The sequence below is a fragment of the Chiloscyllium plagiosum genome, unplaced genomic scaffold (genome assembly GCF_037043375.1).
Source record: "Chiloscyllium plagiosum isolate Xiang-an unplaced genomic scaffold, Cpla_swu_hap1 HiC_scaffold_9, whole genome shotgun sequence".
Taxonomy (NCBI): Eukaryota; Metazoa; Chordata; class Chondrichthyes; order Orectolobiformes; family Hemiscylliidae; genus Chiloscyllium; species Chiloscyllium plagiosum.
In genome coordinates this window covers 77420096-77564274 of record NW_028270147.1, presented here as the reverse complement: position 1 = coordinate 77564274, position 144179 = coordinate 77420096, and the positions used below count along the sequence as shown (strand labels likewise).

General features: G+C 42.5%; 1 protein-coding gene across 1 annotated transcript; it reads left to right on the top strand.

Moving 5' to 3' along the window:
- Positions 1–33718: 33718 nt before the first annotated feature.
- LOC122554561 (complement factor H-like) lies at positions 33719–131420 on the top strand. The gene is made up of 17 exons (XM_043699802.2): positions 33719–33858; positions 43544–43717; positions 50266–50371; positions 52985–53061; positions 66890–67087; positions 67519–67689; positions 72095–72265; positions 73077–73238; positions 75718–75897; positions 83314–83487; positions 100476–100649; positions 105026–105196; positions 108490–108678; positions 112465–112572; positions 123307–123524; positions 128517–128595; positions 130929–131420. The coding sequence occupies exons 1-16, from the start codon at positions 33786–33788 to the stop codon at positions 128574–128576; spliced, it is 2406 nt and encodes an 801-aa protein (XP_043555737.2). The 5' UTR covers positions 33719–33785; the 3' UTR covers positions 128577–128595; positions 130929–131420.
- Positions 131421–144179: the final 12759 nt, after the last annotated feature.

The window sequence follows — 144179 nt, the reverse complement described above, 5'->3', positions numbered from 1 at the left end:
GTCCTCCTGTACTGTGCTGCACTGTCCTCCTGTACTGTGCTGCACTGTCCTCCTGTACTGTGCTGTACTGTCCTCCTGTACTGTGCTGTACTGTTCTCCTGTGCTGTGCTGGACTGTCCTCCTGTGCTTTGCTGTACTGTTCTCCAGTACTGTGCTGTACTGTTCTCCTGTGCTGTGCTGTACTGTTCTCCTGTACTGTCCTCCTGTGCTGTGCTGTACTGTTCTCCTGTACTGTGCTGTACCGTCCTCCTGTGCTGTACTGTACTGTTCTCCTGTGCTGTGCTGTACTGTCCTCCTGTACTGTGCTGGACTGTTCTCCTGTACTGTGCTGTACCGTCCTCCTGTGCTGTACTGTACTGTTCTCCTGTGCTGTGCTGTACTGTTCTCCTGTACTGTGCTGTACCGTCCTCCTGTGCTGTACTGTACTGTTCTCCTGTGCTGTGCTGTACTGTCCTCCTGTACTGTGCTGTACTGTCCTCCTGTGCTGTGCTGTGCTGTTCTCCTGTGCTGTGCTATACTGTTCTCCTGTGCTGTGCTGTACTGTTCTCCTGTACTGTGCTGTACCATCCTCCTGTACTGTGCTGTACTGTCCTCGAGTGCTGTGCTGTACTGTCCTCCTGTGCTTTGCTGTACTGTTCTCCAGTACTGTGCTGTACTGTCCTCCTGTACTGTGCTGTACTGTCCTCCTGTGCTGTGCTGTACTGTCCTCCTGTACTGTGCTGGACTGTTCTCCTGTGCTGTGCTGTACTGTCCTCCTGTACTGTGCTGTACTGTCCTCCTGTGCTGTGCTGTACCGTCCTCCTGTACTGTGCTGTACTGTTCTCCTGTGCTGTGCTGTACTGTTCTCCTGTACTGTGCTGTACCGTCCTCCTGTGCTGTACTGTACTGTTCTCCTGTGCTGTGCTGTACTGTCCTCCTGTACTGTGCTGTACTGTCCTCCTGTGCTGTGCTGTGCTGTTCTCCTGTGCTAAACTATACTGTTCTCCTGTGCTGTGCTGTACTGTTCTCCTGTACTGTGCTGTACCATCCTCCTGTACTGTGCTGTACTGTCCTCGAACGCTGTGCTGTACTGTCCTCCTGTACTGTGCTGTACTGTTCCCCTGTGCTGTGCTGTACTGCCCTCCTATACTGTGCTGCACTGTTCTCCTATGCTGTGCTGTACTGTCCTCCTATACTGTGCTGTACTGTCCTCCTATGCTGTGCTCTACTGTCCTCCTGTACTGTGCTGTACTGTTCTCCTGTGCTGTACTGTCCTCCTGTACTGTGCTGCATTGTTCTCCTGTGCTGTGCTATAATGTCCTCCTATACTGTGCTGTACTGTCCTCCTGTACTGTGCTGTACTGTCCTCCTGTTCTGTGCTCTACTGTCCTCCTGTACTGTGCTGTACTGTTCTCCTGTGCTGTGCTCTACTGTCCTCCTGTACTGTGCTGTACCGTCCTCCTGTACTGTGCTGTACTGTTCTCCTGTGTTGTGCTGTACCGTCCTCCTGTACTGTGCTGTACTGTTCTCCTGTGCTGTGCTGTACCATCCTCCTGTACTGTGATGTACTGTCCTCCTGTACTGTGCTGCACTGTCCTCCTGTACTGTGCTGCACTGTCCTCCTGTACTGTGCTGTACTGTCCTCCTGTACTGTGCTGTACTGTTCTCCTGTGCTGTGCTGGACTGTCCTCCTGTGCTTTGCTGTACTGTTCTCCAGTACTGTGCTGTACTGTTCTCCTGTGCTGTGCTGTACTGTTCTCCTGTACTGTGCTGTACTGTTCTCCTGTGCTGTGCTGTACCGTCCTCCTGTGCTATACTGTACTGTTCTCCTGTGCTGTGCTGTACTGTCCTCCTGTACTGTGCTGTACTGTCCTCCTGTGCTGTGCTGTACTGTCCTCCTGTACTGTGCTGGACTGTTCTCCTCTGCTGTACTGTACTGTCCTCCTGTACTGTGCTGTACTGTCCTCCTGTGCTGTGCTGTACCGTCCTCCTGTACTGTGCTGTACTGTTCTCCTGTGCTGTGCTGTACTGTTCTCCTGTACTGTGCTGTACCGTCCTCCTGTGCTGTACTGTACTGTTCTCCTGTGCTGTGCTGTACTGTCCTCCTGTACTGTGCTGTACTGTCCTCCTGTGCTGTGCTGTGCTGTTCTCCTGTGCTGTGCTATACTGTTCTCCTGTGCTGTGCTGTACTGTTCTCCTGTACTGTGCTGTACCATCCTCCTGTACTGTGCTGTACTGTCCTCGAGTGCTGTGCTGTACTGTCCTCCTCTACTGTGCTGTACTGTTCTCCTGTGCTGTGCTGTACCGTCCTCCTGTGCTGTACTGTACCGTTCTCCTGTGCTGTGCTGTACTGTCCTCCTGTACTGTGCTGTACTGTTCTCCTGTGCTGTGCTGTACTGTTCTCCTGTGCTGTGCTATACTGTTCTCCTGTGCGGTGCTCTACTGCTCTCATGTACTGTGCTGTACTGTCCTCCTGTACTGTGCTGTACTGTCCTCCTGTGCTGTGCTGTACTGTCCTCCTGTACTGTGCTGTACTGTTCTCCTGTGCTGTGCTGTACCTCCTCCTGTACTGTGCTGTACTGTTCTCCTGTGCTGTGCTGTACTGTCCTCCTGTACTGTGCTGTACCGTTCTCCTGTACTGTGCTGTACTGTTCTCCTGTACTGTGCTGTACCGTCCTCCTGTACTGTGCTATACTGTTCTCCTGTGCTGTGCTGTACCATCCTCCTGTACTGTGCTGTACTGTTCTCCTGTGCTGTACTGTACCGTCCTCCTGTACTGTGCTGTACTGTTCTCCTGTACTGTGCTGTACTGTTCTCCTGTGCTGTACTGTACCGTCCTCCTGTACTGTGCTGTACTGTCCTCGAGTGCTGTGCTGTACTGTCCTCCTGTGCTTTGCTGTACTGTTCTCCTGTGCTGTACTGTACCGTCCTCCTGTACTGTGCTGTACTGTCCTCGAGTGCTGTGCTGTACTGTCCTCCTGTGCTTTGCTGTACTGTTCTCCAGTACTGTGCTGTACTGTCCTCCTGTACTGTGCTGTACTGTCCTCCTGTGCTGTGCTGTACTGTCCTCCTGTACTGTGCTGGACTGTTCTCCTGTGCTGTGCTGTACTGTCCTCCTGTACTGTGCTGTACTGTCCTCCTGTGCTGTGCTGTACCGTCCTCCTGTACTGTGCTGTACTGTTCTCCTGTGCTGTGCTGTACTGTTCTCCTGTACTGTGCTGTACCGTCCTCCTGTGCTGTACTGTACTGTTCTCCTGTGCTGTGCTGTACTGTCCTCCTGTACTGTGCTGTACTGTCCTCCTGTGCTGTGCTGTGCTGTTCTCCTGTGCTGTGCTATACTGTTCTCCTGTGCTGTGCTGTACTGTTCTCCTGTACTGTGCTGTACCATCCTCCTGTACTGTGCTGTACTGTCCTCGAACGCTGTGCTGTACTGTCCTCCTGTACTGTGCTGTACTGTTCTCCTGTGCTGTGCTGTACCGTCCTCCTGTGCTGTACTGTACCGTTCTCCTGTGCTGTGCTGTACTGTCCTCCTGTACTGTGCTGTACTGTTCCCCTGTGCTGTGCTGTACTGCCCTCCTATACTGTGCTGCACTGTTCTCCTATGCTGTGCTGTACTGTCCTCCTATACTGTGCTGTACTGTCCTCCTATGCTGTGCTCTACTGTCCTCCTGTACTGTGCTGTACTGTTCTCCTGTGCTGTACTGTCCTCCTGTACTGTGCTGCATTGTTCTCCTGTGCTGTGCTATAATGTCCTCCTATACTGTACTGTACTGTCCTCCTGTACTGTGCTGTACTGTCCTCCTGTTCTGTGCTCTACTGTCCTCCTGTACTGTGCTGTACTGTTCTCCTGTGCTGTGCTCTACTGTCCTCCTGTACTGTGCTGTACCGTCCTCCTGTACTGTGCTGTACTGTTCTCCTGTGTTGTGCTGTACCGTCCTCCTGTACTGTGCTGTACTGTTCTCCTGTGCTGTGCTGTACCATCCTCCTGTACTGTGATGTACTGTCCTCCTGTACTGTGCTGCACTGTCCTCCTGTACTGTGCTGCACTGTCCTCCTGTACTGTGCTGTACTGTCCTCCTGTACTGTGCTGTACTGTTCTCCTGTGCTGTGCTGGACTGTCCTCCTGTGCTTTGCTGTACTGTTCTCCAGTACTGTGCTGTACTGTTCTCCTGTGCTGTGCTGTACTGTTCTCCTGTACTGTGCTGTACTGTTCTCCTGTGCTGTGCTGTACCGTCCTCCTGTGCTATACTGTACTGTTCTCCTGTGCTGTGCTGTACTGTCCTCCTGTACTGTGCTGTACTGTCCTCCTGTGCTGTGCTGTACTGTCCTCCTGTACTGTGCTGGACTGTTCTCCTCTGCTGTACTGTACTGTCCTCCTGTACTGTGCTGTACTGTCCTCCTGTACTGTGCTGTACTGTTCTCCTGTGCTGTGCTGTTCCGTCCTCCTGTACTGTGCTGTACTGTTCTCCTGTGCTGTGCTGTACCGTCCTCCTGTACTGTGCTGTACTGTCCTCCTGTACTGTGCTGTACTGTCCTCCTATGCTGTGCTCTACTGTCCTCCTGTACTGTGCTGTACTGTTCTCCTGTGCTGTACTGTCCTCCTGTACTGTGCTGCATTGTTCTCCTGTGCTGTGCTCTAATGTCCTCCTATACTGTGCTGTACTGTCCTCCTGTACTGTGCTGTACTGTCCTCCTGTGCTGTGCTCTACTGTCCTTCTGTACTGTGCTGTACTGTTCTCCTGTGCTGTGCTCTACTGTCCTCCTGTACTGTGCTGTACCGTCCTCCTGTACTGTGCTGTAATGTTCTCCTGTGCTGTGCTGTACCGTCCTCCTGTACTGTTCTCCTGTGCTGTGCTGTACCATCCTCCTGTACTGTGATGTACTGTCCTCCTGTACTGTGCTGCACTGTCCTCCTGTACTGTGCTGCACTGTCCTCCTGTACTGTGCTGTACTGTCCTCCTGTACTGTGCTGTACTGTTCTCCTGTGCTGTGCTGGACTGTCCTCCTGTGCTTTGCTGTACTGTTCTCCAGTACTGTGCTGTACTGTTCTCCTGTGCTGTGCTGTACTGTTCTCCTGTACTGTCCTCCTGTGCTGTGCTGTACTGTTCTCCTGTACTGTGCTGTACCGTCCTCCTGTGCTGTACTGTACTGTTCTCCTGTGCTGTGCTGTACTGTCCTCCTGTACTGTGCTGGACTGTTCTCCTGTACTGTGCTGTACCGTCCTCCTGTGCTGTACTGTACTGTTCTCCTGTGCTGTGCTGTACTGTTCTCCTGTACTGTGCTGTACCGTCCTCCTGTGCTGTACTGTACTGTTCTCCTGTGCTGTGCTGTACTGTCCTCCTGTACTGTGCTGTACTGTCCTCCTGTGCTGTGCTGTGCTGTTCTCCTGTGCTGTGCTATACTGTTCTCCTGTGCTGTGCTGTACTGTTCTCCTGTACTGTGCTGTACCATCCTCCTGTACTGTGCTGTACTGTCCTCGAGTGCTGTGCTGTACTGTCCTCCTGTGCTTTGCTGTACTGTTCTCCAGTACTGTGCTGTACTGTCCTCCTGTACTGTGCTGTACTATCCTCCTGTGCTGTGCTGTACTGTCCTCCTGTACTGTGCTGGACTGTTCTCCTGTGCTGTGCTGTACTGTCCTCCTGTACTGTGCTGTACTGTCCTCCTGTGCTGTGCTGTACCGTCCTCCTGTACTGTGCTGTACTGTTCTCCTGTGCTGTGCTGTACTGTTCTCCTGTACTGTGCTGTACCGTCCTCCTGTGCTGTACTGTACTGTTCTCCTGTGCTGTGCTGTACTGTCCTCCTGTACTGTGCTGTACTGTCCTCCTGTGCTGTGCTGTGCTGTTCTCCTGTGCTAAACTATACTGTTCTCCTGTGCTGTGCTGTACTGTTCTCCTGTACTGTGCTGTACCATCCTCCTGTACTGTGCTGTACTGTCCTCGAACGCTGTGCTGTACTGTCCTCCTGTACTGTGCTGTACTGTTCCCCTGTGCTGTGCTGTACTGCCCTCCTATACTGTGCTGCACTGTTCTCCTATGCTGTGCTGTACTGTCCTCCTATACTGTGCTGTACTGTCCTCCTATGCTGTGCTCTACTGTCCTCCTGTACTGTGCTGTACTGTTCTCCTGTGCTGTACTGTCCTCCTGTACTGTGCTGCATTGTTCTCCTGTGCTGTGCTATAATGTCCTCCTATACTGTGCTGTACTGTCCTCCTGTACTGTGCTGTACTGTCCTCCTGTTCTGTGCTCTACTGTCCTCCTGTACTGTGCTGTACTGTTCTCCTGTGCTGTGCTCTACTGTCCTCCTGTACTGTGCTGTACCGTCCTCCTGTACTGTGCTGTACTGTTCTCCTGTGTTGTGCTGTACCGTCCTCCTGTACTGTGCTGTACTGTTCTCCTGTGCTGTGCTGTACCATCCTCCTGTACTGTGATGTACTGTCCTCCTGTACTGTGCTGCACTGTCCTCCTGTACTGTGCTGCACTGTCCTCCTGTACTGTGCTGTACTGTCCTCCTGTACTGTGCTGTACTGTTCTCCTGTGCTGTGCTGGACTGTCCTCCTGTGCTTTGCTGTACTGTTCTCCAGTACTGTGCTGTACTGTTCTCCTGTGCTGTGCTGTACTGTTCTCCTGTACTGTGCTGTACTGTTCTCCTGTGCTGTGCTGTACCGTCCTCCTGTGCTATACTGTACTGTTCTCCTGTGCTGTGCTGTACTGTCCTCCTGTACTGTGCTGTACTGTCCTCCTGTGCTGTGCTGTACTGTCCTCCTGTACTGTGCTGGACTGTTCTCCTCTGCTGTACTGTACTGTCCTCCTGTACTGTGCTGTACTGTCCTCCTGTGCTGTGCTGTACCGTCCTCCTGTACTGTGCTGTACTGTTCTCCTGTGCTGTGCTGTACTGTTCTCCTGTACTGTGCTGTACCGTCCTCCTGTGCTGTACTGTACTGTTCTCCTGTGCTGTGCTGTACTGTCCTCCTGTACTGTGCTGTACTGTCCTCCTGTGCTGTGCTGTGCTGTTCTCCTGTGCTGTGCTATACTGTTCTCCTGTGCTGTGCTGTACTGTTCTCCTGTACTGTGCTGTACCATCCTCCTGTACTGTGCTGTACTGTCCTCGAGTGCTGTGCTGTACTGTCCTCCTCTACTGTGCTGTACTGTTCTCCTGTGCTGTGCTGTACCGTCCTCCTGTGCTGTACTGTACCGTTCTCCTGTGCTGTGCTGTACTGTCCTCCTGTACTGTGCTGTACTGTTCTCCTGTGCTGTGCTGTACTGTTCTCCTGTGCTGTGCTATACTGTTCTCCTGTGCGGTGCTCTACTGCTCTCATGTACTGTGCTGTACTGTCCTCCTGTACTGTGCTGTACTGTCCTCCTGTGCTGTGCTGTACTGTCCTCCTGTACTGTGCTGTACTGTTCTCCTGTGCTGTGCTGTACCTCCTCCTGTACTGTGCTGTACTGTTCTCCTGTGCTGTGCTGTACTGTCCTCCTGTACTGTGCTGTACCGTTCTCCTGTACTGTGCTGTACTGTTCTCCTGTACTGTGCTGTACCGTCCTCCTGTACTGTGCTATACTGTTCTCCTGTGCTGTGCTGTACCATCCTCCTGTACTGTGCTGTACTGTTCTCCTGTGCTGTACTGTACCGTCCTCCTGTACTGTGCTGTACTGTTCTCCTGTACTGTGCTGTACTGTTCTCCTGTGCTGTGCTGTACTGTACTGTCCTCCTGTACTGTGCTGTACTGTTCTCCTGTGCTGTTCTGTAATGTCCTCCTGTACTGTGCTGTACTGTCCTCCTGAACTGTGCTGTACTGTTCTCCTGTGCTGTGCTGTACTGTCCTCCTGTGCTGTGCTGTACTGTTCTCCTGTGCTGTGCTGTACTGACCTCCTGTACTGTGCTGTACTGTCCTCCTGTACTGTGCTGTACTGTTCTCCTGTGCTGTGCTGTACCTCCTCCTGTACTGTGCTGTACTGTTCTCCTTTACTATGCTTTACTGTCCTCCTGTGCTGTGCTGTACTGTCCTCCTGTACAGTGCTGTACTGTTCTCCTGTGCTGTGCTGTACTGTCCTCCTGTACTGTGCTGTACTTTTCTCCTGTGCTGTGCTGTACTGTCCTCCTGTACTGTGCTGTACTGTCCTCCTGTACTGTGCTGTACTGTTCTCCTGTGCTGTGCTGTACTGTTCTCCTGTACTGTGCTGTACTGTCCTCCTGTACTGTGCAGTACTGTTCTCCTGTGCTGTGCTGTACCTCCTCCTGTGCTGTACTGTACTGTTCTCCTGTGCTGTGCTGTACTGTCCTCCTGTACTGTGCTGTACTGTCCTCCTGTGCTGTGCTGTGCTGTTCTCCTGTGCTGTGCTATACTGTTCTCCTGTGCTGTGCTGTACTGTTCTCCTGTACTGTGCTGTACCATCCTCCTGTACTGTGCTGTACTGTCCTCGAACGCTGTGCTGTACTGTCCTCCTGTACTGTGCTGTACTGTTCCCCTGTGCTGTGCTGTACTGCCCTCCTATACTGTGCTGCACTGTTCTCCTATGCTGTGCTGTACTGTCCTCCTATACTGTGCTGTACTGTCCTCCTATGCTGTGCTCTACTGTCCTCCTGTACTGTGCTGTACTGTTCTCCTGTGCTGTACTGTCCTCCTGTACTGTGCTGCATTGTTCTCCTGTGCTGTGCTATAATGTCCTCCTATACTGTGCTGTACTGTCCTCCTGTACTGTGCTGTACTGTCCTCCTGTTCTGTGCTCTACTGTCCTCCTGTACTGTGCTGTACTGTTCTCCTGTGCTGTGCTCTACTGTCCTCCTGTACTGTGCTGTACCGTCCTCCTGTACTGTGCTGTACTGTTCTCCTGTGTTGTGCTGTACCGTCCTCCTGTACTGTGCTGTACTGTTCTCCTGTGCTGTGCTGTACCATCCTCCTGTACTGTGATGTACTGTCCTCCTGTACTGTGCTGCACTGTCCTCCTGTACTGTGCTGCACTGTCCTCCTGTACTGTGCTGTACTGTCCTCCTGTACTGTGCTGTACTGTTCTCCTGTGCTGTGCTGGACTGTCCTCCTGTGCTTTGCTGTACTGTTCTCCAGTACTGTGCTGTACTGTTCTCCTGTGCTGTGCTGTACTGTTCTCCTGTACTGTGCTGTACTGTTCTCCTGTGCTGTGCTGTACCGTCCTCCTGTGCTATACTGTACTGTTCTCCTGTGCTGTGCTGTACTGTCCTCCTGTACTGTGCTGTACTGTCCTCCTGTGCTGTGCTGTACTGTCCTCCTGTACTGTGCTGGACTGTGCTCCTCTGCTGTACTGTACTGTCCTCCTGTACTGTGCTGTACTGTCCTCCTGTGCTGTGCTGTACCGTCCTCCTGTACTGTGCTGTACTGTTCTCCTGTGCTGTGCTGTACTGTTCTCCTGTACTGTGCTGTACCGTCCTCCTGTGCTGTACTGTACTGTTCTCCTGTGCTGTGCTGTACTGTCCTCCTGTACTGTGCTGTACTGTCCTCCTGTGCTGTGCTGTGCTGTTCTCCTGTGCTGTGCTATACTGTTCTCCTGTGCTGTGCTGTACTGTTCTCCTGTACTGTGCTGTACCATCCTCCTGTACTGTGCTGTACTGTCCTCGAGTGCTGTGCTGTACTGTCCTCCTCTACTGTGCTGTACTGTTCTCCTGTGCTGTGCTGTACCGTCCTCCTGTGCTGTACTGTACCGTTCTCCTGTGCTGTGCTGTACTGTCCTCCTGTACTGTGCTGTACTGTTCTCCTGTGCTGTGCTGTACTGTTCTCCTGTGCTGTGCTATACTGTTCTCCTGTGCGGTGCTCTACTGCTCTCCTGTACTGTGCTGTACTGTCCTCCTGTACTGTGCTGTACTGTCCTCCTGTGCTGTGCTGTACTGTCCTCCTGTACTGTGCTGTACTGTTCTCCTGTGCTGTGCTGTACCTCCTCCTGTACTGTGCTGTACTGTTCTCCTGTGCTGTGCTGTACTGTCCTCCTGTACTGTGCTGTACCGTTCTCCTGTACTGTGCTGTACTGTTCTCCTGTACTGTGCTGTACCGTCCTCCTGTACTGTGCTATACTGTTCACCTGTGCTGTGCTGTACCATCCTCCTGTACTGTGCTGTACTGTTCTCCTGTGCTGTACTGTACCGTCCTCCTGTACTGTGCTGTACTGTTCTCCTGTACTGTGCTGTACTGTTCTCCTGTGCTGTGCTGTACTGTACTGTCCTCCTGTACGGTGCTGTACTGTTCTCCTGTGCTGTTCTGTAATGTCCTCCTGTACTGTGCTGTACTGTCCTCCTGAACTGTGCTGTACTGTTCTCCTGTGCTGTGCTGTACTGTCCTCCTGTGCTGTGCTGTACTGTTCTCCTGTGCTGTGCTGTACTGACCTCCTGTACTGTGCTGTACTGTCCTCCTGTACTGTGCTGTACTGTTCTCCTGTGCTGTGCTGTACCTCCTCCTGTACTGTGCTGTACTGTTCTCCTTTACTATGCTTTACTGTCCTCCTGTGCTGTGCTGTACTGTCCTCCTGTACAGTGCTGTACTGTTCTCCTGTGCTGTGCTGTACTGTCCTCCTGTACTGTGCTGTACTTTTCTCCTGTGCTGTGCTGTACTGTCCTCCTGTACTGTGCTGTACTGTCCTCCTGTACTGTGCTGTACTGTTCTCCTGTGCTGTGCTGTACTGTTCTCCTGTACTGTGCTGTACTGTCCTCCTGTACTGTGCAGTACTGTTCTCCTGTGCTGTGCTGTACCTCCTCCTGTACTGTGCTGTACTGTTCTCCTTTACTATGCTTTACTGTCCTCCTTTACTATGCTTTACTGTCCTCCTGTACTGTGCTGTACTGTTCTCCTGTGCTGTGCTGTACTGTCCTCCTGTACTGTGCTGTACTGTTCTCCTGTACTATGCTGTACTGTCCTCCTGTGCTGTGCTGTACTGTCCTCCTGTACTGTGCTGTACTATCCTCCCGTGCTGTGCTGTACTGTCCTCCTGTACTGTGCTGTACTGTTCTCCTGTGCTGTGCTGTACTGTCCTCCTATACTGTGCTGTACTGTCCTCCTGTGCTGTGCTGTACTGTCCTCCTGTACTGTGCTGTACCGTCCTCCTGTACTGTGCTGTACTGTTCTCCTGTGCTGTGCTGTACCATCCTCCTGTACTGTGCTGTACTGTTCTCCTGTGCTGTACTGTACCGTCCTCCTGTACTGTGCTGTACTGTACTCCTGTACTGTGCTGTACTGTTCTCCTGTGCTGTGCTGTACTGTCCTCCTGTACTGTGCTGTACTGTACTGTCCTCCTGTACTGTGCTGTACTGTTCTCCTGTGCTGTTCTGTAATGTCCTCCTGTACTGTGCTGTACTCTCCTCCTGTACTGTGCTGTACTGTTCTCCTGTGCTGTGCTGTACTGTCCTCCTGTGCTGTGCTGTACTGTTCTCCTGTGCTGTGCTGTACTGTCCTCCTGTACTGTGCTGTACTGTCCTCCTGTACTGTGCTGTACTGTTCTCCTGTGCTGTGCTGTACCTCCTCCTGTACTGTGCTGTACTGTTCTCCTTTACTATTCTTTACTGTCCTCCTGTGCTGTGCTGTACTGTCCTCCTGTACTGTGCTGTACTGTTCTCCTGTGCTGTGCTGTCCTGTCCTCCTGTACTGTGCTGTACTGTTCTCCTGTGCTGTGCTGTACTGTCCTCCTGTACTGTGCTGTACTGTCCTCCTGTACTGTGCTGTACTGTTCTCCTGTGCTGTGCTGTACTGTCCTCCTGTACTGTGCTGTACTGTCCTCCTGTACAGTGCTGTACTGTTCTCCTGTGCTGTGCTGTACCTCCTCCTGTACTGTGCTGTACTCTTCTCCTTTACTATGCTTTACTGTCCTCCTGTACTGTGCTGTACTGTTCTCCTGTGCTGTGCTGTACTGTCCTCCTGTACTGTGCTGTACTGTTCTCCTGTACTATGCTGTACTGTCCTCCTGTGCTGTGCTGTACTGTCCTCCTGTACTGTGCTGTACTATCCTCCCGTGCTGTGCTGTACTGTCCTCCTGTACTATACTATACTGTCCTCCTGTACTGTACTGTACTGTTCTCCTGTGCTGTGCTGTACTGTCCTCCTGTACTGTGCTGTACTGTTCTCCTGTACTGTGCTGTACTGTCCTCCTGTACTGTGCTGTACTGTTCTCCTGTGCTGTGCTGTACTGTCCTCCTATACTGTGCTGTACTGTCCTCCTGTACTGTGCTGTACTGTTCTCCTGTACTGTGCTGTACTGTTCTCCTGTACTGTGCTGTACTGTTCTGCTGTACTGTGCTGTACTGTTCTCCTGTGCTGTGCTGTACTGTCCTCCTGTACTGTGCTGTACTGTTCTCCTGTACTGTGCTGTACTGTTCTCCTGTGCTGTGCTGTACTGTCCTCCTGTACTGTGCTGTACAGTTCTCCTCTGCTGTGCTCTACTGTCCTCCTGTACTGTGCTGTACTGTTCTCCTGTGCTGTGCTGTACTGTCCTCCTATACTGTGCTGTACTGTTCTCCTGTGCTGTGCTGTACTGTTCTCCTGCGCTGCGCTGTACTGTCCTCCTGTACTGTGCTGTACTGTTCTCCTATACTGTGCTGTACTGTCCTCCTGTACTGTGCTGTACTGTTCTCCTGTGCTGTGCTGTACCTCCTCCTGTACTGTGCTGTACTGTTCTCCTGTGCTGTGCTGTACTGTCCTCCTGTACTGTGCTGTACCGTTCTCCTGTACTGTGCTGTACTGTTCTCCTGTACTGTGCTGTACCGTCCTCCTGTACTGTGCTATACTGTTCTCCTGTGCTGTGCTGTACCATCCTCCTGTACTGTGCTGTACTGTTCTCCTGTGCTGTACTGTACCGTCCTCCTGTACTGTGCTGTACTGTTCTCCTGTACTGTGCTGTACTGTTCTCCTGTGCTGTGCTGTACTGTACTGTCCTCCTGTACTGTGCTGTACTGTTCTCCTGTGCTGTTCTGTAATGTCCTCCTGTACTGTGCTGTACTGTCCTCCTGTACTGTGCTGTACTGTTCTCCTGTGCTGTGCTGTACTATCCTCCTGTGCTGTGCTGTACTGTTCTCCTGTGCTGTGCTGTACTGACCTCCTGTACTGTGCTGTACTGTCCTCCTGTACTGTGCTGTACTGTTCTCCTGTGCTGTGCTGTACCTCCTCCTGTACTGTGCTGTACTGTTCTCCTTTACTATGCTTTACTGTCCTCCTGTGCTGTGCTGTACTATCCTCCTGTACAGTGCTGTACTGTTCTCCTGTGCTGTGCTGTACTGTCCTCCTGTACTGTGCTGTACTTTTCTCCTGTGCTGTGCTGTACTGTCCTCCTGTACTGTGCTGTACTGTCCTCCTGTACTGTGCTGTACTGTTCTCCTGTGCTGTGCTGTACTGTCCTCCTGTACTGTGCTGTACTGTCCTCCTGTACTGTGCTGTACTGTTCTCCTGTGCTGTGCTGTACCTCCTCCTGTACTGTGCTGTACTGTTCTCCTTTACTATGCTTTACTGTCCTCCTTTACTATGCTTTACTGTCCTCCTGTACTGTGCTGTACTGTTCTCCTGTGCTGTGCTGTACTGTCCTCCTGTACTGTGCTGTACTGTTCTCCTGTACTATGCTGTACTGTCCTCCTGTGCTGTGCTGTACTGTCCTCCTGTACTGTGCTGTACTATCCTCCCGTGCTGTGCTGTACTGTCCTCCTGTACTATGCTATACTGTCCTCCTGTACTGTACTGTACTGTTCTCCTGTGCTGTGCTGTACTGTCCTCCTGTACTGTGCTGTACTGTTCTCCTGTGCTGTGCTGTACTGTCCTCCTATACTGTGCTGTACTGTCCTCCTGTGCTGTGCTGTACTGTCCTCCTGTACTGTGCTGTACCGTCCTCCTGTACTGTGCTGTACTGTTCTCCTGTGCTGTGCTGTACCATCCTCCTGTACTGTGCTGTACTGTTCTCCTGTGCTGTACTGTACCGTCCTCCTGTACTGTGCTGTACTGTACTCCTGTACTGTGCTGTACTGTTCTCCTGTGCTGTGCTGTACTGTCCTCCTGTACTGTGCTGTACTGTACTGTCCTCCTGTACTGTGCTGTACTGTTCTCCTGTGCTGTTCTGTAATGTCCTCCTGTACTGTGCTGTACTCTCCTCCTGTACTGTGCTGTACTGTTCTCCTGTGCTGTGCTGTACTGTCCTCCTGTGCTGTGCTGTACTGTTCTCCTGTGCTGTGCTGTACTGTCCTCCTGTACTGTGCTGTACTGTCCTCCTGTACTGTGCTGTACTGTTCTCCTGTGCTGTGCTGTACCTCCTCCTGTACTGTGCTGTACTGTTCTCCTTTACTATTCTTTACTGTCCTCCTGTGCTGTGCTGTACTGTCCTCCTGTACTGTGCTGTACTGTTCTCCTGTGCTGTGCTGTACTGTCCTCCTGTACTGTGCTGTACTGTTCTCCTGTGCTGTGCTGTACTGTCCTCCTGTACTGTGCTGTACTGTCCTCCTGTACTGTGCTGTACTGTTCTCCTGTGCTGTGCTGTACTGTCCTCCTGTACTGTGCTGTACTGTCCTCCTGTACAGTGCTGTACTGTTCTCCTGTGCTGTGCTGTACCTCCTCCTGTACTGTGCTGTACTCTTCTCCTTTACTATGCTTTACTGTCCTCCTGTACTGTGCTGTACTGTTCTCCTGTACTATGCTGTACTGTCCTCCTGTGCTGTGCTGTACTGTCCTCCTGTACTGTGCTGTACTATCCTCCCGTGCTGTGCTGTACTGTCCTCCTGTACTATACTATACTGTCCTCCTGTACTGTGCTGTACTGTTCTCCTGTACTGTGCTGTACTGTTCTCCTGTACTGTGCTGTACTGTTCTCCTGTACTGTGCTGTACTGTTCTCCTGTGCTGTGCTGTACTGTCCTCCTGTACTGTGCTGTACTGTTCTCCTGTACTGTGCTGTACTGTTCTCCTGTGCTGTGCTGTGCTGTACTGTCCTCCTGTACTGTGCTGTACAGTTCTCCTCTGCTGTGCTCTACTGTCCTCCTGTACTGTGCTGTACTGTTCTCCTGTGCTGTGCTGTACTGTCCTCCTATACTGTGCTGTCCTGTTCTCCTGTGCTGTGCTGTACTGTTCTCCTGCGCTGCGCTGTACTGTCCTCCTGTACTGTGCTGTACTGTTCTCCTATACTGTGCTGTACTGTCCTCCTGTGCTGTGCTGTACTGTCCTCCTGTACTGTGCTGTACTGTTCTCCTGTGCTGTGCTGTACTGTCCTCCTGTACTGTGCTGTACTGTCCTCCTGTACTCTGCTGTACTGTTCTCCTGTGCTGTGCTGTGCTGTCCTCCTGTACTGTGCTGTACTGTTCTCCTGTGCTGTGCTGTACTGTCCTCCTGTACTGTGCTGTACTGTTCTCCTGTGCTGTGCTGTGCTGTCCTCCTGTACTGTGCTGTACTGTTCTCCTGGGCTGTGCTGTAATGTCCTCCTGTACTGTGCTGTACTGTCCTCCTGTACTGTGCTGTACTGTTCTCCTGTACTGTGCTGTAATGTCCTCCTGTACTGTGCTGTACTGTTCTCCTGTACTCTGCTGTACTGTTCTCCTGTGCTGTGCTGTGCTGTCCTCCTGTACTGTGCTGTACTGTTCTCCTGTGCTGTGCTGTGCTGTCCTCCTGTACTGTGCTGTACTGTCCTCCTGTGCTGTGCTGTACTGTCCTCCTGTACTGTGATGTACTGTTCTCCTGTGCTGTGCTGTGCTGTCCTCCTGTACTGTGCTGTACTGTTCTCCTGTGCTGTGCTGTACCGTCCTCCTATACTGTGCTGTACTGTTCCCTTGTACCGTGCTGTACTGTCCACCTGGACCGTGCTGTACTGTTCTATATTCTATGTTCTATGAAGAAGTGGCAGCCGAGGGTCACCTCAGCATGTGAAGAGAGTACAGAAAGCCCAGAGGCTATCATCCTCGATCTTATTTCTCCAGATTATTAAGGCAAAATGCCATGCCAGACTGATGATATCCCACACAACCATCACTGAACTGTGATGGCGCTATTGGCGCTAGACTTGGAACTGAAGGAGTGGGTTGCCATTCTATTCCATGAAGGTGACAGATGCGCTAAATATTTATGCCATTGGCTGCTTCCAAGGATCCATTTGGGGCCATTGTGGGATCTTTCAATCCTCAATCTTTCACAAATGTATCAAGGCTGTTACTGATGCAATTTGTGCAGAGTCCACTACCTCTCATTTTCTCATAATGAGCGCAATAGGTTTGCCAACACATCTGACTTCCCTTGGATACAAGGTGCTTAAGACTGCGCTCTGAGGACATCACATTGAGAGCCTGTATCATAATGCTTCACTAATAGAAAAGGGTACCATACAATAAATGCATATCCCATCTGTGATCATCAGTACCATGTCTTGCATATCTGTGCCAAACACTCTGGGAGCTGCCATGATACCTTTACCCTTGATAACTATCAGGCTACTGCTTTATTTCAAGGGTTGGATGTCTTACAAGGGTGGCAGCTGGGAGACAAAGGCTACCCTTTGCAACCATGGCTGATGACTCCATTATGCAGCTTCCTGACTGAGGCTGAGCATAGATACAATGGCCATGGTGGAGCTGATGTCAGGCCTCTTGAAGATAAGATTCTGATGCTTGGATCAGACTAGGGCTGGTGGACAGGAGCATGGTGTGGTGGCAGGGCCAGAATCTTGCAGTACAAACCAGGACAGAGAATGCCACATAATCCTTGTGTGCTGTGCATCTGGAGCAGTCAAAGAGGGATATGATAGGAGTGAAACATCTGGGAAAGCAGTGGAAACCTTCCCATGAGGAAGATGAGTTCACTGAAGAGAAAGAACATCACCTTCAACATGATGCAACAGTGCAGTGCCCGTACCCACAGACTAACCAAGACTTAGTTGACACCTGTTTCCAATCGATGTGAGTTGGGTGAAGTGATTATTCACTGACTGTAAACTTGTTGTTGCTCAAAAGGCAAGTGACACTTGTTTTTTTCCAGAAGTAAATGAAGCTTCTTTTGATTTTACTCCACTCTTGCTGTTCAATAAAAGTTTTAAGGCTTTGCAGTTTGTAATGCTCCCACATTGAACAATGATAAGATATTATGATAGATTGGACATTAGAGAAAGAACAGCAATCCAACTACAACACAGGCAGGATCTAACGTGGTATTGAATTAAGGACAGGTAACCGGGTGCTAAGTCCACTATTGTTTCTCATTTAAATGAACAATTGGATGGGAATAAAGGAAGCATGTTAGCAAGTTTGTGGATGATCCCAAAATTAGGAGTATAGTGGACGTATTTTAAAAACTTACTCACTTTGTTGGATGTTGGCGTCACTGGCTAGCCGGTATTTATTGCCAATCCGTAGTTGCCCTTGAGAAGGTGATGCTGAGCTGTCTTTTGAACTGCTGCAGTCCATCTGTTGTGGGTTGACCTACAATGCCATTAGGGAGGAAATTCCAGGATTTGACCCAGCGAAAGTGAAAGAATGGCGATATATTTCCAAGTCAGGATGGTGAATGACTTGGAAGGGAACCCAAAAGTGGTAGTGTTCCAAATATCTGCTGTCCTTGGCTCTTCTAGATGAAGTGGTTGTGGGTTTGGAAGGTGCTGTCTAAGGATCTTTGGTGAAATTTTGCAGTGCATCTTGTAGATAGTATACCCTAGAAAGTAGTGAAGAAGGCCATCTAAAAGTACAATGAGATCTTGTTCAACTGGGTCAATGGGCTGAGGAGTGGCAGATGGAATTTAATACAAATAAATATGAGGTGTTTTTGGTAAGATAAATCAGGGTAGGACTTACACAGCTAACGGTAAGGCCTTGGGGAGTGTTGTCAAACAGAGATACCTAGCAGTGGGGGTACGTTGTTCCTTGAAAGTGGTGTCACAGGCAGACAAGGTGGTGAAGAAGGCATTTTGCATGCTTTCCTTTATTGGTCAGAGCATTGAGTATAGGAGTTGGGACATCATGTTGTGGCTGTACAGGCCATTGGTGAAGCCACATTTGGAGTCCTGTGTATAATTCTGGTCATATTAGTATAGGAAGGATGTTATTAAGCTGGAAAGGGTACAGAGAAGATTTATTAGGATATTGTCAGAACTGGAGGGTTTGAGTTATAAGGAGAGGATAGATAGGCTGGGCCATTTTTCTGTGGATTGTAGGAGGCTGAACCCGCTGAGAATTTATAGATTTTTATAAAATCATGGGAGACATAGTTAAGGTGAAAAGACAGGGTCTTGTCCCCAGGGTAGGGGAGTCCAAAACTAATGGGCCTATGTTTAAAGTGAGAGGGGAAAGATTTAAAAGGAAACTTGGATGGGGAGCAACTTTTTCAAACAGAAGGTGGTGCGTATGTGGAACGAACTGCCAGAAAAAGTGGTAGAGCTAGGTATAATTGCAACATTTAAAAGACATTTGGAGTAGTTAATGAGTGGAGAAATATTGGCCAAACACGCAGTGGGACCACCTGGTTAGCATGCACAAATTGGACTGAAGGGTCTGTTAAGGGTCTGTTTCTGTGCTTTATGACTATGATTCTATAACCCGTGTAACTTCATTCTTGCAACTGCACTTATAAAGACAGTGAATCGGACAAGTGATGTGAAGAGGCAATACATTTATAATTGTGAGACTGTCTTTCCAATGAATTGCCACCCTGGTTAATTTTGTACATTTGGAAGCTTTCCTTTTCCATTTCCCTCCAGCTACATGTACTGTGAAAGGCTATTCCTGGCTGGCAGCACAGCTGGGCATTTAATATGGTGTTGGTGGCACTAATCCTGGAAGGTCCTGGCAGTGACAAGTACTTCAGCAACTGGTGAGTGCATTATATGCAAGTGCACGGTGTATACCTTGAAAACTTCAGCCAACAGCTGAAAGTTGAATGGACTTAGGGAGGTGTTTCCTTGTGTAGCAATGGAAGAAAATAAATTCAGTACAGGGTTCAAAAACTGCTGTGGCATAAAGTATGTGCTTTTAAGCTAATGTGTATCAACAAATGGCTAACAATAACTAATTTCACAATAAAAGAAACCCTGAAGTTCCAGAGGAAATAAAAATGTAATGTTGTAATGACCCTTCAGACTAAGCTAGATTTCTTTTATGCCAAAAGAAAGTGTGTGAGTTTTGACTTGAAAACCTTTTCTAAATAATAAGATCTAAAGCAATAGGCTTTGCTTTAACTGAAAGTCTGGAGAAGTTGGAGTTACATATATTGACTGTCTAAATGAGAGGCTAATATAAAAATCAAGAGCCACAGCTGAATCTATAACTGACAGGGCCAAGTAATAAATGCATTTTTAAAAATACAGTGTATATCTAAAAAGGATGAAAACAATAAATTGTAGCTCCGTTTTATCTTGAGGAGCTTTATATATTTGCCCAATTAATTCTGATATTAACATATATCAAAACAACTTAGTTAACAAAATCCCACATTAAAACCAAATATTAGCTCAAACAGAGAAAAAGGACTGAAATTAACATTATTGGCACCAAATTAAATAATGATTCATTTTCAGATTCATGTCCAGAAAAGAATACCACAATAATCAGTACAATTGCTACAAGAGGATAATAACCCGGTTTCAGATATCCATTAGCTACACCTTTGGCAAAATTAAGTGTTGCATTTATACAGCACAATAGTTGGTGTGGATCATATATATCCCCTTCCATCTGTAGCCTATGCATCACATAGTGTGAAGAGAGCTGGAGTCTTTGCTCAGGTAACAGTTAAGCTGCCACATTAAAACAAAGATAGGGAAATTATCGATGGAATTGGAAGATCATGATAATAAAAGTGTTGTGTTGCTGCCGGCTGATACTCCTTATGCTGATTTACTGTTATGTGGGCAAGACTGTCTAGACATCAAAATTCGGTTGATAGTATTTATACTGATTCACAATTGTGACATAAGTTTCCCACATAGATGCAGATATTATGCTGCCAAAATAAAATGATTAATTAAGCCAAATACTTGGAATGGAGGAGTTTGATTCAGCAATATGACAAAGGATAATTGTTATGGACTAGGCTAGGCCACTCAAAACATTCTTAAGCAGGCAGCCCAGACCATAACTTTGCAATTTGTTTTAGTAAGTGTACAGTGAAAATTACCCGGATTAAGTTAGCTAGGTTGACTACCAGGTTTTAAGACAGACAAAAATGTATTCACAAGATTACACAATGAAACACAAAGAACAAAGTACCTCTACAGAACATAGTCTATCCAAACTGGACTTAATTATGCTGTTCCAAATGTACACAACAGTCCTAATAAGCAAACCCCCTTAAAAACCAGTATAAATGGAACAGTTGCTCAAAGTGGAAGTTAGAAGGGCAGAAGGAGAGAGAGTTTGTTTCCACACAGCTCATTGTTGAACTTCCAATTAGTTCTGGACTGAACTAAACTGCTCAGCTAGAGAGCTGACCACTCACCTTTCATTCTACAGGTCACTTCTAAAAGTTGATCACTTTGACTTGACGTCTCAGCTGTTTATGTATAAACAAAAGGCCTCTCAAAATCTGTTTCATCTCTGTACCAAACTAGTCTGATCGGAGCCCAGCCTGATTTATTACCCCTCTGAAAAACATCAAGGACAGAGTATCTTGACCCAAGGAACAGCTTTTAGATAAAAAAAGGACTAACTTTGTGACACAATGAATTATATCATACTGATATAAGAACTTGGATATGTAGCGATGGTGAGAGTTATATGCAATTTCAGCTTGTCGCTCATTGCCCTCAGATCAATTTCCTATATAAAATGTTACAAGTTGTCAACTCACACATGAAAAAGAAGTGATCTTATTAAAATAAACTACAGAAGGTTGATATAAAAATGTTGATTGGAATGGTGAAAATACTATCACATTTAACATTATCATTATTTATACCAAGCCTATACCAATCACCTCACCTTTATTTGTGTGAAGAACTTTCTTCTGAAATTCCTATTGGATTTTTTAGTGACTATTTTAATTTTATGCCCTTTAGTTATGGTCTTCTCCACAAGAGGAAGCATGTTATCTGTAGCCATTCTATCAATGCGCTTCATTCTTTTGAAGATCTCCATCAGGTTACTCCTCAACTTTAGATTTGTTAACTACAGCTGGATGTATTCAAAGAGACATTGCTGGAACTGATGCCATGGAATCCCAGTGACACAGTGTAAACAGGTGAACAGTGGGGTGGATATGTTTAATCACCCTTATATAATATCCACAGAGCACAGTTCCTTAAAAACGATCATCCACACATAGATACAGACTGGGCACTGACATTTGCAACTGCAGCAAATTGAACTCAATCCTGAGCAGTTTGTTTAGTCATCCTCCACATGTTGGAATTGGGACTTGCATTCAACATCTGGTTCCTGTCAAAGCACCAGAGCTTGCCCCCTACTGTTGACCCTGTACTCACCTCACAGGCTGTAGCAGCTGCTGAGTAGCCCTCTGAGCATTTTACAAAGCAAACCAGCACACATCAACATAATATTTACCTTTTCATTATTCAGAGTACAATCCCAGATAATGGTATTACTGGACAAGTCAGATTTCAGAGCAAAATTTAGTTTGATAGGCCTTAAGTTTTATTTTTACAATTTGGTTGTATGATGTTTAGTCACTTAATATATTCACATGAGGCTGTCAGTGTACTTTTCATAAAATACGCAAGATTATTACATAAAATTTGAAACAAGTTAAAGCTGATGAAGGACCCCGGCCCAAAATGTCGATTTTCCTGCTCCTTGGATGCTGCCTGACCTGTTGTGCTTTTCCAGCAACACACTCTCAGCTCTGATCTCCAGCATCTGCAGACCTCACTGTCTACAAACTAAAGCTATGCCAATTTGAAAATATTCAACTCTTTTTCCCAGCAATATCCTATTCAGACCCTCAACTTCAATGAAATATTCCTCCCATTTTCACTTTAAAAAATCTTTCTAACTGTTGAGGTCATAAGTATTTCCTTTTGGTATTTTTTTTTTACACACTCACCACATGTGATTCTCTCTGTTATTGTCAGAATCACACAGCCACATATGGTAACTCAATGACTTTTTTCATCAAATGCGCTGAAATAATCTGCTAAACAGCAGATCTGCTGGCATGGTTCTTTTCTTCTGAACTACAACCTGATTTTAGACACTCGCCTCTTTAGCTCATAAAAATGCATGTCAACAATAAATAGCAATTTTCTTATCCAGTAGCTTGTTGAGTGATTTAGCTTAGGTCACATGAATTCTTGGAAAGATTGTCTTTACCTCACTATTCCAAATTACTTTCTGCCCTTTTAAAAACAAAATCATGGAAATAATTTTTCTCTATTTTATAATCAAAACTCTGAAATAATATGTCATAAGCTTACATCACAAGAGTCACTGATACAGCTCATTCACTGTTCCTGCTGGTCCTGGGATTCTGGTTCAGAGGTCTCTTTTGAGAAGGCTAGATATAACAAGTGGTGTACCACAGTGTCTCGACTACTTATAATCAATTTCGATGATTTGAATGTCGGGATCAAATACAATTGTTAAATTGGCTGATGACAGAAACAAGGGTATGAGGAGAGTATAAAAGTCTGCAAAGCGATTCAAGTTAATTGATCGTAGAATCACTACACTGTGGAAGCAAACCACTTGGCTCATTGAGTTTACCCTGACCCTCCCGAGAGCATCCTATCCAGACCCACTCCCTACCCTGAGTCTGTAACCCTGCATTTCCATGGCTAATCCACAAAACCTGCACATCCCTGGACACTGGGGGCAATTTAGCCTGGCCAGTACACCTAACTTGCATATCTTGGGACTGTGGGAGGAAACTTAAGCACCCAGAGGAAATCCAGGCAGGCATGAGGACAATTTGCAAACTATATACAGATAATTGCCAGAGGTTAGAATTGAACCCGGGTCCCTGGTATTGTGAGGCAGCAGTGCTAGCCACTGAGCCACCATGCCCTCCACAGTAGGAAAATTAACTGGGAAGAAAATTGACAGATCGAGTATAATGTAGAAAAATATGAATGTGTCTACTATGGCAGGAAGAATAGAAAAGCAGTATATTATTTAAAATGAAGGAGATTACAAAACTGTGTAGAGGATGATCTGGGTGTCCTAGTGCATGAATTGCAATATATTATTAAGCAGGCATAGCAAGTGATTAGGAAAGAAGATGGATAGTTGCCATTTATTGTATAAGGATGGAAGCATAAAGGTAGGGATGTCTTGTTACAATTGTACTGAGCATTGATGCGGTCATAGCTGGAGTACTGCATACAGTTTTGGTCTCTTTATTTAAGAAAGGATATAAGTATGTTTGAAGCAGTTCAAAAGGATTTCACTCAACCGATTTCTGGGATAAGACAATTATCCTACAAGTTCCGAAGAAGGGTCACTGGATCTGAAATGTTAGCTCTGATTTCTCTCCATAGATGGTGCCAGACTTGCTGAGATTTTCCAGAAATTTCTCTTTTTATTTCAGGTTTCCATCATCCACAGTTCCTTTGGACTTTTATCCTACAAGATGAGCTTGGATATATTGGGCCTGTATGCACTGGAGTTTAGAAGAATGAGGGAATCTAACAGAATGTTTTAGAACCTGAGGAAATTTGACAGGGTTGATGCTGAAAGGATATTTCCAGTTGTGGGTGAGACAAGCACTAGAGGACATCGTTTGAAACTAAAGGGTGTTTGAAACTTAAGACAGAGAATTTCTTTCTCTCAAAGGGTCATGCATCTGTGAAACTCTCTTCCCATAGTCTAGTGGATATGGGATCATTGAATTTGTTTAAAGCAGAGGTGGATGGATTATTGACTAACAAGAAAATCATGGGTATTGGGAAAACAGGAATTTTGGAAATAATCAGATCAACTATGATCTTCTAGAATGGTAGAGAGGCTGAGTGAGCTGTTCCTCTTAATTCAAATCATCATACATGTCTGTAAAGATACATCGAAAAGTGTATTCAATCCTCTTTGTAATCCTTTTTCTTCACTTTTAATAGGCTGAATCTTCCAAAAAGTGGCAGTCACCGTCAAAGGGTGAAGGGAATAATGTAGAAGGTGGTTGGTTGAGGGATAGGATTGCAAGTAGATTGCATGTCACATGGGTGAGGAAATAGAGAAACAGCTAAGTGGGTGAGAAGGTAGGGTGTGTTGGTATCGTGGGATCAGATTGGGAAGGACAAGAGAGGAGGTTGGTGTTGGCGGGGCTTAGCCAATGGGTTTTGGAGTGGGGGCAGATGTCGGGGAAGATTGTGGTAGAGAGTTCAAGAGTGATGTAGTAGGTGAAAATAAATCGCACTTTACTGATAAATATTTCTTAATTAAAGGGAAGGATTATACAACTGATTGTGTCAAATCATAGGGCATATTGCAAAACCATGGGTAGGAAGAGAAGGTAAAGATAGTCTTAGATTGAAGAAAAAGGATAATATTGTTGTTAAGTATTCCAAATCTAAGTTCACTAAAGAGTGAACAAGAAATTAAGAAATACATAGAGGGGGGGATCCAAGATGGCGGCGACCCAGTAAGACTGAGTCTATAGTGCTCCTCCCAAGACTTGGGCACAGTGGGTCACCTACCCCCTACCAAGCTCACCAAATCATTTATAAATCATTTATAATAGTTTAGTAACTCAATTAGTTGTGTAATATTACATTTAAGCAACTTTATCCTAAGTTAAAATGACTAAAGGGAAGGGAGCCCGCAGCTCTCAGCAAGCAGGAACCCCTCCCCCACACTCTCCAGCTGCAGCAGAGGCGTCCACAGCCGCCCCGGGGGGACTTACCAACAGCAGCAAGTCTTGCAGAAATGCTTTCCAAGCTTGACTCGAAGATCGATGCCTTTATCGTCGAATCCAGAAATCGTTGGGAGTCGCTCTCGGCCGCGCTGCAGAAGCACGACCGTGAAATTGAAGAAATTCAATGCCGAGTCGAAGGGGCGGAGTTAAAGGCCGCGACCTCGGAGACAACCGCTCAATCGGCCGTGGATCAGGTCCGGACTCTCGAGCAGCGAGTCCGGACCTTGGAAAATCATATTGACGACCTCGATAATCGAGGTCGCCGAAAAAATATTCGTTTGCTGGGCCTTCCCGAACGGGAAGAGGAAGGCCAGCTTACAGCATTCCTGGAGCAGTGGCTGCCACAACTTTTAAATCTGCAAGCTGGATCAGGCCAGGTAAGGGTGGAATGGGCCTACCGGGTAGCAATACGCGGGCCTGGCTCGAACCAGCGCCCACGCCCGGTCCTGTTCCGGCTGCAGAGCTACAAGGAGCGGCAGATACTCCTAGAAGCCTCTAGAAATCTCGGAAAAGACCCCCAAGCTATGATCTACAAAGGATCCAAGATCATGCTATTTCAGGACTTTTCCCCGGCTCTAGTTCGAAAGAGGAAGGCATTCGACGAGGCGAAGAAGCGTTTAAGGGACTTAAATGTTCAGTACTCCTTACGCTACCCAGCGACGTTACGTTTTAACCATGAAGGATCCGTATATAACTTTGGATCACCAGAAAAGGCTAAGGAATTCTTGGACTCTCTTAGATAAACTGTAGGACATAATGGATGTTGGTCTGCCTTCCCCCCCCCCCCCGCTTTGGTTTATATCCCCTCCCTTTTTTTTTTCTTACCTAACTGCTTAATATTATCATGGGGGGTGGGGAGAAGGATTTGATTTTCTCCAACCCCCCTTGGAGTTGTTTTCTGTTATTATTTTATGTATATATGAGGGATGTATGTATATGTGAGTGTGTGTGTATGTATGTGTATATATATATATATATATATATATATATATATGTGTATGTGTATGTATATATATGTATATATATATAAGCTGGGGGATTTGGTTAATGTTGGTGGGGGGAGGTGGTTACCTTATTCGATTTTACCTCTGTCTTTAGGAGCGGGGTTGTTTTTCCCTTCGTTATTTTGTATTATCATATTTAATTATTATTTGTTGAACTGGTAATTTTATAGTTATATGTTTATATATGGTATTAACATTACCAAATATACCCAGGTGTTGGTAGGGGTGGGGGTGGGGTGCTCACTGTTAACTCTAGCTTTGTATTATATTTGAATTTTCCTCATTTTATTGAGGAGTGCCTGGGTCAAGGGTGGGGCATTGGTTGGGAAAGGATATGAGGGATTTTTGGAGAGGAAGTGACGCCCCCTGGGAACAAGGGGGAAAGTCTCCACTTAGATACATTTTATATTTTTTTTATTTAGAAATAGTTTTTTACTGTATTGTTGTGGGTGTATTAAAGAGGCTTTATTTTTGTAAATTTTACATGTTCCATGCTCGGGATGCTCTGGATAGGGTTCCCCCTCCTGAGGGGTCTCGGATTGGCCCAGAGGATTATGGTTGATCAGTCGGTTAAGTGGTGCACCTGGAATGTCAAGGGGAGTAATTCGCCACTTAAAAGGAAGAAAATATTATCAAATCTTAAGAAGGAAAGAGTTGATATAGCTCTCCTACAGGAGACACACCTGTCAGATAAAGAACACTTGAAATTACGACAGGGCGGATTTGATCAGGCCTTTTTTTCTTCTTTTAGCTCAAAAAGCAGGGGAGTTGTTATTCTTGTTCGGAAGAATTTCCCTTTCAAAATCCTAAAGCAGATAAAAGACGAATCTGGACGATATATCTTGATTAAAGCCCTCATAAATGGAGAGGAATATGGGATTTTAAATTTGTACTGCCCCCCGGCACACCCCTTTAAATTTATAACGGAAGCCTTTTCAAAATTGATGGCTTTTGATGCCCGTCATATAATTATAGGGGGAGACTTTAATTGTATTATGGATCCGGAAATAGACAGGATTCCTAAGAGTACTGCAGGAGTATCTCCCAGATCTAGACAATTGATGGATCTGAACAAAGAATTAGGATTAGTAGATGTATGGAGATGTCTTCATCCACAGGGTAGAGATTTTTCTTTCTACTCTAATCCACATAAATGTCATACCAGAATTGATATGTTTTTTGCCCCCTCGATTTTTTAAAATTCCATATCATCCTGTAAAATAGGTAATATAGCAATTTCTGACCACGCTGCTGTATATATGGAAACTAAAGCGAGGAACAGTGGGACATCCCCTCGGCATTGGCGTATGGACCCCTTCTTAATGAAAGATAGTAAATTTGTAAAGTACTTCTCTCAAGAATTTAAAACTTTTTTAGAAATTAATTCAGGTACAGCTAGCAACCCGTCAATGATGTGGGAGACCATCAAAGCTTACACGCGAGGCTTGATCATCTCCTACTCAGCGACCCAGAAGAAATTAAAGGGAGAACAACAGCGTCTGCTTGAAGCCCGCTTAAAAGCGGCTGAAACAGCATACACTGATAAACCTTCTATTATTAAATTGCAAAGGATTACAGCTCTTAGGACAGCTCTAAATACTACACTTACTCAAACGGCTAAGAGGGAAATATTATTTGCAAAGCAAAGGTTATATGAATATGGCGACAAACCGGGTAGATACTTAGCATTTCTTGCAAAGAAAAAAAAGGCCCCTCAGACTATTATGTCTATCAAGGAAAGTACGGGTATTTTGACTCATGACCATAAAAAGATTAATGCGACCTTTAGAGAATTCTATTCTGAGTTATATAAATCACAGGATTGTGAAGATAGGACGAAGAGGATGCAGTCATTTTTTAAAAATTTGACTTTTCCAGACCTAACTCCGGAACAAGTATCGGTCCTAAATGCTCCTCTTACACCCCAAGAAATAGTTGATGCAATTAGGCACCTTCAAAATGGTAAGGCGCCGGGCCCAGATGGCTTTCAAGCTGAATTCTATAAAGAATTTACAGAAATACTGGTTGGTCCACTTATGGACATGTATAACTATGCATATAGTCAGGGCTGTCTCCCGCCTTCGCTGAAAGAGGCAAATATCTCTCTTATCCTTAAAAAAGGAAAGGACCCAGAAGATTGTACATCATACAGACCAATATCCTTGCTAAATGTAGATTTTAAAATCCTCTCTAAAACGTTTGCACTGAGATTAGAAAGGATACTGCCACATATTATAAAGGAGGATCAGACGGGGTTTATTAAGGGCCGTAGATCATCCAATAATGTTAGAAGGGCTCTGAATATGATTCAAGCTTGTCATCAGGGAAAGATACCAGGAGTAGTGGTTTCATTAGACGCGGAAAAGGCATTTGATAGGGTCGAATGGTCATATTTGTTTTACACATTGGAGAGGTTTGGTGTTGGACAGGTGTTTACCAAATGGATCTCAACATTGTATAGTGATCCCAAAGCAGTTGTGGTTACCAATGGATTAGGTTCGGATAGCTTCAGTGTGGGTAGGGGCTGCCATCAGGGATGTCCCCTCTCGCCATTGTTATTCACGCTAATAATTGAACCACTAGCAGAAGCTATACGAGCTGATCCTAATATAGTGGCCCCAAGGATTGGTACAGGTAAACATAAAATTACCCTTTATGCAGATGATGTTCTTCTATTCCTCAGTAACCCTTTGATGTCCATACCTCGCTTAATCCAAGTTATTAATACATTTAGTGCATTCTCAGGCTATAAAATTAATTTTTCAAAATCGGAGGCTATGCCAATGGGTGGCCTTGCTGTGATACCCCGCTTAGCGGACGGTTCCCTTTTTCCCTTTCGCTGCTCCCTGGAGGGTTTCTTATATTTAGGCATTTTTATTGCTCCAGTATTTGGGCAGTTGTATAAGGCTAATTTTGTGTATTTATTGGAAAGGATCAGGCAGGATCTCCAGCGATGTGGAGACCTGCCAATTTCCTGGTTGGGTAGAATAGCATTAATCAAAATGAATATCCTGCCCCGTCTCCTATATCCTATGAGAATGCTTCCGGTGATGCTGCCGAGGACGGCTTTATGTAAATTATACGGCTGGCTGAGTTCCTTTATCTGGAATCATAGGCGGCCCCTCATTAAGCTGAAGAAGCTACAGCTTCCACAGGCAAGAGGTGGATTGGACTTCCCAGATTTTAGGAAATATCAATTAAGTTCCCTATTAAGTTACATAGCTGATTGGGTCTTGTCTGATCCACAATCAATCTGGTTGGACATCGAGGCTTCTCAAGTAAAATACCCACTTATTAACCTTTTATTCTCAGACAAGAGGAAAATCATTACAGATCACTGTAAAAACCCTATAATACTGAATACAATCAACGCTTGGAATATAATGCGGCAAAATGAGGGTAATTCACATAAAACATCCCCCTATGCACCGATAGTGGGAGCATGGGGATTCCAACCGGGGTTAACAGATGCCACTTTTAAACTCTGGAGATCCAGGGGTATCTCATGCTTCGGGGATTTATTTAAAGATGGGGTCCTGATGTCTTTCGGACAGCTGCGTCAGAAATTCGGATTACCCAATGGAGACCTCTTTCGATACTTCCAAATTCGAGATTATATACAGAAGAAGACTACGTTATTAGATAGTTTTTATAAATCCGATAGAGAATGTAGTGTCCTACGACCAGTGGGGGTATCTTCCGTCAGTAATATTTATCATTTACTACATGATGAAGTATCGGGAGATATGGATAATCTGCTGAAAACATGGGATCAGGATCTGGGACTAGAAATCTCCACAGAAACGTGGAATGATATCTGGGAAAATGCTAGAAGAATTACTATTTGTAACAGAACCCAGGCTATCCAGCTGAAGATACTTCATAGGGCCCATATAGCACCGGTTCGATTGGCAAAATTTAAGGCAGGAGCATCTCCAATGTGTCCTAAATGCAAAATAGAGGTGGGCACTCTTGTACATTGCTTATGGACCTGTCATAAGATCCGTAGATATTGGACTAAAGTAGCAAGTACCCCGACAGAAATTTTAGGAACGGAAATAAAAGTGGACCCCGTATCTCTCCTCTTGGGCTTTTCGAACTTTCCCTCCCTGGACACGTACGGGAAGAGACTATTTTCTATTCTTTCTTTCTGTGCAAGGAAAAATATTTTGATGAACTGGGTGGCGGAGGGCCCCCCTGGACTTTCAAATTGGCACAGACTAATTATGGAATGTATTCCCCTTGACTTCCTTACAAATATGGTGCACCGAAAGACCGAATTATTTTATAAAATATGGCAGCCCTTTTTGAATTACATAAATACAGATATTTCGGCTATCCTAACAAGGGCTTTTATTTAATAGAGATTACAAACCTGGTTGGTCCGCGGCCCCTCGGGGGAGGAATCCCGCACGAATACGGGTTTTATCATATCTGATGCTAACACATCCCGAGCATGTAAGAGACTTAAATATACACCCTGGTTAGTTGTAGGTTAGATTAGTAGATAGTTGAGTTTTGTTTGTTTGTTTTTTTTTTCTTTTCGGTTTTTTTTTGTTGTTTTGTGTTTTTTTTGTCAAATTTTGGCTATTGTATATTTGAGCTAATTGTATATCAATGTTTATATCTGAGAGTTTTGTTTATTTTTGTAAACTTGTAAAAATGTTAAATTTCTAATAAAAATATCTATAAAAAAAAAGAAATACATAGAGTAGCTATTTTAAGTCGTTCAGCTTAATTATCACTCAGTTGTTGGGACCGATATTCAAAACAACATCAGGAGTTTTGTATTAACATTGATTTGTGCCAAACCCAATAGAGGATCCCGTGCCTCAGTCGACATAGTTTCATGAAACCTCTCCCACACCATGACACTCTCAATCACTAACAACCTTCCCTCTTATCAACCTTCTCTCTCATCTGCTCGCCAGGTTACAGTTTACTTCTGCAACTCAAAGATGCTATTCCTGCCTCTTCGTCAGTCATTATACAAGCCTCCTTTATAGTGAAAGTTTGTTAAAGGGAAGCAATGAGCAGGACAGTTTGTAAGAGAGAGGTTAGACAGAATACGTTTTGGTGAGGAGGTTCACTAGTGTTGGAGAGAAAAAGAGGTGGCAAGCTAAAGGGTCAATGAGCCGGATACACACCCGTTACAGGGGGAATGGGGTGGAGGGATGGAGTGGTGTCAAGGCATGGATGTGGCAACACAGAAAGGTGGCAAGATGTAGGATTGGCAACTGGGAGACGAAGCTACTGGGTAACTTGGAGAAACCATAAGCCCAAAATATATAGGAACAGGAGTAGGCTGTTCGGCCCCTCGAGCCTGATCTGCCATTCAATAGGATCACGTCTGATCCCACATTCCTCAAGTTCACTTTCCTGCATTTTTTCCCATAGACCTTGCTTCCCCTATTGATCAAGAAAATATGAAAGATATTAAGTGAGAAAGTCAGAGCATTGGAGAGCTGGTAAGCCAGTGGTAATTAGAAAGAGTCAGCTTATTTCTTTAATAATTTCAAATATATTTCATTTTTAAAGTTATTCAATTTAGAAATATAGGAATTTAACACAGCAAAATTTTCAATGTCTTTTTTTCTGATCAAAAAGGTTCTTCAGAATCTAACTACAGATTTTACATTGGTTTTAATGGGAATAGCCTGATTTGCTTAATGTTATCTGATTTAATTCTAATGTGCTTTTCAGGAACATAACTACAATTTAAAGTGAGCACCTAGCATTAAGAGAGAGTTGATTATTAGAGTAATCTAGCAATATATGTATCAACAAGTTGTAAAAGGTTCAATAAACGTGCAACAGGGAAAAGTTTCATGAAAGTAAATATATCTCACTTAGAGGCAGAGCAAGGCAAATTACAATGGGGAACAAGGAAATAGAGGAAACATTGAAAAAATATTTTGAATCTGTCTTCACAACAGAAAACAAAAAAAAAAACAAATCCCCAAATAGCAAGGAACCAAGGCCTTAGTGAGAACGAGGACCTTCAAGAAATAAATACTGTACTTCTAAAGCAATAGTACTGAAACCTAACAAATCCCTTTCACCTGCTGACCTGAATCTTAAGGTCTTAAAAAAGGTGATTACTAAGATAGTACATATACTGGTTTTAATCTTCCAGAATTCTCTCAATTTAGAACATATACCCCATGGATTAGCAGATAGTAAACATAATCTCAATGTTCAAGAGAAGAGGAAATAAGGGAATACGAGCCACTTGGGCAATTAACCATTGATGTAGTATTTGGAAAAACAGTAATGAGATGTTTAGAAAATAATATGATTGGCCAGAGTCAACACTCATTTATTATAGGGAAATCATGTTTAATAAATCGATTTTTGAACTCAAAGAATGGAGAAAAGAAAGCCAGTGATGTAGCATAATTAGCTTTTCAAAAAGAATTTGATAATTGTTTATGAAGAAATAGTATCCAATTTGGTATTATAATCAGAATACATTTGGAGAGAACCATGGTTGTTATTCTGTAGTATTGAGGTGTTCTGGAACACAAATCACATAACATGTAGGTACAGAACACAATTAGGAAGACAAAAGGTATGTTTATCACAAAGAGAGTGCATTATAAGGGTAAAGAAGTCTTACTGTGATAATATAGAGCCTGAGCGAGATCACACCTGGAACACTGTAAACTGCTTCAATTGTCATACTTGTCTTAGAAGGCGCCTTTGAAAGTTCAGTAATCTTATTGCCATGTTCGGGGATTGTTTCATGAAAAGAGACTGAATAAACTTGCTCTGTATTCCTTATAGTTCATAAAAGTAAGTGGTAATCTCATTGAGACTTGACAGAGCAGATGGAAGGAGAATATTACTTCTGACTGGGGAATTGAGAATTATGATTCAGCGTCCCAGAATAAGAGGTCAGTTATGAGAGATGAGGAACATTTTTTACCCAAAGGGTAGTGAATCTTCGGAATACTCTGTAGCATAAAGCCATGGATGCTTAGTGTTAAGCACTTAATTGTTAATTACAGAGATGAAGAGACTTTTAGTTACTAAGAGAATTAGGGCACATTGGGATATTGCTGGAAGGTGGAGTTAAGATAGAAGATCAGGCATGTTCTTACTAAATAGTTAAACAGGCTGGAAAGGTCTATTCCTAGTCCTATTTTTTATATTCTTAGAATTAAATACAGCATGCATTCTCAAACTTCTTCAGTGTTTTTAAGTGAAAACGCTGACACCTTGTGGCTATTATGGTATGTGTTTTTTTTCATGAATGGTAACCTCTCTTCCAGCTGTACATCAATAGTTGAAAGGGAGAGAAGAATTTTGTCAAATTAGTAAGTGACACTAGGAAAATGCAAACAAGTGGAACTGCAGCTGATAATTCTCTTGGTCCAGATTTATTTCTTTCCAAGGTCTTAAAAGCGGTTGCTAATCAGTTAATTGGTGTTGATTTTTCAAAATTCCCTAGATTCACAGAAGACTCTATTCAAATTGGAAAGTAGCAGACTTGATGTCCGACATGGTGGAGTTGTTAGAATTGATTATTAAAGAGATTATAACTGCACACTTAGAAAATTCAAAGTAATTGAGAACAGTCAACTTGGTTTTATCAAACATAAATCACATTTAGCCAATTTATTGGAGTTCTTTCAAAGATAACATGTATTATATGGGCCTGCCATTATCTCAGGGCAACTAAGGATTGGGAATAAATCCATTATTTTGTCAGTGCTATCCATATCACAAGAAAGAAAAAAAGTTACATTTTAAATATCATAATCTAAACTTAAGTCAAAAATTTACAAACTGCTTCAGTAAAATTAACATTTCCACAATGATACATGTTGCGAAAAAACAAAACCTCTTTTATTTGAGATTCAGCAAGAACAGAAATGTATACTGTTGACTTAATATTGAGTTCACTGAACTAACATATCATTATCCAAACAGACAAGGGATCAGATGTTGACTTTTAAAGTAAAACTTTAATAGGTTAGTTTCAGTCTGCATTCTGATAATACAGCAGAAGGCTACTGATTCGAAAGTCTCTCTTTTTCTGCTAAAATGAAATTATCTGAATTTGTTTTCCTTATTGCCAGTTTCTGTAGTTCTGCTGGAGAGTCTACACTGAACAGGAGTGAGTACAATACTTTTCTTCATTCTAACTTTTTAAAATTTGCAAAGAAATGAGTGAATGTGAAGTATACAGTAGAAACCAGTTCTGAGGAAGGGTCACTTGACCCACAACATTAACTTTGATTTCTCTTCACATATGCTGCCACATCTGCTGAACATTTCCAGCAACTTCTGCTTTTGTTTGTGAAGTTTATAGTTACGAGCTGACCTGGTTTATATAAGTTGCTGTGGATGGTAGTGAATTGAAATTCCCTTTCATCAAATATTCACATTGGATTGATTCTCTTTCTCCCACACATATTTACAACTTTTGTTTAATTGGAATGATGACATACACTAAACAATCTTTCTTGCCATTGGAATATTCTCTTTCAATGGCTTCCACTGTACTGTAAGCAATCCAGTAGAGAATTTACAAGAAACTTCTTTTCCCAAGTAGCGGTGAGAATGTGAAACTCACAGAAATGGGCAGTGGTTGCAGTGACAATGTATGGGGAAGAAGGATTAACAGAGCTACACAGATAGATTCTGGTAAGATAGATGGGAACTGGTGCTATATACTGACATGACTGGTTGGGTTGATTGGCTTGTTTCTGCATCATATATTCAATGTAAACCTGGTTCAGAAGCTAGCCAGCACAGGTTGGGAAGCATAAGAGTCATTGAAGATCTGCAATGGTTCTTGTATATTCCACAGTCAAATTCTGTGCATCATCACAGATGGGAGGCTGCCACATCTGACATATTAATTTATGAATTACCACAGTGATCTGTGTATCACTGGTATCCTCTGGTCAACAGCAATATCCGATCTGGGCTGCTGTGCAATAAATACCCAGCCATTTTCCACAATTTCACAACCCTTCAGAATGTTCAATGATCAAGAAAATCTTTTCAACCAAGTTTTAACAAGGTCTTTCAACTTGGTCCCATACAGTTAAGCATTGACAGTATTAATCAAAGCTGTTGAAGCTTTGGAAACTGTATGCAAGTCATAAGATGTCATAATTAAATACCATGTGAAAGACACAGTGCTGAAAGACCCTTGCTTTGATCTTTCACAAAACTCACAGGCAACTATAAACTCCCTTTTCACAAACTATGACAGATGCAGATATTTGGAGCAAAATTGGAAAATTAGAAACTCTTTTGAATAGGACTATGGTCACCTAGAACGATACATTAGAGTCTGATTCGAGAGTGTGGTGCTGAAAAAGCACAGCAGGTCAGGCAGCATCCGAGGAGCAGGAGAATCGACATTTCAGGAATGAGGCTTATGGGCCGGGCTGAGAGATAAATGGGAGGAGGGTGGGGTTGGGGGGAGGTAGCTGGGAAAGCGATAGGTGGATGAAGGTGAGGGAGAAGGTGATAGGTCAGAGGGGGCAGTGATGGGCGGGTCCAGAGGGTGGTGCCGAGTTGGAGGCTGGGGACTGGGTTAACGTGTGATAAGGGGAAATGAGGAAGCGGTTGAAATCCACATTTATCCAGTGTGGTTGCAGGGTCCTAAGAAGGAATAAGGCCCAGGACCTGCATGTCCTTGACAGAGTGGGAGGGGGAGTTGAAGTGTTCAGCGGTGGGGTTGGTGGGTGCGGGTGTCCCAGAGATATTCTCTGAAATGATTCACAAGAAGGCGTCCTGTCTCCCCGATGTAGAGGAGACCACACCAGGTGCAATGGATGCAGTAGATGACATTGGTAGAGGTAGATTCTGATTCACAAGTACAGCAAAGGCAACCCAGTGATATGTGCTGTTACACTCAATTGTTTGGCTTACATCTACATTTACATAGCCTTAAGAAAGACAGATGGTCATTCTGTGAGTTTGAGTTACAACTTTCCACCAAAAAAAGGAATAGAATATTGGTGGAAGAAAACACATTTTGAAACAAGTACATATTATTGCATTAAGGCTCCAAAGTCTGCTGTGGCATAGGTCAGTGATACTGCACTTCCAATTTTAACAAACTTGGTTTTAATATTCCTGGGAGGATTTCATTTATTACAGCTGTAAATAAGTATTTCAACAAAAAAAACAGATATTGCAACCGTAACTATGCTTCAAAAGTATTCATTTTTTGGTAAAGTATTTGCAGTATCCTGAGGTTATGAAAGGCAGTGTATAAATTCAAGTCTCCTTTCTTTCCTGCTCCCTTATGAAGTAGACTTGATTAGATTAGATTAGATTAGATTACTTACAGTGTGGAAACAGGCCCTTTGGCCCAACAAGTCCACACCGACCCGCCGAAGCGTATATCACCCAGACCCATACTCCTACATTTACCCCTTCACCTAACACTATGGGCAATTTAGCATGGCCAATTCACCTAACCTGCACATTTTTGGATTGTGGGAGGAAACCAGAGCATCCGGAGGAAACCCACGCAGGCATGGGGAGAATGTGCAAACTCCACACAGAGAGTCGCCTGAGGCGGGAATTGAACCCGGGTCTCTGGCACTGTGAGGCAGCAGTGCTAACCACTGTGTCACCGTGCCGCCCACCACTGTGCCACCGAGCCGCCCACTGGGCGTGAACTGCACTGAATATGTATGATGATGGTTCTCAAGGACAGTTGCATTTTAATGGAAGCAATTTGGGGAAGAAATTAATTATTTTAACCAATTAGTGTGAAGCATGACTTACAACTGGATAAATGAAACAAATCACAGCTCGTCAGTACAAAGTAAGCACTGGAATTAAAGTAACACTGCCTGCATAAAACAAATTGCAAGAAAAATACACAAATTCTTACAAATAATAACATAAAATATTGGAAACATGAAATAACACATTACAGGAGGAGTGGTAAGCTTAACATTTTGGAGCGGTTGAACCTTTGGCACCCAGTTTCAAACAAACGGTAGTCCACTCTCAGTATTTTACTTTAATCTCATGAAATGTTTTAGCAATTTTTTTCTTTGTTCAAAAGGGATGGGTGCCAAAAGAACATTTAATAACATAAACAATGCTACAGTTTTTTTTAATAGAAAATCATGTTGTGGCACGGTCTTGTAAGTAAATCGGAGAACAAAAATTAGCCAAACAGTTCCCAATGAAAATTGGCAAAACAACACGTAATGCAGCCTGTAAAATTCTGCAGGTGTGTTGCCAACAGCAGAGGCAGGATTGAACTAATGGCTCTTTGAACAAGAACACAAATACAATAATCCTAAAAGCACATTTTGGGTGACAGGCAAGCAAGTGCTTAAGATATTTGTCTGAATTCCCTCCTGCGCTATTTCACTACTATAAATAATTCTGTTCAGGATCAGCACAAGAGATGAATCTTCAGTGAGTCAGGGTTGACCTCAGTGAATGGACTGTTTTACAGATTATTTTTGATACAATATTACCACCTACTGGCTCAAAAGCTATCTACATCAACTTAAGCACTCAGACATCTCGGGTGAAAGGAGTCTGAATTTCTAACCTGTAATAAGCACTACAGTAATTATCTGGGCAGGTTCTTCCACACATCAGAATTTACACAGAATTTGAGGTGGATGAATTAGAACCCAGAACTGAGGCAATGACATCATCAATCTTGTTGGTTACACCCCAGCGATTTTGACTGGCCCCTGTACATCTTTCAATTCTTGGGAAACGTCCCAGAAAACTTTCTTTAATTCATGTAAGTTTTACAAAGGTATCAGTTAAAAAAATGGAAGCATTGTGAATGCAACCTGTTAAGTGAGTAATGATCTATATAAGTTGTTCAATGATAGTTGTATGCTTATTCTCCTGTGGAGCACCTTAGAGATACTTATGCCTCAGTGGAGCTATGTAAATACAAGTTGTTGCTGATAACTGAGAAAAATAAATCAATCTCATATGCTTTTTAAATCCGTGGAAATAATGCTCTGTATTTGCAATGCACAGAGACTTTAACTTTGTAACCTTTCTGCCTCGTTAAAACAGGAAGACCTCTAAAATTTGATAAAGAACATGCCAAATGTTCCAATAGGACCTACATTCTGCTTGACACTAAGTTCTACTTGCCCAACAACTTTCACCTTGGAAACCTCAGTCATCTTTCATGCGAGATAACATGAAATGATAGGTATTTGCCCTCATTTACTGATCTATCCATGGCTTCACTGCTTCTCACTAGTGCAACTTTCTCAGTTCTACATCCAAGTGCTTATCTTTCATCTCCAACTTTAGGTCTCCATCACAAAATCCATCAAGTTCTCAGGTTTTCTCCCCAGAAATCTTTTTGTTACTACATCTCTCTTTATCTTTAATTACCTCCTCAAAGTTGACTTTTAACCCATGCTTGCAAGTTAAATCTCATGCAATGTTTGCTATTTGAAGTATTTTAGGTGCCTTGTCTGTTGCAGATGCCTCAAGAGTAGATGCTTCACCTTTCCTCTATTAACCTTATCAACTTCAATAGATATGGCATGTTTGTTAATTTACTTTTCTTTTAAGTGAACTTCTCTTTCTCTCTCTCCCATCCATAAATCCTTTTCTCCCTCACAGTAGCTACAGAAATCCCCATTAATTAACCTTAAAAACAATTTTAGCAAAGGTCTTTTTCCCAGGGTAGGGGAGTCCAAAACCAGAGGGCTCAGGTTTAAGATGAAAGGGGAAAAATATAAAAGGGACCTGTGGGGCAACTTTTTCATATAGAGACTGGTGCATGTATAGAACGAGCTGCCAGAGGAAGTAGTGGAGGCTGGTACAATTGCAACATTTAAAAGACATCTGGATGGGTATATGAATAGGAAGGATGTAGGGGGATATGGGCCAAATGATGGCAAATGGGACTAGATTAATTCAGGATATCTGGTCAGTATGGGTGAGTTAGACAAAGGAGTTTGTTTCTGTATTGTACAACTCTATGACTCTATGTCCCTTTGTTTCTCTTTATCTCATTTTCCTTTCAATTCCATTTTTCTCCTAACTCAAGTCTTTTCATTTCAAACAATATCTTAGCTAATTCCAGCTATGACATCCCAATTTCTGTTTCCTTTCTTCCAATTCTAATTACTGGATAATAATTTGCAGCATCTCATACTATGAAACCCTGCTTTTACTTTCACCTTCAATTCATGTGCTATCTCTCAGTTTAGCTTTAATCAAAGATCTCAAATAATTCACTGCTCTATCATCCACTTACTGAAAACTCTTAGCCATATTTAAAAGCATCTTCATATTCCGTACAATAAAATTGACCACAACACAGGCATTTTATGTTCAAAACCACTACACGTCGGTTAGTTTAAAAAGAAATATGTAGACCTCTCCTAAGCTCAGTAAATTCAGATCTCACAGATCTCATTTAATGCTGGACATGTGAGATCCCAGACTGAGATCTGGCTTGATAGATTTTACATTACAACACACTACAGGCCCTTCGGCCCTCAATGTTGCACCACCCTGTGAAACCAATCTGAAGCCCATCTCATCTACTCTATTCCATTCTCGTCCATATGCCTATCCAATGACCATTTAAATGCCCGTAAAGTTGGGAGTCTACAACTGTTGCAGGCAGTGCATTCCACACCACTGATACTCTCTGAGTAAAAGAGCTACCTATATTTATCACCCCTCAATTTGAAGCTAAGCCCCCTCATGCTAGCCATCACCATCTGAGGAAAAAGGCTCTCACTGTCCACCGATCTAACTCTCTGATTATTTTATATCTCTCAGTTAAGTCACCTCTCAACCCTTCTTGTCTCTAATGAAAACAGCCTAGACCCTCAGCCTTTCCGCCATACCAGGCAACATCCTGGTAAATCTTCTCTGAACCCTATCCAAAGCTTCTACATCATTCCTATGATGCAGTGACCATGCAGACACAGGGAGAACGTGCAAACTCCACACAGTCACCCAAGGCTGGAATCTAACCTAGGATCCTGGTGCTGTGAGGCAGCTGTACGAGCCACTGAGCCACCGTGCCAGATGACAGCAGCATATGTGGCAAACATATTGTATGTGCATAAGCTGAGTGGTCATGTCTCAAAGTCTAAGTGAAGTAGTTACTGCTCAAGCCAAGGGAGTCAATCTTCAGTCAGCAGTGTGTCAAGTATAGTAAGTCAAGGGAGTCTCTGATGTGCTATATCAGTCCAGGGGATTTAGGTCACTTGACTGTTTGGGGTGGTGAGGGTCAGGTGGCATGTACCACTACAGCTCAAGGAGTGGGACATGGTCAGCCGTGTAGATCCAATAGAACCAGAAGTGGGGATTTTAAAAAATGAATACATTGGATGTCGATATCGCTAGTTGGGCCAGCAGTTATTGTTGATCTCTGGCTGCCTTGGAAAAGTGATGGTGAGCTCCCTTTATGAATTGCTCTATTTATGAATCACTGCAGTCCATTTTGTAGATAGACTCATAATTTCACTAATGAGGGAGTTCCAGTACTTTGACCTAGTGACACTAAAGGAACAGAAATACATTTCCAAGACAGGATGTGTGGCTTGGAGGGAAACTTGCAACTGCATTTGTCCTTGTAGATGAAAATGATTATGAGTTTGGTAGGTGCTGTCTCAGCAGCCATGGTGAATTTCTGCAGGGTATCTTGTGAATGGTACACAATGCTGTTACTGAATGTTGGTGGTGGATTAAGTGAATGTTTGTAGATGTGGTACTCATCAAATTGGCTGTTTTTATTTCCTGGATGGTATACAGTTTCTTAAGTGCTTTTGGGGCTGCACTCATCCAGGTAAGTGGCAAGTATTCGATCACATCCCTTAATTATGTCTTGTAGATGGTGGATTGGCTTTGGAAGCCAAGAGGTGAGCTATTCACTTGAAGGTTTGTAGCCTCTGCCCTGTTCTTGTAGTCACAGTATTTATATGAGTAGTTTAGTTCATTTTGTGCCCAATGGTAACCCTCAGGATGTTAATAGTGGAACATTCAGTGATGGCAATTGAATTTTTAAAAATTCATTCACAGGATGTGGGCTTTGCTGACTATGCAGCATTTATTGCCCATCCCTAATTGCCCAGAGGGCAGTTGAGAGTCAACCACAATGTGTCTGGAGTCACATGTAGGCTAGACTAGGTAAGGATGGCAGATTTTCTTCCCTAAAGGGCATTACTGAACCAGATGGGTTTTTCTAGCAATTGGCAATGGATTCATAGTCATTAGACTTTTAATTTCTAATATTTATTGAATTCAAACTCCAACATCAGCCAGGGCAGGATTCGAACCCAGGTCCCCAGAACATTATCCAGGTCTCTGAATTAACAGTCCAGCAATAATACCACTAGGCCATCAACATGCCCAATTGAATGTGAAAAGATGATTGTTAGATTTTCTCTTGTTGTAAATGGTCATTGACCAGCAGTAGCATGATGCAAATGTTACTTGCCATTTGTCAGTGTCTAGGTCTTGCTGATTTTGAACATGGGCTGTGTTAATCCCTGAGGAGTTACGAATGATGCTGGACATGTGCAATGATCAGCAAACATCCTCACTTCTGAATTTGGTGGAGGGAAGTTCATTGATGAACCAATTGAAGATGGTTGGGGCTAGGACACTATCCTGAAAAAGTATTGTAGGGATGCCCTGAGGGTGAGATGATGACCTCCAAAAACCATCTTCCTATGTGCTATGTATGACACCAATGAGAGGAGAGTTCCTTGATTCTAATTGGATAAGACTCCTTGAAACCACAATCGGTCAAATGTGCCCTGATATGAAGGGTTGTCACTCTCACCTCACCTCTGGAATCCAGCTCTTTTGTCCATGTTTAAAACAAAGTTGTAATGAGGTCAGGAGATGACATGCCATGGCTGAATTTAAACTGGGCATCACTAAGCAGGTTATTGTTGGGCAGGTGCTGCTTGAGAGCAATGTAGATCATACCTTTCATCACTGTACTGATGATCAAGAGTAGACTGCAGTGGTAATTGACTGGTAGGACTTTTCCTGCATTTTGAGTACAGGAGATACCTGGGCAATTTTCCATGTTATCAGATAGACATCATCCACTTGGCACTTCTGGTTGAAATGGTTAAAAATGCTTCAGTCTTGTCTTTTATAGGCTAATGTCTCTGCATCAGAGGCCATATGGAGGTATTCCATGGCCTGCATTGTCAGAGTTCTCCAGGTCCCACTGCATTGAGGGTTGTGCTGGACTGTCAAGTGTCAGATATTGACTAGGAGATAAAGGTTATGTTTTGCAACCATTGTCAATGACTTGAATGTGCATGCACCCCCAAATGTGTCTACATACAGTTACAATGCAGTCCATTCTTTGACTAGAGCAAAGACGGAGAAGACAACAGGCCTGCTGAAAGTGATGTTCTGACGTTTGGAAAATGTCTGGGGATGGTGGGGAGGGTTTGCAGTTTAGTCCAGACAGACTGTACCTTGCATGCTGTGCTCTGCAAAACTGGAGCAGGCAATGGGGGGATGTGATGGTTGCTGAAGAGCTGGAGAGAGGAGGCAAACTTCTTAGGAGCAAGATAAAGACATTGAGTCAGAGGAACATCACCTTTAACATGATACAGCAATGCAGCAACAGGTCAGAAGGGCCTTAATTGTCACCCATTTCTGTGATGTGAGCTATATCATTCTTTGACTATATGAGTTGCTGTTCAAAAGGCAAGCAATCTCTGTCTGTTCCCAGAGGCAAAGGCAGTTACTGTTTGTTTGTTTTTTTCTTAACTTTTATTGCAGAATAAAAATGAATGTTTTCAATCATTTGAAGGTTTTCCTGTATGTAATGTTCCCACATTGGGAAGAAGTTTATGAAACAATGAGATAGAGTTAACTGTAGTTGTCTTTTCCCTAGGATGTAGGATTTCAAGATTAGGGCACACTTTCAAGGTGAAAAGAGATAGATTTTTAAAAAGCAGCAAATTTTTACTGAGGAGGTGGTTCATGTGTGGAATGAACTTCCTGAGGAAGTGGTGGATATGATTACAATTACAACATTTAAAAGCCAGTCGGATAAGTACATGTAGAGGAAAGGTTTGAAGGGATATAGGCCAGGAGCAGGTAGGTGGGACTAGTTTAGTCTGGGATTATGGTCGACATGGATTGGTTGAACCGAAGAGTCTGTTTCCATGCTGTATGACTCTAAGTCTCTATGTCAGGATACACTGGCTACTAGGGAAAAATATACTTCCCCTTAGACATGATTCTAGGATAGAATGAAAACTTGGTACTTAAATAGCAACTCATCAACAATGTGAACTTCTGTTTGCAATGAAGTATCAGCCAAGCTGTCTATATGACATGAGAACCATTGGTTTTTGCTCCCTCTTCCTATTACATTCACACTGAAGGACAACTTCGGCTGGCAGTGCTTGACCGGATGCATGGTTAACCTTTAATAATGGCATCAGCATCATGAATCCTAGGAGGTCCTCTAGTGGCAAGTACTTCTGCCTTTGGCAAGAGAGAAGGAAGACAAGCAGGGCACCATACCAGAATGATCTACAAGTAACACAGCGAGTTTCAGGTAATCGCATGAGAATGCTCACCAGGGCTCATGAAGGGAATGATTCCAAGAAACTTGCCAAAGTTGATACTTATCCAACTTTGATAAAATTCAACCCAATAGGAAAAAGTGAGGACTGCAGATGCTGGAGATCCGAGTCAAGAATGTGGTGCTGGAAAAGCACAGCAGGTCAGGCAGCATCCGAGGAGCAGGATAATCAATGTTTCGGATATAAGCCTTCATCAGGAATCATGATTTTTAATGTGAAACTTTTTATTTCTTGCTGTAGATTGTGGGCTTCCTCCGAAATTTGAAGTGGCACGAACTCCCGTATCCGACGATGGCGTTCACGTTCATGGGACTGTAATAAATTACAACTGCATAGTAGGATATGTGGGTCGCCTTAGACGGAAGTGTGTGGATGGAACATGGAGTAATGTAAACCCAAGCTTCCGTTGTGAATGTAAGCGTACGCAGCAGTGCTTTTTTTACATCAATTAATTTTAATCCACTTTCTCAGTTAAAAGTCATGTTAATATCAGATGTAATAGCAGCTCTTATAGTTTATCATTTAAATAAGCTTTGTTGAAACAAATTATAAAAGTTTAAAAGTTAGGTCTAAGGCTTTTTCTGTCATTCTAAATGACCACCAATACAATCTGGCAGACACCTCGAAAAAATCTCTTTAGAAATGCTATAAGCTAAAGTGTGTCAGAAGATGTAATTAACAGGAGGGAATATTTTCAGATATTTTAAACAAAAATGTATCCCAAGTCCTTTAATTATATTTGGAATGGATGATATAAGGTAAACATTCAGTTCAGCCCAAAATTGATTCTTTCACTTTGTACAGTATGGTTGCTGCTGTATGTTCAGTCTTAGCACTTGGGAGAATGAGAATCTTTTGTATCATGAAGCAAACTGTCTATCAGCTTGATGCCAATTGAATACTGAGTAATCTGAGAGTTTCTGTGTCTATACACTGCTGTTCTGAGAGCCTGGTTTCAGTTAGGATCAGTAATCAATTCACAAAAGTCTTAGTCTTCCATGCATTCTTCAGAACTTAAAACAAATAATCAAACTTGGCATATAGATTGGTCAACATGCAAATGTACTTTTTTATGTTACTGAAGGTGTAGGATTCACAGATTTATTTACCCAATTTCAAAAGGTGCGTTGACACAGTAATTATCACCAGAATGATTTTCGATGTAAGAGGAATAATTCATTAAGGACATTCAATAGCTTATTTTCATTGGCAAAACGTAAGCTGAATTCTCAAAACAGACATTAATTTCCATTTCTGCTCTTGGAACAATAACCTGATCTTTTAATATGGTCCACCTGTTCATCCCAATTTCCTGAGGGCTCAGAGATCGAAGGAAGAGGCATATAAATTGGCTAGAATAAAACCTGAGGAGTGGGAGCAGTTTAAGTTGATTAAGAAAAGGAGAATAGAGTACAAGAGCAAGCTTGCGGGGAATATAAAAGCTGACTGTAAAAGTTTCAAGGGTATGTGAAGAGAAAAAGGCTGGTGAAGACATATGTAGGCCCATTACAGGTGAATTTATAATAGGGAGTGAGGAAATAACTGACCAACTAAATACTTTGGTTCAGTGTTCACCAAGGAATATACAAATAACACCCCAGAAATATTGGGAAACACAGAATGTAGTGAGAGGGAGAAACTGGAGGAAATCAGTACTAGTATGAAAATGGTGTTGGAGAAATTAATGGGATTGAAGGCCATAAATCCCCAGGCCCTAATAATCTACATCCCAGACTATTTAACAAAGTGGCACTACAAATAGTGGGAGGTCATCTTTGAAGGTTCTATGGAGTTGGGAACATATCCTACAGCAAATATAACCCCTCTATTCAGAAGGGAGGCAGGGAGAAAACCAGGAATGATGCATCAGTCAATCTGATGTCTGTAGTTGGGTACTGGGTAATCCATTATAAAAGAATTAATATCTGATCATTTGAAAAACAGTGGTAGGATCAGACAGAGTCAGCATGGATTTATGAAAGCAAAATCATACTTGATAAACCTAATGGAATTCTTTGAGGATGTAACTTATAGAGTTGATAACGGTGGCTATTGGATGTGGTTTATTTGGACTTTCAGAAGGCTTTTCAAAAATCCCACAAAGAAATTAGTGTGTAAAATTAAAACAAATTGGATTGGGGGCAGTGTATTGAGATGCAGTCAGGAAACAAATATTAAGAATGCATGGGTCTTTTATTGACTGGAAGGCAATAGCTAGTGACGTACCACAGTGATCAATGCTAGAACTGTTGTTGCCATAGCGAGAGGTCAACTGTTTTAAGTAACTTGATAGCATTCCCAACAAATGATGTGCTGACAAAATGCAAGGTTAGACAGTCTGTACCAGCAGATCTTAAAACTGCGCTTTATTTTGGAAGGAAAAAAATTACATTGAGGCAGAACGACTAAGATAAAGGGGGAAAAAATCAATTTGGAAAACAATAGTATGTGAATAGGAATGCATTCATCGTACTGGCGCTCCATCATAAAGTAAACAAGATATGTCAGACCAGTATGTCTGAGCAGCAAATGTTACTGTTCAATTTTTCCTTCTGGGAAGTCACATTGGGACATTGAAGATGATAAAGTAGAAGACATTAGAGACTAATTTCGAGTCACTGCCCAAATGAATGTTCGCAGTCAGTTTTCAATGAGGCCTGACTGGTTTAAGACTGGTTTTAGATCAGATTAGATTACTTACAGTGTGGAAACAGGCCCTTTGGCCCAACAAGTCCACACCGACCCGCCGAAGCGCAACCCACCCAGACCCATTCCCCTACATTTATTAGATTGTATATAAGGTCCCTTCTATTCCAATAATCAAAGATCTGGCAGAGGAGAGTTCTCACATTGTATTCCCCTCTATTTCCCTGTTGATTCCGCCTAGTAATCTGATCAGCAGGCTTTTTGTTATTATTCATTGTGGGACTTGGGCATCGCTGGCTGGCCAGCATTGATAGCTCATCTCTATTTGCCCTTGAGAAGGTAGTAGTGAGCTGCCTTCTTGAATCGCTGCAGTCCACATGCTGTGAGCTGACCCACAATGTCAGTGAAGGAACAGTGGTATATTTCCAAGTCAGGGTGAGTGGCTTGGAGGGGCACTTGCAGGTGGTGGTGTCACCAAGTACCTACTGCCCTCGTCCTTCTGGATGGAAGCGGTCTTTGGTTTAGAAGGTGCTGTCCAGGTAGTTGTGGTGAATTTCTGCAGTGCATCTTGTAGATAGTACACACTGCTGCTACTGAGCACCAGTGGGGAGGGATTGAATGTTTGTAGATGTGCTGCTAATCAAGCAGGTTGTTTTGTCTTGGATGGTGTCAAGCTTCTTGAGTGTTGTTGGAGCTGCACCCATCCAGGCAAGTGGGGAGTATTCCATCACACTCCTGACTTGTGCCTTGCAGATGGTGGATAGACTTTGGGGTGTCAGGAAGTGAGTTATTTGTCACAGTACCCCTAGTCTCTGACCTGCTCTTGTAGCCACTGTGTTTATGCAGTGAGTCTAGTTGAGTTTCTGGTCAATGGTAACCCCAAGGATGCTGACTGTGGGAGATTCAGTGATGGTAATACCATTGAGTGTCAATGGATAATGGTTAAAATGTCTCTTATTGGTGATGGTCATTGTCTGGCATTTGTGTGGCGTGAATGTTATTTGCCACTTGTCAGCCCAAACCAGGATAGAATGTAGACTTTGAGTTATTCACCATGAAGACCTCGGTTATGTAGCAAAAAGGAAATAAAATTGGAATCTTGACAAATAGCCATGATTTTTCTTCTATTGAGATTTTTTTTCTCATTGATTTCTTCCATTTTTCACAGAAGGCTGCCTGCTCCATTAAGATATAGCATCGTCTGTCCCCTTGCAGGAGTGACTATACTGTTCTTGGCCATTGAATGTACATGTGTATCACCAGTAAGCACAGGGTTTGGAGGTTGGATCTTGAACTAAGCTTCCTTGTTAAGACATTAATAGCGCTTTTTGATATCTCAGTATCATTTCATAAGCATTAAAAAAAACCTTCTACCTTTGAAAGATTGCATTGCCAATGCACACACCTCCAACTTTATGTCAATGTTATTATTCTCCAGGTCCAGATTCAAGCCAAACCTTCTGTTATCTTTGCATAACTTAAGACCAGAAGAACATATAACTTGGAGTAGGAGTAGACAATTCGGCCCTTCTAGCCATTTGATACGATCATGGCCAATCTCATCTGGGCTTCAACTCCGCTTTCCTGCCTGTTCCTCATAACCCTTTAGCCTGTTACAAATTAGAAATCTGTCTATTTCCTTCTTAAATTTATCCATGTCCTGTTGTCCATCACTCTCTAGGGTAGTGAACTCCACTGATTCACAGCCTGTAGAGGGAAGTTTTTTCTCCTCCTCTCTACTTTAAACCACCTATTCCTTAGCCGAAAACTATGATTTCTCCTTCTAGCTTGCACCATGGGAGGATATATCCACTCTAAGTCTACTTTGTCAATCCCCTTTAGCATCTTATTTACTTCAAATAGATCTCTTCTTACCCTTGTTGAACTCCATCAAGTCTCAGCCTAAACTGCTCAATCTCTCCTCTACTCAATAAAACAGTCATAAATGAAAGAACTCTACACATCCTACCGCCCCAAACCAGTGCTTTTCAAAGGTATCATGAGGTATTTACAGGTTAGTTGGTGCATTATTTTTCTTGGTTCTTGTTGTATTTCCACATGTATGTGGAACTTTCCAATGCCTGGCTAAAGTTGCAATGGTTTACAAATAGTGGCCTGGCTGGTGCTTAGTATATTTTTGGAGAAATTAAGGATTTCACTCAAACCAATTGCTTCCAGGTCTGAATGGACCTATAAGCCTTTCTTTTGGAACTGCACATGACTAGAAAAATGAGCTGAGGCTACTCAGAACCGAAACAAGCTGCTAGAAAAGAGGAACTTGGAGAGATGGACTGTGAAAAGGAGGCCATATTTGTTGGAGGACAAATTCTCCTAACTCAACTTCAGCTTGGAACATCTTACTTCACTAAATTGGTCATGATTGAAATCAAGCAACTGTAGATGTCACATCTCCAACCTTACAGGAGGATGAGGGCCACCTTGTCCAGGGATGTGAAGGAGACCATAGCCTCTGAGTGTCTCAGAACCTTCCAGTTGGAAATTTAAACAACAACCATGAGCTTCTGAAGGAGAGTCAAATCAGGCCCCGAATGCTAACTGTTTTTTTCTCACTGACCTGCTGCATTTCTCCAGCATTTTGTGTTTTTATTCCCCAAGAGCTTGCAGTATACTTTTGCGTAAGGGTTTTCACTGCGGAGAGAGACACCTTCATCTGAGTCACTTTTCAGAGACAAGTTGGTGAAACATGCTTGAGGGTTTGTCTGCATCATATGTGAACGCCAGCATTTTCCTGATCCAGAGGGACTTTATTCCTTGAGTGTGCAGCCGGTGTTCAGCCAGCTGAAAGCAGACATGATTTGTTCATTTTGTGGCAGTTCTCTGGGTCAGTTATATTTGGACAACAGTGGGAAGAAAAAGGCAGGCTGCTGGATGGTGACGATTATCAAAACTTCACTTATGACTTCAGCCCAATTCTCACACATACATACACAGCAGAACTGTCAATGAGAGCCAAGCTATCACAAGGAACATTTGAGAGCACATCGTTAACATCCTCAAGCAAAGCTTCCTCTGCCTACTATAGAAGAGCCAGATCCAGAGGACCCCAACAGTACTCAGCTCAATAGGTATTAAGGTTTGTGGGAATAGACATTTGGTCGTGGTGATGGGAATGAAGGCCACAAGAAGTGCTGCCTCCTATTGCATGCTGTATGTCTCTTCAAGAGAGAGGAACATATGTCAATGAGTGCCAATCAACCAATGTGGACTGCATCATTTAATTTGGCAGCATATTCAGTCTGTGAGATGATTGCTTGAGTCTTGCCTCTAGAGCTAAGTGTACATGGATAGGTTGACAGTTAGTGTTGAATCCTGATGAGTAGAAGTTATTTAGTAAAGAACTGAGAGAGGTATAATAAAATTAGAAGTAGATGCAACTACATAAAATATACCAGTTGAAAGTGAACTCACCGACCTTGACAATTCATACAAGATCATTAAATCTTTTACTGTACTGCATCAGGTTTTTGGAATGACTTCTGATATTGACATCCAATGTTTTTCCTTCACATTGCCTTCAAGCCTTGTGTTCAGAGTGCCTTTTGCCCATCTGTCAGAAAGGATCTTTTTCTTCCATGCCGTCTTGTCCACTCAGACTCCAGTGCAGTTTCAGAAAACTGTGGACCATGCTTTTCACCATGGTCAGCTATTTCTTGGTCCTTCATAAGACTCTTTTGAAAGAAATTTCCATATTATAAGACATGTGGTTCGTGCTAGACACATATGATAACAGGATGTCCATTGATGCATGTAGCTTAAGAGTCATGTGTGTCTCTGGCCGCAAGCATTTGCTATGCTGCCTGCAATTGTAATGAACGAGTGGGGCATCATAGTCTCTGCACAGTCTTTACCTCACAAACTCCCTTGTTAGGGATTATCCAACATAACCCCAAAGATTTGGCATATTCAACCATTGAAATATTAATGAATAAAGGAAGAATGCTGTTGATAACCCATGCATGCTATCAATATAATAGCTACCAATACCAAAGGAAAATATTCAGTGGCTGGCCTAACTAATTTGCGATAGATCAACAATGATATTCAAAATTATGTGATTATTTTAAAATAGCCAATTATTTAATAGATTTTAAGAAATCATCTACTACTTGTCACAGATGACAATATGTGTATCTTTGTTCATTTTACAGTTAGTTAAGTCAGATAGTAGAAACCCAAGGTGAAATATGAATTATTTTTGTAATCAATCATTCATGATGTTAATCAATAAGCATCAATGATTATTTTTTATTGCTAACCCATCAATTAATGCTATTTCAACCTACCTTCAATATCAGTAAAGCCATGCTCAAGCCCTGGAGATATTCCACATGGAACATTTCATCTGGTTGAAGGTGAAGATCTGGTGTTTGGTGCACGCATTGAATACACATGTGATGAAGGGTAAGAGATGCATTATATTAATCTATTTCTATTAGTGTCAGGAGAAAGAACAGCTACACTTGACATGTAAAGTAATCATAGTCCTAGCAGATCTCATTAGAGAACGATGACTTGTGCAGGTTTAACCTGAGGGTCACCACATCTCAGGCAAGGGGAGAGATTGAGAAGGTGGGACCTTCACTGTAACCTCAGCTGGTACAGGAATCAAACCTACACTGTTGACATCACTCGACATCATAAACCAGTTATGCAGCCAACTGAGCTAATCAACTCACTACTTGACATGGATGCACTACTTTAATCATTTATCTTTGGCTCAATCAATGAAGAAAGTATTTCTACAATAAATCCGCTAGATCTTCTACTTAGCAGAGTTTTCATGGTGTTTTAATGTACCTACATGTGTTATGTCTGATCATATTATGTAACAGTTTACATATAATATGTACTTCCAGTTCACTATCTCTAGCATCCTGTGTCACAACTTCAAATGATATATTTTACATCAACATGTATTATGGAAGTGGCTTATCTTAATGTTTATAATAAGAAACCCTACGTAAAAAAAAATGAAAAATCCCTATTTCAATGTTCACGATGGGGAAATTTTTCAACATGATTTGTAGAATAGCCAAATTACTATTGGGACTTTTTCAGAGGAAATGTCTTATCTTTTTCTTCCCGTCAGTAGTAATTTTAAGACAATGCTTCAATTTTCAAGTGGATATATGATATGTTGCGCAATAATGTATTCAGTGAACAGCCTTTTGTTTCCTTTAATACCATAGTAAATGTTCTGCCTGAAAGTTTCACCCTCGTTTTGAGGTTTTAATTCTGGATTTGATAATTTTGCCCAACACTGTGGCTTTTAGCTGAACACACATACAGATAATGGACATAAATATGCACAAACCTTTGGTCGTATTAATTCCAGCCCAATTGTTGTCGATTTTCTGTTCACCAACAGGTTTTGCTTGGATGTTTTTAAGAGTTATTTGAAGATCAGTTTGAGGTAGAAATTCAATTGTGGACTAGTTAAATGGCAGAATTGACTTGATGATCTGAATAACTTATTTATTTCCTATGCCCTTATGAACAAAACCTATATTGAGATAAAAATATAATTTGTAATATATAATAAGGTGATATATAATTTGTAAATCTCATGGAACATGTGTGATAGTGAGTTGTAGAGAGATCATTGATGTTCTAGGAGTATATTAAACTGAGTGTTCAGCCAAAGAATAGTGCAGATAGTGATGCCTGCTTGCAGACATTATTAGAATTTGCTGGTATCATGAAGTTTGTGTGCTTTCTGTATGATACTGAACTAGCATTGGGTATTCATGCAATGCACGGCCGTGCATATTTTCAGGGGCTTATCAACTTAACCCCAACAGACTCCAAATACCATACATGAAGGGGCAAGGGAAAGCATCAGTTCTATCCAAACTCTGCCACAAAACATCTGCCATTAGTACTGCCAGTTTGTGGAGACACAATATGAAACTTTTACTCAACTGGTTTGATGCATGTCAGCTATTATTCCTCATTGATAAGTCAAAATGGGGAAAGTGATAAAATGTTGAGTTGTTTCAGGCTTAGATATAAATAAATAGATTAGATTAACGTACCTATATAGGTAAGTGAAGAAGTGCTGGTTTCAATATTCTAAAACAGGCAGACATTTCTCAAAAATTGAATATCTGCACTCCAGGACATTTTGTTGTATTTGAAATTAAATTCAGTTAATAAAATGAGGAGAAAACAAAACATTAGGTGAATTCATGACCATCTTGCATTCTGTGCCAAACATCACACCTAGCTTGCTACAGTGTGTCATGCTCCTCCTGCCAAAATTGAGCTCTTATTTTGCCACCCCTGCATCTCTGTAGGTCTCAGCCCTTTGCCTGTACTCATCATTTTCATTCTGCCAGCTGTAGCTCAACTGGTAGCACTTTGACCTCTGAGTCACAACAGTCTGGATGCAAGACCTATTCCAAGGTTTAATCACAAAAGGCATGGCTGATGATTCAGTTCAGTCCTGAGGAGAACTGCACTGTTGAAAGCCAGCTTTTAGATGAGACCTTTGATAGAGGCTCCGTCTCTCTGCTTGGTAGAGGTAAAGAATTCTTAGACTCTATTTTGAAAAGGACTGGTGGACTTATCTACAGTGTCCTGGCTATAATTAGCTCTCAACTCATATCACATGTATGGATTGCATGGTCATTACCACATTATTGTTTGTGATGGTTTGCTGTATTTGGCTGCCACTTTCCCTACATTAAAACAGTTAATGCGCTTTAAAAAAAAAAGTATTTCTTTAGCTGTAAACCACTTAATGAGGTCCTGCGCTCTTAAAATATAAATACACAGAGGAACCTCGATTATCCGGCATTCGATTATCTGAATATCAGATTATCCAGCAAGGTTGCAAGGTCCTGATGCTTAGCTAAACAATGTTATGCAGCATTCAATTATCCGGAATTCGATTAACCGAGTGAAATGCTCCCTGTTGGTGTCCTTCAGATAATCGAGGTTCGTCTGTAAATATAAGTTCTTCTTTCAGGCTAAAGAAAATGATTAGCATTTTTATATTGCTTCCTTTTAAAGGTATAGGATGGTGGGTACAAAAAACTACCGTATTTGTGAAGCCGATGGATGGAGTGGTCTTGTTCCATATTGTGAAGGTAAAGAAAGAGCATTTAAAAAGCTTTGTCATTTTGTATTTGTTCGAGATCATTTTTAGATAATAATGAAACATCTATGATGAGATTTGTAGTAAAACTGGGTAAGATGTCCAGTGACGTCTATTTTGACAGAAGGAGCAACTCGCTGCAACTTTTATGCATCAGGAACTTGCTGAGAAGGGTGGATTGCTGTTTGTTAAACACTGTCTTAAAGACCCAATTCACCTTATTCAGCTTCCTATTTTACCAAATATGCCAACGAACAAAATGTTGAGAATTCTCAACATGGAAGTCAGAGCAAGGACCTGGCAACTTTACACATTCTCCCCGTGTCTGCGTGGGTTTCCTCAGGGTGCTCCGGTTTGCTCCCACAATCCAAAAGTGTGCAGGTTAGGTGAATTAGCCATGCTAAATTGCCCGTAGTGTTAGGTGAAGGGGTAAATGTAAGGAAATGTGTCTGGGTGAGTTGCGCTTCAACGGGTCAGTGTGGATTTGTTGGGCCGAAGGACCTGTTTCCACACTGTGAGTAATCTAAAAAAACTTCAGTTCACTTACTGCTTTGAAGGACCTCTGTGTTGGACACTGAACACTAAAAGTTCAAGGCCAAATGCAACTCACAGCTATGGACATTGGCATCCAACATGTACCAGCCTCTAAGAACCCTCTAAGCACATCTCCAATCCATTTACAGTACACGTTTGCACCTCAGTGCTACACCAACAACTATCATTGTGATGCTCCTGTAAGGATATCTTCACTCAGGGACACAATCCCGGCTCATGGATTGAATCAGGCTGCTCCTGTAAGGATATCTTCACTCAGGGACACAATCCCGGCTCATGGATTGAATCAGGCTGCTCCTCCGGGCTGTTTGTCCAGCCAAAGTACCGAGTCTCTCTCAGACTACCTAGAGGCTCATAGCATCATAGCATTGTGTTACCTTGCCTTTTTTGCACTTTGCCCACTCAGCCAAAGATACCAGGCTCACCTTACCTCTCTCTCTTGTCTTGTTGTGTGGTAGCATAGAAACAAAGCTTGTCCCTGATCATCAACAGCAGGCCATTGGTTCCTGATCAGCAGGCCTCAGTCATTTCAAGGAAGATAGCCTTCACTTAGGGTACCCCAGTTCAGTAAGTCAAGGGCACCCATTGATATTAGCCCAGGGCCTCAGACTGACACAGTCAGTCAGGCCTCAGATTGGTCAGAGTCAGGATACTATCCATATATCAGGTGAGGAGCCAAATGTCAAGCAGACCGCAACCTGTCCTTTCTCTTTCTGCCCTTCCAAAGGGTTTTTTACAAATATATTAAGGAAAAAAGGGTAACTAGGGAGAGAATAGGGCCCCTCAAAGATCAGCCTTTGTGTGGAGCCACAAAAAATGGGGAAGATATTAAATTAATATTTTGCATCAGTATTAACTGTGGAAAAGGATATGGAAGATATAGAATGTAGGGAAAAAGATGGTGATATCTTGCAAAATTTCCAGATTGCAGAGGAGGTAGTGCTGGATGTCTTGAAACGGTGAAAGATGGATAAATCACCAGGACCTGATCAGGTATACCCGAGAACTCTGTGGGAAGGTAGAGAAGTGATTGCTGGGCCTCTTGCTGAGATATTTGTATCACCGATAGTTACAAGTGAGGTGCCGGAAGACTGGAGGTTGGCAAACGTGGTGCCACTGTTTAAGAAGGGCGGTAAAGACAAGCCAGGGAACTATAGACTGGTGAGCCTGAACTCAGTGGTGAGCAAGTTGTTGGAGGGAATCCTGAGGGACAGGATATACATGTATTTGGAAAGGCAAGGACTGATTAGTGATAGTCAACATGGCTTTGTGTGTGGGAAATCATGTCTCCTAAACTTGACTGAGTTTTTTGAAGAAGTAGCAAAGAAGATTGATGAGGGCAGAGCGGTAGATGTGATCTATATGGACTTCAGTAAGGCGTTCGACAAAGTTCCCCATGAGAGACTGGTTAGCAAGATTAGATCTCACAGAATACAGGGAGAACTAGCCATTTGGATACAGAACTGGCTCAAAGGTAGAAGACAGAGGGTGGTGGTGGAGGGTTGATTTTCAGACTGGAGGCCTGTGACTAGTGGAGTGCCACAGGATCGGTGCTAGGTCTTCTACTTTTTGTGATTTACATAAATGATTTGGATGCGAGAATAAGAGGTACAGTTAGTAAGTTTGCAGATGACACCAAAATTGGACGTGTAGTGGACAATGAAGATGGTTATCTCAGATTACAACAGGATCTGGACCAGATGGGCCAATGGGCTGAGAAGTGGCAGATGGAGTTTAATTCAGATAAATGTGAGGTGCTGCATTTTGGGAAAGCAAATCTTAGCAGGACTTATACACTTAATGGTAAGGTCCAAGGGAGTGTTACTGAACAAAGAGGCCTTGGAGTGCAGGTTCATAGCTCCTTGAAAGTGGAGTCGCAGGTAGATAGGATAGTGAAGGCGGTGTTTGGTATGCTTTCCTTTATTGGTCAGAGTATTGAGTACAGGAGTTGGGAGGCCATATTGCGGCTGTACAGGACATTGGTTAGGCCACTGTTGGAATATTGCGTGCAATTCTGGTCTCCTTCCTATCAGAAAGATGTTGTGAAACTTGAAAGGGTTCAGAAAAGATTTACAAGGATGTTGCCAGGGTTGGAGGATTTGAGCTATAGGGAGAGGCTGAATAGGCTGGGGCTGTTTTCCCTGGAGCGTCAGAGGCTGAGGGGTGACCTTATCGAGGTTTACAAAATTATGAGGGGCTTGGATAGAATAAATAGACAAAGTCTTTTCCCTAGAGTCGTGGAGGGCATAGGTGTTAGGGTGAGAGGGGAAAGATATAAAAGAGACCTAAGGGGCAACTTTTTCACACAGAGGGTGGTACGTGTATGGAATGAGCTGCCAGAGGATGTGGTGGAGGCTAGTACAATTGCAACATTTAAGAGGCATTTGGATGAGTATATGAATAGGAAGGATTTGGAGAGATATGGGCCAGGTGCTGTCAGGTGGGCCTAGATTGGGTTGGGATATCTGGGCGGCATGGACAAGTTGGACCAAAGGGTCTGTTTCCATGCTGTACATCTCTACGACTCTATGCCTTTTTGTGAGCTTTAACTCTCCTGGAAAGGGAGACTGGCTGGAATGATGGGAGGAGAAAGCAGGTGATCTAACCATTACTTTTGCTGAAGGTGGAGGTGCTCTGAGTCACTGGGTAAGCAGCACAGACAGCTGGCAAATCAAATGGTGTTGGGGTTGGCATGAGTAAGAGTAAATGAAAAAGATGTTCCAGGCATATCAGTAGAGCATGAGCTTTGGTGAGAGGTGGGTACAGTAACAGAGATAGAGTAAGTAAGGTATCAAGTGATGGTAGCACTTAGCTTGGCACACTGAAGAAGATCATTGTCTTTCTTCCTACAATGCTGGACATTCCATCTGTTGACCAAGACTGTATTGAGTCGAAAGTGTGGAATTCCTGATGAAGGGCTTATGTCCAAAATGTCGATTCCACTGCTCCTCGGATGCTGCCTGACCTGGTGTGCTTGTCCAGTGCCATACTTTTCGACTCTGATCTCCAGCATCAGCAGTCCTCACTTCCTCCTGAGACTGTACTGACTCAGGTGATAACTCAGGCTGGTCTGATATCCAGGCCTCCACTGCTGGTCCCAAGGGAAGACAGTGTCCCACATCTAGGAGAAAGTGAGGACTGCAGATGCTGGAGATCAGAGCTGAAAATGTGTTGCTGGAAAAGCGCAGCAGGTCAGGCAGCATCCAAGGAGCAGGAGAATCGACGTTTCGAGCATGATCCCTTCTTCAGGAATGAGGAAAGTGTGTCCAGCAGGCTAAGATAAAAGGTAGGGAGGAGGGACTTGAGGGAGGGGCATTGGAAATGCGATAGATGGAAGGAGGTTAAGGTGAGGGTGATAGGCCGGAGTGGGGGTGGGGGCGGAGAGGTCAGGAAGAAGATTGCAGGTTAGGAAGGTGGTGCTGAGTTCGAGGGTTGGGACTGAGACAAGGTGGGGGGGGAGGGGAAATGAGGAAACTGGAGAAATCTGAGTTCATCCCTTGTGGTTGGAGGGTTCCTAGACGGAAGATGAGGCGCTCTTCCTCTAGCTGCCATGTTGCTATGGTTTGACGATGGAGGAGTCCAAGGACCTGCACGTCCTTGGTGGAGTGGGAGGGGGAGTTGAAGTGTTGAGCCACGGGATGGTTGGGTTGGTTGGTACAGGTGTCCCAGAGGTGTTCTCTGAAACGTTCCGCAAGAAGGCGGCCTGTCTCCCCAATATAGAGGAGGCCACATCGGGTGCAGCGGATGCAGTAAATGATGTGTGTGGAGGTGCAGGTGAATTTGTGGTGAATATGGCAGGATCCCTTGGGGCCTTGGAGGGAAGTAAGGGGTGAGGTGTGGGCACAAGTTTTGCATTTCTTGCGGTTGCAGGGGAAGGTACCGGGAGTGGAGTTTGGGTTGATGGGGGTTGTGGACCTGACAAGTGAGTCACGGAGGGAGTGGTCTTTTCGGAACGCTGATAGGGGAGGGGAGGGAAATATATCCCTGATGGTGGGGTCCGTTTGGAGGTGGCGGAAATGATGACGGATGATACAATGTATATGGAGGTTGGTGGGGTGGTCGGTGAGGACCAGTGGGGTTCTGTCCTGGTGAAGATTGGAGGGGCGGGGCTCAAGGGCAGAGGAGCGGGAAGTGGAGGAGATGCAGTGGAGAGCATCGTCGATCACGTCTGGGGAAATTGCGGTCTTTGAAGAAGGAGGCCATCTGGGTTGTACGGTATTGGAACTGGCCCTTCTGGGAGCAGATGCGGTGGAGATGAAGGAATTGGGTATATGGGATGGCAGGGTGGGAGGAGGTGTAGTCTAGGTAGCTGTGGGAGTCGGTTGGTTTATAGTAAATGTCCGTGTTGATTCGGCCGCCCGAGATAGAAATGGAGAAGTCTAGGAAGGGGAGGGAGGAGTCTGAGACAGTCCAGGTAAATTTGAGGTCGGGGTGGAAGGTGTCCCCACATCTGTTCCACATCTGTCCAGTAGGACATCCATCTCATTGTCCATAAAGTGGGGTAGCAACTTATCTTCTCTGCCAGGACTGGGAAAATATCAGGACCTACAAAGGGCAGCTCCGACTGACAGCTATGGTCTGGGTGCACAACACGTTTTTAAAGATAGTGCATGTGCAAGGGATGCTGGTCACTAGTTGTGTCTAAGTAACAAATTGTTCCAGGAACAGCAAGTGATAAGATTGGGATAGACTCAGACATGAGGGATGCCGTAGGTTGCGGTAGGTTGTTAATGAGGTGAGTTGGTGGGGAATGGTGTGAAACCTCATTAGGCCATATGCCGAGATCCCTCCCAAAAACTAAACACAACTTGCATTTAGTCAAAAAAGCAGGATTCAGACCACAATGACCATTCAATGCTTCAAGATCAAATGGAGAGCAGAATCAGCCTGAAATTTCTCTTGCTCAAAATTTTAAAATCAGACAAATTATTTCCAGTGAGATAGTTGTTCTCGAGCTTGAATTGCTAACTGCAAAGATCTGAGCAATCTTCTTCTCCTTTCCGTGTGGTCCTTAAACCTGATTACAAGATATCTCTTAATTAATGTATTTTGGATCCACCTGCCTCCCATCTTCATTAAACCTGTCTAATTCATGAAACGTGGTCTATTGTTATAAGTTCTTAATTTTTCAACCTTCTCCCTAGTTTCATATTCACTAACAAAACCAATGTGCCCCAGTCCTCCAGCTTCATCCCTTATAACTTACACAACAGCAAACATCACTAAAGTCACTCCCACTCTGTCTGACCATTAGCTTTTTTATTTTTAAAGTCCTAAATGATCGTTGCATTCCAATTATGATCTTCCTTGTTCTTGACTGCAATCTGTAATCACTCACAACACTGAGGTTACAATGGCATGGCTGGTATTTCGGCTTATTGAAATTTCACTTGTCTTTCCTTTCGGAAATGATTGCTTGTGCTTTACTCATTTTATCACTTTGTTGGTGGACCTTCCCTTTAATCGGGCCATTGGAAACATGGGGTCAGTTTTCATTTGTGCGCCTTTCGCATTCAACACACTTCTCATCTACTAGTGGTGTGACGGTCACTGCTTTTTCCAACAACCTCACCAAACATAGATGAATTTTGGTTTCGTCCAGTAAAATACCAGTGCATGCAAAATCATCTGTTTTATCACACAAGAGAAAAGTTCTTTGACGCTTAAACCGCCTTTTAATAGTTGACACCTCAGCTTCAATGCAAAGACAGGGAACCTTGTCCACAGCTCAAAACTGAGCTCAACATATTCATTCTCTATCTAATTTGACCATTTTTCATGCCACACTCATTACTTCCTGCACAACCTTCTGCACTGGAAAAATCAAGAATGGGTTTCATCAGCACTCTTTCTGATAGCCCTCATGCCTCCATCCTCAAAATACTAAATGTACAGCTTATGTACTCAGCTTTATAAAGCTACATGCGCTTGCTCAGCCCCATGGACTCTTGCAGAGAGTCTTTACTGAACTTTCAATAACAGTTCATTGGGTGTAGAATGTAAACATTGCTGGAAAGAGAGAGAGAGAGAGGGGGGGGGGGGGGGGGGGGGGGATGTGGCCAATGCTATTGCTTTTACAGTTATCAGGATAAATGTAGGAAGGCCAACTTTTTTTAAAAATCAAAAGAATTTAAACAACAAGAGAAAATGAAATTGATCAATTGGCAAGTTGGCTCTGATTAAGGCATTGCCATGAAGAAAGCACACAGCACCTTTCAGTCCAACAGGTTTATTTGGAAGCACTAGCTTTTGGAGTACTGCTACTTCATCAGTAGCTGTGGAGCAGAAGCATAAGACATAGAACGTACAGCAAAAGATTAAAGATATATTGAACAACCTAGGTTGCTGTTAATATTTTATTTGCTTTCATCTTTTAGAATGGGTTGCAGGTTTTGGTTCATTAATATGTAAATCCCAGAACTTCTTTTAAGTCACATTCTCAAGATAACTTAAGGTTTTATAGAAAGAAAAGTGACATCTCAGCATTAAAGGTGTGTGGTTAGAATCTGCCTAAATCCCAATCTTGTGTCAGACTGGTTCTATTTCCAAAGTAGGAATTTATAAAATATTACCTGGATTGGAAGCACATGGTGAGGTCAGTGCAGGAGAGAAACAAAGAAAGAAACTGACACCAGGGTGAACCTACACAGCTACTGCCTTTACTATTTGAGTTCGTGTATCGCTGGACATCGGAGTGCATCTGGGAAAATTAACAAACAGTGAAATTCACAACTGATCTTGGAGGAACTATTTGGGTGAAGTTCACAGCACAGAATCAGATAAGTTAAATGTTTAAGTGGCCTACAGAAAGTCTGCAGTATTGAGGAGAGTGAGTTCTTTCTTGATTATATGTTTTTAAGATATGTTTTTTGATTAAACTTAAAAAGTAAGCCATAACTATTAATATACCCTGGGGCAGTGTTTTATAGAGGAGTAATACGGTGTTATTTTCTGGGTCTGTAGATTGTGAAGGAGCAAAAATGGCCATTAGAAGAGTAATATGTGCTTCTTGTCTGATGTGGGAGTTTAAAGAGAGTTTAAGGGTTACTGTGGATTATATCTGCAATAAATGCTGTTGGTTGTGAATCTGATCAGATCGAATAGATCGGTTGGAATACAGTTAGAAGTAATGAGAAATTTGCAACAGCAACAGTATGTGATGGATGGCAGTCATAGGAAGGGGGGGAAGTCTCAGATACAGTCACACAGATGTGTTAACTCCAGTAAAAGTAAGAGAGGTAGGCACCTAGTGAAGGTGTGTTCTGTAGCTATATCCATTTCAAACAAGTATGCTGTTTTGGAAAATGTAGGGGGTGATGGATTCTCAGGGGAAGGTAGCACGAACAGCCAAGTTTCTGGTATTGAGACTGGCTCTAATGCAACAACGGGTACGTTGGTTTCAAAGAGATCAATTGTGTCACGGGATGCTCTAGGCCGAGGTACAGACAGACTTTTCTGTGGCCAGCAGCGAAAAAGCAGAATGGTGTGTTGCTTCCCTGGTGCCAGGATCAAGGATGTCTCAGAGAGGGTGCAAAATGTTCTCATGGGGGAGAGGGGCCAGCAAGAAGCATTGTCCACATTGGAACCAACACCATAGGAAGGGAAAAGGTTGAGATTCTGAGGAGAGATTACAGAGAGTGAGGCAGAAATTTAAAAAGGAGGTCCTCAAGAGTAGTAAAATCTGGATTACTCCCAGTGCTACGAACTAGTGAGGGTAGGAATAGGAGGATAGGATAGATGAATGCATGGCTGAGGAGCTGGTGTATAGGGGAAGGATTCACATTTTTAGATCATTGGAATCTCTTTTAGGGTAGAAGTGACCTGTACAAGAAGGATGGATTGCACCTAAATTGGAAGGGGACTAATACACTGGCAGGGAAATTTGCTAGAACTGCTTGGGAGGATTTAAACTAGTAAGGTGGGGGGGGGGGGACCCAGGGAGATAGTGAGGAAAGAGATCAATCTGAGACTGGTACAGTTGAGAACAGAAGCGAATGAAACGGTCAGGGCAGGCAGGGAGAAGGTAGGACTAATAAATTAAACTGCATTTATTTCAATGCAAGGGAAGGCAGATGAACTCAGGGCATGGTTATGAACATGGGACTGGGATATCATAGCAATTACAGAAACATGGCTCAGGAATGGGCAGGACTGGCAGTTCCAGGATACAAATGCTACAGAAAGGATAGAAAGGGAGGCAAGAGAAGAGGGGGAGTGATGTTTTTTGGTAAGGGATAACATTACAACTATACTGAGGGAGGATATTCCCGGAAATACATCCAAGGAAGTTATTTGAGTGGAACTGAGAAATAAGAAAGAGATGATCACCTTATTGGGATTGTATTATAGATCCCCTAACAGTCAGAGGGAAATTGAGAAACAAACTTGTAAGGAGATCTCAGCTATCTGTAAGAATAATAGGGTGGTTTTGTTAGGGGATTTTAACTTTCCAAACATAAACTGGGACTGCCATAGAGTTAAGGGTTTAGATGGAGGGGAATTTGTTAAGTGTGTTCAAGAAAATTTTCTGATTCAGTATGTGGATATACATACTAGAGAAGGTGCAAAACTTGACCTACTCTTGGGAAATAAGGCAAGGCAGGTGACTGAGGTGTCAGTGGGGGAGCACTTTAGGGCCAGTGACCATAATTCCATTAGTTTTAAGATAGTGATGGAAAAGGATAGATCAGATCTGAAAGCTGAAGTTCTAAATTGGAGAAAGATCAATTTTGACGGTATTAGGCAAGAACTTTCAAAAGCTGATTGGGGGCAGATATTCGCAGGTAAAGGGACGGCTTGAAAATGGGAAGCCTTCAGGAATGAGATAATGAGAATCCAGAAAAAGTATATTCCTGTTAGGGGAAAGGAAAGGCTGGTAGAAATAGGGAATGCTGGATGACTAAAGAGTTTGAGGGTTTGAATAAGAAAAAGAAGGAAGCATATGTAAAGTATAGACAGGATAGATCGAGTGAATCCTGAGAAGAGTATAAAACAGTAGGAGTATACTTAAAAGGGAAATGAGGAGGGCAAAAAGGATACATGAGATAGCTTTGGCAAATAGAATTAAGGGGAATCCAAAGGGATTTTACAAATATATTAAGAACAAAGGGTAACTAGGGAGAGAATAGAACCCCTCAAAGATCAGCAAGGCTGCCTTTGTGTGGAGCCGCAGAAAATGGGGGAGATACTAAATGAGTATTTTGCAACAGTACTTAAGGTGGAAAAGGATATGGAAGATATAGACTGTAGGGATAGAGATGGTGACATCTTGCAAAAAGTCCACATTACAGAGGAGATGGTGCTGGATGTCTTGAAATGCATGAAGGTGGATAAATCCCCAGGACCTGATCAGGTGTTCCCGAGAACTCTGTAGGAAGCTAGAGAAGTGATTGCTGGGCCTCTTGCTAAGATATTTATATCATCGATCGTCACAGGTGAGGTGTTGGAAGACTGGAGGTTGGCAAACGTAGTGCCACTGTTTAAGAAGGGTGGTAAGGACAAGCCAGGGAACTACAGACTGGTGAGCCTGACGTCGATAGTGGGTAACTTGCTGGAGGGAATCCTGAGGGACAGGATGTACATGTATTTGGAAAGGCAAGGACTGATTAGGGATAGTCAACATGGCTTTGTGCGTGGGAAATTGTGTCTCCTAAACTTGATTGAGTTTTTTGAAGAAGTAGCAAAGAAGATTGATGAGGACAGAGTGGTAGATGTGATCTATATGGACTTCAGTAAGGCGTTCGACAAAGTTCCCCATGAGAGACTGGTTAGCAAGGTTAGATCTCTCAGAATACAGGGAGAACTAGCCATTTGGATACAGAACTGGCTCAAAGGTAGAAGACAGAGGGTTTTGGTGGAGGGCTGTTTTTCAGACTGGAGGCCTGTGACCAATGGAGTACCACAAGGATCGGTGCTGGGTCCACTACTTTTTTTCATTTACATAAATGATTTGGATGTGAGCATAAGAAGTACAGTTAGTAAGTTTGCAGATGACATCAAAATTGGAGATGTAATGGATGGCGAAGAGGGTTACCTCAGATTACAACAGGATCTGATGGGCCATTGGGCTGAGAAGAGGTAGATGGAGTTTAATTCAGATAAATGCGAGGTGCTGCATTTTGGGAAAACAAATCTTAGCAGGACTTGTACACTTAATGGTAAGGTCCTAGGGCGTGTTGCTGAACAAAGAGACCTTGGAGTGCAGGTTCATAGCTCCTTGAAAGTGGAGTCGCAGGTAGATAAGATAGTGAAGAAGGCGTTTGGTATGCTTTCTTTTATTGGTCAGAATATTGAGTACAGGAGTTGCGAGGTCATGTTGTGGCTGTACAGGACATTGGTTAGGCCACTGCTGGAATCTTGCATGCAATTCTGGTCTCTTTCTTATCGGAAAGATGTTGTGAAACTTGAAAGGGTTCAGAAAAGATTTACAAGGATGTTGCCAGGGTTGGAGGATTTGAGCTATAGGGAGAGGCTGAACAAGCTGGGGCTGTTTTCCCTGCAGCTTGGGAGGCTGAGGGGTGACCTTATTGAGGTTTACAAAATCATGAGGGGCATGCATAGGATAAATAAACATAGTCTCTTCCCTAGTGTCAGGGAGTTCAGACCTAGAGGGCATGGATTTAGGGTGAGAGTGGAAAGATATAAAAGAGACCTAAGGGGCAACCTTTTCACACAGAGGGTGGTACGTGTATGGAATGAGCTGCCAGAGGAAGTGGTGGAGGCTGGTACAATTGCAATATTTAAGAGGCATTTGGATGGGTATATGAATAGGAAGGGTATGAATATGAAGGTATATGAATAGGAAGGGTTTGGAGGGATATGGGCCAGGTGCTGGCAGGTAGGACTCGATTGGGTTGAGATGTCTGGTCAGCATGGACCCGTTGGACCGAAAGGTCTGTTTCCATGCTGTACATCACTGTGACTCTATGACTGCCTGCATTGACTGCCTGCAGATTTTGAGCAAAATAGAATGTATCTGCAAATATAATTCTGCAAATGCAAATTCACCCCATAGACTTATATGTGTGTAAGTGTACATGAGAGAGAGTGTGTGTGAGTGTGTGCTCGTGAGTGCAAGTGAGCATGATAGAGCATGTTTGTGATTGTGCATGTTTGGTAAAGTGTATATGTGAGTGAGGTGCAGTATAAGTCACAGTCTTATACTCCATCACACTCACACTTTACCAAGCATGCATTCATGCAAACACACGCTCTCTCACGCACACTCATGCACACACACTCCCACTCAATCCATGTGACATTTTATGAATTCCTACTTTGGAAATAGAACCAGTCTGATTCAAGATTGCAATACAGACAGACTCTAACCTCACACCTTTAATGCATTGTCTGAACTGAGATGTCACTTTTTTTTAATAAAACCTTAAGTTATCTCGAAAATATGGCTTAAAAGAAGTTCTGAGATTTACATATTAATGAATCAAAACCTGCAACCCATTATAAATATGAAATACTTAACAGCAATCTAGGATTGTTCAATATATTATTTCAGTTGCATGACACTGTAATCTTTTGCTATAAATTCTGTGTCTCATGATCCTGCTTCACAGCTACCTGATGAAGGAGCAGCACTCTGAAAGCTAATGCTTCCAAATAAATTGGTTGGACTATAACCCGGTGTTGTATAATTTTTAACTTTGTCCACCCCAGTCCAACACCTGAAGAAAGCAACAGGGAACAATTGGTTCTGCATGCTTTTGGTTAATTCAAAAAGGTGCAATGTTTCTTTATATCCCTTTTGTTTGCAGAGAAACATGTGTTCATGACTCTCCTAACAAGTGTAACTATGTCATATTATAAATTTGGCTGATTAATTTGAATTGGTTGTTACAGTAACTGTTAGCTCATTAAGAACTTTTTAGCAGGTGCTGTTCAATTGCAAGACCACATGAAACAATAGATGTTTTATTTTGGGTTTTACAAGTGCAGCCGTTTTGAGCAGGCTCTGTATTCTGCTTATTATAAACAGCCGGTGAAACATGTTGCTTGACTTGGTCAACCACTTTTTGGGACGTAAGACCTAAATACTTGTCATTGCACTGGCACTGAAACCCATGCAGGATTTTTCTCAATTTTGTGGTAAGTATAATGTATTTTTTGGACTTATCACTACCTTCTGGAAAATAACACCTCATCACTACACTAGAACACAGGAGAACTGGCCAAAGGTAGAAGAGAAGGTGGTGGTGGAGGGTTGTTTTTTTCAGAATGGTGCCACAAGGATCAGTGCTGGGTCCACTACTTGTCGTCATTTATATAAATTATTTGGATGTGAACATAAGACGTATAGTTAGTAAGTTTACAGATGACATCAAAATTGGAGGTGCAATGGACAGCAAAGAAGGTCGGGGTGGCACAGTGGCTCAGTGGTTTGCACTGCTGCCTCACAGCACCAGGGACCCAAGTTCAATTCCAGCCTCGAGTGACTATGTGGAGTTTGCACATTGTTCTCGTGTCTATCCGGGTTTCCTCCGGATGCTCCAGTTTCTTACCACAGTCCAAAGATGTGCAGGTCAGTTGGATTAGCCATGCTAAATTGCCCATAGTGTTAAGTGCATTAGTCAGAGGGAAATGGATCTGGGTGGGTTACTCTTCGGAGGGTCGGTGTGGACTGGTTGGGCCGAAGGGCCTGTTTCCACACTGTCAGGAACCTAATCCAAACACAAGATCTAAGAGCAGGAGTATGCAATTCAGCCCCTCAAGCTTGCTCCACCATTTAAAATAATAGTGGGTTACCTTGGCTCATTTCATCTAGGCTTCAGCTCCACTTTCCTGTCCACTCTTCATAACTCTTAAACCCATTACTAATTAAAAATCTATCTATCCCCTTCTTAAATTTACACAAAGTCCTGGCGTCCACCCTACTCTAGGATAGTTAATTCCACAGATTCATGACACTTTGAGAAATAAATTCCATTATTCACACTAGATGGGGTTAGTTATCACTCTCAGTTTCTGAATAATAATAAGACAGAGCAGATCACCTGTCTTCTTTAGAAGCTGCCTGATTTTCAATTTTGGCTCTCGAAACAGTAGGTAATTCATGTTGCCAGATTACCATTCACCCCAAAATTGTAAAAGATACCCTTTGTGTTACCCCTGGTGGTTTTACTATTAAATTAGAAGATTCATTAGAAATGAGTTAGTTTTCTAATGTTGCAGATGAAACTGGCAAACAGTACATAAATTGATATGAAACATTATATATTCCATGTTAAAGATATTATGTTCAATTTGTTTTGCAGTTGTGACCTGTTCCCCTGTGGAAGAACCAGAAAATGGAAAGATCGTTAGATCAGAGCAATTTGGCCTTGAGCAAAACTTTCCTTTTGGCTCTGTCCTGCAATTCGAGTGTAATTCAGCAGAATTGGACATTGAAGGTGTCAAAGAGATTTATTGTTTAGCAAATGGAACGTGGAGTAATCCAGTTCCTAAATGCAAAGGTAATGCTCAATATCCATACTGTACGTAAAGCTTTCCTAAATGTTTTTTATTTGCATTTCTTCTGATTAAATTTCATGATTTTAAGCAGAAGTCTGCATCAGCCAGGATTTTATGGAACGCAGTAATTGGAGATGGGATTTCAACCCTTCTCATGGGATCAGATTGGCCTTCAGCACTCTACTCCCAGCACTACTAGAGGCTGCAGTTGACAAGACTGGAGCAAGCGTTCTTTAGAAACTACAGGGGTGTCAGCTATTGCTTGGAAAGTAGGCAGGAGACCCTCTTTTCAGGAAGGCTAAATACACCAATCAGATAGTGGCTAGGCCACTGGTGATCTATTTTCATAACTAGCTAAGATTGTATTTAACCATTGTTAAAAATACATTTCTAATCACTTTGAATACATGATTTCAGTAATTTTCCTTTTCAGAATTCATATGTACGAAACCAGCTATAGAGAATGGGAAAGTAATTGACAACAAACAGATTTACAAATATTCTCATGTACTACAATATCGATGCAATCGCAATTATAGACCTGAAGACATTCAACTGACTACATGCACTAAATTTGGATGGAACCCACTACCAACTTGCACACGTAAGCTGATAATTTTATGTCAATAGTAAGTTATTTCAATAATTGAAATAAGAGAATCTCTAAGAAAGCTGAGAGGTTCCTTTAATTGGTACTATATAGTGTATCTTGTTTCTGATTTTGCAGAATATGATTCCAATAAAACTTTCTGTTACAAAAGCAAAATGCTAGGACACTTTTGTGGCACAGAGGTATTGTCCCTACCCCTGGAGCAGGGGCAACAGATTCAAGTCTCAACCTGCTTCAGATGTGTGTAATAATATCTCTGAACAGGCTGATCAGAAAAATTGCCTAAATAAATTTTAGAAAAGCAAAATGCAGCCAGCACTGGAAATCTGAAATCAAAAGAAAAGCTTGCATAATTCAACAGACTTTCTATGGACAGAAACACTTTCAGGTCAATGACATAGACTTGGGACTTTTGATCAGAACTGAAGAAAGATGGGCGGCACGGTGGCCCAGTGGTTAGCACTGCTGCCTCACAGCACCAGGATCCTGGGTTTGATTCCCGCCTGTCTGTGTGGAGTTTGCATATTCTCCTTGTGTCTGCGTGGGTTTCCTCCAGGTGCTCTGGTTTCCTCCCACAATCCAAAGATGTGCAGGCCAGGTGAATTGGCCATGTTAAATTGCCCAGTGTCAGGTGTGTTAGTCAGGGGTAAATATAGGGTAGGGGAATGGGTTTCTCTTTGAGAGGGGCAGTGTGGACTTGTTGGGCCAAAGGGCCTGTTTCCACACTTTAGAGAATCTAATCTAACCTTAAGGCAGTGGAAAAGGAGAGTGGTCAGAAAAGACAAAAGAGTAGATCTCTAAAAGGGAGATTAAGGAGCAAAGGATTTCATGATGCAACAGGCAAAAAATATTAATGAAAACAGCAAAGGCTATGCCTAGATGAGTTGCAAATTGTTACATAAAAGTACATCATTAAGGAATAAAGAAAGATACGAGATGAAGACCAAGCCAGCGAAACATAAAAAGGGGAAGAAAAATGAACTGAAAGAATGAGTTGGAGGCAGAGATTATGATCTAAATTGTTAAGTTCAATGTTGCATGTGGCAAGCTACCTGACCTGATGAGATATTTAAGCTTTCCTTGTTCTTGCTGCCTTCCAGTTACCTTGGCTACATTTAAGAGGGTAAGCTTAAACCTCCTTCACTACTGCCTTCAGAGCTGACATTGTTCTGTGTCTTCATCCATTATTGAAAAGTTCCACTTTTTTACTCTTCTGTGGGACATGTTTGTCGCTTGCAGAGCCAGCATTTGTTTTCCATCCCTAATTGTTTGTGAATGCTATTGTTTGTTGGGGCATTTCAGTGGGCAGTTAAGAGATAAGCACATTGCTGTCACGTATTGGCCAGAATTTCTGAGGAAGGCAGATTTCATTCCCTGAAGGTTGTTAGTGAACTATCATTTCAGAAGACTAATTTGCCAGGAGACAGTACTTCAGAACAATAGACATGACATGATTCAGCATCTCTTCCTGAGGCTCATATCACTCCTCTTCCATGAAGACCAAAGCGAAATATTGGTTTAAATTACCTGCCATTTCCCAGTTCACTGTTCTCAACTCCCTAGTCACATCCTCCACACTTGCTTTTACTTCTCCTTTTATTTACCCTTCGAAGCTCTTGCTTTTTTCTTATATTTCTTGCCAATTTTCTTTCATAGTCAATTTCCTCCCATTTTATTAGATTTTCAGGTCAGCTGCTGCTGGTTTCTTAAAAATTCCCAACCCTCTGGTCTAATACTAGTTTTGTATGACTTAGCTTTTAATCAAATACTTTCTTTGAACACCTTTATTAACCATTATCCTTCTCATTAAATTCCTTCATTTTTACCATAATAAATCATCACTAAATAGTATGAAATAACCGCCCATCTGGCAAGGCTGAGTTTTTCCATTGACTTCCCCTTTTCTCAATTTTCCCAGCACACTTTAGACTCTTTCCCCCATAACTCTGTATTTGCCTTTATTGAAATTGAAAATAGTGGTTTGATACCTGAATTGCTCTCTCTCTATCAACTAAATATGAAATTCTACCATACTATGATTGCCACCCCCTAAAGGATCATTAATTACAAAAGTTTGTGTTAATCCTACCTGGTTATGTATCACTAGGTCTGAAATAGCCTGTTCCTGGGTAGGTTCTGCAATGCACTGTGATAAGAAGCAATCTGTGAAGCACTCTATGAATTTGTTCTTGGTGTTACACTTGCCCATCTGGTTTCTCCAGCCATAAGATCATAAGATATAGGAGCAGACATTAGGCCATTCATCCCAATTGGTCTACTCTGCCATTCAATCATGGGTTTCTCAACCTCATTCTCCTGCTTTCTCTTCATGACCTTTGATTCCCTTCAACAAAGAACCTATCTATCTCTGTCTTAAAAATACAGGGCGTTCCCCGTTTCCGTGGATTTGTTTTCCGCGGTTTAAGCTACCCACGGTTTGCCACAGCCTGAGCATGCTATAGGGAAGCTTCCGGAACCAGGGACCAGGAGGCTGGCGGGAAGGTATATTTCCCATTTAAATGAATGAGTTTGCTCCTATCTGCGGTTTCAGGCTTCCACGGTAGGTCCAGGAATGTAACCCCTGTGGGTGAACGACTCATCTTCCGCCTCAGAACACTTCAACCCCAGGGCATCAATGTGGACTTCACCAGTTTCCTCATTTCTTCTCCGCCCACCTTACTCCAGTTCCAACCTTCCAGCTCAGTGCTGTCCTCATGACCTGTCCTACCTGCCAATCTCCCTTCCCACCTATCCGCACCACCCTCCTCTCTGACCTATCACATTCATCCTCACTTCCATCCACCTATTGTACACTTGGCTACCTTCTCCACAGCCCCAACCCCCTCCCATTTATCTCTCCACCCCAGGGGTTCCCTGCTTCATTCCTGATGAAGAGCTTTTGCCCGAAACGTCAATTTTCCTGCTCCTCAGATGCTGCCTGACCTGCTGTGCTTTTCCAGCACCACTCTAATCAAGACTCTGATCTCCAAGATATGCAGTCCTCACTTTTGCCAGGTACAGGGGGACTACTGTACTCAATGACCTGGCATCAACAGCCTGTTGTGCAATGGATTCCATAGATTCACCACTCTCTGGCTGAACAAATGTCTCCTCATCTCCATCCTAAAGGGTCTTGTCCTTACTCTAAGACTGTGCCCTCTGGTTCTAATCTCTCCTGCCAATGGAAACATCTTCCCAACATCCAGTTTATCCATGCCGTGCAGTATTCTGTAAGTTTTAATTAGGTCCAACTTCTTCCTTCATAACTCCATCAAGTATAGATCCAGAGTCCTCAAACATTCCTCGTATGTTAAGCCTTTCATTCCTGGGATCATTCTCGTGAACCTCTTCTGGAACCTGCTCCAGAGCCAGTACATCCTTCCTGAGGTATAGCGCCCAAAATTGCTCATAATAATCTCAACATCATCTGACCAGAGCCTTATAAAGCTTTAGAAGTATATCCCTGCTTTTATATTCTAGTAATATCTGCCAATTGTATTCATTCGCCCAATATGCAGGTTAAAATCAGCCATAACAATTATAGCACCCGGGGAGCAGGAAAATTCTGATGAAGGACTTTTGCCCGAAATGTTGATTTTCCTGCTCCTCAGATGCTGTCTGACCGGCTGTGCTTTTCCAGCACCACTCTAATCTTGACTCTGATCTCCAGCATCTGCAGTGCACACTTCTGCCTACAACAATTATACCATCCTTATTACACACTTCCATTATTTCTCACTTTCATGTATACTTTGTCCTAATGTGAGAAAACTCTTTGGCAACCAATAGACAATTCCCATTTAAGACTTCTTTCTGCAGCAGTTCCTTTGTTTCACCGAAACTGTTCCACTTCACAATCTATTACACCCATTTCACTGATCACACCTGCACGGATACCTTTATTGAAAGACCCACCTCCTTTTCCTTTTTGCCTAGTCTTCCAAATGTCAAATATCCTATAATATTGAGTTCCTAATCTTGGACACCCGGGAACCACATCTCCATAATAGCTATTGAGTCAGAATCAGTTATTCTTTATCTATATTATCTGCGTTGTTTCAAATATATTCAGAGAAAGAGCCTTAAGTTTTGACTTTGTACTCCTATTTCTCTCACTGATTCTAATTTCTGCTGCACTCTTCTGTGTATATTTTCTCCTCCTTCCTGCCTTAAGTTCTCCAAAAGCAAACCAAGAATATCTTATGATTACTGACACAATTAATTGAAATATTTAGTAAGTGAAATTAATGTTTCACTAATTTTCCTCAGCTTAGGTAATGCACATATCATTTTATATCATTTGTAATAATGACCTTTTCTATGGAGATAGCATGAAGTTAGTAATTATGGATTTATTACTACCATTCACTATATTAAAACCTATCATTTTGTTTTTCAGCAATAATATGTACGATCATTCCAATAGACGATGGTAAATTCCAAACTACTAAGTGGATGTATTCCCATGGTGAAAAAGTAGAATATACTTGTGATAGCGGGTACAGACCTTTAGGCTCAAATTTAGTAACATGTGAAGCATCTGGATGGTTTCCAAATCCAAGCTGTGTAGGTAATTGAATTTTTGGTTTCTAATTTATCCTCAATACTTAAAAGCATAACAAAATTTCCTGCCTAATAATGTTTTATGAACCATATCACATTATAAAAGCAATGTGCACTGTTTATCTATGATTATTTTACACAGATGGGTTTAAGCGTAATAAGTACTGTTTTCGTTTCAAAAAAGAACTCAAGGCAACATGCCCGTAAGCGTTTTATACAATCACAGCAGTGAAGCAGTTAAATACTCACTAACTTGGCAAGCATTTCCTTTTTTAAAAGAAACTATCTGTTTCGACCAACAAGAGATTGGAAACGAACAATGCGATTCCACCTCTGCTCTCCTGATTCTAACAGTGGTCTGAATGAAGTGCTGCAAATAATGGATAGGCTACAGAGATCTGACGAGAAAGCTCTTCACTGCAATAGGCAATGCAATCTGAAGATTTGTCTTGGCTCGTTGAAAAAGAACGTGGAGGAAAATAATATTTGGTAAAAAGGATTGAGAGCACAGTACAAATTTTACCTAAAAAATAGTTTTCAGAGGCCAAAACAGAGCCTGTATGGCTAACTATAACCATGCAGCAAGTTCAGTGGATCAGTCTGTCTCCATTGTTCCATGTACTTAATTGCATGGAATATTGCAGCGTTTGTGAGGGAAATTTGAATATACCAGTTCTTTAAATCTTTTTTTAAATGTCATTCATAAGTTAGAAGCATTACTTTATAATACTTCAAGAACTATTCAGTGATGAGCCTTGGTCAGCATGTAACATTATCAATATCACGTATGCATTTTGGTGTTAATTTCCCTTTCTCAGCAATTAGGTGTTCATTACCAAACGTCAATGCAATTTTCGAACCATATCATCGTTGGTACTTCAATCTTGAGAGAACAATAACTTACACCTGCAGAAATTCCAACCGCCGAAATTATTCCAAGTGTACACTAAGTGGCTGGGCCCCACAAATAAAATGTCCAGGTAAGTTTTCTTTATTCATTTACCTTAGTTTAAAGCAAACCATGAAATGAAACTACAATTTTCTTTGAAACAATTATATAATTGAATAGTTCAAAAAAAATCTTTAAAATAGACATGAAATATGGCAAAATGTATCCAGTTAAATTAAAATAATCTTTAGAATCCCAGTATTAGTTTTGTTTGGATTGCTTTCTATTTATTGCTTTAATCTGGTTATTGCTCTTCTGTTGGTGCCATTGGTAAAATGACCTTTATTTGAAAAAAGTATAGAATGCAAACAGACTAAGGATGGGAATGACAAATGCAGAGAGAGAGAGAGAACTTCTCACAACTCTTCCCTTCCAAGAAGTTTTGGTTTTTGTATTTGATGGCAGATGGTGGAATTTAAGTTCAATAGAAATCAGGATTTAAGAGTTTAATGATGACCATGGATCTGTTGCCAATTGTCAGAAAACCCCACTTTGGTTCACTAATATCCTTTAGGGAAGGAAGCTGCTATCCTTAGCTGGTCTGGCCTACACGTGTCTCCAGACCCACAGCAATGTTATTGAATCTTAACTGCTTTCTCTGTGATGAGCAATAAATGCTGGCCTAGCCAGTGATGCCCTCACCTAGCAAATAAATAAAAATAAATGTTACTTGCTCTAATCTTGTTTGCTGAATAGCATAAGGTTCAGGTAATAAACCAAAGTTATAATACTTGAGATCCAGTCCATTAAGTTCCTAATACCTGCTACTCTGCAAATAGCACTGTTTACCTACACTTCCCAAGTTGTTACGACCAACATTGAGTCTTTTCTTTCCTTCACCATATTTTTTTAAAGTCCATATGGAAGTCTCTCAGATTGATAGTTGTTATGAAGCATATGACGTGGGACTGTCAATCCTGCTTCCAAGGGATTCCAGCTGACCCCCTAATTATTAACTCCTTTACAATAACATATTATGCTTTCCCTTTTTCCGACTTCGGACAGCTTCCCAACTCAAGGAGCCATGGCCAACATTTTAGTGTCCTTTTGACTTAGTAAGTATTTTAAAACTGCTGAACAAAATTGGAGGTGTAGTGGACAGCGAAGAATGTTACCTCAGATTACAACAGTATCTGGACCAGATGGACCAATGGGCTGAGAAGTGATAGATGGAGTTTAATTCAGATAAATGCGAGATGCTGCATTTTGGGAAAGCAAATCTTAGCAGGACTTATACACTTAATGGTAAGGTCCTAGGGAGTGTTGCTGAACAAAGAGACCTTCGAGTGCAGGTTCATAGCTCCTTGAAAGTGGAGTCGCAGGTAGCTAGGATAGTGAAGAAGGTATTTGGTATGCTTTCCTTTATTGGTCAGAATATTGAGTACAGGAGTTGGGAGGTCACGTTGCGACATTGGTTAGGCCACTGTTGTAAAATTGCTTGCAATTCTGGTCTCCTTCCTATCGGAAAGATGTTGTGAAACTTGAAAGGGTTCAGAAAAGATTTACAAGTATGTTGCCAGGGTTGGAGGATTTGAGCTATAGGGAGAGGCTGAGCAGGATGGGGCTGTTTTCCCTGCAGCTTGGGGGGCTGAGGGGTGATCTTATAGAGGTTTACAAAATTATGAGGGGCACAGATAGAATAAATAGACAAAGTTTCTTCCCTGGGGTTGGGGAGTCCAGAACTAGAGGGCATAGGTTTAGGGTGAGAGGGGAAAGATATAAAAGAGACCTAAGGGGCAACTTTTTCACGCAGAGGGTGGTACGTGTATGGAATGAGCTGCCAGAGGAAGTGATGGAGGCTGGTACAATTGCAACATTTAAGAGGCATTTGGATGGGTATATGAATAGGAAGGATTTGGAGGGATATGGGCCAGGTGCTGACAAGTGGGACTAGATTGGGTTGGGATATCTGGTCGGCATGGACAGGTTGGACCGAAGGGTCTGTTTCCATGCTGTACATCTCTATAACTCTTATGACTCTATGATCAGTATCTGCAAATCCTTGTTCTCTGGGAGGCCAATTATAATGTTAACTATCAGTTACAATAACTCATTTCCGGGCTTGCACCTCCTGGCAAGAAGTGGTTGTACTCTCCTCAAACTGTCTGGATATTGCTCCCCTTTCATTCTGTGTTGACAGATTCTGCCCATCTCTGTACATCTTTCAGATCCACAATCAAGTTACAAGACCTACAAAGTCATGTTGATGTTCTGATTATGTCCAGGAATTACTTAAGGATAAATCAGCTGGTCCGAAATATACAATTCTTTAAACTTCTAGTAGTTTGAAAATGCTTTTATAATTTTCCTCAGGCTGCAGATAATCATTAATATCTTGAGATAATGCCGATGTATTATTAAACCAGAAATTCTTCATTTAAATACTAACATTAGGTAAAAGTTGTAATCAAATTTGTGAAACCTTTGTCTATTTTGAAATCAAATAATAATGTTCTTGTTTAAGTAAATGTCAATTAAATGAGCACTAATAAACTAAACTGTTTCCACAGGACCATGCTCAAATCCACCAAATATTGAGCATGGTGATTTTCCATATACAATGTATTCATACTACAGTGATTTTGTGGGAAATTATCGATGCAATCATCATTATAGATTACAAGGGAGTGGTAAAATCAAATGCATCGATGGTGAATGGCACATCACAGACTCTATTCCAGCCTGCATTGGTAACTTATCTTCATAATTACTAGAATCTAATGGAAATGATAAAATAAATGTGTTAATTGACAAATGCAAACAGATTTTCCAAAGGTGACTGTTATAAAAGTGGATTGTTAGCCCAGCAGCAATAATTTTACAACTGATTCAAACAACATGGATACATTCACATTCATGTAAGAGTATTTGTTGTACACCTGCTCATGCTGTTAAATTAAATGATGAGATGGCCCATGATTAATGCTACAGCTTCTAAGGCCTGGAGTGATCTTTTTCAGGACTCTAAGCTGTCTTCATTTGTGTGGCCTACAGGCTTAACTTGAGACTGCTCCAAAAGGACAGTAAAACCCAGCTCCCAGAACTACAATGGTCAGCTCTAGCTTCCCAGTCATTTACACAGCTGCAAGCTTCTGACCACTATAGAACCTTCTGATTAATAAGAGAAAGTAAAAGTCCCATGATTGTGTTACGCAGTTACATTGGGTAGAGTTCTCCCCTCCCCGTTATGGCCAGAGTAAAGGTAAGCAATGGTGGAAATAAAGTGAGGTAACTTTCCCCCCTTAAATACTGACATCAGAATCTCACCATTGAGCAGCAGCTAACCTATTCCAATGCCATTCAATCAAATTACAACCCCAACTGCACTTATTTCTGCATCACTTCACATTCTCTTCTCCTCCACCAAGAAACTAGGTGACACAAATTCCCAACATGTATATCCAACTATTGCAACTTTCTCAGTGTTTCCCCTGGCCATCAAACATTGTGAATGATATCCTTGCATTTTCCATGATCACTACCCTCCTTTATCTGTCATCCAGCATCACCACATCATTATTCCTGCTCTGTCCTGACTCAGACACCACTTCAGCCCTTCAACTTTATTTTGGAGCTCTGGGATATCAATAACTTGCATGCTTCCACCAAGTAATTCTGTGAGAAGATAAACACACATCCTACACATCTAGAAATTATGTGGACATATGCAGCCTTTAGTTCCTAACATGCTTTCTTAGCACTCACACTTTATCACTAGGCAAGGTAGGTTGCCAGTCTATGTCTACTTCACATTACTTTCTTAAACATGCTCACTGTATTTAGTACTCACTTGCAGGTTACCAGTCTGCATGTGATGCATTGTTTTCTAAGTGCACAATGCCCTTTATGCTCAGCTCCAGGCTGTCAGTCTCTGTAGAGGCAGGAGCTGTAATGGCAGGAAATGGTAAGACGATAGAAGGTAATGGGGAGGTGGATTGGACTATTAATCCAGAGATCCAGATAATGTGTGGAGGACCCGGGTTCAAATCCCATCATGGCAGATGGTGGAATTTGAATTCAATAAATACCTGGGATTAAGAATCCAATAATGACTATGAATCCATTGCTGATTGTCGGAAAAAAACTCATCTGATTCACTAATGTCCTTTGGGAAAGAAATTGCCATCCTTGCCTGGTTGGCCTACATATGACTCCAGAGCCACAGCAATGTGGTTGACTCTTAAATGCACTCTGGATAATTAGGGATGGGTAATAAATGCTGCCTAGTCAGTGATACCCACATCCTGTGAATGAATAAAGGAAAAATACTGCTGAACAGTTAATCTATCAGTGCGGTAGGATGGACATGTCACTGCACAGTAATGTGTGATGTCACTTTCAGACCTACAGCATGTGCCAGCAGTTTAAACAGCAATCAAACTGCATGTGCTTCAAGCAAAATGGCCATATGTGAAAGCCAATGGGAATCACTCCTTAGATGGGTGAAAGTGAACTGTAATTACTCAAGAGTCTCAATCTAGTCAAAAATTGGTTGTAGTCAGTCAGCCAGGTACTTGGCCCTCTCAGAGCCTCATGATAATGTTTTTGTAGTCCGGGGATTGGACAAGCAGCCCAGGAATTACAGATAGGTCAGTCGGCACCTAAGGTTGGGACGTCAATCAGGGAATGGACCATGTTCGATTGAGGCTGCCTTGCCAAGTCTGCACCAAAGTCCTGTGACTTTGGTGAATAAACGCAGTTCAGTGCGCAGAGTACTGGGGAAAGTGGACAATTCAAGTCTGGGGTTGAGCTTCATTGTATTGTATTATTGATGGAGTAGTGACAGTAATAATAGGTTCTGAGGATGAGTTGGATGCTTGCAATAGGGAAAGTTGACATCCATGACTCTCAGTTAAATATATGTGCAGTGGCAGAGTTGGAATGAGTATTGGCACGGTGAGTGTGAGGTAGCAGAGACAAGATAATGACATTTACTTTTTCAGAGCACAGGTCATTGACCTACTTTCTACATTGCTAGGTGTACCTTTTCACCCAGGTCACAGCATAGAGCCAAAGAATCATAGAAGTCTACAGCATGAAAACAGGCCCTTTGGCCCAACACTACCCAGTTTTCACACTTTGAGCTAGTCCTATTTGCCTACATTTGGTCTATATCACTCCAGACCTATCACTTCATGTACCTGTCTAAATGTTTCTTAAATGACGAAACTGTACTCTCTTCCTCTGGCAGCCCATTCCAGACACTCACCACTCTCTGTATGAAACAATTGGCCCTCTGGACCCTTTTGTATCTCTCCACTCTCACCTTAAACCTATGCCCTCTAGTTTTGGCTGTCTACCATGGGTTAAAGCTGTTACCTACGTAAAAACAATGACTGCAGATGCTGGAAACCAGATTCTGGATCAATGGTGCTGGAAGAGCACAGCAATTCAGGCAGCATCGAGGAGCTTCAGCAAAATCGACGTTTCGGGCAAAAGCCCTTCATCAGGAATTCAGCAAAATCGACGTTTCGGGCAAAAGCCCTTCATCAGCTTCCTAAAGCTGTTACCTATCTACTTATCTATGCCTCTCATGATTTTATGTACTGCTATAAGGGAAAAAAGTCCCAGACCTCTCCTATAACACAAACCTTTCAGCCCAGGCAGCATCCTAATAAATCTTTTTCTGCATTCTTTCTAGTTTAATAGTATTCTTTCTATAGTAGGGCAATCAGAACTGCACACAGTACCCCAAATAATGGTCTCACTAATGTCTTGTACAGCTGCAACAAAACATCTCAATTCCTATACTCAGTCTTCTGACTGATGAAAGCTAGCATGCTGAAAGCCTTCTTCACCTGCCTACCTACCTGTGACTCCATTATCAAGGAACTATGAACTTTTACCCATGTATCTCTCTTTGTTATATAACACTCCCCAGGGGCCTCCCATTGACTGTATAAGTGCTACTCTGGTTTGCCTCACCAAAATGCAACACCTTGCATTTATCTAAATTGAACTCCATCTGCCATTCCTCAGCCCATGTGGCAGTTGATTAAGCTCTTTCTGCATTTCCAGATAACCTTCTTCACTCTCCACTATACACCAATCTTGGCGTCATCCATAAACTTACACCCCTGCCTCCTAAATTCTCATCCAAATCATTTATATAAATGTGCTGCAATAGTTTCCAGATTGGTTGGATCTGGTGGCTTGACCCGCTGTAGGAGTACATTGGGAAAAGAACATCTCTTCTCTCTACCATATTGACTAAGATGAGAAAATAGGGTTGTCTGTACAAGGGAGAGACAATCATCCACTGTGTGCTGTGAATAGCATGGCTTGGGAATTGGTGAAGCCATTTTTAGAATACTGCGTATAATTCTGACCACCCTGCTGTTGGAAAAGCGTTGTTAAACTTGAAAAGCTGCACAAAATATTTACAAGGAGGTTGCTGAAACTGGAGGGCTTGAGTTATAAGGAGAGGCTGGATAGGCTGGGACTTTATTCCCTGGAGCATCGGAGGTTGAGGAGTGACCTCATGGACGTTTATAAACTCGTGAGGGGCATTGCTAAAGGGGCTAACCAAGGTCTTTTTCCCAGGCTATAGAAGTCCAAAATTAGAGAGTATAAGTTTTAGGTGAGAAGGGCCCTGAGAGGCAACCTTTTCAAATGGAGGATGGTGCCTATGTGTCGTGAGCTGCCAGAGGCAGTGGTAGAGGTGGGTAAAATTACACTTAGGAGAAATTTGAATAGCTACATGAATGGGAAAGTTTTAGAGAGATTTGGGCCAAATGCAGACAAATGGAAAAAGTTAAATTTGGGATATCTGGTCGGCATGGACGAGATGGACTGAACAGTCTGTTTCGTGTTCTATGTTTCTATGAGTCTATTGTTTTGCTGGTGGAATAATACCAGATTGCCGAAGCTTGACAGGTACACGGTGGCCTTTTAGACATGACTGATACTTACTCTTTATTGGCTAAGTTTCAACCATCTATTTTCAATGCATCATTTTACATGTTATCAGGAAAGCTTCCCATTTTCTAATAGGAAAAGAGGAGTTGTTGAATTATGGCAGAGGTCCCAGACTAGACAGGCCTGAATCTTTAGGATATGACAAGTAAAGTTCCAGTATAACAGCATCTGCTTCTCCTTCAATGCTTCTCCATCTGCTCAATCCGTGGGCTGTCTGTATGTAATTCACAGCATGATCGGTAAGCAGTGAACCTAGACTCTGTCTAAGTCTGTGATATTTTTAGCCACGTAAATTGTTTGTGATTTTGATAAACTTCAAGATATCTGCCTCAACTAGAACTTGACTTTATGATATATTTCTGACATATAATGAACCACAGAGTGTCAGCACCAGTTTTGAATGACATGGCAGACCATAATAATGCAGAACACCCTTTCTAGCCTATACTGCAAGCCCCTACCAGTTGTCCAAGCATTGAAATCTCAACTTCAAGAGGCCCATGATCTGTCCCACTGTGGCCCTGGTCAAAATATGAGCAGTCCTATATTTTTATTCCGCCTGAGGGTATGTTAAAGATGCCATGAGCCTTGTTTAGAGGGGCTGCCCTTGTCTCCTTTGAAGGAGGCAGGAACTTGAGAGTTCATTAGTATATAAGAATCATGGCAGCTGCCAGATTATTGGCACAGGCATCCAGAAATTAAGGTCAGTAATCATAAATGACTTGAATATTCAGGGACTGAAAACCTTTCTGTCCACAAACATTTCCAGTTAGTGAGAGGACACTTACAGTCAATAGTGTCCTGCAGTTGGGTGAAAGCTACTGATGGTGCCGAATCTTAATGCCCTAGCTGCTTGACTAGCATTGAAGATATATGCTCTGGGGAAAATTGTGTTGCTAAGATCACAAATGTATTTATAGCTTGAAGAGACTTTGAAATTCAGTTCACTGAAAGTGGAGTCTCAGGTAGATCGGATAATGAAAAAGGCAATTAGAATGATTTTCTTTCTTGGCCAGAGCATTGAATGTAGAGGTTGGGAGGTAATGTTGCAGTTGTACAGGACATTGGTTTGGCCACTTTTGAAATATTGTGTGCAATTCTTGTCTCCCTCCTATAGGAAGGATGTTGTGAAACTTGAAAGTATTCAGAAAAGATTTACAAGGATATTGTCAGGGTTGGAAGGTTTGAGCTATAGGCTGAGGCTGTTTTCCCCGGAGAGTCGGAGGCTGAGGGGTGACCTTTTAGAGGTTTATAAAATCACGAGGGGCATGGATAGGGTACATAGGCAAGATATTTTCCGTGGGGTAGGGGAGTCTAGAACCAGACGGCATAGGTTTAGGGTGAGAGGGGAAAGATTTAAAATGGAACTAAGGGGCAACTTTTTCACACAATGGTACGTGTATGGAATGAGCTGCCAGAGGAAGTGGTGGAGGCTAGTACAATTGTAACATTTAAAAGGCATCTGGATGGGTATATGAATAGGAAGGGTTTAGAGGGATATGGGCCAAGTGCTGGCAAATGTGACTAATTAATTTGGGATATCTGGTCAGCAGGGATTAATTGGACCAAAGGGTCTGTTTCTGCACTGTACATCTCTATGACTGCATTTGCATATACTACACAAGTCACATATTCTTTTTTTATTTCAAAAATATACTTTATTCATAAAATTCTCTTTGTACGTATACACAGTCACAAATGCAGTTCGGTTCTGTACAGTAGAATATCAAGTAAACAAACGGGCCATTGGACTTTGACTCTATCCCCAAAACCAAGACTTCTTTTACACATGCAAGACTAATATTTATATATGTTTGAGACACTGGGAGGGTCCAATAACTGAACAGATCTCCATTTACCTTCAGCAGGAAGAACTCAAATAGTGGTCTTTTCCCAAGTACCTTGGTAGCAGCTGCCCCAAGCTTTAGTGCATTCTTTGGCATATAGTCCTTGTCTTTAGAATATGCCCACACAAGCCACCCATTACTCCCTGTAACAGGCAGTTGTGACTTTGATGGCCACTGGAAAGAGGTTGGAACCCAGTCTTTCTGAGCATAAGTCATCTAACAGCATCTGACTCAGCCAGGGACATGATTAATCAGACCTGCACTGTCTTTCATGTAGTCCAGCAAGCTGACACTGAGGCCTATAATTCTTGACTCTCATCATTTGATTGCCACTCTTAACCTTAAGTTGATCTTAACCTGCTGCTTTTCCCTCCAGAGACAGTGCAGCAGCTATTGAAGGTTGCTGAATTCCCTGAGTTTTTTTTTAAATTGCTGTTACCAGTGCGTTATGTTCAGAGAATCATTGAAACCATAGGGAATTCAGCAATGGTGTTCTCCACCCGAAATCTATGAGCAGGTAATCTATACAGAATGTCAGAAAGAATAATGCAGTGTTATTGAAGGAACTCCTGATCCGTTACACTCATAGTAATGAAACATAATGTTATTTCTTCATTCAGTGTGGCATGGGAATTTGACAAGGACCTGCCTTGTCATGCCTTGATAAGGTGCTCTGAAGTATATTATTATATCCATTTGTGCAGGGAATAACCAAAGTGTTTATATTACCTTGAGAAGAGATTTCTGCCACTAAACATGAACTTGTTTTGCACTGTACCTTTCCACACTATTAATTATTACAGGATGGAAATCTTGGCATTACTTTTAGACCAACATTCCTGATAATAAGGATATCTTCAACACATTAGAAAGTCAAATACAAAAATCTAAAGTACCTTTAAAATGTTTAGACTGCTCTAACCAGTTTGATTTCTGTGAAAAGAAGAAATCGCAATTTTCAAGTATCGTTTATGACCTCAGGGCCACACAAGGCGCTTCACAGTTAATGAAATACTGAAGTGGAATCTTCACCACTATGTCAACTGATGAACCACTTAGGTTTTATAATACTGTTGAACTTCCTGACCAAGACTGGAGAGCATTAAACAGCCAAATATCACTGAAAACCAATTCAAGCTGTACGCAGGAACAAACATTTAGAGGCATATGGCTACCTGGTAGAAAATGGGCCATGTCTTCAGAAAGGATATGAACAACATAGCCATGTGTTGTGAAATGCTATAACATGGTCTCTCCATAGTCAACTACTATATTTTAGTTGAATTCGATCGAAAACTAGTCCAATTTACTCATAGATATACTTGATCATATACTTTACAGAACAGAGATGCGGAAAACCACCTCCATTAACAAATGGAAGATATAGTCCTGACCGAGCAAAGTACGATGAAGGGAGCTGGGTGACCTACCGTTGTACTCGTAGATTTGAACTTTATGGACAGAACACTGTGAGTTGTACTTCCAAAGGTTGGCCAGAGGCACCTGTTTGCATTGGTAAGCACAATTTTTTAAAATATTCAATGGATACTTGTTAAAAAAAAATTATAAGGTAGACTGTTTAATTATAAAGCCTTTCTTTAAAAATGTAGGATTAAATACTGTATTTGGGTCCTGTCTGATTATGTAGTCATTTAATAAGAAGGTATTAAATAATTCAACATCAAGGTAACTGTCCAACAGTACTTTATAAACTTTTAAATGCCCATTATTCATGTATCCTGATATTTCATGCATTTGTGACCAATGCCATCAACTACCATGTTGTACCATCATTGAGGTTGCTCCTTGATGCTCAACCTTTGTTTGTCCACAAATATTTCGGCCTTGATTTGGTGTGGAATGACTGCAGAGGTTTGACCTGATCTATTGTTTATGGATCACTTAGCTGCATCTGCTTCTCTGTGTTGTTTTGCGGCACTACCAAAGTCAGTGCCTTACTTCCAGGTCTCATCACATCTCTCACCATCAACATCCTTGTCCTGACTAACTAGAAATTGAAGGGGGGTGTCAGCCACACGTGTTGAGGGTACTGGAGCAATTAAGTAACTGGTTATTCTGCAGCGAGTTGATCGCTTGCTGACTCAAAATAACAGCTGCTTTGTGTGAATACCCCAAAGTACTATATTATTTATTGCCAATTCCAATTTTAAAGTCTTCTTCCAAATAAGAAAATAAACACTTTAAAAATCAAATGATGAGATTAATTCAACTTGCCCATTTAATTATCATCTCTGGCCTTTAATTCCCTCATATCTTTTAAATTTCAAAGTCTCAGCCTGCCTCATACGCCTAGCCTTGGAGTGGATATTTTTCTTTGAAATATATTAGGGTTAGGGTTATGACGAGGGGTTCAAACCAACTGCATCTTAATGAAGTAAGGGGAAGGATTGATGAGAGTTCTACGGCTGATATCACGATTGTTAACTTCTAAAAGGAATTAGGAAAGTACTACATTATTGACTATTAACCAACTTAAGGTCCACAGGATTAAAAGGGCAAGTCTCAGCATGGATCCAGAATTGCTTAGGGTCTTAGAATGCAAAGTTGTGTGGAACAGTTGCTTTTCAGTCTAATGAAATTATCGTGATGTTCCCCAGATTAAGTTTGTAGAAACATACAGCTCTGTTTGATATATATTAATGACCTGGACTCAATATACACAGAATAACTTTAAAGTTTGCTCAAGATTTTAATTGAGTAATTAAGGAGAAACTGTTTCCACTGGCAAAAGGGTCAGCAACCAAAGGCAGATTTAGGGTAATTAACCAAAGAACCAGTGATGTCATTATAATAGAGTGAGTTGTAATCTGGAACAAAAACAGAAATTGCTGACGAAACTCAGCAGGTCTGGCAGCATCTGAGGAAAGAGAAAAACAGAGCTGATGTTTTGAGCCCAGAGACCCTTCATCTGAATGGCTTCGAACTATATTCCGGTGTGGACTATCTGAAAGGGTGATGGAACCAGAATCAAAGGAAACTTTCAAAAAAGAATTAGCTAAATGTTCAAAGAAACATGAGGCTTTGGGAAGGGCAAGGTGTTAGACGAATTGGAAATCTCAGAAAGAGCCAGCACATGCGCAACATGCCGATATAATATTTGGGCTGAAAATGTGTTGCTGGAAAAGCGCAGCAGGTCAGGCAGCATCCAAGGAACAGGAGAATCGACGTATCAGACATAAGCCCTTCCTGAAGAAGGGCTTATGCCCGAAACGTTCATTTTCCTGTTCCTTGGATGCTGCCTGACCTGCTGCGCTTTTCCAGCAACACATTTTCAGCTCTGATCTCCAGCATCTGCAGTCCTCACTTTCTCCTCGAAGATATAATATTTGGCACAAGATATAATGTGTTACATCATTCATTAATCTGGGCATTCTGAGCAGTTTCTGGAATTATTCAATATCCATTTGTTGAGATTCAAGTTGGAACAAAATAATGATGATAATAACAATAATCTGGAGTGTGAACTCATAAAACCTTATTTCAGGCAAATGTGACATTTAAATTATTCACAAATACTCCTCTCTTCCTCCCCAGAAGACAATACGATATATGAACAAAATTAGGCCATTCAGCCCATTGAGTCTGCTCCACCATTCAATCAAGACTAATATGTTTCTCAACCCCATTCTTTTGCCATCTCCCCATAACCCTTGATCCCCTTACCATTCAAGACCCTATCTATCTCTGTTTCAAGTACATTCAATAACCTGGTCTCTGCAGCCCTCTGTGACAATGGGTTCCACAGATTCACCATCCTCTAGCTAAAGAAATTCCTCCTCATCTCAGTTTTAAAGAGTCGTCCCTTCACTGTGAGGCTGTGCCGTCAGGTCCTAATCTCCTCTACTTGTGGAAACATCTTCTCCACATCCACTCTGTTCAGACCTCTCAGTGATCTGCAATTTTCAATCAGATCCCTCTTCATCCTTCCAAACTACTTTGACTACAGACCTAGAGTCCTCAGCTGCTATGACAAGCCCTTCAACCCCAGGATCATTCATGTAAACCTCCTCTGGACCCCCTCCAAGGCCAGCACATCCTTCCTGAGATATAGGACCTAAAACTGCTCACAACATTCCAAATGCAATCTGACCAGAGCTTACACAGCCTCAACCTTACATCTCTGCTCATGTATTCTAACACTCTTGAAATGAATATGAACATTACATTTGCCTTCCCACTGCCACTTGAACCTATACGGTAGCCTTACGAAAATCCTAAACTCAAACTCCTAAGTCCCTTTATGCTTCAGATTTCTGAAGCCTTTCCACATTTGGAAAATACTCTCTGCCTCTAATCTTCCTATCAACGTGCACAAGATGACACTGTACACATTGTACTCCCTCTGCCCACTTCTTTGCCCAATCTCCCAGCATGTCCAAGTCCTTCTGCATTCTCCCCATTTCCTGAACGTTCCCTCCAGCTATCTTCATGTCATCTGCAAACTTAACAAGAATGCCTTCAGTTCCTTAGTCCATATTGTTAATGTATAACTTGAGTAGTTGTGGTCCCAACACGGCATCCTGTGGAACTCCACTAGTCATCAGTTACCATCCTGAAAAAGGCTCTTTTTGCCTGCTCTCTGCCTTCTTTCAGTCAGCCAATCTAGTACCTTATCCCTAACACAACGAGCTTTTATCTTATTTAGCAGCCTCCTGTACACGCCTTGTGAAAGACCTTCTGAAAATCCAAATAGATCACCTCCATGGCTCTCCTTTATCTAACTTGCTCATGACCTCCTCAAAGAATTCTAACACTTATGTTAGGCATGACCTGCTGTTAATGTAGCTGTGCTGACTCAGCCCCATTTTGTTACACACTTTCAAGTAGTCCATAAGCCTAATAAGGGCCTCTATAAATGGCTGAGGTCAGGCGCGCCAGGCTATAGTTTCCTGGCTTCTGTCTCTCTCTCTTCTTAAAACAGGAGTATTATTTTAACTATTTTCCAGTCCACTGGGACCCTGCCTGACTCCAGTGATTCCTGAAAGATCACCTGCAATGCCTCCACAATCTCCTCAGCTTTTCCTTCAGAACTCTGGACTATAGTCCATCTAGTCCAGATGATTATCCACCTTCACAACTCTCAGCTTCCCCAGCGCCTTTCCCTTAGTGAAGATCGCTGCACTCACTTCTGCTCTGATTTCTTGAATTTCTGGTATGGTGTTGGTGTCTTCCACTGTGAAAACTGACAAGAAGTACCAACTTATTTCTCTGCCATTTCTTTGTTCCCTATTACTGCTTTCATGCACTTACCCCCAAACCAAAAACTTTCATGCACTTACCCCCAAACTCCGGATTCCTCAACTGTTCCAGAACCTTCCATCGGCCTCCAGTCCGGCGCCATTACACACGCGGCCGCTACAGCGCCCGCGGCTATAGCCGCAGACGCCGCAGACGATGACGTCACTTCCGCCCCCACCGACCTCGCAACGTTCATGATCGCGGCCCAAACAACCGCCTCCGGGATCGCCGCACAGACAACCTGCTCTGCGATCGTCATGAAGACAATCGCCAACAGATTGGAAACCTCCGCGAGTATGGGGAAAAACTCTGTCTCCGTGGTCGCCGCAGCTACTTCCACCCCCAGTGACGTCAGCGACCTGCATTCGGACATCGCCGCATGTGTCTCCGCCCCCCCGCCGCGTTCCGTCACCACGCCTAACCCCGCCCCCCGGCCGCGTTCCGTCACCACGCCTAACCCCGCCCCCCGGCCGAGTTCCGTCACCTCGCCTAACCCCGCCCCCCGGCCGAGTTCCGTCACCGCGCCTAACCCCGCCCCCCGCCGACCTCTGTCCCCGCCCCCAGGCCTAACCCCGCCCCCACATCCAGCTCCAGTCCCACACCAGGTCCTAGCTCCCCGCCCTGCTGTGTGTTCACCATCCCTCCGGACCTGCCCCTCTCTGAGGATGAGAGATTAGTCCTCAGGAGGGGTCTCACCTTCGTTCCCACACGTTCTCGGGTCAATGAATTCAATACACGGAGTGACATTGAACGATTCTTCCGCCGCCTTCGCCTCCGTGCCTTCTTTTTCAATCAAGACCCTCACCCACCCTCTGACGACCCCTTCTCCAACCTCCAACACACCCCGTCCACCTGGACACCCCGTGCTGGCCTCCTACCTGCCCTCGACCTCTTTATTGCAAACTGCCACCGCGATATTAACCGCTACCTGAACTCCCACACCCCTCCCACCCACTCCAACCTCTCACCCTCGGAACGCACAGCCCTCCACTCCCTCCGTTCCAACCCCAACCTCACCATCAAACCAGCTGACAAGGGAGGCGCAGTAGTAGTTTGGCGCACCGACCACTACACCGCTGAGGCCAAACGCCAGCTCGCAGATACCTCCTCCTACTGCCCCCTTGACCATGACCCCACCCCCCACCACCAAACCATCATCTCCCAGACCGTCCATAACCTCATCACCTCAGGGGACCTCCCATCCACCGCCTCCAACCTCATAGTACCACAACCCCGCACCGCCCGCTTCTACCTCCTGCCCAAAATCCACAAACCTGACTGCCCCGGACGACCCATCGTCTCAGCCTGCTCCTGCCCAACCGAACTCATCTCCTCCTACCTCGACACGGTCCTGTCCCCATTAGTCCAAGAACTCCCCACCTACGTCCGTGACACCACCCACGCCCTCCATCTCCTCCAGGATTTCCGCTTCCCCGGTCCCCAACGCCTCATCTTCACCATGGACATCCAGTCCCTGTACACCTCCATCCCCCATCACGAAGGACTCAAAGCACTCCGCTTCTTCCTTTCCCGCCGTACCACCCAGTACCCTTCCACCGACACCCTCCTTCGACTGACTGAACTGGTCCTCACCCTGAACAACTTTTCTTTCCAATCCTCCCACTTTCTCCAAACAAAAGGAGTAGCCATGGGCACCCGCATGGGCCCCAGCTATGCCTGCCTCTTCGTAGGGTATGTGGAACAATCCATCTTCCGCAACTACACTGGCCCCACCCCCCATCTTTTCCTCCGCTACATTGATGACTGTATCGGCGCTACCTCGTGCTCCCACGAGGAGGTTGAACAGTTCATCCACTACACTAACACCTTCCACCCCGACCTCAAATTCACCTGGACAGTCTCGGACTCCTCCCTCCCCTTCCTAGACCTTTCTGTTTCTATCTCAGAGACCGAATCAACACGGACATCTACTACAAACCGACCGACTCCCACAGCTACCTGGGCTACACCTCCTCCCACCCCGCCCCCTGTAAAAACGCCATCCCATTCTCCCAATTCCTTCGTCTCCGCCGCATCTGCTCCCAGGAGGACCATTTCAAAATACGCACAACACAGACGGCCTCCTTCTTCAAGGACCGCAATTTCCCCCCCGACGTGATCGACGATGCCCTCCACCGCATCTCCTCCACTTCCCGCTCCTCCGCCCTTGAGCCCCGCCCCTCCAACCGCCACCAGGACAGAACCCCACTGGTCCTCACCTACCACCCCACCAATCTCCATGTACAGCGCATCATCCGCCGTCACTTCCGCCACCTCCAAACGGACCCCACCACCAAGGATATATTTCCCTCCCCTCCTCTATCAGCTTTCCGTAGAGACCACTCCCTCCGCGACTCCCTTGTCAGATCCATACCCCCCACCAACCCAACCTCCACTCCCGGCACCTTCCCTTGCAACCGCAGGAGGTGCAACACTTGCGCCCACACCTCCCCCCTCACTTCTCTCCAAGGCCCCAAAGGAAACTTCCATATCCGCCACAGATTCACCTGCACCTCCACCCACATTATCTACTGCATCCGCTGCAGCCGGTGTGGCCTCCTTTATATTGGGGAGACAGGCCGCCTACTTGCGGAGCGATTCAGAGAGCACCTCTGGGCCACCCGGACGAACCAACCAATCACCCTGTAGCACAGCATTTCAACTCCCCCTCCCACTCCACCGAGGATATGCAGGTCATTGGACTCATCCACCGCCAAACCACAACAACGCGACGGTCGGAGGAGGAGCGTCTTATCTTCCGACTGGGAACCCTCCAACCACAGGGGATGAACTTGGACTTCACCAGTTTCTTCATCCCCCCTCCCCCCACCTTGTCTCAGCCGAATCCCTCCAGCCCGGCACCGCCTTCCTGACCTGCAGTCTTCTTCTTGACCTCTCCGCCTCCACCCTACTCCGACCTATCACCTTCACCTTGACCTCTTTCCACCTATCACATTTCCAAGCCCCTCCTCCAAGTCCCTCCTCCCTACCTTTTATCTTCTCCTGCTGAACACTCTCTGCTCATTCCTGAAGAAGGGCATGTGCCCGAAACGTCGAATCTTCTGTTCCCTAGATGCTGCCTGACCTGCTGTGCTGTTCCAGCAATAAAGTTTCAGCTTTGATCTCCAGCGTCTGCAGACCTCACTTTCTCCCCTATTACTGCTTCACTAGCCTCATTTTTCAGGGGTCCAACAATGTTCGCTTTGCCTCTCTCTTACATTTTAGATAACTTTAAAGAGGTCTTTCAGTCTTGTTTTATCTTACTAACTAGCTTACTCTCAAATTTCGTTTTCTCCACTTTTATTGCTTTTTTAAATTATCCAACTGTTGGTTCTTAAAGGCTTCCCAAGCTTCTGGCTTCCCACTTATCTTCACCACCCTGTATGTTTTTTCTTTAGTTTTTATGTTGTCCCTGACTTCCCTTCTCAGTCATATTTGCCTCATCCTCGCCTCTTCTTTCTTGGTAAAAGTTTCGACTGTGCCTCCCGATTATCCCCAGTACCCCTGCCATTGCTGCTCCACCATTTTCATTGTTAGGCACGCCTTCCAATCAACTCTGGCCAGTTCCTTCCTCATGTTCAAAGTTTGTGAAAAGATTTGTAGCTTGGGTGCTCATTGTTGTGGTTCTGTTCGCCGAGCTGGGAATTTGTGTTGCTAACGTTTCGTCCCCTGTCTAGGTGACATCCTCAGTGCTTGGGAGCCTCCTGTGAAGCGCTTCTGTGACCTTTCCTCCGGCATTTGTAGTGGTTTGAATCTGCCGCTTCCGGTTGTCACTTCTGGACCCAATATACCGGCCACTGCAACGGACAGCTGGAACTGACAACCGGAAGCGGCAGGTACAAACCACTACAAATGCCGGAGGAAAGATCACAGAAGCGCTTCACAGGAGGCTCCCAAGCACTGAGGATGTCACCTAGACAGAGGACGAAACGTCTGCAACACAAATTCCCAGCTCGGCGAACATCTTTCCTCATGTTTCTGTAGTTAATCTTACTCAATTGTAATACTGTTACATCTGATTCGAGCTTCTCCCTCTCAAACTGCAGCACAAATTTTATCATATTATGGCCATTGTCCCCTAGGGGTTCCTTCACCTTAAGCTCCCTAATCAAGTCTGCCTCATTACAGATCACCAAATCCAGAATTGTCTGTTCCCTAATGGGCTCTACCACAAGCTGCTCCAATAAAATTTAGACATTCTACAAATTTATTTTCTTGGGATTTGCTACCAATCTGATCTTTCCAGTCAACCTGCATTTTGAAGTCCCCCATGATTATTGTAATCGTTCTTTTCTTACATGCATCTTTTATATTCTGAGTTATTTTCTTCCACACATCCTGACTACTGCTAGGAAGCCCATACACAACTCCCATCAGAATCTTTTCATCTGCATTGCTTTTAATCCTAATAAAATCAATGATTAACAGCAGCTTATATCTCACTGAATCACAGAATGGTTACAACACAGAATTCACACACATTCACAGCTCTGTATCTGTGCCAGCTAAATGGAAGAACAATTCACCTAGTGCCATACCCTTGCGTTTAAACCATAGTTGGGTCATTTTTCCCCCCATTCAGATAATGATCCAATTCACTCTGAAGTCCATGGTTGAATCTACTTGAACCATATTCTCAGGTGGTGTATTCCGGGTTCTAGGCACTAGTTGACTAACCAGTATCCTCCTGCCACTGTTGCTTCTTCTGCCAATCATCAATTATCAACCAAAAACAGAAATCAAAACTTTCTGACATAGGGTGACTGAACCTGAAACTTTAATAATTTTCTCTCCAAACATGCTGAGTTTCTCTAGCAATTTCTGTTTTTGTTTCAGGTCTTTCGCATCCACAATTCTCTGTTTGATCCTCAGTTCTCAATATTTTCGTTAATGGGGGTGGTTTCTCCCTATTTCCTACATCCTGGTCTCCCATGATTTTTAGCACCTATGTGAAATCTCTCTATGCTTTCTTTGCTAACAAGATAAAATGAAGTTTTTTTATTACTTCCAGTCAAAGCTTAAAAATCTTAGGTTGCTCTGTCCTCCACACCCAATATTACTGTCTTTCCACTACATAAAAATAAAAATGCCGGAAATACTCAATGGGTCCACCCACATCTGTGGAGTCAAGAACAGCGAACATCTGTGACCTTTCAGTAGAATTGAGAAAAGTTAGATATGATATTAGATTTTGAACAAGTTAAAAAGCAGGGTTGGGGCAAGGAGGGTGCACACATGGACAAAAATAAATGTTTTTGATTGGGTCAAAGGCAGGACAGGTTAAATAGCAAAAGGTTCAGTGTCGCCAAAGGATTGAAAACTGAGGATCAAGCAAAAAAATTGCAGATGCTGAAGATCTGAAACGAAAACAGAAATTGCTGGAGAAACCCAACAGGCCTGGCAGCACCTTTGGAGAGAAAATAGTTGAAGTTTCAGGTTCAGACACCCCACGTCAGGAAGTTTTGTTAATGGAACAAATAAAGAAACAATATGTGTAGAAGGGATGTGAATGGCAGGATACCTGCCATCGAAATTCAAAGTAAAGGCAATAAGAAACAAATTATAAAAATAAAACTGAACAATGGCAGAGTTTATGTGTTTGGTTATGTATAGACCAGGGTTTTGAAGGGAGTGGTCAAATTTAAAAGGCTGACTGGGAAGGAATGTTGTGATTAGTGCTGGAATCACATTGCAAATGGCAGATGTCATTAGATGACCTGTTGAATAGGAGAAAGTGAGGACTGCAGATGCTGGGGATCAGAGCTTAAAAATGTGTTGCTGGAAAAGCGCAGCAGGTCAGGCAGCATCAAAGGAGAAGGAGAATCGACGTTTCGGGCATAAGCCCTTCTTCAGGAATGAGGAGGGTGTGCCAAGCAGGCTAAGATAAAAGGTAGGGAGGAGGGACTTGGGGAGGAGCGTTGGGAATGCGATAGGTGGAAGGAGGTTAAGGTGAGGGTGATAGGCCGGAGAGGGGGTGTGCGCGGAGAGGTCGGGAAGAAGATTGCAGGTCAAGAAGGCGGTGCTGAGTCTGAGGGTTGGGACTGAGAAAAGTTGGGGAGAGGGGAAATGAGGAAGCTGGAGAAATCTGAATTCATCCCTTATGGTTGGAGAGTTCCTCGACGGAAGATGAGGCGTTCTTCCTCCAGGCGTTCTTCCTCCATGGTCTGGCGATGGAGGAGGCCAAGGGCCTGCATGTCCTTGGCGGAGTAGGAGGGGGAGTTAAAGTGTTCAGCCACGGGGTGGTTGGGTTGGTTGGTGCGGTTGTCCCAGAGGTGTTCTCTGAAACGTTCCGCAAGTAGGCGGCCTGTCTCCCCAATGTATAGGAGGCCACATTGGGTGCAGCGGATGCAGTAAATGATGTGTGTGGAGGTGCAGGTGAATTTCTGATGGATATTGAAGGATCCCTTGGAGCCTTGGAGGGAAGTAAGGGGGGAGGTGTGCGTGCAAGTTTTGCATTTTTTGCAGTTGCAGGGGAAGGTGCTGGGAATGGAGGTTGGGTTGGTGGGGGGTGTGGATCTGACAAGAGAGTCACAGAGGGAGTGGTCTTTCTGGAACGCTGATAGGGGTGGGGAGGGAAATATATCCTTGGTGGTGGGGTCCGTTTGGAGGTGACGGAAATGACAAAGGATGATCCAATGTATCTGGAGGTTGGTGGGGTGGTAGGTAAGGACTAGTCGGGTTCTGTCCTGGTGGCGATTGGAGGGGCGGGGTTCAAGGGTGGACATGCGGGAAGTGGAGGAGATACGGTGGAGAGCATCGTCAACCACATCTGAGGGGAAATTGCGGTCTTTGAAGAAGGAGGCCATCAGGGTTGTTCGGTATTGGAATTGGTCCTCCTGGGAGCAGATGCGGCGAAGGCGAAGGAATTGGGCATATGGGATGGCGTTTTTACGGGGGGGGGGCAGGGTGGAAGAAGTGTAATCTAGGTAGCTGTGGGAGTCAGTTGGTTTATAGTATACGTCTGTGTTGAGTCGGTCGTCTGAGATAAAGATGGAGAGGTCTAGGAAGGGGAGGGAGGAGTCTGAGACGGTCCAGGTAAATTTGAGGTTGGGGTGGAAGGTGTTAGTAAAGTGGATGAACTTTTCATGAAAGCTGATGGAGTGTAAGGTCTGGACAAGGAGAAGACAGTCCAGCTCCTCAGAGGGAATGGGATGGGGCAAGAGCAGAACTGTGTAAAGTAGAGTGCATATGATCAAGGGTCCTGGAAATCAATGTGGGGCAGGTGAGGTAGAGGTGTGGCAAGGAGCATCTTTAATTGACGAGAAAGAAAGAAAGGCATGCCAGAAGTGTTAAGCATGGCACGAGGAATTGTTATTGAGATACCTATCTGAATCAGTGAACTTAAAGAGAATATTGGTTAAGAGCCTATCCTGAAAAATGAAGACAGAAAAGTCAAGAATGAGAATGTGAGAGACAAAGATGGGCCATATGATGAAGAAGAGGGAGGAGTAGCAGTTGGAAGCAAAGTCAGTCAAACTTTCGAGTTCAGGACACAAGCAGAAATGGCACAGATGTAGGCATCAATGGACTAGTAAAGGAGAAGTGAGGGAGGGGACCAGAAGGACAAGGGGTCAGGTGATCACAGCAGCCATTTTAGGTCAGTATTTGTGCCTTTGAAAATCACTTTAATCCATGAAGGTTTCCTAAAGAGGAGTCGTACCAGACTCGAACTATTAAACTCTTTCTGTCACCGTAGGTGCCAAACCTGCTAAGTCTCTGCACCATTCTGTGGTTGTGTCACATCACTTAATTGATTGGATAGGTGTGACATAGAATTATATCAATGGCATAGCCTCAAATCTTAATGGCTGCGGTCATTCTTGCAGGATTGTTTCTTCAAATTACATCTCAATTATCGAGTGGAGACCCTTCAGCTATATAAAATACAATGAGATGCCTTAGTCCTCAATTTAAAAATAAAAGCTCTCATGGACCATTTTTAAGCAGCAGCTTAATTATTTTTACATGGTCTGCAGTGGGCAACACTGTAATTACCGTTCGTTAATCTTATAGTACGTTATTCTAGGAACTGTGATATGAGACAAGCTTGTTTAGAATTCTGACTTCACACTGAGCATGAGACGAAAATGTTGAGAGGCAGGTGAATGTTTGAACTGTCACTTATTACTTATAGGATGCTAACTAATTTGGTAAGTAATCCTGCAGTTGATCTCTGCAAGTTCCAATGTTCCCCACAGGAAGCGCTAATTAGCTCCAGCTCCTCATTGACCGCTTGGAGTGGCTGGAGCTGCAGATAGACTCATTGTGAAGCATCCACGATGCTGAGGATATTATGGATATCACCTTTAGTGAGTTGATCAAACCACCACTAATGGCTACGCAGGTGGAAAAACGATGGGTGACCACCAGGAAGACTAGTAAGCATGGGTAGGCAGTGCAGGAGGCCCCTGTGACCATTCCCAGTAAGAGAGGTGGGGGCATTGCATTATTGATAAAGGAAGCCATCACTGCAGCCATTAGGGAGAATGTCCTAGAAGGGCCTTCAAGTGAAGCCACTTGAGTAGATTTTAGATATAAAGAAAAGGGTAATTACTGTGCTGTGATTACATTACAGGCTCCCCAACAGTGTGAGGGAGATAGAGGATCAGATTTGCAGGCAAATCACAGAAAGATGTGAGAGAAACAGGAATATAGTTGGAGGTGATTTCAACTTTGCTAACATGCACATGGGATCACCTTAGAATGAAAGAATTAGATGGGATAGAATTTTTAAAGTGCATCCAGGAGAACATGCTGTCAATATGTAGCTGGTCGCACTAGCAATGGGGCAGTGCTAGACCTAATCCTAGGTAATGAAACCAGTCAAGTGGTTGAAGTTTTAGTGAGTGAGTATTTGGGGATAGTGATCATCACTCTAAGTTTCAAGTTTCAATATGGAAAGTGATAAGGATAGTGCAGAAGTTAAATATCTTAGTTGGCGGATGGCATTATCATTAGGCAGGGTCTGGCAAACAGAGTGGGAGCATTACTTGAAGGTAAGTCTATATTTGGAAAGTGGGAGTCTTTTAAAAGTACTGTAGTGAAGACTCAGGGACAGCATATTCTTCTCAGTGTGATGGGAAAGGACAGCAAGTTCAGGGAGCCAAAGATGTTAAGAGATATGAAGAGTTTGTTAAAGAAAAAGGAGGAAGTTTATCTCACTAAAAAGAGGGGAGGCCTTTCAAAAGTACAGAGAGTGCAGGAGGTGCCTTAGAAAGGAAATTAAGATGGAGAGCAAAGAGGGGCCATGAGATATCTTTGGAAGATGAGTTCAAGGAAACCCTGAGGTATTTTGTAATATAGAGTAAGAGGATTGCCAGATAAAGATTATTGACTCCTGCATTGAGCTAATGGTTGTGAGCAAAGTCTTAAGCAAATACTTCTCAACTCTATTACTAATTTAATTGAATTTTTTTTAAAAGGTTACTGTAATAATGAGGGTAGTGCAGTTGATGTGGTATACATGGACTTCAGTAAGGCCTTTGACAAGGTCCCACATGGAAGGTTCATCTAAAAGACTGTAAGCTTGTGACTAGGTGGTGCACTCACAGGGATCAGTTCTAGGACCCTTGCTGTTTGTTAAGTACATTAACAACTTGAAGGTGACTGAAAAAGGCATAATTCATAAGTTTTCAGATGCAAAAATTGGTGGTGTTGTTGATAGTGAAGATGGTGGTCTCAGGCTACAGTCTGCCACTGATAAGTTGGCAGCTTTGGCAGAGAAATGATGAATGAAATTTAATTCTAATACATGCAAGGTGATGCATTTGTGGAGGTCTATTGTGGGAAGGATACACACAATGAATGGTGGGTCCCAGGGAGTACTGAGAAACAAAGGGACCTTGTTGTAAAAGTCCATAGATCCCTGAACGTGTCAGCACAGGTACACATGGTGGTGATGAAAGTATATGGGATGCTTACCTTCATTAGCTGCGGCATAGAACGTAGAAGCAAGGAAATCTTATTACAACCATATAAAACATTAGTTAGGCTAAAGATGGAATACTGTGTGCAGTTCTGGTCACCCCACTATCAGAAGGACGTGGTTCCAGTGGAGAGAGTGCAGAGGAGATTCACCAGGATGAAATGTCTCAGTTATGGGGAGAGACCGGATAGACTGGGTTTGTTTTCCTTGAAGTAACAGAAGCTGACGGGGGATCTGATTGAGGAATACAAAATTGAGAAGCCTAGACAGAGTAGATCATGAGAATCTTTTCCCCATGGCAGACTTGTCTTAGACCAGGCAGCATAAGGGGAAAACAAATTCACCCAAAGTGGGGTAGAAATGTGGCGTGTGCTACCTGAGAGAATGGTGGAGGCAGATACTCAGAACATTTTAAAAACATTTGGATGAGTACCTAAAATGCCAAGATATAGTAGGCAATGGTCAAGATTATAGTGGTGCTGGAAAAGAACAGCAAGTCAAGCAGCATCCGAGGAGCAGGAGCAGGGCTCATTCCTGATAAAGGGCTTTTGCCCAAAACATCAATTTTTCCTGCACCTTGGATACTGCCTAACCTGCTGTCCTTTTCCAGCACTACTCTATTCTCCAGCATCTGCAGTACCCACTTCTGCATAGTAGGCTTTGGACCAGGTGTAGATAAATGGGATTAGTGTAGTTTGCTATTTGCTGGTCAGCATAGACATGGTGGGCCCAAGGGGCTGTTTCTATGCTTTATGACTCTATGTTCAGCTTCCGTCCCTCGCTGGGAATGTGTGGCTATTTCATTTCATCTCTCATCAGAATCCAGCCCTTGCAGCCTCTGTGACTGCATTCCTTCCCAGAATCCAAATACCCTTCCCAGATCTGCAGACGTAATGTCATTTAGGGCCCTGTGTTTGATGGGTTCATTGGCTAGGCCCAGCATTTATTGCCCTGTCCCTAGTTGCCCCTTGAGAAGGTAGTGGAGACCTGCCTTTGTGAACCATTGCAGTCCATGAGCTACTCGAAGGACAAGTACAATGCCCCTTTTTAATTCACTTGTGGGAGCTGGCAGCACATGCATCTCTTGTTCTGCCTAATTGCCCAGAGGACAGATAAGAGTCAAACATGTTCCTGTGGGTCTGAGATTACATGTAGTGTCAGCAGATGAGGTAAGGATGGCAGATTTCCTTCCCTAAAGAATCAGAATGGGTTTCTGTGACAATCAGTCACTTGGAGAAGGGAATCCCAGGGATTTGGCTATGTGACACTGAAGGAACAGTGAGAATTTTCCAAGTCAGGATGGTGAGGGGCTTGGAGGAAAACTTGCAGGGGTTGGTGTTCCTGCGTATCTGCTGCCCCCTGTCCTTCCAGATGGGTTTGGAAGGTGCTGTCTGAGGAGCTTTGGTGAATTCCTGCAGTGCGTCCTGCAGATGATTGAAATGCCATTGAATGTCAAGGGACGGTGGTTAGATTGTCTCTTATTGGAGATGGTCATTGCTTGGCAGTTGGGTGGCAAAAATATTACTTGTCACTTCCTGATACCCATTGAGATAGTGCTCCTTATGCAGAAGCTGAAGGACTCCCTGTACTGTGCCAATGCCCAGCCTCATTCTTGTCAACTGCAGGTGAGTGGATGGGTTAGTAAGTTTGCAGACGATACAAATATCGATGGAGTTGTGGCTCATGTAGAAGGTTGGTAAAGAATGCAGAGGAATGTAGATCTGTTGCAGATATGAGCAGAGAAATGGCAGCTGGAGTTTAATCTGGGTATGTGAGAGGAATTGCACTTTGTTAAAGAAAAGCATACAGTTAATGGCAGGACCCTGAACAGCATTGGTGTATAGAGGGATCTTGGGGTTCAAATCTATGGCTCCCTGAAAGTGGCTACATAAGTAGATAGGATGCTAAAGAAGGCATATGGCATGTTTGCCTTTATTGGTCAGGAAATTGATTACAAGATTCAGGATGTCATGTTGTAGCTTTATAAGACTTTGGTTAGGTTCCACTTGGAATATTATGTTCAGATCTGGTCACCATATTACAGGAAGGATGTGGAGGCTTTGGAGGGAGTGCAGAAGAGGTTTACAAGGTTGCTGCCTGGATGAGCGATAAGGAGAGGCTAGAAAAACTCGGGTTATTTTCTCCAGAGTGCAGAAGCTGAGGGGAGACTTGATACAAGTCTGTAAAATTGAGATTCCCCGACGGGGTTGTTGGTCAGAATCTTTTCCCCAGAGTTGAAACTGGGGATGGTGCATTTAAAGTTTGTTGGAGATGTGTGAGGGACAAGTTTCCTACACAGAGCACGGTAGGAGCGTGGAACACATTGCCAGGGGGTGGGGGTGGGGACAGGTACAATAGGGCTGTTTAAGGGTTTTTTAGATAAGAACATGGACATGAAAGGAATGGAGGGATACGGACCAAGGGTAGGCAAAAGGGATTAGTGTAATTTGGTGGGGTGTTCGACACAATATTTTGGGCTGAAGGGCCTGTTCCTGTGCTGTCCAGTTCTATATAATGACTGTCCCAATGACTCGAGGAGTTAGAATGAAAGCACCAATAATTTCAAGGCCAAAAATATCAAGATATCTAGCAGCAGAATTTCCATTTGATTAAGTCAGCCGTCTCCTGTGGTGGCTCCCTGCCACCAACTGGATTCATTCCTGCCATTGACCAACCAGGTCATACTCGCTACCTGACTCCACCTATCCCCACTTCATCACCCTGCCCCCACCACCCCCTTTATCTGCATCTCCCTGTACACACACACCCCCAGTCCTGAAGAAGGGTTATACTCAAAATGTCAACTCCTCCACTTTCTGATGCTGCCTGGCTCAATGTGTTCTTCCAGCCTCCTGCCTGTCTATCTTTTCTTTTCAGGTTGGGCAACAGTTATACAATATAAAAACTCAATCAAACCTCCTTCTTTTCAAATTATATTTACACAGGTCTAATCATTTTAACTAGTGCAGTCTTGCATATTGTGTTAGAGCTTCAATATTCAGTGTACTTTTGTCTTCAATTTGATTTAACTGTTATCCAGGAAATTGTTGTGTTTAGATAATAGTACAAAAATAATTTACCATGTACAATGAATTATTTTATTTGGATATAGATTGCATTATATTACTTTGAAATGATGGGTTTGCAATCCTCGGATGCTGCCTGAATTGCTGTGCTCTTCCAGCACCACTGATCCAGAAAATGGGAATAACAGCCTAATTTGTTCAGTTATTTTCACAAAAATTGAAGTCTAAAAGCAAACATAAGTACTTTTTTCATCTTAGAGAACTATCACTAAATGGTTCTCAATGTCTTCTAGACAGGAGCTTAGACTGTCCACCTTCACCAAAAGTAGAAAACGCAGATAAACACGACCGTGATGCCCAAACAGTTACTTATCGATGTCACGCAGGATTCGAGAGAGAAGGATCAGAAGAAATAAAATGCGTCAATGGGCAATGGTCAGCAGTACCGACATGCAAATATCCTGAAGGTGAATAAAATATTAAAATTACTGAAGTTACTGCAGCAGAGACTTATTTTTCAATTATTACATGGTACAGGAAAATTACTGACAAGGTCTTTTGATGGCCATTCCTAACTGTTCTGAAGAAATTGTACGTGATCTGCTAAAAATGTGGTAAACCCAATCATCTGAGAAAGACAGCATGAGGGAAGCAGGGCAAGCTAGGTTGGACCTGCTGAAGTAAGAATTTAATATGCTGACACAGAGAAAGAAGGAGTACATTGAATGAAATAGAGACTGTCGTGCAGTTTATAGAATAAGTCACAATAGTCACCAATGGTCAATGGAAGTTAAATCTTCCATGTTACATAGGGATAGGGTAACTGTATGAGGTGCAGGGGTTAGCTCATTAATTAAGATGGCTATTACAGTTTAGAGAGGGCAGAACTATGGAAAAGCTATCAGTGAAGACTCCATTGTTAGAACTATGGAATAAGTGAGGAATTAAAACTGTAAAGAGAGTGATACGAAGTCTCTAAACATCAACAATACAGTGTAATAATGATTTGGCCAAATCAGATGATTAGATGAACATTGTGTGATCAGCATAGGTTCCTATGAAGTGCTGATGCACAGATATGCATGGAATTTACCCAGGAAGTTTAAACTCTCACTGGGCTAATTCACTGGTGACACTGTCTGTAACTGTCTCTGACCTGGTGCTTAGGAGGATGACTTGAGTCAGACTGGGGGACTTAATCTATGAAATGTAACATAAATGCATGCCTAGCGTAAGCCATTTAACTCAGCTAAGCAACACAATTGACTAGTTGCCAACCCTCAATTCACTCCATGAACCACTCGACTAACCTGCCTGAGCAGCTAACCATTTCACCGACTTGAAATACACAACTATCTAACACCACTGTCCCATGCTGCCCCCATGATCTGACTTGACCAAGCTAACCCTTGATCCAAATACACTCCTAAATCAAGCAGACTGTCTTCCAACCACTCAACTGGTAAAAGAGGGAGTGGTGTGGCATTGTTAGTCAAGGACAATATTACGGTTGCAGAATGAACATTTGAGGATTCATCTACTGAGGTAGTGTGGCTGAGGTTAGAAACAAGAAAGGAGAGGTCACCATGTCGGGAGTTTTCTATAGGCCTCTGAATAGTTCCAGAGATGTAGAGGAAATAATAGCAAAAATGATTCTCAGCAGGAGCGAGACTGACAGGGTGGTTGTTCTGGGGTCTTTAATTTTCCAAATATTGACTGGAAATACTGTAGTTCAAATACTTTAGATGGGTCAGTTTTTGTCCTATGTGTGCAAGAGGGTTACCTGACACAGTATGTAGACAGGCCAACAAGGGGTGAGGCCACACTGGATTTGGTACTGGGTAATGAACCCAGCCAGGTTTTGAATTTGGAGGTAAGTGAGCACTTTGGGGATAGTGCCCACAATTCGGTTATGTTTACTTTAGCAATGGAAACGGATAGGTATATAATGCAAGGCAAGAGTTATAACTGGGGGAAAGGCAATTACGATGCAATTAGGCAAGATTTAAGATGCATAGGATGGGGAAGGAAACTGCTGGGGATGGGCACAACTAAAATGTGGAGCTTATTCAAGGACCAGCTACTGCGGGTGCTTGATAAGTATGTACCGGTTGGGCAGGGAGGAAGTTGTCGAGCGTGGGAGCCATGGTTTACTAAAGGAGTTGAATCTCTTGTCAAGAGGAAGAAGGCTTATGTTAGGACGAGATGTGAAGGCTCAGTTTGGGCACTTGAGAGTTACAAGTTAGCCAGGAAAGACCTAAAAAGAGAGCTAAGAAGAACCAGGAGGAGATATGAGAAGTCGTTGGTGGATAGGATCAAGGAAAACCTAAGGCTTTTTATTGGTATATCAGGAATAAAATAATAACTATATTAAGATTAGGGCCAATCAAGGACAGTAGTGGAAGATGTGCGTGGAGACAGAAGGGATAGGGGGAAGTGCTAAATGAATATTTTTCATCAGTATTCACACAAGAAAAAGACAATGTTGTCGAGGAGAATACTAAGATACAGGCTACAAGGAGGAGGTGTTAACAATTCTGGAAAGTTTGAAAATAGACAAGTCCCCTGGGCCGGACGTGATTTATCCTAAGATACTCTGGTAAGCCAGGGAAAAGATTGCTGAGCCTCTGGCTTGGATCTTTATGTTGTCATTGTCTACAGGAAGAGGGCCAGAAGACTGGAGGATAACAAATGTTGTTCACTTGTTCAAGAAGGGGAATAGAGACACCCTGGTAATTATAGACCAGTGAGCCTTACTTTGAATGTGGGTAAAGTGTTGGAAAAGGTTATAAGAGATGGGATTTATAATCATCTAGAAAGGAATAGGTTGATTAGGGATAGTCAATACCGTTTTGTGAAGGGTAGGTTATGCCTCATAAATCTAATTGAGTTCTTTGAGAATGTGATCAAACAGGTGGATGAGGATAAAGTAGTTGATGTGGTATATATGGATTTCAGTAAGGTGTTTGATAAGGTTCCTCACGATAGGCTATTGTACAAAATAGAGAGGCATGGGATTGAGGCTGATTTAGCGGTTTGGCTCAGAAATTGACTAGCTGAAAGAAGACAGAGAGTGGTGGTTGATGGGAAATGTTCATCCTGGAGTTTAGTTACTATTGTGCACCATGAGGATCTGTTTTGGGTCCACTGTTCTTTGTCATTTTTATAAATGACCTGAATGAGAGCATAGAAGGACGGGTCAATAAATTTGCAGATGACATTAAGGTGGTAGAGTTGTAGATAGTGCCAAAGGATGTTGTAGGTTATAGAGGGACATAGATAAGCTGCAGAGCTGGGTTGAGAGGCGGCAAGTGGAGTTTAATGTGGAAAGGTGTGAGGTGATTCACTTTGAAAGGAGTAACAGGAATGCAGAGTACTGGGCTAATGGTAAGATTCTTGGTAGATGAGCAGAGAGATCTCGGTGCCACCCAGGTTGATAGAGTTGTAAGAAGGCATACAGTGTGTTAGCATTTATTAGTAGATGGGTTGAGTTTCAGAACCATGAGGTCATGCTGCATCTGTACAAAACTCTGGTGCAGCTGCACTTGGAGTGTTGCGCACAGTTCGGGTCACCGCATTAGAGGGAGGATGTGGAAGCTTTGGAAAGGGTTCAGAGGAGATTTACTAGGATGTTGCCTGGTACGGAAGGAAGGTCTTATGAGGAAAGGCTGAGGGACTTGAGGCTGTTTTCATTCGAGACAAGAAGGCTGAGAAGTTACTTAATTGAGACATACAAGATAATCAGAGGGTTAGATAGAGTGGACAGTGAGAGCTTTTTTCCTCGGATGGTGATGACTAGCATGAGGGAACATAGCTTTAAATTGATGGATGATAGATATAGGATTGATGTCAGAGGTAGTTTCCTTACTCAGAGAGTAATAGTGGCATGGAACACACTGCCTGCAACAGTAGTAGACTCACAAATTTAAGGGCATTTAAATGGTCATTGGATAGACATATGGACGATAATGGAATAGTGTAGGTTAAATTGATTCCATGGGTTGGCGCAACATAGAGGGTTGAAGGGCCTGAAGTGTGTTGTGGTCTTCTATGTTCTAACTTTGCACAAACCAACTACCCACATTATCCATCTGCCCACCCGTTCTCTGAATCACTTGGTCATTTATTCATTCATAAAGCGACTTGGATCTTTGAAAATTTGGTACACATGGTAGCTCCTATAAACTGTTCTTCCCCCAACTCTACTGGACTTACTCTGGAGACACTGCACTGTCCATTTCTACTGCAGGTGGCATTGGAAAATTCCAGCAGAAACAAAGCGTTTTGTTGGCTTTGAAAAAGCTTCCCAGGCAGCAGCATTGTTGCTTACTGCAAAATCTCAGTCATTACCTCAAAGATTAGTGAGGCTTATAGAAAAGACAACATTACTTGCGAATTGTTATACTCTATGCCCTGACTGAAGAAGGCAATGGGGGATATTTTCATAACTTGACCTGTCAGAAAGATTGTGAATTTCTTCAGGGCATTAAGGATCATTTTCGGGAGCTGCATATTCTAGAACTAACAAGTGAGAATGCTTTACTTGTCTTAATAACGAATAAGAAGATCAATTTAATTAATAGTCCATCAAAAAGGAAGCACTTATCTAAATGATTGTAATACGATCAAATTCAATGCTGGGTCTGAAAACAAGTTAGCACAATTGCCCCAAGGTTCTGGATTTTGATAAGGCTAACCTTAAGTGATGAAACTGAGACAACAGCAAATTTTGCAAAATAATTTAGAAAGGAAGTGCTATTAAGTTTAATTGCAATATACAAGTTAAGAAATTAATAAAGCTAAGTGCATGTTTTTGTATTCTGTTTGTACGTTTCAAATATAGACTGTGATCGTCCACCGAGAATAACGAATGGAGACATAGAAGAGTTGGCTAGAGCATTCTATCAGCATGGTGAAACCGTGACATATCGGTGTCGGAATTCATTCGTTTTGGATGGACCAAATCAAGTTAGATGTTCAAGTGGGAAGTGGTCAGCCATTCCACGCTGTAACTGTAAGTTATTTCTCAGTACTTATTACAGGACCCAATCATGAAATGAGACTTTTCAGATACTTGTAAATAATTAATTGCCATCAAATGGTTTTCCCGGATTTAAAAAAAATTATCCTCAGGTTGTACATATCACCGGCTAATCCAGCACTAATCGTCCATCCTTGATTTGGTGCAATTAACAGTAGCCATTGCTGTGTGGTCTGGAATCAAATTTCTGCCAGACCAGGTAAGGATTTCATATCTCAGTGAACCAGATGGGTTTTACTACAAAATCAACAGTGGTTGCACAGTTGTCAATATACTAGTGATTTATTTATCTCGCCATCTGCTGTGATGGGATTCTAACACATGTTCCTAGAAAAGTCATCTAAGGGTCCAGTGACATTACCTCGACACTGCTGCCTCCCCCTTATCATGTTGAACAACATGAAAGAACAGGGAAAGTGATTGATCAGACAGCCTTTGAATAGTGAATTAAGATGGCTGTTTCTTTTCCTGGTTAGAAGGCTTTTGTTCAATGGGGCTATTCTGAGGATGTGATTTCACTGGCACAGAATCAATTCCAACTTGAGGTTGCATCTGCTGCTGTGGACTTCTTTGACATTGATCTGCATTTCTGAACTGTTGCCTTCACATAAGAATGGCAGCTACTAATGCAGCTCTACCTTGGACTCCTGATAAGGAAAACTGAAGGTTAAATCTAAAGTTTTTGGCAAAGTGACAGTTTCACTGAGTTTCATGGTCTATTTTCCCTCTGCAAGGATCAGGAGCATTTTCTCATAGTTTCTCACCAAACTCAACTCATTATTTGTGCTAGGAGAAAGTGAGGTCTGCAGATGCTGGAGATCAGAGATGGAAATGTGTTGCTGGAAAAGCGCAGCAGGTCAGGCAGCATCTAGGGAACAGGAGAATCGACGTTTCGGGCATTAGCCCTTCTTCAGGAAAGGGCTAATTTCCTGAAGAAGGGCTAATGCCCGAAACGTCGATTCTCCTGTTCCCTAGATGCTGCCTGACCTGCTGCGCTTTTCCAGCAACACATTTCCATCTCATTATTTGTGCTACTCTGGTAGCGCCCCTTTCTCTTCTGATTCGAGCCCCATCCTACACCCACCATATCCAAAATAGCCTGCCATTGCTGGGATATCCCAGAATGAATGACATCCATGGCTCCATCTACAAAAGGCCATTGTGTACCCAGACAAGCAGTATCAGTTTGGAACTGCCCCACACAAATCTTCATGCTTGTTCCTGACAAGGCAGAGAACAGAAAATGCTGAAGAAACTTGGCAGGTTAGGCAGCATCAGTGGAGACAGAAGCAGAATTAGCATTTCAAGTTCAAGTTTAAGTTTTTCTTCAGGTTTGATTTGATCTTCTTGTGCCATTCTGCCACCATCTCTGCTGGGTAGTCCTACCAGTGGGAAAAGACATACCTAGAGATGGTGACAATGGTGACTGGGACATTGCTTGTGAGGTACAATTCTGGATTTCTCTAATGCATTCAATACCTCTCCCAATTTTGGCCCAAGCCTCCAGATGAATTTGCAAGTTCGACAAGGCTAGGTTTGCATTGTCAATTCCAGTGTCTAGGACAAAGCTGGCTTGATCCATCCAATCTACTGTATCTGGAGTCATGTGTAGTCCAAACCAGTTAAAGAACAAAGAACAAACAACAGTACAGCACAGAAACAGGCCCTTTGGCTCACCAAGCCTGTGTTGACACATGACGCCTTTCTCAACTAAAAAACCTTTTGCCAGTATGAAGTCCATATCCCTCTATTCCCTGCCTATTCATGTATCTGTCAAGATGCCTGTTAAACATTGCTATTGTATCCACCTCCACCACCTCCTCTAGCAGCGCATTCCAGGCACTTACCACTTTCTATGGTAAAAAAATACTCGCCTCTCATATCTTCCTAAAACTTGCCTCCTTTTATTTTAAGAAGAAAGTGGGGACTGCAGATGATGGAGATCAGAGCTGAAAATGTGTTGCTGGAAAAACGCAGCAGGTCAGGCAGCATCCAAGGAGCAGGAGAATCGACGTTTCGGGCATAAGCCCTTCTTCAGGAAGAAGGGCTCATGCCCGAAACATCGATTCTCCTGCTCCTTGGATGCTGCCTGACCTGCTGCGCTTTTCCAGCAACACATTTTCAGCTCCTTTTATTTTAAACCTATATCCCCTGGTAATTGAAGTTTCTACCTTGGGGAAAGAAATGCCTCCAACTGTCCATTCTATTCATCTCTTTCATAATTTTGTAAATTTCTACCTAGTCACCACTTGTCCTTCAACATTCAACTGAAAACAAACCAAGATTGTCTAATCTCCTCATAGCTATCACCCTCTACATCAGGCAATATCCTGGTAAAGTGTTTCTGTACCCTCTCCAAAGCTTCCAGATTCTTTGGGTAATGTAACAGTCAGAACTGTACAGAATATGGCAAATGTGGCCGATCTGAAGTCCTTTACAGTTGCAACGTGACTTGCCAATTTTTATACTCTATGCCCTAACTGATGAAGGCAAACATGCCATATTGCCATCTTGACCACCCTATACACTTATGATGCCACTTTCAGGGAACTGTGGACTTTTCTCGATGCCTCTGTATGTTGATGTTACTGGGTTCTGCCATTTATTTTTAAGGCCAGCTGATTTCCTTCCCTAAAGAGATAATAGTGAACCAGATAGTTACAAGGTCACCATTAGACAATATATTAGAGAGATTTTTTTTTAGGTGAAATCTACTTTTAACATCTGCTCTGGTATGATTCAAACATGCCCTGGGTTCTGGATTACTCGTCCAGCAACAGTATCGTGCCACCATTGCCTTCCCCCTTTATCAATGTCTTCTCATGCTCATTATCTGTATTTGGATGAGCAGAGAGTGTGGAGGATCCTGCACCCTCCAAAAGTTCAGCATTGGCAAGTCCCGATCGCCAACATTTATTCCTGCTCACTTGTGCTGTTTAGCCCACTATTGTGACAATTGTACTGTCCGGTGACTCTTCATCAGAGCTGTGAGTAGCTAGAAAAACAAAGTATGTGGATATGATCATCTGCTGAGAGCATTAATCCCCTTCCTGCTCCCTGCTTAAGCAGCAGCTTCTCCTTATGTTGACTCTATTCATTCTCCCTGTCCTGCTGCAGGCTTAGGTGGATAAAAATTATTTCACCTATGACTGGGAGCTAATGGTCTGAGTACAGCCCAATTTAAATTATTTTTTTCTGGAAAATTATTATTTTGTAGCTACTGAAATATGCCATAATTAACTCAATGATGTTTTTCTCTGATTTAGCTCCATGTAGCATGTCAGGGGAGGATCTTGAAGCTAATGGTGTCCTCTTAGACTGGTCATTGTCGAAAACAGTATATCTGAAACATGGAGACAGTGTAAAATTTAATTGCCCCAGTGGTTTGCATATTCAAGATCCTGCAGAACGATTTTGCAGAAATGGAAAAATAGAAATTCCTATGTGCCTCAGTGGTAAGTAAAACCAAATAATCCAGTAACATCATTGGTCTGTTTTGTTGTTTGATTGCATGTTTGCTGTTGTTAATTTGTTGTTGACAAAAGAACTTACTGTGGCTCCTGTATGAAACATTGGAAATTATAGAAGATTCATTTCTTTAAGGAAAATTAGTTTCATGTGTATTAGTTAATATAAGAATAACAGAACTGAAATTTCTCAAAAAGTTGGGACTGTTGATTTCATAATATGGCAAAGTTTAAAAATGATTCTGTAATGCCAATAGACAACTCAATGTTTAAGTATAACCTAAATCTGTTCCAAACTCCAGCCAATTGGAAAACAATAGCCTTCCAATGGGCACAGCAAACCAATGGATGCTCCAAGAACTCAGCTGAATAGACAAACACAACACTTGCCTATTATAAAAGAGCAACAAATTATCCACTGATCAATATGTCAAGTAATCATACTAACTGGTAAAAAGTTCCAGAATAAGGGCTTTCCACCATCCCACCCCAAACTGGTACTTAATGAATTTGGATTAATGAGGAATTGGAATGCTGCTCGTCTTCTGAGGTTATGGCATCATAGCTCTAAGCATAATATGCTAAAGGTCTGCAGAGTGAGATCAAATATGTATTCATATATGTGCATGTGTCACCTCTGCAATATTTTGGATGCTGTCAGTACCAATGCAGCAGCATGATCCAATTTAATATTAGTCATTTATAACCAAGAAGTGAGTGGTGTATTATTTTAATTTATGATTATATGTGAATACCTTGTGGTCTGCAATTGCATGTATCAGATAATTAGATGGCTGTACTGGAATTTACTTTGGTGGCTGACAGATGTAGTTTGGAGGTGGCAGGAATATTCCTGCTCCTTCTAGCTTCACAATTATCTATGCATTTTTAAAAAATCTGCACTTTGATCGCTGCAAGCCATTTAAAGGCCTTTCGTAAGAATATTTTAAAATGCTGCATTCGGGATCAACCGCATGTTCATTTAGTTACCAAACTGATGTAAAATTCTATTAGCATATTGAAGGGGTTTCATGCCTGAAGTAGGATTACCAAGGACCCTGTGGATTGCCCAAAGCAATATAATACAGGATACATTTCTGACAATATTTCCTGATGTTTTCTACTTTGCACCACTATAGACTGAACCATTACTGGGCTTTGAGTCTCTGGTTAAAAGTTCTAATTTAATAATATATTTATTATACAAGAGCTTTAGTGACATTAGTTATGATTGCAGTGGTATTTATAAGAAAAAGTGTGAATTAATTTAATCAGATTTTGTGCATGTTTCACGTTTTGTACTCTGGATCAGAACCAATGATTATTTAGTCTCCTTTCCATGTTCTCTTAACCTGCCTTACAACCTTCTCTCTTATTGGCATGTTTTCTTTCAGATACTTCCCTAGCACCCAGGGTACATTCTAAATCTACATTATGCCTGAACCTTGCTAATCTCAGGTGGTTAGTGCCTAATTTCTAGAATTACCCACCAACTGCCTTCTCTCATCAGTCCCCTCCTCAAAGCTACTCCTTAAAATCAGTCTTTTAAATTTGACTTTCACTTTGATTTTTGAAGTTAGTGGTTCAGGCACTAACTTTAGATTAGATTATATTAGATTACATTACATTACATTACAGTGTGGAAACAGGCCCTTCGGCCCAACAAGCCCACACCGAACCGCCGAAGCGTAACCCACCCATACCCCTACATTTACCCCTTACCTAACACTATGGGCAATTTAGCATGGCCAATTCACCTAACCTGCACATCTTTGGACTATGGGAGGAAACCAGAGCACCTGGAGGAAACCCACGCAGACACGGGGATAACGTGCAAACTCCACACAGTCAGTCGCCTGAGGCGGGAATTGAACCCGGGTCTCTGGCGCTGTGAGGCAGCAGTGCTAATCACTCTGCCACTGTGCCACCGTGCCACCCACTTGACCTGATAACATTCCTGTGAAGTATGTAGGAACGTTTGGCTATGTTAATGACACTGTTCAAATTGTTGCACATCCTTAAAAAAATTCAATTGTGAACCAATTCTCATTTCTTCCCTTTCTTTCAGCTTTTATCATGTCCACCCTCCCCCCATTCCACTTACTGTCCTTTCAAGTCTGGCAGAAGACACACCATTGTTCTACCATTCTCACATTCTGATTACTTAATCTGAATATCAACATCTTTTCTTAATCAGCACACCATACCAACTATGCCACGCCCCTCTCCCCCCATCAAACTATTGCATAAATGCTGCCCCTTTGACTCTTCTCCAGATCTGAAGAGAAATGTGATCTACACTTGAAACATAGCTTACTCTCTCTCCATGACCTACTGACCTACTACTTGACCTACTGTGTTCTCCTGCATTAGATAACACAATGGAAGCAGATCAATTGCATCCACTCATGTTATCAAAGTAATGACAGAGAGAAAGCAATTACAGAGGCACCATTACATGTATATAAAATTCATTCAAAAAACAAATACTGCCAGACAGCTAGATGGATCCCTATATGTAATAACGGCATTATAGTCCAGGTAATTATTGATAAATTAGTTCAAAGGTGTAATACAAAATCTAGAATGAATTTCAATAAACCAACCTTGCTAAGCCTTTTGAAAAGTAAAGTCTGAGGCCTGATCTAATGGAGGTCTTTAAGATTATGGGTTTAATAGGATGGAAGAATTACTTCCTCTTGCGAGCTCAGCCACAAGATGGTCATGAATGTGGAATGTTCGAATGTGGAACATATTCCATATGGAGTGATTGAGATAATAGCACAGATGTACTTAGGAGGAAGGTAGAAAAGTACATGAGGGGAAAACCAATAAAGGGCTCTGTAGCTGGCCTGAGATAAATTAGGGAAAGAGGCATAAACACAGGCAGGAATCTTTTTAGCCTATCTCTGTTTGGTAACTCTGTTGTAATGCTATATAATGTGTAAAATTCTCAAACCTGGCCTTTAATTTGGACTTAACCAGCTGTCTAATTGCAATATTGAACACATACTGAGAAGCAAATCCTCACTAAAATCAATATGTCATTAAATAGAACGTAGAACGTTACAGTGCAGTACAGGTCCTTTGGCCCTTGATGTTGCACTGACCTGTGGAACCAATCTGAAGCTTATCCATCCTGCACTATTCCATTCTCATCCATATACTTATCCAATGACAATTTAATGCCCTTAAAGTTGGCATTTCTACTACTGTTGCAGGCAATGCATTCCATGCCCCTACTACTCTGAGTAAAGAAATTGCCTCTGATATCTGACCTATATCTATCAACACTCAATTTAAAGCTATGTCCCCTTGTGCTAGCCATCACCATCTGAGGAAAAAGGCTCTCACTGTCCAACCCATCTAACCCTCTGATTATCTTATATGTTTCATTAAGTTGCCTCTCAACCTTCTTCTCTCTAACGAAAACAGCCTCAAGTCCCTTAGCCTTTCCTTGTAAGACCTTCCCTCCATACCAGGCAACATCATAGTAAATCTCCTCTGAACCCTTTCCAAAACTTCCACATCCTTCCTATAATGCAGTGACCAGAACTGTACGCAATAAATAGAAATAACAATTCGTCTTAGGGTTCATTTGTAACTCTTATTATATGGACCATTGTGTTTTCACGTTACATGAACATTACAGTGTGAAATATTTCATGATAGAACTTTCAAAATTGTCTTTTTTTCAGAAATGAGCTTCTTTTCATGTTTATAACTTTTCACATGTTAACTGTAAAAGTATATGTTTGCTATCTTTTTCTGCAGAGGAGAATACTTTCTGCTCAACATATCAATATCTTGAATGTCCAAGCTGTTCAAGAGCTGAAATTTGTGTACAATATCATATTCAAAAAGTAATACCTTCACAGACAGGTAAGATAATTCCCAGTGACCTGCTTGGAATAATTAAGGCATTCAGCACAAATATATGATTAATAGTATGACGGAGCTCTGTCAACCAGTTTCATTTGGAGTAGCCTGGCTGCATTTCATAGACAGCATGGTAATAACCCTCACCTGCAATCCAACAACTGAAGACATTCACTCTAATGATCAACTTTTCTTTCTTTTCAGGTGCTGCGAGAGCTACTATGTTCCTCCAACACTTTCAGTTCTTAATTCAGATTTCAAACATCCAGTTTGGTTTGGTTTTGTGTAACTGAGGATACTTTTTATCTTAACATTCAATTGTTAAAATTTACATTAAATCATCTGTCTCTGGTCATATACAAAGCAGATAATAAATATTATCCAAATCTAAAGCTTCTACAAATCTGCAATCTGCAATTCTGCATTTCATTTGACTCATTGCAGGATGCTCTCTTTGATCTAAAGAGATTATTTACTTCTATCTTTGTCGGTATAATAAGAGTTGTGAATATGGCTTCCACATATTGTCATACACTCCTAGTGGAAGTACATCTTAATTTCCACCAACTTGCTGAGCAACAGCATAAACTTTTTGACTTTTCTTTCTCATTCTTCCTTTCGAAAGTCAATTCACTATTCTAGGTGAATTTTATGAGCAGTTTGACAGCTTTTCTGCTTCTGTACATAAATTTATTTAGAATCAGAGAAAATGTAGGAGCCATAGCAGGCCTTTGATCCCTTGAGCTTACTCAGCTATTTAATTAGGTCATCACGAATGTGAACCCCAACTTCATTTAGTGTCATAGAGATCTACAGCACAGGAAAAGGCCCTTTGGCCCATCGAGACTGTACAGGTCAAAAATAACTACCTAACCATTCTAATCCCAAATTCCAGCACTTGGCCCACAGCCTTATATGCCTTGGCATTGCAAGTGCAAATCTAAATACTTCTTAAATATCATGAAAGTGTCCACCAGCCTTAGAAGCAGAGAGTTCCAAATTCCCACCATCCTCTGGGTGAAAAAGCTTTTGCTCATATCTCATTTAAACCTCCTGCCACTTACCTTAAATCTATGCCTCCAGTCACTGATCCATCCATCAAAGGGAAAAGCTTCTTCCTGTCTTCCCTACCTATAATTTTACAATCTCAAACTCCTCTGCTCGAAAGGAAAATAACTCCGTGCAATCTCTCTTCGTAACTGAAACTCTCCAGCCAAGACAAAACCCTGGTAAATCCGCTCTGCAATGTCTTCAGTGCTATCACATCCTTCCTACAATGTGGATTCCAGCACTACATACAATACTCTAGCTGTGGCCTAACTAATATTCTATACAGTCCCAGCATAACCATCTGCTCTTAAACTCTGCTTCAACTAATAAAGGAGAGTCTACCATATTGCTTCTTAACCACTTTATCCACCTTGCCTGAACCTTCAAGGGACTAGTGTAGACATGCACCAAGTTCTCTCTGATTCTCAGTGCTTCCTAGGGTCCTAACCTAACATCTAAGCTGGAAAAATTGTTAGCATGACAATTATCAGAGTGAATAATCAAGCATGGGGTAACTGACCACCTTGAAAGTTTCAATTAATAAGGAAAAGTTTCAACTACCTGGTAGTTCATCCTGACAAACCTCAAGTATTCTTTCAATGAGATGACGAAATAGTGGACAGGGAAATTGCTATGGATGTTGCTTATATCAAGTGCCTTCTTTAAAGTCCCACATAAGAGACTGTTAACTAAGGTAGAAGGCCATGGAATTGAGGACAAGTTACTGACATGGCTGGGAAATTGGTTGAGTGGCAGGCAACAGGAAGTAAGAGTAATGGCTAAGTCCTCTGATTGGCAGGACGTTCTTAGTGTTGCCCCACACGCATCTGTGTTGGAGCCAAAATTATTCCCGTTACTTATTAACAATTTGGATAATGTCTGAGAAAATTGTACATCCCAAATTTGACAGCATTATAGGCAGCAGAGATGATTGCATAAAATTGCTAAGGGATATTGATAAACTAAGTGAATGGGCAAAAAGAAGTGTGTCAGCTGGAGTACAATGTAAGCAAGCGTGGAATGCCAAGGTGACCTGTAGGTTCAGGTTCATGTATCTTTAAAATGTCATAATTAGCTGCAGAAAATAATCAGAGAAGCTAATAGAATGCTGGTCTTTATATCTAGAGGATTGGAGTACAAGAATGCAGACATTATACTGCAGTCATACAAAACGCTAGTAAGACTTGGAGTTCTCTGGCATCCCACCTGAGGAAGGATATGTTGACCTTGGAGGGAATACAATATTCGCTTACAAGAAAGATACCTGGACTTCAGGGTTTAAGTTATGAGGAGAGATTACAACATTAGGCCAGTTTTCTCTAGAATTTATAAGCTTAAGGGGTGAACTGATCAAAGTCTTAAAGATATTAACAGGAAAAGACAGCCTAGATGAAGGTACATCATTTCCACTGGTGAGAAATTCTAAAACTAGAGGGCACAGTCTGAGAATTAGGGCAAGACTGTTCAGGAGAGATGTTAGGAAGTACTATTACACGTACATGTGGTTGATGTCTTGGAACCCTCTACCACAAATAGCAGTGGATGCTCGATCAGTTGTTAATTCTAAAATGTGAGATAGATAAATTTCTGTTAAGCGGAAAAGTATTAAGGAATACTGGCAACAGGCATGTACAGTAGAACCTCAATTATCCGAACGAGACGGGCGGGGAGTATTTTGTTTGGATAATTGATCTTTCGGATAACCGGAAACAAGCGGTAATTTATAAGTCCCGATTATCAAACATTTCTCGGTTATCTCGCAATGCACGCCAAATGCCGTTTAACTGATAACTGAATGCTGAGTTGCCTAATGCCATTTTTACAGGACTTTGCGATCTTGTTTGGATAATCCGAAATTCAGATAATTCACATTGGGATAATCGAGGTTCTATTGTAGATATAAAGTCAGGCCACAAATCAGTAGTGATTTCATTGCACGGTGGAACAGGTTTGAGGAACTGAATGGCCTACTCCTGCTCCACAATCCTATGCATTTCCTTGCCTTGGTTGACCAACCCAAGTGCATCACTGAATTCCTTTTACTACTTATCAGCCCATCTGACCAGCACCCTCTTGTAATCTCATGCCATCGTCGTTAATACTTACCAATTTTTGTATCATCTGCAAACTTACTGATCAACTCTCCTGCATTCAAGTCTAAATCATTTACATAAAGCACAAATAGCAATGGCCGCACAACACTTACTCCTGTGGGACTCCATTGGACAGAAAAACCCTGAATCATCACTCTTGGCTCCCTGACACTCAGTTAATTATGGATCCAATTTGCCAGAGTTCCTTGGATCCCATGGGCTCTTACCTTCGCTTTCAGTCTTCCATCTGGGACTTTGTTCAAAGCCTGACAGAAGTCCATGTGGACTAACATTGCCTTCATCTGTATGCCTGGTTACCTCTTCAAAATGTTCAATCAATTTGGTCAAATATGTTAGGCTTATGTTAGGACAAAATGTGAAAACTCAGGGCGCTTGAGGGTTACAAGGAAGTCAGGAAAGACCTAAAAAGAGAGCTCAGAAGAGCCAGGAGGAGACATGAGAAGTTGTTGGCGGATAGGATCAGGGTTAACCCTAAGGCTTTCCATAGGTATGTCAGGAATAAAAGAATCACGAGAGTTAAATTAGGGCCAATCAAGGATAATAGTAGGAAGTTGTGTGTGGAGTCAGAGGAGATAGGGGAAGCACTAAATAAATATTTTTCGACAGTGTTCACTATAGAAAATGAAAATGTTGGCGAGGAAGATATAAAGATACTTGCATCTAGAGTAGAAGAGATTGAGGTTCACAAGGAAGAGGTATTAGAAATACTGCAGAGTGTGAAAATAGACAAGTCCCCTGGGCCAGATGGGAACTATCCTAGGATCCTCTGGGAAGCAAGGGAAGAGATTGCCGAGCCTTGGGCATTGATCTTCAAATCATCATTGTCTACAGGAATAGTGCCTGAGGACTGGAGGATAGCAAATGTGGTTCCCTTGTTCAAAAAGGGGAGTAGAGACAACCCTGGTAATTACAGACCAGTGAGTCTCACTTCAGTTGTTGGTAAAGTGTTGGAAAAGGTTATAAGAGATAGGATTTATAACCATCTAGAAAGAATAATCTGATCAGGGACAGTCAGCACGGTTTTGTGAAGGGTAGGTCGTGCCTAATGAATCTTATTGAGTTTTTTGACAAACAGGTAGATGAGAGTAAACTGGTTGATGTGGTGTATATGGATTTCAGCAAAGCGATCGATAAGGTTCCCCACAGTAGGCTATTATACAAAATGCGGAGGAATGGGATTGTGGGAAACATAGCAGTTTGGATCAGTAATTGGCTTGCTGAAAGAAAACAGAGGGTTGTAGTTGATGGAACATGCTCATTTTGGTGTCCAGTTACTAGTGGCGTACCGCAAGGGGCGGTGTTGGGTCCACTGCTGTTCGTCATTTTTATAAATGACCTGGATGAGGGCTTAGAAGGGTGGATTAGTAAATTTGAGGACGACACTAAGGTCGGTGGAGTTGTGGATAGTGACAAAGGATGTAGTAGGTGAGAGAGAGACATAGATAGGATGCGGAGCTGGGCTGAGAGGTGGCAAATGGAGTTTAATGTGGACAAGTGTGAGGTGATACAGTTTGGATGCAGTAATCGGAATGCAAAGTACTGGGCTAATGGTAAGATTCTTGGGAGTGCAGATGAGCAGAGAGATCTCGGTGTCCATGTACACAGATCCCTGAAAGTTGCCACCCAGATTGACAGGGTTGTTAAGAAGGCATACAGTGTCTTGGCCTTTATTAATAGAGGGATTGAGTTCCGGGACCAGGAGGTTATGCTGCAGCTGTACAAAGCTCTGGTACGGCCACACTTGGAGTATTATGTACAGTTCTGGTCACCTCACTATAAGAAGGATGTGGAAGCTTTGGAAAGGGTGCAGAGGAGATTTACTAGGATGTTGCCTGGTATGGAAGGAATGTCTTACGAGGAAAGGCTGAGAGCCTTGAGGCTGTTCTCATTAGAGAGAAGAAGGTTGAGAGGTGACTTAATAGAGACATACAAGATAATCAGAGGGTTAGATAGGATGGTCAGGGAGAGCCTTTTTCCAAGTATGGGGACAGCAAACACGAGGGGACACAACTTTAAAGTGAGGGGAGATAGGTGTAAGACAGATGTCAGAGGTAGTTTCTTTACTCTGAGAGTAGTAAAGGTATGGAATGCTTTGCCTGCATCGGTAGTAGATTCACCAAGTTTAAGTGCATTTAAGTCGTCATTGGACAGGCAAACGGACGTTCATGGAATAGTGTAGGTGGGATGGGTTTCAGATTAGTATGACAGGGCAGCGCAACATCGAGGGCCGAAGGGCCTGTACTGCGCTGTAATGTTCTATGAATCTATGAAAAATATGACCTCCTTCCAATAAAACCATGCTGACTGTTCTCAATTAATCCCTGCCTCTCCAAATGCAGATTAATTCTGTTCCTCAGAATTGTTTCAGGAGGTGACTTATTGATTTTTAAACCTACCAGGCCACTTGGAATCTCCTCTCTCTCTCAATGCTAATTTCTTTAATTGTTCCCCAGGTCTTCTCCTTGATTTCCATTTTCACAACATCCCTGTCACTTGTGAACACTACTGCAAAGTATTATTTAGAACCTTACTCACACCTTTTGGCTTCACGCACAAATTACCATTGTGAACCTTAATGGGTTCTACTCTTTTCCCCATTGTCCTTTTGCCCTTAATTTATCTGCAAAACAAATTTAGGATTTTCCTTTATTTTACCTGTCAGTGTCCTTTCATGTCCTCACTTAGCTCTCTTATTCAAATTCCCTCTTGCAAATTCTATACTCCACTAGGGCTTTGCTATTTTGAGTCCTCAGCACCTGTCATAAGCCTCCTTTGTTTTCCCTCAATCTAATATTGCATATTCCTCAATACCCAGGATTCTTAGGAAAAAATGGTCCCACCTTTTTTGTTGTGAAACATGTTGACTATGTACTCTCCATATTTCCTTCTTGAATGCATCATGCAGCTCTAAGGCAAGTCCGCTGCCAGTCTACTCTGGTCAAATCAGACCTAATCTTATTAAAATCAGCATTCCCTCAGTTTAGAACTTTGATTTCAGGCCCATTCTAGTCCTTTTTCTAAAACAATCTTGAATCTAACAGAGTGAAAATGTCTGCAAAATGCTTGTCTTTTACACCAAACATTTATCTACTTGAAAGTTCCATTGTTCCCAACCTTCTCAAAGGAATGTCTTCCAGGCTTCCAACAGCATTTATGCTAAATGGTTTTTCCAGATTCTGGACCTGAATAGCCTGTTTTTGCTCTTGTTTTTGCTTCTCACCACTAGAAGAAATAGTATTCACCCTATTAAATGCTTTCAGTGTTTTCAAACACATTAGCATTGCCTATTCATCACATTGAGCATTGCTAGTCAAGGCTACCACTTTACTGGCCAAATCTCAAGAGGTGGTAATGGGCTGCCTTCTTGAATACAAATGAATAGTCTATTGGGTAGAGGGCAATTAGGAGCCAACTACATGCAACTCTAGAGTCAGATACAAGCTAATCTGGGTAAGGACAGCATTCCTACTTCACTCAAAAGGCATCAATGAAATCAGTTGGAATATTACACAATGCAGTAACCAAAGATCCTTAGACAGCACTTTCCAAACCCACAGCCACTTCCACCTAGAAGGACAAGGGCAGCAGTTACTTGGGAACACCACCACCTGCAAGTTCCCCTCCAAGCCACTCACTGCCCTGACTTGGAAATACACCAACTTCACAGTTGTTGGGTCAAAATTCTGGAATTCTCTCCCTACTGGCATTCTGGGTCAACCCACAGCAAGTAGACTGCAGTGATTCAAGAAGGCAGCTCACCACCACCTTCTCACGGGCAAGTAGGGATGGGCTATCAATGGTGGCCGCCCAGCGATGCCCAAGTCCCACAAATGGATTTTTAAAATGTTATTTCAGGATCACCAATAATATAAGAACTTTAGAACATAAGAACTAGAAGCAGGTGTAGGCCTTTGGCCTTTCAAGCCTTTTCTGCCGTTCAGTAAGATTATGGCTGATCTTTTTGTGGCCTCAGCTTCACTTACTCGCCCTCTCACCGTAACCCATAATTCCTTTATTGCTCAAAACAAATCTAGCTTTAAAAACATTTACTAAAGTAACGTTGACTACTTCATTGGGCAGGGAATTCCGCAGATCCACAACCCTTTGGGTGAAGAAGTTCCTTCTCAATTCAGTCCTCAATCTGCTCCCCCTAATCTTGATGCGATGCCCTCTTGACCTAGCTTCCCTGTCAGTGGAAACATTCTCTCTACTACTATCTTATCTATTCCCTTCATAATTTTGTGTGTTTCTATAATATCCCCTCTCATTCTTCTGAATTCCAATAAATATAATCCCATTCTACTCAGTCTCTCCTCAAGCCAACCCCCTCAACTCCAGAATCAATCTAGTGAACCTCCTCTGCACCCTTTCCAGTACCTGTACATCCTTTCTCAAGTAAGGAGGCCAAAGCTGCACACAGTACTCCAGATGTGGCCTCACCAGCACCCTATACATTTACAACATTAACTCCCCACTTTTAAAGTTAATTCCTTTAGCAATGGAGGACACAATTCCATTTGCCTTCCTAATTACTTGTTGTACCTGCAGACCAACCGTCTGTGATTCATAAACAAGGACACCCAGGTCCCTCTGCATAACAGCATTCTGCAACTTTTTACCGTTCAAGTAATAATCATTTTTACTGTTACTCCTACCAAAATGTATGACTTCACGTTTATTAACATTGTGTTCACATTTATTAACATCTGCTAGACATTTGCCCACTCACTTAAAGTATCTATGTTCCTCTGCAAAGTTTCACAGTCCTCTACACACTTTGCTCTGCCACTCATCTTAGTGTCATCTGCAAACTTTGACACACTATACGTGGTCCCCAACTCCAAATCAACTATGTGAATTGTGAATAATTGCAGTCCCAACACTGATCCCTGAGGCACAACACTAGTTACTGACTGGAGCATTCCGTAAAGACCACTCCCTCCGTGACTCCCTCGTCAGATCCACACCCCCCACCAACCCAACCTCCACTCCCGGCACCTTCCCCTGCAACCGCAGGAGGTGCAAGACTTGCGCCCACACCTCCCCCCTCACCTCCCTCCAAGGCCCCAAAGGAAACTTCCATATCCGCCACAGATTCACCTGCACCTCCACACATATCATCTATTGCATCCTCTGCACCCGATGTGGCCTCCTCTATATTGGGGAGACAGGCCGGCTACTTGCGGAGCGTTTCAGAGAACACCTCTGGGACACCCGGACCAACCAACCCAACCACCCTGTAGCTCAACATTTCAATTCCCCCTCCCACTCCACCAAGGATATGCAGATCTTTGGACTCCTCCATCGTCAGACCACAACAAAACAACGGTTGGAGGAAGAACGCCTCATCTTCCGGCTAGGAACCCTCCAACCACAAGGGATGAACTCGGATTTCACCAGTTTCCTCATTTCCCCTCCCCCCACCCTGTCTCAGTCAAATCCATCAAATTCAGCACCGCCTTCCTAACCTGAGATCTTCTTCGCGACCTCTCCGCCCCCACCCCAGTCTGACCTATCACCCTCACCTTGACCTCTTTCCACCTATCACATTTCCGACGCCCCTCCCCCAAGTCCCTCCTCCCTACCTTTTATCTTAGCCTGCTGGACAAACTTTCCCCATTCCTGAAGAAGGGCTTATGCCCGAAACGTCGATTCTCCTGTTCCCTGGATGCTGCCTGACCTGCTGCGCTTTTCCAGCAACACATTTCCAGCACTAGTTACTGACTGCCAACCAGAATAGCACTCATGTAACCCTAATCTTTCCTTCCTGTTAGTCAACCAATCCTCTATCCATGCTAAAAGTTTACCCCTAATGCCATGCATTCTTATCTTATGCACAGCCTCTTGTGCAGCACCTTGTCAAATGCCTTTTGGAAATCCAGGCACACCACATTCACTGGGTCTCTGTTGTCCACCGTGCTCATGATGTCTTCATAGAATTCCAAAAGATTAGTTAAGCATGACCCTTGCCTTCATGAACCCATGCTGCATCAGCCCAAAAGGAGAGTTTCTATCTACATGCCTTGCTATTTCTGACTTGATAATGAACTCAAGCATCTTCCCCTCTACAGAAGTCAAATTAACCAATCCATATTTTGTCTGCTGCTCTTTTTAGACAGTGGCATCGCATTTGTTGTTTTCCAATCTGCTGGAGCAGCCCCAGAGTCCAGCGAATTTTGGAAAGTTACCACAAGTGCAGTTGCTATTTCTTCCGCCATCTCTTTTAGTACCCTTGGAATGCATTCCATTAGGGCCAAGAGACTTGTCTATCCTTAGGTTTATTAGCTTGCCCAAAACTATTCTTCCGTGATAATAATTGACCATGACTGGCTTTTCATTCCATAGGTTACTTGATTTATTGAATTTAACTTTTCCAGCTGCTAGGATAGCACTGAACCTCATACCAGTGGTTTGGGGGACCATGTGTCTGATTCCTCATGCAGCAATATGCTACTCTATCTCTTGTTACTGTAGATTAGATTAGTAGCCAGTATAGATTTAGGGTGAGAAGGGAAAGATTTAAAAGAGATCTAAGGAGGTAGTTTTCTCTAACAAATGGTGGTGAGTGTATGGAAGAAGCTACCAGAGGAAGTGGTGGAGGCTGGGACAATTACAACATTTAAAAGGCTGGATAAGTATATGAGCAGGAAGGTTTTAGAGGGATATGGGCCAAATGCTGGCAAATGGGACTAAACTAATTTACGATATCTGATCAGCATGGTCGAGTTGGACCACAGGGTCTGTTTCTGTGCTGTACATCTCTATGACCCTATTTACATTGCAAAATGTATCAAGAGTGTGATCGATGAGCTTGTGGGAAGTGAAAGCTAGACAAGAGCAATCCCTGACAGAAACTGTGAATTATCTTGAATTATCTTTGTAAATTCTGTACATTTAATAGTTGACAGTGCAATAAGAAGCCATTTGGCCCATCATGTCTGCAACAGCTCGCTGAGTCAGCATTTCACTTCATGCCATTCTCTGTAGAGACCTGCACGTTGCTTCTTCTCAGATAAACCTTCCTTTCTATTGTAAATCCATCAATTGAATATGCCTGTGACACTGTCTGGCATTGCATTCCAGGTCCTCATTAAATCACAACGTGATAAGCTTTCTCACATTGTTTTTGCTATTATGACTAATTATTTCAAATCTGTGACCTTTTGTTCTCATGCCTTTCATGAGCAAGAATGGTACCTATTCTGACCAATTTCCTTAAACATTTGAATACCTAATTAATACCAATGCATATAGTGGTATCTGGATAAATACACAAGGAAGAGAGGAAGAGATAGATATGGTGAAAAGGAGATACAGAGGAAGTGATAAAGAACTTGTATGGAGCAAACCATGTACAAACCAAATAGCATGTTTCACTGCTGTATGTTTGGGGAAAATTATGTGTAGCTGAATAAATGAATGTGGTCTACCTACTATTTCATCAGTTTTGCGTCATTCTGTAAATTTTGTTCTTTGATAGATGATGTCACACAAAGTGTTACTTTATTTTCACAATTCTGCATGTTTCATTTCTCTGTGATCTGTCTGTAAACATTTTGGTTTGATACTTTAGATTCCAGCACACTGAGCTTAAAAGCTCTGAATGGAATTGGAAATGCAGCATTTAAAGTGCAGAAAACCAGAAAGGCACATAACAACATTTTGAAGTTTTCCATCAAGGAATCCACTGATGCTATTGTGAATGTAAAATATAGCGATGAGCAAAGCAGTATAGCGTATAATAATCCTGTGACTGGAGATTACTGTTTAACATATCCTGCAGATAATTCTGTAAGTAGAAAGATTTATATTTCTCTCTATATGAAATCAGAGCCTTTTAACATAGTATGACATGGTAGTTCAGAAAATAGCTGAGCCTCCTTTTAGGGGTAATAATGATTCTACTCGATGACTACCATTCCATTGATCTGATCAATGAACTTAACACATTATAATTTTAAATGCCTTATTGCTCTGTGCAGAATGAAATTCAATATTCAGTAGAAAAGATTTACAATAAGTTAAAGTCCAGTGAATTGACAGCAGAAATAACAATTTTGTAAGTAACTACAATATATTAAAATAATCAGAAATAATGATGTTCAAAAACTGTTGATGAAAGGCAATCAATCAAAAACATTATCTTTGTTTCTCTCCACAGATACTGCCCGATCTGACTTTCTTTTAGCCTTTTTATTCTTATTTCAGATTTCCAGTATCTACAGTATTTTGATATTCTAAATATACTAACATCTTTGTTGTGCAATTACATGTCATTTATCAATGCATCATTGATGCTTCTCTAGAATGTATCTAATCCTTCCTTAGCCCTAACTTCTTAAAAATAGTAAAATACATTGAATAAATGCAATATAATGAAAAGTAATAAAATGCCCCAAGATGCTAAAGAGGAGCATTATAAAGTAAATTTTGACACCAAGGCACATAACAAAATAGGAGGCCAGATGGTCAAAAACTTTGTAAAAAAAAAGGTAGATTTTAAAGATCATCCGAAAGGAAAGAGAGTGAAAGTGGCAGAGAGAGGGAGGAAGAGTACTACAGAGCTTAAGACCTAAGTGGTTAAAGGTATCGCCACCAATAGTGGAACAGTTCAAGTCTGGAAAGCTCAAAGAGGCCAGAATAAGTTGTATGTGGACATCTTGAGGGCTATGGTGTTGGAGGTGCTCACAGAGCTAGAATGGGGAAAGGAGTTTGTGAGCACGGGGTTTATGGATGAACAGAATTAGGTGCAATGTGAAAAATTGTTCTCCTAACTCTGGACTCATTTACTACTTGCAACTTATATTTAATTAAAATTCACATTGGAAACCAATTAAGCTATCCTTACTGTTATCATTTTCTTTCTCTAATGCTCCATTTAGCAGCACTGATACACTATTCATTTAATTTCCACTTTGTAGTTAAATAACTCCACACGTTTTCCCTGTTGTACTTTCATTCTAAAATCTGATCTAACCAGGTTCAGGTGGGGTAAAATTGTGAAGACAGGTACCTCACAGGTTTGATTCCAGCCTCAGGCAACTGTGTGGAGCTTGCTCATTCTCCCTGTGTTTGCATGGGTTTCCTCTGGCTGCTCTGGGTTCCTCCCACAGTCCTAAAGCATGCAGGTTAGGTGAATTGGCCACGCTAAATTGCCCATAGTGTTCAGGGATGTGTAGGTTAGGTGCATTAGTCAGGGGTAAATATACAATAATAGGGTAGCAGAATGGGTCTGGATGGGATACTCTTCAGAGGGTCAGTGTGGACTTGTTGAATCAAATAACTTGTTTCCACACTGTAGGGATTCTATGATTCCTATGAAAAATATCAGTCCATCAGGCAATCTTCAATTTAAACCGTATTCACACCCTAATGATCACTGAGAAGTCTGTGCCATGTGTGTGAGCATAGCCAACCCCATCCACGATTATCCTTACAAGTCTTTCTCTATATTCCTAAGTGCATATTTCATGGAGCATAAAAAGCACATTGACTGATTCACTCCGCCGCCCACCCTTTTCATCGTACCATCTTACTTTTTTAAAAAATCAGGTCCATATTCTAGATTTGGAAAAAAAGTCCATTAACATTCAAAAGTTTTTGATGGGAGACAGTTGTGGGCTTTTTTTTTCATCATCAGGCAGATGAAGAGTTTTACCATCTGTAACAGAAATGAGATCAACATTTCCAAACATTGCCAGAGACCAACTGAGAAGTAGTGGAACCAGAGTCATTACTTTTTCAGTGCTGCTCACAGCTTGGCCACAGCAGTTCAATGGCCAAGACAATCTCTTAAGATTGGACAAACACATAGCATTGAGTGGTCAGATTGCACAGGCTGCACAGGCTTTTTGACTCTGATCTCCAGCATATCTCATCCACACTTTCTCCGTATCCTTGGTTAACTGTGAAGTCAATCAATTGTACCTGTGCCTCCATTTCAATAATTTTGTTTTTGCTTCCAGCTTGTCTTAAAGATTAACTTAAAAAAAAGTGTTGTGGGTTTCTGGGATACAAAATGTGGCCAATTTTGACGATAGTCAAGTCACAAACTGACTGCTTTTTTTGAAGGACTAGCTACTTACTTAAAATCAATGGCTTTGTTTACATTTCTGAACCACAAAAACCAAAGACAATATTAGTTTTCAGGCTGAAATGAAAATTGAGTGTTAATCATATTCTTCAGTTTATCTTGGGCAATGTCAGAGGAGATCCCGAAATAATAATAAAGTTTGCTGATCACACAATCCCAACAAGGAAAGGCTTAATTGTCAGCAAATAAATTGAACAAACTGAAACAGGTTTCACAGAAGTAAACAAAGGTGGCTGTATACGGTTTAGAATATGCATAGACACAAAGGAACAGGTGGCTAAAGACAATGCGGCCAACTTATGTGATTTATTTTAGAATGGAATTGCCCTGTTGACTTTGTACTGTTAATGGGTGGAGTTAGTAGTTAGGTTTAGCAGTGAGGAGACACATGATTAGAAACATTGTCAAACGTAGAAGCCACCACAAAAAATGCCATTTTATTTGCTCTGTCCCATACAAAACAATTGAACAGAATAAGTTCGCATGCAAATCCAGTAAAATATTCAGGCAATCAAAAACCTGTACTTGCTACAGACAAATTCGACATGAAGGAGTATTAATTAACTAGCTTGGTTCTATGAATCTAGTTTATACTTTCTGAAAATGTAGCTGAGAACAAGAGAAGCCTATCTACGGCATGGAAGGAGTCATACTGAGCAGCCTGGAAAGAGAACTAGGAAGTGATTGGATTGCAATGACTCAAATTTGTTGTGCATGTATAGGCACTATGGATGTTTCATAGAACATAGAACATAGAAAAATACAGCGCAATACAGGCCCTTTGGCCCTCGATGTTGCGCCGATCCAAGCCCACCTAACCTACACTAGCCCACTATCCTCCATATGCCTATCCAATGCCCGTTTAAATGCCCATAAAGAGGGAGAGTCCACCACTGCTACTGGCAGGGCTTTCCATGAACTCACGACTCGCTGAGTAAAGAATCTACCCCTAACATCTGTCCTATACCTACCACCCCTTAATTTAAAGCTATGCCCCCTCGTAATAGCTGACTCCATACGTGGAAAAAGGTTCTCATGGTCAACCCTATCTAAACCCCTAATCATCTTGTACACCTCTATCAAGTCACCCCTAAACCTTCTTTTCTCCAATGAAAACAGCCCCAAGTGCCTCAGCCTTTCCTCATACGATCTTCCTACCATACCAGGCAATACCCTGGTAAACCTCCTTTGCATCCGTTCCAGTGCCTCCACATCCTTCCTATAGTATGGTGACCAAAACTGCACACAATACTCCAGATGCAGCCGCACCAGAGTCTTATACAACTGCAACATGACCTCAGGGCTCCGGAACTCAATTCCTCTACCAATTAAAACCAGTACGCCATATGCCTTCATTACCGCACTATTTACCTGGATGGCAACTTTCAGAGACCTGTGTACATGGACACCAAGATCCCGCTGCTCATTCAGCTTATTCAATTCTCATGGAAACTGCATACAATGGTTAAATTCATGCCTCAAAACTAATTTGGTAGAATCCTGGTCTGCAACTTGAATCTCTTGTTCTATTGGCAGCTCTGAGAAGGGTTCTCCTTGGGCATTATCTGCAGTACTGCTGCGCGAGAGGTAAAGTGTCTATACTACATGCTTCCCTAGGTGTATTTATTAGATTAGATTCCCTACAGTGTGGAAACAGGCCCTTTGGCCCAACCAGTCCATACTGACCCTCCAAAGAGTAACCCACCTGGACCCATTTTCCTCTGACTGAGGCACCTAGCAATATGGGCAATTTAGCATGACCAATTCACATGATCTGCACATCTTTAAACTGCGGGAGGAAACCGGAGCACCCGGAAGAAACCCACGCAGACACAGGGAGAACGTGCAAACTCCACACAGGCAGTCACCCAAGGCTGGAATTGAACCTGGGACCCTGGTACCGTGAGGCAGCAATGCTAACTATTGAGCCACTGGGAGAGTTCATCATTCAAATGAAATATTAATTCAACACTTCTCTACTTTCTAACATAGACATAAAAGATCCATAAACGCCATTCAAAAAAAAGGAGAATTCTCTGACTCTTCTTCTTTACCCAACACCACAAAAACAGAGGAGTAAAAGCAAAATTACTACCAATGCTTGAAATCTGAAACAAACACAGAATGCTGGAGGAACTCAGCAAGAGTTGAAATCTAACCTTAACTCTGTTTCTCTCTCCACAGGTGTTGCCAGACCTGCTCAGTTTCTCCAACATTCTCTGTATTTGTTACAAAAAATACATTTTCTATTTTTAAGACCGCACTAAGTTGACTCATATTTAGCTAGAAAACACTATGGACTTTATTTGTAACTAATTGACCGCAAAACACTTTGGGATATCTGAAAGACAAAACACATGATAAAATTCAAATGAGAAAAATGGAATGCTAAAAATAAAAATCAGTCAGGCAGCATTTGTAAAGAAAACCCAAGTTATGGTTCTATGTTGACAATCCTTCATCAGATTGTTTATCTCCACAGACACTGGCTGATTTGCTGAGTATTCCTATTTATTTAAATTTCAGGTTTTCCAGCATCTAAAATTATTTAGCTTTTGTACTTTACAACAAAATGCACATTCCTTTGCTTTTACAGCCTGTGTTTTCCTCTCATTTACCATATACCTGTTAGTGCATGTTTGTTTGTATAGAAGGGATCTTCTTAATATATTGATTTGTTCCCATTGTAGATCATTTTTAATGTCACATTTAGCAAGATTTTCAAGATGACATTTGAGAAGATGACATAAAATTTGGAAAACTGAAAAGGTAAGATATTGTAAATGCATAATCATAACATTCTGTTGTGTCATAAACAACTACTTTGAATTTTTGGTTCAGTTATTAGAGTTTATTTTATAAGGATATGCAGGTATATACTCTTGTCAGAATTCAGCAAGGTCTCTCTCCAAGTAAAATTCGATTTTAACTAGCAATTTACCTCATATCATTATAATGTTTCTTCCTTTCTCAATTAAATTCGCAGTCATTGATTTCATGTATACATCACTAAAAAGGTAAAGTTGCCATAGTCCTACTGGACCATAGTGCTGCACTCTCAGAGTGGGTTACCATGCCTCATGTGAGCGGAGAGGTTGAGAAGGAGATTCCTTCAGCTAGTATGGGAATTGAACACACACTGTTGGTATCACTCCACATCACAAACCAATGGATGCCCTGTTGGGTTTTTGAGTGTTCAAGGCTAGTGATGAGTTTTCCCACCACACTCCTCATGTGTCTTGTGATAGAGAGAGGGTAGACAAGAGATTAGCCACTCACTGCAAAATCAAAATAGTGACAGTACAGGCAAAGGCAATTCAGCCCATCAAGTCCAGGCTGGCTCTCTGGAAGAGAACTTTAACTAGTCCTACTTCTTTGCCCTTTCCCTGTATTCCTCCAATTCTTATTTGTTTACACTGCTCATTTAATTTCTTTCAGAAAACAGTGGTTGAGTTTATCTCCAACAATGTTTCAGGCTGATCATTACAATTCATAGCTGCGTAAAAAGGCTATTCCTCGTGTCATCTTGGTTTATCACCAATCACTTTAAAGTTGAGTTATCCAGTATTTGACCTTTCTGCCATTAGAACCAATTTCTCTCCGTGTATAAACCCCTTGAACCTTTGAACACTTCAATCTGGTGTCCTTTCAGTCTTCATTCTCTAAGATGACTAATATCAATTTGACTAGTCTATCCATGGACCCTGAAGTTCCTCATCACTGGAACCATTTTTGTAAATCTTTTCTGCATTCTCTACAGTTGCACATCCTTCCTGAAGTGTGGTACCCAAGTTTGCACATACTTTTCTAATACAGGCAGAACCAGGTTTCTGAAAAACAAGTTCATCATAACTTCCTTGCTTTTAATTTCAGGACTCTGTAGGTCTTTGGAATCACATTCTCAAGTTGCCCTGCCATTTTCAATACCAAGTCTACTCTTATTATTTGGAGAGCCTGCTCCTGAACTTAAATTTGTACTTCAGTCCCATGCACCTGATCTTTAACAATCAAATCAGGAAGGGTGCAGAGAAATTGAAGGATCTTCTGGTAGCATTGCTCCAGGGCCTAGCTAATGTGACCAGGCAGTGGGTTACAGATGTGAGTGTCCAGCTTGACTACCGAAAATTGCTGTTTTCTTTGAAGTATTTTTTGAGATCTTAAATTGTCTGTCAATGAGTTAAATTGCTCATTTGCTTCTCATTTACTCAAAAAATGTATAGCTCCAAACCTTTATGTTCCTACATCCCATTTAGAATTGTACCCTTTATTGTTTCTTCTGCCAAACTGTGTGGCTTAGCACTGCTGCATTAAAGCTTCTCTGCCCCTTCTCCAGTGCTCTGTCTATGCCTTCTTGAGCTTGATCACTATCCTCTTTGTAGCTCCACATACTCCTACGTTTTGTATTATCTCAAAATTTTAAGGGTGAGCTGGTCCTAGAACAGTCCCTAAGGCACCATTGTGTGCACCCTTCAAGTCAGAAGGAGAAACATGCACCTTTGGTCTGTTTCCTACCAATTTGTCAATTTGTCCCATTCACTCCATGGTCTTCAATCTGATGTCAAGCCAATTATGTGTTACGTCATCAAATTCCTTCTGGAAGTCCATATACGTTATATAAGTTCCATTAATCTCAAAGCCGGATGGCTTCTTGGCATCAGAACTCATCTGTCAATTTTCAAAGAATCCTCAACTTTATCAACCACCTTCGGTGACCTGCTGGTTGCACATAATAAATGCTTCCCAGGTCGGGGAATTAGGTGTGGCTGTTGAGGCATACTGCTGGAGAGGAAGTCCTACACATTGCAGGAGGAGAATCCAGCTAAAAAGATATTGAATTTTGTTAAGCAAAAAAGGAGTGGGCTACACAATAACCTGCAGAGCAACATTCTGTACTCTGATCACTAAAGTAAATAATATTTGAAAAGTTCTGTGGAAGTTTAAACTTGAAATTGATTTTTTTTCTTCATAAAATATTTAAGCAGATTTGGTAAATATAATTGTCTACTTCTAATTGCCTAATTATCACCTTGCTTAAACATATTTGATTTTAAATGTGGTGAATTTATAATAAATTCATTTGTTATTATTTATTTCAATAACAGGCACAAGATGTAGCAGTGCAAGCTCTGAGAAATAGCAACTAACTGCTTTCAAAGAATGAAAGATTCAGTTACATTTTAAAAGATAGTTACTCTGTTATATTACTTTCTTGGTTTCAAAACTAATTTAACCATTTAATCCAATTAAACAAAAACATATTTTGAATATTTTAAAAAACCAAATGATTTGGATAGCTTGAGTAACCTTTGGATTATTTTGGGGATTAATTTTATTTTAAAATAATTGTAAATAATGAAAAATGTTATCCTTCAAGGCATCATGAAATGACTATGAGGTGGAAATGACTGTTTCTGAATCCAGAGCAGCATTTAACCAAGAATGGTGTGGAGGAGCATCAGTAAAATTGGCATTGTGAGAATTAGGAGGAAACCTCTGTTGGTTGGAGTCATGCTTAGCACTAAGTAAGGTGGTTATGGTTGATAGGAAGTCAAAAGGTGCGGTACTGGAAAAGCACAGCCAGTCAGGTAGCATCCAAGGAGCAGGAGAGTCGATGTTTTGAGCATAAGGTCTTCTTCAGTAATGTCATGAAGAGCTTAAGCTTGAAACGTCGACTCTCCTGCTCCTTGGATGCAACCTGACTGGCTGTGCTTTTCCAGCACCACACTTTTTGACTCTGATCTCTAGCATGTGCAGTCCTTGCTTTCTCCTCATGATTGATATGAAGGCAGGTTATTAACTGAATAGTAATAGAATGGAAAAAGGGAGATGCAATGAGACCATGGTGTCTTTGTAAACATTTCATTGAAAGTAAGCATGAAAGAGCAGCAGGTGACAAAGATGAAAGATGGTATGTTGGCCTTCTCAGCAAAAGCATTTGAGTGCAGCAGCAAGGTGGTCTTGCTGCAATTTGCAAGGTCTTGATGAAACGACACCTAAAGTATTACATGCAGTTTTGGTCTCCTTATCTGAAGAATGGTATTCTGGCTATGGAAGGAGTGCAACAACAGTTTACCAGATAGATTCTTGGGATGACAGGATTAATGTGTGAAGAGAAATTGGGGAGAATATTCTTTGGAATATAGAAAAATAAGGGAGAGGCTCAGAAATCTATAAAATTCTAACAAGACCAGATAGGGTAAATGCAGGAAGGATGTTTCTGGTGACTGGGGAGTTCAGTTTAAGGATGTGGGGTAGGCCATTTAAGACTGAGATGAGGAGAACTTTCTTCAGCCTAAGAGTGGTGAGCCTGCGGAATTCTCTGCCACAGAAAATGGTTGATGCCAAAACATTTAAGGTGTTAGATATAGTTTTTAGGGCCAAAGGGATCAAAAAGGTATGGGGAGAAAATAAGATACTGATTTGGATGATCAGCCCTGATCATATAGATTGCCAGAGCAGGTTTGAAGGGCTGAATGGTCTATTCCTACTCTTAGTTTCTATGTTTCCATGCTGTTGGAAGTTAACCACCTCAGCTCCAGGATGTTACTGCAGGAGTTCCTCAGGGTTATGTCCAAGCCCAACCATCTTCAGCTGTTTCATTGATGACCTTCCCTCCATCATAAGGTCAGAAGTGGGGAGATCCACTGATAATTGAACAACATTCAGCAATATTTGAAGCAGTTTGTCTTCTGGTGCAACAAAACTTGACAACATCTAGGTTTGAACTAATAAGTAGCAATTAACATTTGCACCAAATGAATGCCGGGTAATGGCCGTCACCAACACCAGATGATCAAATGATCCATTGAAGTGAAGTATAAAAATATTTGTGAGGATAATATTCACAGCAGTGAGATTAGTAGCAAAATGGCATAATATTATTTAATGCTGCAGCTCTTTTCACTGATTATATTGTTACTTATGTAATTTCAGTGAACATTTGATTTTATTGCAATGCTACAAGAAATAAATACTTGTTAAAATGCATAAAGTGAATGGCTTTTGTTTTTGTATGTTGCAATCAGACCATTACAATAGTGATAGTTCTATGGTTTTAAGAGGTGCATTTTGTCCTTTTTTTTAGGATAGGCTTTAAGACAAAAGTGCCAAGCTGTTTATTTGAATCTGATAAAGTAAACAGCTCATGATGCCTTGGGTTTGTTTTTATGTTGAAACAATAGAAGCCACCTGAATGGTTGGAGTTATTAGATTAGATTACTTACAATGTGGAACTAGGCCCTTTGGCCCAAAAAGTCCACACCAACCCTCTGAAGTGCAACCCACCCAGACCCATTCCCCTACATTTACCCAACACTGGGGGCAATTTAGCATGACCAATTCACCTAACTTGCACATTTTTGGACTGTGGGAGGAAACCCACACAGACACAGGGACAATGTGCAAGCTCCACACAGACAGTTGCCCAAGGTAGGAATTGAACCCAGGTTTCTGGTGCTGTGAGGCAGCAGTGCTAACCACTGTGCCACTGTGCTACCCACTTCCACAAAACCAGGATGTTTGGTTTCAGCAGTTGTTGGGGTCTTGAAGCTGGAAGTGGAAATTCTCCTTCCTCTGTCTGTTACAGCTAAAAGCTGGGGTTCTCTTCCTGCTGCTGGAATTGCTGGAGAGAGTCTATTTTACTGAATTTGAGTTTACAGAATTTTACTATATTGGAACATTTATTATTTAGTCATTAAATAATCCATTATTTGGTGGAGTTAAATTATTACAATTTCTTCTTCTGTTGCATTTAACTATGGTGAATGGATATGGTTTTCTTTACTTCAAGACGGATAGTTTGACCAATCAAATTGCATCCGGAACACAACACCGTACAGTTGCCTTTAAAAATAAGAAAAAGTTAGAGTGTTAGCTACCTTCTTAATATATTTTGAGGAAGTTTGGTATGGTACATAACATAATACAAGTGCTACACTGAGAGTTGTGGCTTTGAAAGGATCACTGTTCACATGTAACCAGTCATGACAAAAACTTTCATTTAAAGTGCACTGTTTTTCATTGTAAAATGACACAGAAGCATGGCAAAGCTAATATTTGGTAATGGTGACAATGATGGTTCCTGGGGGGGGGGGGTGCGGTTGCAGCCAGAGCCAGGTCAGTGGTGCCACGGACAACTCAGCTGTTCAGCAGGCGAGGAAGATGAGTGGAAGAGCAATGTTAGTAGGGATAGTAGGGATTCATATAAGGGTTATAGCGACATTCCTGCTGCAGTTAACAAGATTCCAGAATTGTGCATTGCCTCTCTGGCAGTAGGGACAGGGATTTCACAGAATGGCTGCAGGACATCCTTCTGGGGCAGAGTAGACAATTAGAGGTCATGGCATCAAACTGATGTCAATGACTAGGTTGGTAAAAAGGGATGAGATCCTGAAAGTAGATTCTCAGGAGTTAGGAAGGAAATTAAAAAGCAGAGCCTCAAATCTCAGGATTACTCCTAGTATCATATGCTCGTGAACAAATGATTGGAAGGATTGATTGTTTGAACATTTGCCTGGAGAATTGGTGGAGGAAGGAGGGTTTCAGAATTGAGGCACTGGGACCACTTCTGAGGTAGGTGCTTGCACAAGCTTTGATTGATTACACCTTTATAGGGCGGGACTGATACCCTCACAGAGAGATCTGGTGGTGCTGTTGGTAAGGTTTAAATGAGTTTGTCAGAGGTGGCAACCTGTGACTTAGCTCAAATTGGCAGGAAGTAAAGCTGGTCACAGGAAGTAGGAAAATGGCAAGTGAAATTAGAAGGTGGTGAGAATGAAAGTGAGCATCAACTAAGCTTAGGATGTGGAATAATGTAAAACACTGAAAATATTAGGTGTAGTCTACCTGTAGACATGCAGGATTCACAAAGAGGTGGACTACCCTGAATATTGTCTTTTGATTTAAAGGCACAAATAGAGATAGATATGATCTAATTGCCATGACAGAAATATGCTTGTAGGTGACCAAGACTGAGAATTGAATATTCAATGTCAATCAACATTTAGGAATTCTAGTCAAAAAGGAAAAGGAGGTAGTGTTGTGGTGATAATAACAGTAGGATCAGTATATTAATAAGGGAATATTTCTAACTGGAAGAACAAAATTATGAATCTATTTTGGTGGAGTTAGGTAACAGCAAGTATTATCAAACACTGACAGGAGTTTCAGCCGACCAAATATTAGTCTTACTGTAGAAATGCAAAGCAGCACACAGTAATGTAGTTGTGAAAGGGTGACTTCAATCTACACAGGCTATTGAGAAGTAAGACTGTGGAGGATGAATTTCTGGAGTGCGTTATGGATTGTTTTCTGGAATCATTTGTTGGGTATCACATGAGAGACTGGGCTATTTTAGACCGAGTGTTGCAAAATGAAAATGCGTTAATTAATACCCTTGTCAAATAACTTTTAGGGATACAGACCATAATGTGATAGAATTCAGCATTATGTTTGACAGTGGTAACTCACATACCACCAGGTTGAAACCTATTGGACGATAACCTGGTGGTGTGTGATTTTTAAACTTTGTCCACCCCAGTCCAACACCAGCACCTCCAAATGATGTTTGAAAGTGGGGTATTTCAATCTGAAGTCCATATTTAATTTAAACAAAGGAGGTCTTGAACATTTCAGGGATAAATTAGCTGAGGTGGATTGAGACAATATACTCACAGCACATAGGCAATGGACAGCCTTTAGATAGTTACTACACAGTTTACAGCAATTATAATTTTTTTTAGAATCCTTACTGTGTGGAAACAGGCCCTTCAGCCCAACAAGCTCATGCCGACCCTTCAAAGAGTATTCCACCCAAACCCTTTCCCATACATTTTCTTGAACCAGGTGTCACAATTTCACACTAAGGAAAAACACCACTTAGGACTGAGATGAGGAGAAACATATTTACTCAGTGGTTTGTGAATCTTCGGAATTCGCTAACGCAGAGGGCTGTGGAAACTTAATCTTTGAGCATGCTTAAAGATGAAATTGACAGATTTCTAAATACTAACAATACAAAGAGATGATATTGCAGGTGATACAGTAGCTCAGTTGTTACCACCGCTGTCTCACAGCACTGGGGACTCAGGTTCACTTCCTGCCTCAGGTGACTGTCTGCATGGAGCTTGCATGTTTTTGCTGTGTCTATGTCTCTTAAAGGTATACTGACTGTGAGACCAGAAATAACAGTGAGATTGTTGATGCTAATTGTTATTATGGAGTCAATTAAACAGCAACATTTCTCATTGGCAATGCTGGAAGACTGTCTGTGGCCAACACCGCTACTCAACTGAGCATTACACACTTGTGTGTAAAACTATTGTTACTCCATAAGAGTTTAAAAAGGTGTTATACTCTATCTTACTCCAAACACATGAAGCAGGACGCATGATTGAAATGGTGATGCTGTGTAAAATTTAATAGCTTAATGTTAATGTAAACCCTGCTGTGCCTGCTAGTCCATAACAGTTAGCGATAACAAATGTCATGATATCAATGTCTCATTTCTTATATTATGGGACCAAATATAAGCTTTGCCACATTTGACAAAAATTCCCTGCTGGAGGCTGGCATTAGAAGCTAGCGTGATTTCACTCTTATTCTTCACCCATCCTATATAGAGTCATAGAGATGTATAACACGGAAACAAACCCTTCGATCCAACTCCTTCACGCTGACCAGACATCTCAAATTAATCTAATCCTTTTTGCCAGCACTTGGCCCATATCCCTGTAAACCCTTCCTATTCATATATCCATCCAGATGGCTTTTAAATGTTGTAATTGTACCAGCCTCTACCACTTCCTCTGGCAGCTCAGTCTATGCATGCACCACCCTCTGTATGAAAAAGTTGCCACTCAGATCCTTCTTAATCTTTCCTCTCTCATCCTATAACTATGCCCTCTAGTTCTGGACTCCTCTAATATATATGGATCCTTGCAAAGATGATTTGCTCCTTGCTCTGAGACAGGTGTGAGGCAAAAGAAAGGTAAGGCTGTGGTTATTATTTTTTCACCAATTATTACAGAGAATGATGTTGACGTTTACATGAAGATCCGTGCCAATACATAACATGCAACATAGATTTTGATCATTCCCTTTGTGTTTCAAGATCAAACTGGGTGGTATTTAGTGGAGTTTAGATCAGAGTGGTTCTGGAAAAGCACTGCAGGTCAGGCAGCATCCGAGGAGCAGGAAAATCAACGTTTCAGGCAAAAGCCCTTCATCAGCTTTTGCCTGAAAGATTGATTTTCCTGCTCCTCGGATGCTGCCTGACACGCTGTGCTTTTCCAGAACCACTCTGATCTAAACTCCGGTTTCCAGCATCGGCAGTCCTCATTTTTGCCTGGTATTTAGTGGAATCAATAAGAACCTTGCACATGTGATGGTAAGAACCCCAAGATGTCACTTGTAGGGAATGCCCATCAAATTATTTTTGAGATCGTGGTATTGGGCAGAAGTCCAACCCACCAAGGAGGTGTGGTGTCAGCACCAGAGAGGGACTGGTATCCAGTCCTGGCTAACAGCTGATTAATGTCAGGAATAAGGCTGTGGTGGTGGGATACAGAATGGTGAGACCCAGCAATAAAAGCTATTCTCATAGAGTCATAGACTATAGAGATGTACAGCATGGAAACAGACCCTTCAGTCCAACTCGTCCATGCTGACCAGATATCCCAACCTAACCTAGTCCCACTTATCTGGCCCATATCCCTCCAAACCTTTCTTATTCATATACCCATCCAGGTGTCTTTTAAATGTTGCAATCGTATTAGCTCCAGCACTTCCTCTGGCAGCTCATTCCATACACGCACCACCCTCTGCGTGAAAAAGTTGCCACTTAGGTCTCTTTTATATCTTTCCCCTCTCACCCTAAACCCAAGCCCCCTAATTCTGGACTCCCCCTCCAGGGAAAAGACTTTGTCGATTTATCCTATCCATGCCCTTCAGGATTTTGTAAACTTCTATAAGGTCAACCTTCAGCCTCCCACAGTCCAGGGAAAACAGCCCCAACCTATTCAACCCCTCTCTATAGCTCAAATCCTCCAACCCTGGCAACATTGTTTTACATGAAAAGGTTCAGAAAAGAATGTTCCAGATCCTCCAATCTAGTTGGAACTCCATTATCCTAACCAGACAGAGCATTGCAGAAAAATAGCATGCAGTTTTTCAGACCCATCTTCTGACAGTGGATTCTGAACAACCACAGGAATCCTAACAGAGCACAAAAGAAAACAAGAAAATGCATTGTGAATACAGTATCTGCACGAGCAATTCAGAGGCTTGGAATCCTGCAGCGAGTAACTCACCTCCTTACTCCTCAAAGTTTGTCTACCATCTTGAAGGCACAATCAGGAATGTGATAGAATGCTCCCTCTTGTCTGGAGGGGTGCAACTCCAGCAACATTCCAGGACAAAGCAGCCCACTTGATAAGTTCCACATCCACACACATCACTCCTCCACCACTGATGCTCAGTAGCAGAAGCGTGTATTACCTACAAGATGCACGGCTGAAATTCACTGAGTCAGAAGTCATACGACACCAGGTTATCGTTCAACAGTTTTGTTTGAGATCACAAGCTTTCAGAGTATAGTTCCTTCATCGCGTGAGATGGAGGGAAGCACACAGGCATGGAATTTATATGAATAGAGATAATGGCAAGATAATTCTAGGCAATTAAGAGTATCAAAAGATAAATACAAATAGGCCGAATAACAAGGCTTTGCAGGTGATCAAAATTGTCAAACGGTGTGAGTAAAGTGTCAACAACTGAATAGCAAGTGAAGGGATGACCTATAATTACAAAAAAAAATCAAAAATAGAATGGTGCAAGAGACAAAACAAATGGCTGGAATAACATGATAAGCATAAGAGTCACATGACGAGGGTCTAACTGAAGTAACAAGTAATTCAAAACTCTACAAACTAATTAGGATAGAGAGATCATAACAACAAGCCACCAAGGCTCCTTGGACAGCACCATCCACACTCTCAACCATTACCACCTAGAAGGACAAGTGCAGCAGAAACAAGTGAACACCACCATCTTAAAATTAAAAACCGGAAGAACTGTGGATGTTGTAATCAAAAACAAAAACAGAAGTTGCTGGAAAAGCTCAGCAGGTCTGGTAACATCTGTGAAGAGAAATTAAAGTTAACGTTTCAGGTCCTGTGACCCTTTCTCAGTTCTGAGGAAAGTTCACCAGACCCGAAACATTAACTTTGATTTTTCTTCACAGAAATTACTAGACCTGCTGAGCTTTTCCAACTTAAAATTACCTGCCAAGCCATAAGACTATAAGACCATAAGACATAGAAGCAGGAATTAGGCCATTCAGCCCATCGAGTCTGCTGTGCCAGTCAATCATGGCTGATAAGTTTCTCAACCCCATTCTCCCATTTTCTCCTCACAACCCTTGATCCTCTTGACAATCAGGAACCTATCTATCTCAGTCTTATATATATTCAATGAACTGGCCCCCAACAGCCTTCAAATTCCATAGATTGACAACAGTTTCTCCTTATCTCCGTTCTAAAATGTCTTCCCTTTACTCTAAAACTGTCCTTGGGTCCTATTCATTCCTATCAATGGAAACATCTTCTCAACATCCACTCTGTCCAGGCCATTCAGTATTCTGTGCGTTTCTATTAGATCCCTCCTCATCCTTCTAGACTCCATTGAGTATAGACACAGTGTCCTCAAATGTTCCTAATATGTTAAATGGTTCATTCCTGGGATCATCCTTGTGAATCTCCTCTGAATACACTCCAGGGCCAGTACATCCTTCCTGAGATAGAGTGAAGAATAGAGTGGTGCTGGAAAAGCACAGCAATTCAGGCTGTATCCAAGGAGCAAGAAAATCGACGTTTCAGGCAAAAGTCCCAATCCTTCCTGAGATATGCAGCCCAAAACTGCACACAATACTCCAAATGTAGTCTGACCAGAGCCTGATAGAACCTTAGAAGTACATTCCTGTTTTTATATTCAAGTCCTCTCAAAATAAATGCCATTGCTGCATTTGCTTTTCTGACTACTGACTCAACCTGCAGGTTTACCTTGAGAGAATTCTGGATTAGAACTCCCAAATCACTTTGCACTTCAGCCTTCTGAATTTTTTCCCCATTCAGAAAACGGTCCATGTCTCTATTCTTCCTACCAAGGTGCATGACCTCACACCTTCCCACATTGGACTCCATCTGCCTCTGCTTTGCCCACTCTCCTAACAAGTCTAAATCCTTCTGCGCCCTCCCTGCCTCCTCAATACTACCTCTCCCTCTATCTATTTTTGTATAATCTGCAAATTTAGCCATAGTGCCCTCAGTTCTTTCATGTAGATCGTTAATCTATAAAGTGAAAAGTTGTGGTCCGAACAACAAACCTTGCAGAATACCACTTGTCACTGGCTGCCATCCTGAGAAGCACCCTTTTGTCCCCAACACTTTGCTTTCTGCCAGACAGCCAAGCTTTTATCTCGTACCTTACCTCTGACACCATGGGCCCTTATTTTATTCAGTAGCCTCCAGTGCAGCACCTTGTCAAAGGCCATTTTGAAGTCCAGGTAGATAATATCCATTGGCTCTCCTCCGTCTAACATGCTTATTACTTCCTCAAAGAGTTCTAGCAGATCTGTCAGGCATGACCTCCCTTTGATGAAACATGTTGCCGTTGCCCTATTTTACCATACACTTCCAAGTATTCAGAAATCTCATCCTTCACAATGGATTCCAGGATCTTACCCATGACCGAGGTTAGACCAATTGGTCTGCAATTTTCCATTTTTTGCCGTACTCACTTTTTAAACACAGGAGTCACATTAGCAATTTTCTAATCCTTTGGGACCTTCGCTGAGTCTAGTGATTCCTGAAAGATTACCACTAACACCTCCACTATCTCTTCAGCTATCTCCCTTAAAACTCTAGGGTGTAGTCCATCTGGTCCATGTGATTTATCCACCTTCAGGCCATTCAGCATTTTTCTAGCACCTTCTCCTTGATGATGGCCACCATACTCAGCTCATCCCCATACTCAGTTAAATTTTTGTGACATTACTCATGTCTTCCACTATGAAGACTGACACAAAGTAATTATTCAATTCCTCAGCGACTCCCTTGTTTCCCACTACCATCTCTCCAGTGTCTTTTTCCGGCAGCCCAATGTCCACTTTTGCCTCTCTTTTGCCCTTGGTATATGTAAATATATTCTTAAGTCGGCCTTTATGTCACTGGCTAGCTTACCCTCATACTTAATCTTCTCCCTCCTCATTTCTTTGTTTTTGCTTTCCAATTCTCTGATTTCCCACTATTCTTCACTACTTTATGTGCTTTCTCTTTTGTTTTTATGCTATCCCTGAACCCCCTGGTCAGCCATGGTTGCTTCATCTTCCCTGTACCATGCTTTTTTTTCCTTGAGATTAATCCCTGCTGTGTCTCCAGAAATTCCTGCCATTATTGTTCCACTGTCTTTCCTGCTAGGCCCCTCTCCCAGTCAATTCTATCCAGCTTCTCCCTCATGACTCTGTAGTTGCCTTTATTCAGTTGAAATACCATTATCTTTGATTCTACCTTCTCCCTCTCAAACTGCATAGTAAATTCAATCAGGTAATGATCACTGCTTCCTAAGGACTCCTTCACCTTAAGCTCTCTTATCCAGTCTGCCTCATTGCACAACACTAAATCCAGTTCTCTAGTGGGCTCCACCACAAGCTGCTCCAAAAAGCCATCTCACAGACATTCCACATATTCCTTATCTTGCGAGCCACTACCAACCTGATTTTCCCAATCCAACTGCATATTGAAATCCCCCATGATCACTGTAACTTTGCTTTCCTACACACCTTTTTATCTCCTGATATATCTTGTGCCCCAGCTCCTGACTACTGTTTGGACGTCTGTACATGACTCAAACTATGATAATTCTTTACCTTTGCAGGTCCTCGATTCTACCCACACAGATTCTACACCATCTGACCCTACTTTGTTTCTTATTATTGATTTAATTTCATTTCTTACTAATAAGGTCACTCCACCCCCTCTGCCCACCTGCTTATTTTTTCGATAGGATGCATATCCTTGAAGATTCAGCTCTCAGTCCTGATCCCCTTGCACCCACCTCTCCGTGATGCCCACCATGTCATACCTGCCAATTTCAATCTGCACCACAAGCTCATTTACCTTATTCCTTATACTACAGTCCCATAGCCTAAACTATGACTCTCATTCAGATATAACACCCCCAGTCTTGTATTAATCATCCCTTTTCTCATTGTCATTCATTTGTCCAGTGTGCTTGACGAAGTTTGATTACTAATCCTTTCCATACACTCTCTCTTGTGCTGGAGACTTTAATAACCTCTCATGAGTTCTGCAGTCTTATCTCCTCCTTTAATTCCAGTTTACTCATTTCCACTGTAACTGAAACCCTATCCCACCCCACTTCAAGTTAGTTGAAAACCCTGTCTACGGCGCTAGTTATGTGATTCACTGGGCTGCTGTCTCAGCACGGTTCAGATGAAGACCATCCCCTAGGAACTGGTGCCTTCTTCCCCAGGATTGGCACTAATGTCCCAAGCAATTCACCATCTTGACTTGGAAATATATTGTTGTTTATTCACTGTCACTAGGTCAAAATTCTAACTAAATTGTGGGACTATGTACAGCACATGGACCGCACCAGTTCAAGAAGGCAATTCATCATCACTTTCTTAAGGGCAATTAGGGATGAACAATAAATGCTGGCTGAACTAATGATGCTTACATCCCTAAATGAATAAAATAAAAAAAATGTAAACTTGTGTGTATTTGTATCACATACTATTTTAAAATGCAATGAGTCTGAAAAAGAAAATGAATGCTTCCTTCCTGAAAATACAAACCTCTTCTAAGTTTCATCAATGTGCTTTTATAATTTTAGTAGCCACTTAAGTTACAGCTTAAATTCATGTTACATTCTCAACTTTATTTCTCTATAGGATACTAAGAAATATGACAATTTAAATCTGCAAATAATTGATACATCCATTGTATAAGTGTTACAATGTAAAGCCCTGATCTTTAGTGCCATGCTTCTCTGCAGAATAGCTGCCACTGAGCAGACAATACAACTCACCCCTAACTAGCATTTCACTGGCATTGGGAAGCATCTGCACTCTTAATGCCAGAGTGAGAGATCCCCTGTGGGGTGGAAATCCTCCATAATAACTTCTCCATGAGCCACACAGAACAATTTTCTGAGAGCAAGACCCATCCTCATGTAAGTACGTTGTTGTTAAAGTGCAAACTCACACCTACAAAGGCTGACACTGCCTGCCTGATCCCTGCATGCAATGTAACCAAATTTAGCTTCTTTTTGCACCTTCAGAATTCACCACCTTGAGCAGTAGTATTGCCAAGCCACCAGCCTTTCGATTGTGACCAGTAAAATGTTGCACAGGATTCCATCACCTGAAGTGTTGGGTTATTCTCAGTCTCAGCAACAGGGGCCACTTTATTTATTTGGGAAATTGAATCCACCCAGTTAATGCCTCAATGACACTGATCTACTTCAAACCAAGTAATATTCATTCCATATTTACTCAGCTGTTTTGTTAAAACATCATGGAGCATTACTGGCAGGTAATTTATTTCCCATTCCAACTTACCCAAGAGATGGCAGTAGTGTGCTTTTTCCTCAACCACTTCAGGCCCATATCTGAAAGTTGTTTCCACATCCTGTTTAGTAGAATGCTGAAAGATTTTGAGCAAGTGACTATAAAGGAATGCCAACATATTTTGTAATATATGCTGTGTGGTGTTATATATAATTTTAGAGTTTAGATTTTGAACATGGCATGAGTTTTGGTCGGCATGTATGGTCAGTTAATTATTAATATCTAGAGCCATGATATTAAACTGATTGGGGCCTTCTTAGAATGATAATGGGAATTTATTTGTATTGTTAGTTTCACGATCAGACAGACCCACAAGTGAAATATTTTAGTTTATTTTTCCTTCAGAAAAATCAATAATTGATTTTCTCCTTGGCAAAATCCCCATAGGTTGGACAGCTTTTGGAGGAATTCAGATGTCTTGGCAAGCATCAGACCCAAGATATTTCTCTCCAGAAGGGAATTCATTTAAAGCAGTTAGGAAATAGGTTCTCTCAGTGTAACAGTTGTAATTTGAAAATTCCAGATCTGAAGGGGTTATTGAAGCTAAGGTAGATTTTAAGGGCAGCCACATCAATAATCAAGGAAATGGCCAATCAATAATTGAAAGTGTTTAATTTACAGATGTCACAGAAAAGCAACTTTCTCACTGGTAGATGGACACTAAAGGTCTTGATGTTAGGATTTTGATTTGCTATGTTTCAAATTG

Excerpts from the sequence above, each read along its gene's own strand:
- LOC122554561 (XM_043699802.2), top strand. The coding sequence starts at position 33,786 with ATGAAATTATCTGAATTTGTTTTCCTTATTGCCAGTTTCTGTAGTTCT. Across the intron at positions 67,088-67,518 it reads TCCAGTTCCTAAATGCAAAG|AATTCATATGTACGAAACCA; the intron begins GTAATGCTCAAT and ends TTTCCTTTTCAG. Across the intron at positions 67,690-72,094 it reads CCCACTACCAACTTGCACAC|CAATAATATGTACGATCATT; the intron begins GTAAGCTGATAA and ends TTTGTTTTTCAG.